The following is a 130,505-nucleotide window of genomic DNA, read 5'->3' on the forward strand; positions in this document are numbered from 1 at the left end:
CACGACCAATAAACTTTCATTTGATTTTGAATATGGAGGAACAGTAAGATATTCTTGTTCATGCAAGCTTGTATTCCAGCCCAGCGCTAACACCTGCTTCATGATCATTGAATACCTCGAATACCTTGACTACATCAAAAGCTTGCACACAGTACGGGCCCGTAAGTAATCAAGTTGAATCAAATGGCTCCTCCTCAACCTCAAACCCCATGCACTGATTGGCCAGGACAAATCAACAAGTTAGGAGAGAGAAACAAAAAAAAGAGGAAAGAACCACAGAGAGATTGAAAGAAAGACCGAGTGAACAAAAAAAAGAGGAAAGAACCACAGAGATCGAAAGAAAGACCGAGTGAACAAAAAAAGAGGAAAGAACCACAGAGAGATTGAAAGAAAGACCGAGTGAACAAAAAAAGAGGAAAGAACCACAGAGATCGAAAGAAAGACCGAGTGAACAAAAAAAGAGGAAAGAACCACAGAGAGATTGAAAGAATGACCGAGTGAACAAAAAAAAGAGGGAGAGAAGAGGAAGCGACGTAAAGACTTGAAGTGACTCCCAGCTGTGCATCGGTAAGGGCCGCTCTCTCTCGCCTCCCTCAGAAGATGAAAGAGTCCACCTCTAAGCCAGTGTGAAGGGGAAACTTCCCCCAGTGCTAAAGTTGCTCCAGCTCTTTGGTTGAAAGGAAGCGTGCCGGAGCTCAAATCGGCTTTGAGAAATTAATCCCTGTATTGTGGCTGGGGCATAAATAAACAGGGGACAGTGAGGGGACCTGGGAGTGTGCATGTGTGTACAGTGAGCTAAGGGACAACGGGGCTATTCTAGGTGAGAAAGTGTGCACGCTCACTAGGGAGTGTGTAAGTAAAGAAGAGGGAAAGCTAGAGAATGGGTATAGGGTTCAAATGAAAGAAAAAAGGCGGAACAATCCTCCTGTGTACTCCTGGGAGAAAAGAGCAAGAACTTCACTTACTCTTAGAACACGCTCTTTATTCCTTTTACGTCTTTCTCGCGCTCTTTAGCACAGGTGCAGCATATAACAAACAGTCATAATGGCCTGTAAATGCTCGGATCTGGCCTTGATATGATCATAAATCCCTCATTCACTCACTCTTCCTGATGGAAGAGACTCCATTATCACCAATTCCCACACGTTGCACACGTTCAGTCCCGCTTAAATCACAGCTTTCCATTGAGCTCAGATGAAACTGCGTGACCATGTGGCTGGGAGCTCCCCTCCCGCTCCTTTTTATGTTATCGCTCTGTTCGTCTCAGCCTGACTGCAGACAGTCAGCCAATCTTCACCTTGGATCTATGCTTGTGTAGTAGTTCTCTCTATCGCTTTATTTTCCCCAGTACACTCATCTTAGTCATTATCGCCATGCCTTTGTTACCATGTTTCATCTCCCATTCATCCCTCTCTCCCAATGGCAAGACCCACCCATCCTCTCTACTGTTTTTTTTTTACCATCAAATGTACTTCCTCATCAACGGGTGATCTGTGTCTCACCCTGACAGATTTAAAGAAGGGCCATCCGACTGTGTTTTTGTGCTCAATCCACACTCAGCGAAACAGCCGTGGAGAATGATGTTAAACTGACATGGATCATTTTACCTTTTGGTGTTCGGGATAGAGGGTATTTGTTTGATTGACAGGAGGGAGTTATGGCTGGGCTTGAAACTACAGAACACAAAGCTGCTGTTTTAGAAAGGGCTCATATAGCAGTATGACACTGCCCCTTCGTGGTGGAATTGTGTATTACTCACATTGCACACAAAATATGTTCTGTATGCAATGTCTTAAAAGTGCCTACTGCATGCATTTAAACAACAAATTTAAAACCTAACAAGGGGTGGTGCAATATGGGTAATTGTTTTGCCAAAAGCCACATAAATAGCTTTCCCTGGAACGTTCTAGTTAGTTAAGCATTCATTTAGCAATTTATCTACTACTGCTTTGTCTTTATTTCTTTGTACAAGAGGGTATCTGGATGTTTTGGATTGTCACTCATCTACGTATCAACTCCACACTGAGTAACTTAATTTAATGGTTCCTATACATTTAGTTTTGCATTCTACAAAGAACTGGAGTTGTTTCTTGAACATCTGATTCCCCCCCCCAACTAAATTACCATTAAAATAAGTGCAGCGAGTTTGACAACGCAGCAGATTGAATCCCTGCTATGGTGGTATAAGAGTTTATTTATTTAAGCAGTCTGGCACCCCACACCCCAACGTTTCAATCAAGCTTCTACAAGCCCATATTTTTGTTACGCCGTGGCAGGGCTCCTTCTGCTGTGACCAGTATGACAGCTAGAGTTAATGGAAACATCTGAAGCTGTAGCTCATCGTCTAATGTACACTTTAAACATCAAAATGCAATGCATCTCGTGGAACGTAATCCTGTCAAACTGATACTTAGCGACAAATTGAATTCCAAGGGAACTTGATTTGCCTGGAGTCTTCATGAATAACGCACCCTCCAGAAACACAAATGAGCAGGTGGTCTCAGGGAATCTAAGCAGGCAAACAGTATTGTCTAGTTGTCTGTGATTACAGCATATTGAAGCGACGATGACAATGGGAAAACATGAAAAGGTGGTTGTATTTCTGTACTGTATTACCAGTACTACCCCAGGATCTTCATCTAGGCTATAAACAACCACCCCAAACAACAGCAAGCAGTGGTTCCCCAACTTCCACCACACAAATAAAAGACATTCACCAGAGAGTTGAAAGAGTTCACTTTGAGAAAAGTGAACAAAATGGCATATTTACATTAAAACAAAGTATTGTAAAATTTCACTGAATAATTCTAAAATGCATGGACCTCTTATTTCATGGACTGAACAGGCAGTTAACCCACTGCAGTTAACCCACTGTCCCCAGGCCGTCATTGAAAATAAGAATATGTTCTTAACTGACTTGCCTGGTTAAATAAAGGTAAGAAAAAAAGAAAAAAAATCCTCATCCACACTGTACAGTACAAGTTGAACTGGCAAACCTCAACCACAAGAGGGCAGACAAAGTGTTATTGATGAGACGAAGGCATGCAGCATATCCTTCTCTTTCACTCACAGGGCACACAAGTAACTTTCAAACATGTTAGACTATTCGAGGGGAAGTGTAGTTGGGGTTTATTAATGTTGCTCATTTTAAATGTATTTTATATGGAAGACTGCATCCCTGAAAAATAGCCTGTTCCAAGTATAGTCCCACGTGCTTGGCATCCATTTAAAAAAATGTAAACCATAACAATAAAGAGCGCTAACTACACAAAAGCAGACAGCTATTAACAACTATGTATTAAAAGAGAAATATACAGAGATTTTTTTTTTTGGGGGGGGGGGGGGGGGTCTTGTACAACAACAAAAAAAGACACTGAAGAGGTCATTCGGAGGATTCACACAGTGTTGTGAGGCGGTTCTGTGGAGAGAAAAGTGAACGTGAGTTATGGTAACAGCTACTGTTTACACACACGGGTTTGACATAGAAATCCACTTCAACACCGCTCGATAAACATGAGTAATATGTAAAACGCCATCATAGATGGATGTGTTCTGAAAGGAGACAGGTGGAGGATTATAATAGATACCGCATTATAAAAACAACCATACAATGTGCAATTCACATTTCTATATAACAAAATGCATAGCATTTACAGTACTGAAAGATGGCATGGCGTTACATTCAGGGTTGTTCTGAACAAAATGAGCACATACTGTGAGAATTTACCATGAAAGAAGTACCTGAATGCACACGCACACAACTCCCGTTTGTGCAAACCAAAATGACAATGCATTTCTCTAAAGTGCCTTGTGAAAGCTCAACACTTAGCTAGTCATGTTGGCAGAAGAATAATCTTTTAAATAGCACACCCTGATCCAGATATGTAATTGGACCGTAGATGTGCAAATGTAGTCTTTACTGTAATCTTTTCATTTGGAGATTGCCATAACCTGCTATTACGGTTATGCATAACGCATCCCTTTCTCTTCTGTTAGAAGCATGACATATGGATGTGGCCATATTGTATAGTTCTATTTGGTGAAGACCATACCTGAAGCAGACGGATGCTCCTCATGGCTGTCTCATCCAGCTGTCCCAGGTCCACAGTGTCCATCTGACTGGCCAGCAACTGAATGCACTGGAACAAAAAAAAAAACTCAGGTCAGCAGAGGAACTTTCTTAACACACATGAAATGTGCCAATCATGTCAACAAGTACTTTATAAAAATATATATAAATAAAAAAATACACACCCGCATACAAATGAGTGGATTCGGCTATTTCAGCCACACCCGTTGCTGACAGGTGTACAAAACTGAGCACACAGCCATACAATCTCCATACACAAATATTGTCACTGGAATTGCCTTCCTGAAGAGGTCAGTGACTTTCAAAGTGGCTCCATCATAGGATGCCACCTTTCCAACAAGTGAGTGTGTCAAATTTCTGCCCTGCTAGAGCTACCCCGGTCAACTGTAGGTGCTGTTATTGTGAAGTGAAAACATCTAGGAACAACAATGGCTCAGCCACAAAGTGGTAGGCCACAAGCTCACAGAACGGGACCGCTGAGTGCTGAAGCGTGTAAAAATGGTCTGTCCTCAGTTGAAACACTCACTACAGAGTTCCAAATTTCCTCTGGAAGCAACGTCAGCACAAGAACAGTTCGTTGGGAGCTTCATGAAATGGGTTTCCATGGCAAAGCAACCGCACAAGCCTAAGATCACAATGCGCAATGCCAAGCGTCGGCTGGAGTGGTGTTAAGCTCGCCGCCATTGGACTTTGGGGCAGTGGAAACGTGTTCTCTAGAGTGATAAATCACGCTTCACCATCCGGCAGGCCGATGGACGAATCTGGGTTTGGCGGATGCCAAGGAGAACCCTACCTGCCCAAATGCATAGTGCCAACTGTAAAGTTTGGTGGAGCAGGAATCATTATTCCCGGGGCTGTTTTTCATGGTTCGGGTCGCTTAGTTTCAACTTTGTGGAAGGCCCTTTCCTGTTTCAGCATAACAATGCAGCACAAAGCGAGGTCCATACAGAAATGATTTGTCGAGATCGGCGTGGAAGAACTTGAAAGGCCTGCAGAGAGCCCTGACATCAACCCCATCGAACACCTTTTGGATGAATTGGAACACTGACTGCGAGCCAGGCCTAATCACCCAACAACAGCGCTCGACCTCACTAAAGCTCTAATGAACTTGAAACTCTGAACCCGCTCCACTACAGCCCCGTCAATGTGAATGGGGGTGTGTTCGGACCTCCTTTTCCAGTAGTCCACGATCAGCTCCTTTGTCTTGCTCAAGTTGAGGGGGAGGTTGTTGTCCTGGCACCACACTGCTAGGTCTCTGACCTCTTCCCTTTAGGCTGTCTCCATCTTTTGCCAATATCAGTTATTTTTAAGTCTAGGTTCAATAGTTTATTTTTTACCCCCCCTTAGAGATTGTCAGTTGGATAGGTTCTCTGCAAGGTTTTGTATATCTTAACAGATGAGTATCTTTTTCTGACTCAAATAGGATTCCCTCAACATTGTGCTGATGACAATTCTTTCAGGTTGAAATTTCATTATATAAAACAAGCTGCATATATTTGAAAATGTCTACATTGGTCAATCCAAAATAGTTTTTTTTCTTGAATGTCATGGAAATAATTGTACACATGTAGCATCAACAGTCAGAGGGGCTAGTGAGGGTATTTAGCCAAGTCAGATGGTCGTGCATACTGTTCAGTACGGATCAGTCTAAAAATGGAAGGCTGCTTACCTCTCCATTCCCCACAGGGACATTGATGACGATATCATTACCGTCTCCTGAGATGGGGGAGCCGTTGACCGAGATACTGTAAACCCTCTCCTTGTGGCGGGGTATCCTCAACGCTGGGGTCTTGGGAAGTCTGGGAAATATGACGACAACAAGTCAAGCAGTGGTACCCAGTGTTGCTTTGAGGGCCTGTGTGTCCCAACTGGAACATTTTACTAGGGGAAAGACTGGATAGACCGTTCTCTAACAACCAGCTTTAGGCAAAAATGGTCATGGACAAGCCACAGAACATTACCTACTGCCACTTTACCTGGAGTCAAAGCGTGGTGTGATGAGAGGGGTAGTGCCCATGAGGGAACTGTCCAACATGTTCCTGGAAGGAGTGACCAGTGGCTTCCTACTGGACCTGAAGTGGCAAATTAATATTAGCAAGTCATTTTTGTACAACCATAAAACACACACAAAAATATTTTCAGATTCCAGCTGAAAGGGTCTTACTTTCTGATGGACGAGTTCCGCTTGCTGACTGACAGTACTTTGGCTCTCTTTGACGTTGGAGGTTTCCTAGTTGATTTACCCTGAGAAACAGAAGAAATGGGCGATGAGGCAACAGTGCAAGTCTTCAGCTTGAGCTAGACATGGCTTGGTACTAATAATGACTTGAGCCATCATTTGGAATAAAAATGCAAGAGCCTAAAAGAAAGGAGACTATTGAGGGCTACATTGAGTCTTAAACTAAACACACGGTAAGTCTCCCTAACCTTGCAGAAAAAACAATACAGCACTAACCTTCCCGGTGGCCGTAAAAGTGTTCTCCTCATCCTCTGAACTTGTCATGGCTCCACCCCTTTTCAACTTTGCTGCAGAGGGGAGCAGAGTAACTTTAACATCCAGTGGGATTCAAAGGAGACACACAACCTATAACAACTGGTATATAGCAAATACTTACCTTTTTTAACAGTCTTGGGGGGAATAGTATGGACTTCAGCCATAACACTCTCCACTTGGGCAGCCTCCTCTACTTTCTGGAAGTAGACAAATAAGAGTGAAGAGCGACTCTGGCTGGGTGGCATTTTCTGTGGTGTCAAAACCATGGCCTGACTTAAAAACCAACAGTTTATGAATTATTCTATTTTAATTTAGAAAACCCACCTTGGCATCCTCCACTGGTGACACGGGTGACTTTGGTTTCTCTGACCCTGAAGGGATGAAGGAGAAGTGTCAGTTCGTCAGATAAAACATATCTCTAACCCACCTTTCGCCAAATCAAAATCATATGTCACGTGTGCCGAATACAACCGGTGTAGGCCTTACCGTGAAATGCTTACTTGAGCCCTCAACCAATGATGCAGTTAAGATAAAAATAAGAGTTAAAATAGTATCTACATTTTACCCAAAATAAAGTCTAACAAAAAGTTACAATAAAATAAATAACAAGTGAGGCTATATACAGGGGGTAACGGAACAGAGTCAATGTGCAGGGTACAGGTTAGCCGAGGTAAAGTGACTATGCATAGATAATAAACAGCGAGTAGGGCGGCATGTAGCCTAGTGGTTAGAGTTTTGGCCCAGTAACCGAGAAGTTGCTAGATCGAATCCCCGAGCTGACAAGGTAAAAATCTGTCTTTCTGCCCCTGAATAAGGCAGTTAACCCACTGTTTCCATGCCATCATTGTAAATATAAATGTTGTTAAATGACTTCTAGTTTAAAAAAAAAAAAATGTTTAAACATTTAAAAAGCAGCAGCACAAAAGGAGAGGGTCAATGCAGATAGTCCAGGTAGCCATTTGATTAACTGTTCAACAGTCCTATGGCTTGTGGGTAGAAGCGGTACCGCTTGCTGTGCGGTAGCTGAGAGAACAGTCAGGTGCATGCTTCTTCACTTAGCTAGCTAGCTAACTTACCACAATGCTCAAGCCAGTTCATCTGTCTCACTGCCTTTGGCAGCTTAATCACAGCCATGTTGTAGAAGTTGTCTGCATCTTTCAGGAGGCTGTTTGTCTTCTCCTTCAGCCTTTCAACTACGGTTTTAACTGCAAAGACAACGTGTGATTGGATAAGTTACACCAAAGTGAATTCACAAACGGTGGTTTCTGTTCATATAACGTTAATGGCTAGCAGCCAACTTGCATCTACATGTTCTTTGTCATCCATACCCTCACTGTCGAAATCTTCGAGAAAAGCCTCCAATTTGTCCAACTTGGGGTTTTTACGTTGTTTGGTCGTCCTCTTTGGTCGTCCCATGACTCTCTGTACATTGGAAACGTACACTAAATTAGTAATGGAGCTTGGGCTAGCAAAACGGGTAACAATGTTGCTAGTTACTGTTAGCTAGCCCCTTTCCGGAAATGTTGTTAGCTAGGCTACGTTAACGTTAGTAGTTAGCCAGATTGAAGCTACTCCGTTTAAAAATGACTGTTTCATTTCAGATTTGAAATACATACAATGCAATGTTAATCTAAACAGTGAGATTGTTTGACAAATGTAATTTCATTGTGATTTACCTGGCGATGTTTTCTTTATTTTCTAGTTAGCGAGTTAATCCTGCTGCCTCCCTCTCTTTCCAGTTGGCGAAATTTTCAAATTTACACGCAGACGCAGACAATGCCGGAGACCAGCCAATGAGGATACGCTTTCGCTTGGCGTCATTTTTTACCTATAATTTCGAAGAACGTTCATGTTTACGTCACTTGTCCTGAACGTGAACTAGGATGCCTGCGTTATTGTCGCGTAACCAAGTATTGAGAAAAAAAAAGCTTGGAGAACAATCAAGAAAGTATGTAATTCAGTGTTGGCTGAATGCAAGCCTTTAATGGTTTCACTTGGAAACATAGAAGAGCAGTTGAGGGCGTTTCAAAAGATCCAAATCGCCAACACCTCTCTTCACACTTTTCCTGATCTGCACCAGCGTCTTCACTTCAAGCTCCTACAGGGCAGTATACATAATGTAAGATACATGGTAGCTCACTCCATAAACTCATGAGAGAGCTTGAACACATTTTGTAACCACAGATGACCTTCTTATTTGGCCCTCTTATTTCTCTCCAGTCTGTGCGAGATGCTATCAGTAATCAGGTGTCTGGTGCGTTCCTGTTGTATGAGCAGAATCTCGACACCCTTGCTACCTACAACCCAGAGATCTGCAGTCCATCCATCGCTTGGAGTGGCTTCAGGATGCGGGGCATTACTGTCATCAACAGTATCCTTTCTGTGTCACTGTATTACTGTACCATTACTAATGATGCACAATAAATGGTCATTGTGAGCATGCCACTAGACTGCATACTGCCGAGGAAGGCTTGATGCTGAAACGCATCACTTCCGTGTGTGGCATTATAAATCTTGAAATCTACCATTTGGTAAAGGTTGTTTCAATTGTTGATTTGTGTGAGAAAGATAGTTTATCATCATCTGCGTGCACAGGTTCCTGAGAAGAAAGAACGTGCTGCAGACACTGAGGGCTGATGACCCCTGCCTTCTGGAAACTGCTCCCAAGAGAGATCTGGGTCCCTGAAAACAGTGAAGAAGAGAGCATATCAGGTAAACCCATATATGGTGCTCTATTTTCCATATATCCAGTGCCTTCAAAAAGTATTCACACTCCTGGACCTTTTTCCCCATTTTGTAGTTACAAAGTGGGATTAAAATGGATTTAATTGTCATTTTTGTCAACGAGCTACACAATAGTCTAATGTCAAAGTGGAAGAAAAAGGCTTACTTTAAAAAATATATATGTATGAAAAATAAGACACTAATATATCTTGATCAGATACGTATTTACATCCTGAGTCAATAAAATGAATGAATGACATTGTATTTGTTCTCAAATCACCACATGGTAATCCATCCCTTATGGGATTAATTGACACATTTAACAAACACTATAATAATTCACTGTGGTAATGAAATGATCATTCTTCTTCCGGTGTTCTCTGCATTGCGCAACACAAAAAGAGTGAAAAAACCCCACAATACATCAATACATAAGTCAATAAGGTTATCCAAACAATAATTACATCCCTAGAGCAGTGCAATAATACACATACATACAGTTGAAGTCTCACCATACACGCCTTCCATCTCACCTCAGTGTTCCCAGCCCACATCCCCTGTTATTTCAAATAGAGTTGCAAACTTGCGTACACCTAAAAAAAAAAGTAACGTACTGCTCTGTTATGAACATGTTAGTTTTTAAAATACCTCTTAGCACCCCACACTCCTGCTGAATAGTCCAGAACAGGACACACGCATGTCTAATACAGTTTGGAGTACTTTGTTTGTTTTTTTTCACCATTATTTAACCAGGTAGGCTAGTTGAGAACAAGTTCTCATTTGCAACTGCGACCTGGCCAAGATAAAACATAGCAGTGTGAACAGACAACACAGAGTTACACATGGAGTAAACAATTAACAAGTCAATAACGCAGTAGAGAAAAACGTGGCATAACCAATATCTTTGAGTGTTTTAGTTTTTCCTGGAACTCCCCCAAGAGCTCTACTCGCTGAGTCGGCCAGAGCAGACGTTGCTTATAGAAAGGTCATATGTTCATCAATGAAAAAAGACCCAAATATTTATAAATGCTAGTAAACTTCAGAAAGTCTTCACCAAAACAAAACTGAAAAACACTTCTCTTAATGCATTTTAGAAAACCAGCACTATCTGTGTTTTTGTCTGGTTAATCTTTTAATCGGTGTTAAAGTCTCCGTCTTTTACACCAATTGACTGCACATGATAACATGTTCTGCAGGTCTTCAGTTTCTGCCATCAAAATAATATCATCGGCATATAAAAAGGATACTTAGCATTTCATCATCTTACTCCAATATTTAACTGTTTCATTTATGTTGCCAAATCCTTCATAAACAAAGCAAACATGTTTTACACTCGAGGGTGTGGGAAACCAATCTGTACGTTATTCATTAACACTCACACAAGCAATTGGTACTTTGTAAAGAGACTGGATTGCTTGATAGGGGTTGATGGGAAATTTTGTCTTTAACAAACTATAGGCTAAAAGATCCCTATTTACAAAATCAAAAGCTTTCTGGAAATCAATTAAAACATGCAAAAGTAGGCTTCTCATGATGTAATCTATTTATTGTACAGACCGAGAAGATATGATCTATACAGGCTCTGGATTTACATTTACGTCATTTAGCAGACGCTCTTATCCAGAGCGACTTACAAATTGGTGCGTTCACCTTAAGACATCCAGTGGAACAGCCACTTTACAATAGTGCATCTAAATCTTTTAAGGGGGGGTGAGAAGGATTACTTTATCCTATCCTAGGTATTCCTGAAAGAGGTGGGGTTTCAGGTGTCTCCGGAAGGTGGTGATTGACTCCGCTGTCCTGGCGTCGTGAGGGAGTTTGTTCCACCATTGGGGGGCCAGAGCAGCGAACAGTTTTGACTGGGCTGCGCGGGAACTGTACTTCCTCAGTGGTAGGGAGGCGAGCAGGCCAGAGGTGGATGAACGCAGTGCCCTTGTTTGGGTGTAGGGCCTGATCAGAGCCTGGAGGTACTGAGGTGCCGTTCCCCTCACAGCTCCATTTACAAAAATCCCTTTGTTCTTCCACCAGAATGTTTTGGTCCTCCAAAAATGTAATTAGCCTATTGTTGAGGATGGATGAATATAATTTATAAACCATACTTAATAAACTTATGCCTCTATAGTTCAGTGGTACTCTAGGGTCATTTTTTTTAAAGATTTGGGAATGGGATTCACTATAGACCTTTTCCAAGTGGATGGCAGTATACTGTACTCAAAACACATTTGGAGCAAATCATATAGGACATAAATTAATTTAGGGGATTTTAAAATCTCATCAGGCAGTTCATCAATACCAAACGCTTCCCCATTTTTTGCAGCGTCAATCACCTTCTTAACTTCTGCCGTAGACAGCTCCTCATTTAAATACGGGTTACATACAGTTGAAGTCGGAAGTTTACATACACTTAGGTTGGAGTCATTAAAACTTGTTTTTCAACCACTCCACATTTCTTGTTAACAATCTATAGCTTTGGCAAGACGGTTAGGACATCCACTTTGTGCACGACACAGGTAATTTTTACAATTGTTTACAGACAGATTATTTCACTGTATCACAATTCCAGTGGGTCAGAAGTTTACATACACTAAGTTGACTGTGCCTTTAAACAGCATGGAAAATTATGTCATGGCTTTAGAAGCTTCTGCTAGGCTAATTTACATCATTTGAGTCAATTGGAGGTGTACCTGTGGATGTATTTCAAGGCCTACCTTCAAACTCAGTGCCCCTGTGCTTGACATCATGGGAAAATCAAAAGAAATCAGCTAAGACCTCAGAAAAAAAATTGTACAGTCGTGGCCAAAAGTTGAGAATGGCACAAATATTAATTTCCACTAAGTTTGCTGCTTCAGTCTCTTTAGATATTTTTGTCAGATGTTACTATGGAATACTGAAGTATAATTACAAGCATTTCATAAGTGTCACAGTTTTTTATTGACAATTACATGAAGTTGATGCAAAGTGTCAATATTTGCAGTGTTCACCCTTCTTTTTCAAGACCTCTGCAATCCGCCCTGGTATGCTGTCAATTAACTTCTGGGCCACTGATGGCAGCCCATTCTTGCATAATCAATGCTTGGAGTATGTCAGAATTTGTGGGTTGTTGTTTGTCCACCCGCCTCTTGAGGATTAACCACAAGTTCTCAATGGGATTGAGGTTTCCTGGCCATGGACCCAAAATATTGATGTTTTGTTCCCCGAGCCACTTAGTTATCACTTTTGCCTTATGGCAAGGTGCTCCATCATGCTGGAAAGGGCATTGTTTGTCACCAAACTGTTCCTGGATGTTTGGGAGGATGTGTTGGTACCATTCTTTATTCATGGCTTTGTTCTTAGGCAAAATTGTGAGTGAGCCCACTCCCTTGGCTGCGAAGCAACCCCACACATGAATGGTCTCAGGATGCTTTACTGTTGGCATGACACAGGACTGATGGTAGCGCTCACCTTGTCTTCTCCGGACAAGCTTTTTTCTGGAGGACCCAAACAATCGGAAAGTGGACTTTACCCCAGTCCTCAGCAGCCAATCCCTGTACCTTTTGCAGAATATCAGTCTGTCCCTGATGTTTTTCCTGGAGAGAAGTGGCTTCTTTGCTGCCCTTCTTGACACCAGGCCATCCTCATAAAGTCTTCGCCTCACTGTGCGTGCAGATGCACTCACACCTGCCTGCTGCCATTCCTGAGCAAACGCTGTACTGGTGGTGCCCCGATCCCGCAGCTGAATCAACTTTAGGAGACGGTCCTGGCGCTTGCTGGACTTCCTTGGGTGCCCTGCTGCCTTCTTCACAACACTTGAACCGCCCTCCTTGAAGCTCTTGATGATCTGATAAATGGTTGATTTTGGGGCAATCTTACTAGCAGCAATATCCTTGCCTGTGAAGCCCTTTTTGTGCAAAGCAATGATGACAGCACGTGTTTCCTTGCAGGTAACCATGGATGACAGAGGAAGAACAATGATTCCAAGCACCACCCTCCTTTTGAAGTTCCAGTCTGTTATTCCAACTCAATCAGCATGACAGAGTGATCTCCAGCCTTGTCCTTGTCAACACTCACACCTGTGTTAACGAGAGAATCACTGACATGATGTCAGCTGGTCCTTTTGTGGCAGGGCTGAAATGCAGTGGAAATGTTTTTTGGGGGGGATTCAATTCATTTGCATGGCAAAGAGGGACTTTGCAATTCATCTGATCACTCTTCATAACATTCTGGAGTATATGCAAATTGCCATCATACAAACTGAGGCAGCAGACTTTGTGAAAATTAATATTTGTGTCATTCTCAAAACTTTTGGCCACGACTGTAGACCTCCACAAGTCTGGTTCATCCTTGGGAGCAATTTCCAAACGCCTGAAGGTATCACATTCATCTGTGCAAACAATAGTAAGCAAGTACAAACACCATGGGACCACGCAGCCATCATACCGCTCAGGAAGGAGATGCGTTCTGTCTCCTAGAGATGAATGTACTTTGGTGTGAAAAGTGCAAATCAATTCCAGAACAACAGCAAAGGACCTTGTGAAGATGCTGGAGGAAACAGGTACAAAAGTATCTATATCCACAGTAAACCAGACTATGGTTTGCAACTGCACATGTGGACAAAGATCATACTTTTTGGAGAAATGTCCTCGGGTCTGATGAAACAGGAGGCTTGCACGCCGAAGAACATCATCCCAACTGTGAAGCACCGGGGTGGCAGCATCATGTTGTGGGGGTGCTTTGCTGCAGGAGGGACTGGTGCTCTTCACAAAAGAGATGGCATCATGAAGAATGAAAATTATGTGGATATATTGACGCAACATCTCAAGACATCAGTCAGGAAGTTAAAGCTTGGTCGCAAATGGGTTTTCTAAATGGACAATGACCCCAAGCATACTTTCAAAGTTGTGGCAAAATGGCTTAAGGACAACAAAGTCAAGGTATTGGAGTGGCCATCACAAAGCCCTGACCTCAAGCCCATAGAAACTTTGCGGGCAGAACTGAAAAAGCATGTGCGAGCAAGGAGGCCTTCAAACCTGACTCAGTTACAGTAGCTCTGTCAGGAGAAATGGGCCAAAATTCCCCCAACTTATTGTGGGAAGCTTGTGGAAGGCTATCCGAAACGTTTGACCCAAGTTAAACTATTTAAAGGCAATGCTACCAAATACTAATTGAGTGTATGTAAACTTCTGACCCACTGGGAATGTGATGAAAGACATAAAAGCTTAAATCATTCTCAACTATTATTCGGACATTTCATATTCTTAAAATAAAGTGGTGATCCTAACTGACCTAAGACAGTGAATTTTTACTAAGATGAAATGTCAGGAATTGTGAAAAACTGAGTTTAAATGTATTTGGCTGAGGTGTATGTGAACGACCGACTTCAAATGTAGATAAGAGGGTTCTAGCATTGTATTTTCCAATTTAGTTCTCAGGAAACATACGTCTTTATTAAAATCTTCCTCAAAATGTCACATTTTCGTTACCTGAGAACAAGCAAGCAAACCCCTTCTCCCACTCCTTAAGTACCTGTGTAATATCAGAATTCAGTCCCCTGTGCCATGACTTCCATTGGAATTTTCTTATGTCCTTTTGGGCCTAACTTGTTTATTTGGCGCCAAAACTGTAACTGCATCATCTACCAATAGGTGCCCTCCTTTGTGAACCACTGGAAAACATCCCTGGTCGAATCTGTGCTTGAAATTCACTGCTCGACTGAGGGACCTTACACATAGTTGTATGTGTAGGATGCGGTAGTATTTTGAAAATCATGTTAAAATCCTATTGCACACAGTGAGTCCATGCAACTTATTGTTTCCTGTTAAGCACATTTTTACTCCAACTTATTTAGGTTTGCCATCACAAAAGGGTTGAATACTTTGAGGTAAGCTTTCATTTCTTATTCATTTGTAAACATTTCTAAAAACTTATTTCCACTTGGACATTATGGGGTATTGTGTGGCATTATCTCAATGCAATCCATTTTAAATTCAGGCTGTAACAACAAAATGTGGAAAAGTCAAGGGGTGTGTATACTTTCTGAAGGCATTGTAATTACCCTCACTGAATTTAATAAACTAATGTAGTTATTCCACACCGTTTAAGTGTCCTTTTTCATTGAGTCCTAGTAAAAATGAGAACTACAAGATGTTCGCAAGAGGACTACTCGGTGGATGTGATTGTAGACAAAACATTTTTTTAAAGACTCAGTAATGGCTTGAAGGGTAAAGGAACAGACTGGGTTCGGGTTGACTTAGACTTTGGATGTGTCAACCCTGATCGGAGCAGAGCACCTGGATGTGAACAAGGCAGAGGACCATGAGGTAGACAGAGCATGTTAGAATTGTCACAGAGCTCTGCTACAACAGCAAAGACCAGGGCCCATATTCACAAAGCATCTCCGGTACGGTAAAAGGTTCAAGGAATCCCGATAAAACTTGTTTTTAAAACAATCAAAAAAAACTCCCAGCTCAGAGGAGAACTTAAGACAATGCCCAGACAAACTCTCAGCTGGAAATCACGACAGTATGAGGTACCGCAAAGGAAAGATAGTGAGGACATTAATTGACATTGTTGCAAATGATGGGGGAAAAACTTCAGACAACCACGGTGAATGTGACTGTACATGTTAATGTTGAAATGGGAAAACGTTTGATATAATTTCACATGACACAATCACTTCTCTTATCGCCTAATATATTGGCATGCATCTTTTTTTTTTTTACCAATTCTGATGGTTGTTAAAAGCATCATTGACAATATTGCAGTTATATCAAAACACTCGTCACTCCCGTTTTAAAAACGAATTTGCTTTGGCACAGTCGGCCTCAAGTCACTTGCCAATAATGTTTCATACAACTCGTGAAAGGTCATCGTTATCGACCACAATCAAAGGCAACATAATTCCTCAAGTGCCCAATTTAGGCATCTTAAAAAATAAAAATACAACGTGGTATTGCACTCAACGGATAACTTGAAATACCGATGTAATTCAATAATGGAAATACATTTATTTATTAACCTATTTGTTATAAGTATTTAGGCATATAATCTGAAATCATCGGTAGAGGCACAAGAGATACTTTTGCATATACTGTAGATCTAGATTATTTATGGATTGACGATATACAATTAGAAAACACAAACGACTCCAAAGCAATTGCATGTGGCACAGGAACCACTGACTCACTGGATTATTGATCAAGACATCCGCTGGTAATTTAACTGTTTAGGACAGCTCATGAGGGGTCCTAAATATCTGTCGACTAGGTGTGACTTTTATGACTAGAGGCTTCACGCATTGCTTTTATTTTTTACCCATAAAAGAACGAGTAAAATGTCTCTATTCTCAGCATTTATGACCAATTGTCTATTCTGAGATGCTTTGTGGATATGGGCCCTGAGCTAGAATAGTAGAACTTCTGACTAAGCGAAAATAAATGTGGAAAAAACAATGAAATTAAATGATAAATAACATTTTAACATGTTTTTCTTTCTCCAACTATCTGGTTTATTCAGGATGGCGGCCCCTTTCCCTCACCTCACATGGTTTGCCCTTGCTGCCCTGAAAGATACAATTAATTTGACAGGAATTCCAAACAGCCTGTAAGAGGGCTAGATTGATCCATCACTATGTGCAAAGGGAACACTTTCTGTTTGGAGTTGTGCACAGCTGAACATTGAGCACATGACACCTTCAATATTCTGGGCAAACTTCAAAACACCATCAGTTTGTCATGAACTATAACAATATGGAAGGAAAAAGTTCAAACTTACTAAAATACCCTTGGAATAAAACAGTTTATTCTGTTACAATTTTGACTTATTCAAACTCAATGAAGTAGTGCCGAGACTGAATTATTTCACAGATTTAATAGTCATCTGAGAAGAATTGTGAAAGAAATCACTCCAGTCTTCACACCACAAGTCACAAAACCATAACATCTTAAAGGTGTTTAAGGTGATTGATGTCGTGTCTTCCAGGCAGAATATTGTGATCTGTCCACGCACTAATACCAAATATCACAGTGTAATAAAGTCAATAAGGGAATACTACATGAGGCGGATAATGATAGGCATTATGGAAACAGCCTCAATTATATATATATATATATAAATATAAAATTGAGGCCGTGACAAAATACATTTGAAATAAATATTTACAGTACATCAAAATGCATCACGGTAGAAGAATGCGAGAGAACTGCAGAGTAGAGTTTCAAATCTAATGCGTCACAACACCTCCACTACAGTCAAGTCACAGTTTTTCCTTCTCCAGCCTTCTACTTCCTCTTCTCGTTCTCAACCTTGCGCCTTCCCATACTCCAACCCTGTTGACATTCTTCTTCACATCTTTTCTCTGGACTACACGTATTCCTTTAGGGGCACGCTGTTGGAGGTGATCGGTTTCGGAGGATCAGGTGCGAGGGGGGAGGGGCGCGTGTTAGGAAAGCGCCGGCCCATGTACCCCCGGCGGTACTCCCCTCCTCCGCTCTCGATATGGGGGCAGGTGCTGCTCAGCACGGCCCCGCTGATCATCAGAATAACCGCAGATGCCCAGCCCAGGTAGATCGCCTGGCCCAGCTCTCGCTTGTACATGACAGGAACTTTGGGGTTGTAGAAGTCCTGGACCACAGTGTTGGCGGTCCAGGAGACTGGCACCAGCACGCACAGGCCCGTCAGGATGAATAGCACGCCGCCGGAGAGGGCGATGCCTGCCTTGGCGCGGCGGTCGTCACCAGCGCACGTGGTGCATTTCATTCCACAGCAGGACACGGTGCAGGACAGCCAGCCCAGGAAAATTGCCACACACATGAGGGCACGAGCTGCCTGGAGGTCCGGGGGCAGAGCCAGAATGGAGTCGTAGGTCTTGCACTGCATGTGGCCCGTGGCCTGGTAGATGCAGTTCATCCAGATGCCCTCCCACTTGATCTCGGAGGTGAGGATGTTGCTGCCGATGAAGGCGGACACCTTCCACTGAGGCAAGGCCGTCACAGCGATGGCCATGACCCAACCTGTTACCGCACAGGTGAAGCTGATCAATTGCATGCCTGTGTTGACCATGATGGCTGCTCTTGATGTCTTCTGACCACCTGAAACTGACCTTTACCCTTGTCTATGTCTTCTTTCTCACGTCAAGGGCCACTCCTTTGCTATAACTGCCTGCTCTGTCTGGGCCTTTCACAATCCTGAATTTGAGTCACTCACTGTCCTTTTCTGAAATTACTTTCCTTTCTCAAGCTTCTTATGTCTCCGTTTCTTTTCAACATCTGGTCAGATGTCTTCAATGTAGCTTTTATTTTTTAACTCTGAGGTTTTTCCCCCAGTGATCGGAGTGACAGGTGGTGGCAGAGGGAGAGAAGACTCCATTGCTTTCCTCCCTCTATCTATTGAAATGATTCATTATTTAAGAACCAATGACTGTGCAGCCACCTGTGGCAGCTCCCCTATTTTGGATTGATTGAGCTTCGGAGACGTCACCATCAGACCCAGTGGGTTTGTGCGTAGGGTACAATTGGATGTCAGCAGTTCTGGCCCTGTAACCTCACACTAACCCAAGCGCGGAGCTGATTACATGAAAAGTGTCTATTACCCCACAGGTTTGGTGTGGCCTTACCTAGATGGGTCATGCCAATAGAACCTGATACTCGATCAAGGGACATCACTGAAGATGTACGCCATCGCTGGATGGCAAAAACAACTGATACAGTCCCATGAGCAAAGAGGTTCCACAGAAGGTAAACAAAACAAAAAGGCCGATGTCTTGATAAAGCGCAAATAAGGGCTTGGTCCAATTCTGGCCTTTGTCCAAGTGCATCCAAACTATGCCTCTAAATGCACTAAAGCTTGATGGTTGATGCAAAACAAGTTTCACCGCTAAAGCTTAAAAAATTGAGTTACGGTGTCTTGGCGAACAAAGCCTTGGAAAATGAAGCGGCAGACCTCAGCTGCCGCTGGCGCCTGCTGGAGTGTCTTCGTCACAAAGGGCTCAGCCTGCCGAAGCCACTTCAGACTCTACGCAGGTTCAGCTTTCTGCCCCCCCCCCCCCACACACACACACCCAATTGGGTCAGTCCAACCCAGGTGTTAGGGTTGATAGTAGGTAAGACTACTTAGTCAGACTGCCAGGTAAGTGGAATAGTCAGTCCGTCCCTCCCATCTTCAGAACAGCCTCAGTTTACTGTCAACCTGTGAGAGCAACACTGTGTGCCTGGAGAGAGGGAACGAGACAGTACAGGGGGAGGGAGAGAGTGGTATCTGTAGGTCGATCAATAAACAAAGCCAATCCAGGGGGCCCATACAATGGGTCTTAAATGCTCTGCTTTTCTCTAAAGGAGCATTTTACATCTGTTTTATGTCTGGGGTTGCAGCAAAAGGAAGAGATGGCTAAAAAGGGGGCTAGGTGGAGTGGATGTTGTGTGTGAGCAGAATGAACCGGACTACAAAGCTGAACACCCTCATGAGAAATACAGGTCAGGTGTAAGCATTCACTTTCCATCAAAGGTGGTGTTACCTAAACAAGTGCTATTAAAATGTATAAATTGAGGTAGTTTGATTCTTTCACTCTTGGATGAAAATATGGTGACAAATAAAATGGCGGATATCCCACTTTATGGATTATAATCAATGGATTTACACTTACTGCTGCCTTCAGTTACAACTGTGTATACTGGCCAATAGCCCAACTGTGATGAGAACAAATTAAAATTTAATTTCTGCTCACGACATCATTGATCCTTGGTGTGCCTATGTTGATGAATTAAATATGGCAACAAGATCCGCGGTTTGAGTTTCCCCTTCTTGTGTGAGTAGGACCTCTCCTTGACAACGGTGGTCATGACAACAGCACAGGAGCGGGGGAAAGGGGAGCGGGGGAAAGAGGAGCAGAGGCAAAGGATAGCTGTCTATTGTGAATGAGACATGTTTACCTGTGGTACTACATTTGATGAATACCACAGCATAAGAAATCCACTGGAGCCATTAGCGCACACACGAAAGTCAAAAGAAATGATTGACAAATATATTGCCAGGTTTCCATTGATTTGTCTAGTCGGTGCTTCAAAAGGCTGTACACACAATGTTTTACAGAACAGGATGTGTGCGCATACACCCGAACACACATAAGTAGTACATTTAAGATGGACATCCCCGAGTGTATTCATCTCTGAGATAGAACTATCAGCTGACCACATTACTTATTGTCCCAAGTCAACAAATGCTGTCAACAAGTACCCTAAAGACTTCAGATTTTTATCTTTGGAACATGATACAGTGGCATTGTCATAAAGTGACAGCTTCTTATCTTTGGTTACCTTAAACTGTGAGTAACGAGGGTTTTTTCCCCCAGGAGTCCCATCTCCTCAGACTATTTGTCAGCCAATAACAGACCTGCCCTGCCCACAGAGAAAACAATGCCATCTACTGGCCTATGCATGTAATCACTCAACAAATGTATTAGTACATTTATTAGTAAGAATATATTATAAAATGGAATAGAAGACTAGCGTTTTCCCTTTGTGTCATGTGTGGTGTTGGGATAAAAATAAGGAATAAAGAGGAAACACCAGCATTTGATATAGGCATAAAATACCAATTTATTACTTTACACAATAACACAAATATTCCCTGCAGGCTAAAAAAAAAAAAAAAAAAAAGTTTAAAACATGTCACATAGCAATACAGCAAGTGATTGGGCACCCTTGTGGGAGGGGCCTGAGCAAGCCCCACCCCTCCCCAGCAGGTCAGACAGGGTACTGTTCTATTGCTGTTGGACAGTCACATAGCTCAGAACACTAGCAGAAAACAGCAGAGCTACACACGAGAATAAAGAACTAAAAAAAATTTACTTACACTTACAATGTCAAATAACAAATCTGTAGACATATCAAAGAGGAATTAAAAAATAAATCATGCTCTCTTTCAAACGGGGCACAGAAAGAATGGATCGTTAAAAATGTTAAAAAGAGGTATTCCTGTGGCTGTGGACGCCTTGGGCGAGGCCCCCCACAGAGAGGAAATGTGCTTGTGTGGGTGGCCAGCAGGGTGGCGCCACGAGACTAGGGAGCCCCGAGAGGCGTGGCAGGGGCACAAACCAGGAAGTGGAGGCCTAAATGGACGCTACACTGGGGCCTGTGAGGGGGCGAGGGGTCAAGTCTTCACCGGGCCCACGTTTGAAGAAAGTACCTCGTTTGTCTTCGGGTCACGATGCAAAGGCTCGAACGCTCAACCTCCAGCGGCCTGTGCCTCCGTTTTTTTTTTTTACTGACATTTGTGTAGGAAAAAAACATCTTGAAGAGACTGGACAATATTGCTAGCCTAAAACAGTCTCACTAAATTCATATACATTTACCCAATATTTCTTCTCCTTCTGTCTCGCTTGATTCTAAAGAGTTTATTTTTTTATATTATTTTATTTTTAGGGACAATACTCTGGCATGCAGGTGAGAAAAGTCTAAATGTTTTGACCTTTTTTCTCAGTGCCTAAAGAGCTAGTCCACCGAATGCACATTCCCACTGATTGATACAGGCAACAAAAAAAAACTAGTTCCAGAAACGGCGACAGAGAGCAGACCAACAGCCACGTCGACAAGAAGAATTATACATTTTTACACATTCGAAAACTGGATTTCGAGTTAATATTGCTTTGCAATGATAATATGTTCAAAACTGAGGAGTCATCACCGCCTTTTGGATCCCCTGCTAGGAGACCACACCCACATCCTGCACACTCCTCCAGTCTGGTAACACCCACAGAGGGCCACAGACTACAACACCTGGCTCTCTGCAGCCCCCTTTCCCCGTAGGAAAACTAGTGCACGTCTTCAACAGCTCAGCCCCACCCCTCAAAACTTATTGCATGCAATGCCTGGAACCCCACCATGCTTCGCTCCCACAGGCCGGCGCCCAAGCCCTCGACAGGCCGGCGCCCAAGCCCTCGACAGGCCGGGGCTCAAACTCATTCATAGCAAACCTGCTGCTTTACGGATGGTTTATTACAAAAGGGTTTTTCGCAGAGCCGACCACCCCCCCCCCCCCAGCCTCACTGCAGTCTTGCACGGCAATAACCTTAACCACGACTGGTTAAATAGGATCTTTAACCGTGGTCGTGACTGGTCAGGTGTTCTTAGGTCCATGGGCAGTGTTTATGCTTTATGTCAATTCATATCCGGTTTTCAAAACCTTATTAAAAACACCAAAAGTTTAGACTTGAATAGATATACTTGTTCAAATACACACAAACAGTCATAGATACACATTATGAAGTTCTAAAAATTCTACTCATTGCCTATTGCATACTTCTTTTTACCACTCGCTCGGTCCCAGTTTCTTCCTAATGCCAGCTCTGATTGTCACCTTTATTCCATTTCGAACCGAAATCCCCTGCTGCCAACAGGACTCTTCTGCCTCCTGTTTTACCAGTCTGGGGTAACGGTGACAGCTCAACAGAGATCTTTCCTACTGGAGAACACAGCCAAACCCTTCCCTACTACATCACTGAGGAGCAGAAGGGAGCATAAACCGATACACCTTGGGCCTCCCTCCACCGTAGGCCAGAATGCTACCAAAGTGTGCAAATCTAAACCCAGCCACTCTTACCCTGATCTCATAACTACACATCCGATTGCTGCCAGTCTGATAATTATCATAATCGTAGATAACAACATCAAATATAACTACTAAGTCTGAACAACAGTTAAGATTCGCCACAAAACGGTTTTATATTAAACTCTTACAAATTCTGCTTTTTGATTCTGATGTATAAATGCATAAAAAAAGTTAAGAGAGTGCCCTCTGTTGCTTGCCTAGCGTCCCGGGTCAGTGCAATGAATTGGCCGGTAGCAAAGGAGACCGAAAAGTTAAGCGAATGGGTTTTCCGCCTCCGAAAAATTCAGACGACTAGCGCCTTGCTAAAAAAAACATGCGCCACCCTAACAATGTCATAACCATTCAGACAAACAGGTTTAAGGGATGAATCCCCTTCCTCACATGGGGCACCAAATAAGGCGGCTTAGCCCAATGCCGTAACCCCGCAAAAGCTCTCAACCATTCAATAGGTCCCAATGCAGAGTCAATCACATCGGCTAAACCACGGTTGCTACTGCTACACATACACCCACCGGCCTCTGTGAAGCCTGTATAGTTCAATCTGTTCTATAGATGCAAATATTTATATATATATGTCATGTTTGAATATATTTTTTTAAAAACATCAAATCTGAGGCATTTACAGCAGTTCTTGATTTTCCCTTTACAATTCAGTGGCCTGCCATGAAACACACACACACGTATATACACAAACACACACGCACACACACAAACACGCACACACTCAAGCACTTAATTCTTCGCTAAATGGGAGAAGACTAATGGGTATGGATACCCAGGTGACCTCGCTTGTAAAAGACTGAAGAAAAGGAGAAAGTTAAAACACAATCATAAAAGAAAAAAATATATATATATCATTCTCAAAAGATCCTCTCCACCCATGTTTCCATGCAAACCCCCCATGACCCCCCCAACCCAAGAACTTGACAGATTTTCGCCCCAAAAGGGCTTTGAGGTAAAAAGTAGTCCTGCTTAGCTGGGAGAGCTAAGAGCTGCCACTGACAATTGGCGTCAGTCCGCTCCATTGCTCAGTGTATCTTTCAAAAACAAGAGACATTCAAAAACAAACAACCCCCACCCCCTCCCCCAAAAAATGGCTCAACTTGTGTTTTTTGTTTGTTTTCTCTGTGCATCGGAAACCCCAACGGTCTCTCGGTGCCGGATTGCTGGTAGAAGGCGGCTTCGATCGGGAACGCCGGATGTCGTTTTTTCCCAAAAAGGAAAATACTCCACTGGCATACTTCACTGGCTTCGAACCGCTTTGGTGCACATCAAGACGCAAGACAAAGATAGAGAAAGACTGGCAAAAAGAGAGAGAGGAGAGATAGGACAGAACTCCACACATTGCTCACGTGGCTCAGGCGAAATACATTGTGTGCTGAGTGTCATAGTGGATCTGGACTGCCTTGGCCAGGGCAAGGGGGTCCCGACCGTTACTCTGGCCCGACACGTGGCTGCCCTCCGCACTGCAGGACAGGACGAGAGAGATGGGCCAGATACATGACAAAAGTAAGAGAAAAAGAAAACAAATCCACTACTGTTGGGCTCCACCAACTGTAGTCATATTGAACAACATGTACCGTAATGTACCGTAACATGCCAAACAAAAACGGTATATTCAGTAAAGCTAGATACACAATGTTGCAGATATAAATCGAACATATAGGGCAGCTAACAGAGTCCATTCGTGTCTGTTCTGACTAAAATAACATTTCCTGTTTATCCGTGATACCCCTCAGTATTCTCGCCTTGTGCCTTGCCACTTTCATCATTACCTGTCGTGATCTTTGTCCACCAGGTGGTAGCGGGCGCGGAAGGCCACCAGCCGGGCGTAGTAGGCTGGCGCGGGGATGGAGACAGAGCGGGTGCAGCGGACGTAGGTGTGGCACAGCTGGTAGGTGAGCAGCTGGAGCTCGTCGGCCGTGAAGCAGTTGTCGTCCCACAGGACGTGGTAGTGGGAGGGCCGGCTGGTGCCCTGGATCCCAGCATGGCTGCACAGGTAGAAGTCAAACTCAGAGGGGTGGGTGATTGTGCTGTCCACCGTGGTTCCGGCTGGGACGTTGCCACTCTTTCCAACCTGTAGGGGGAGACAGTTGTGATTACAGACAGACATGCTGGAGTGCTCGTCGAAAAAGGGGCCATTGTTGCAACCCCTCTAACTTCAGCTGTGTCTAAATCATCAATCCAATGAAATACCAGCTCAGAGGTTACTCCAAGGATATGTGGTTGGAGAGGTGCATTTAAAAAGTATTGGAACACTGCCACAGCCCTCAAAGCCCTCCCTCATGAAATCCCCCTGATACAGTTGGGTAATCTGATCCTATACCTGTGGATAATTTAAACCTCTACATCAGGGGTGTCAAACTCAATTCCTGGAGGCTCCTCTCATGTACTTGAAAGATCTGATTTATTTTTAAGTTAAATTGCTTAGGATCTCCCATCAAAAACCAGACACAGCCCTCCAGGAATGGAGTTTGACAGCCCTGCTCTACACGGGTCTCCGCTCACTCTCTCGGTCTTGTCTGAGCAGAAGAGGCGGGTGTGGTGGCGTTTCTGAACCACGATGTAGGAGATGCCAGGTCGGTAGTCCTCCTCCAGGCTGATACAGGCCTTCCTGATGGCAATCAGCTCTGGCCACGCCACCTACACACAGTCACACATGGGGAAGAGATTAAAAAAAGTGAGCTTCACATTGAATGGAAAAATGCATTGCTATGACTCTGGTTGAACCGAAGTCGGCGGCGTTAACATCAGAATTGGGATGCCTGTGTATTGCCCAATTATTGGCAAAAGATCGGATTGGTCAAAAGAAAAACAAAATCATTGCAAAATAACTACTTTGAGGGAAAATGTACTTACTATGACTGTGATATGTAGTGGTCTCAGGTAGCCATCTGAAGATGAATGCACTAATTGTAAGTCGCTCTGGATAAGAGTCTGCTAAATGACTCAAATGTAAAATCAGAATTGGGCTGCCTGTGTAAACGCAGCCAGATCCTATATCCAGGGCACTTTCAAATTCAAATATCTATCTATCCATCTATCTATCTACACATTTCTTTGGTCTCAAAGTTGTAGAGACAGGCTCCAATTGGAGAGGGAGGTCCGTCTGAATATACTTTTGAGTCACTATTGCACCGTCAATGCCCCTGACGTGAAAGCATTTCATCAACAAAATTATTACAATATAGCTCCCAGTATGTCAAGGGGCAGGGCTCCAGACTGCGACCATTTAGTCACATTTTGTGACCCTTTGACTTGGCTGTGCGAGTAAAGAAAAATAGATTGGTCACATTACATGGTCACCTCACTCAAATTTTAAAAAACGTCCTATTTGTTTGCTGGCTAAAACCATGATTTGGTCAAACAGTTTTATTTATTTCACCTTTATTTAACCAGGTAGGATAGTTGAGAACTGCATTTACAACTGCGACCTGGCCAAGATAAAGCAAAGCAATGTGACAAACACAGAGTTACACATGGAATAACAAACATACAGTCAATAACACAATAGAAAAAGTCTATATACAGTGTGTGCAAAGTGGCAAAATAATTACAATTAAACAACACTGGAGTGATACATGTGCAGAAGATGAATGTGCAAGTAGAGATACTGGGTTGCAAAGGAGCAAAAAAACAAAAGAACAGTATGGGGATGATGTAGTTGGACAAGGAGAAATGCCTTTACATAATGGAAGACTATATAATAATGTACGGGCTGGGGTCAATTTGCTTCTCACATTGTATTATTTTCTTGATCCTTTATTTAACCAAGTAAGGCACCTTGTGCTGGGCCCAATAAAAGGCCACTCTAAATTGTTCAGTTTTGTCACAACAATGCCACAGATGTCTATAGTTGAGGGAGTGTGCAATTGGTACGCTGACTGTAGGAATGTCCACCAGAGCTGTTGCCAAAGAATTGATTGTTCATTTCTCTACCAAAAACCACCTCCAAAGTCGTTTTAGAGAATTTGGCATTACGTCCAACCCGACATCAACAGCAGATCACGTGTAACCCACACCAGCCCAGTATCTCCACATCCAGCTTATTCACCTGCAGGATCAGAGACCAGCCACCCAGACAGCTGATGAAAATGAGGAGTAGTTCTGTCTGGCTCCCCAGTGGGTGTCCCTGGCTCCCAAGTGGGTGGGGCCTATGCCCTCCCAGGCCCAGCCATGGCTGTGCCCCTGCCCAGTCGTGAAATCTATCGATTAGGCCCTAATTTATTCATTTCAATTGACAGATTTACTTATATGAACTGTAACTACGAACTGCAACAAACACTCAAACTGGACAGTTATCTCTTCATTCAAAGACTTAATCATTGACACTCTTACTGACAGTTGTGGCTGCTTTGTGTGATGTATTGTTGTCTCTAACCTTCTTGCCCTTTGTGCTGTTATCTGTGCCCAATGATGTTTGTACCATGTTCTGTACTGCTACCATGTGTTGCTACCATGCTATGTTGTCTTAGGTCTCTCTTTATGTAGTGTTGCCTCTCGTTGTGATGTGTGTTTTGTCCTATATTTATATTATATTTATTTATTTATTTTAATCCCAGGGCCCCGTCCCTGCAGTAGGCCTTTTGGTAGGCCGTCATTATAAATAAGTATTTTCGGCACTAAACTACTTCCATTAATTTTTTCCATTAGTTTTGTGTTCGTGCTAGACCAAAACAACCAACATGTACGTGCTCGTGAGCGACTCACCTTTCCATAAAATGGTGAAGCCCAAACTGTTCGAACGCTACAGACAGACGCTGTAAAAGCAGTAAAATCGAGTACCGTGACGATTGTGTGGGTCGTAGAGCAAAACGGAAAACACTATCGAACACAGTCATATTTTGAAGGACAAACCGTTCGGGCGCTACAGACATTTGTTCTAAGACTGATTTTTCGGGATGTCTCATTGGTCTGACAAACACCGCTGTTGCTCTGCCGCCTTTCACCGCAGATGCGGAAGGGCGACATTGGTGGATTGAGATAAATAAACTCCTTTCGTTGAATGTATTTTTTAATTGTTTTAAATGTTCTCTCTAGATTAAACAGACAGATTTGATGGGTAACCACATGAAATGCACATCTGCCACTGAGTGCAAAGGGTAACAGGCTACAACATTTTTTTAGGACACTCAATTGACTGTTTAATAGATTAATACATAGCCGTGAGTATTATATGTAGCGTCAGCGATCTACCTCATGTGTTCTGAGTTTTCACTTCCTTGTGGTGAATTAAGACCCCTATGACATAAGTGCACAAATATTTAGGCAAATTCATCTCTATTGCACAACAAAATTGAGAAGCCTTATTTCAAAAGAAAAATATAACAATATTGGTCACCCCCATTGGTCACAATACATGGCAATCACTGGATTAGGTTGCACATCAAATGATCTTGAATCATGCATTTCTGCTTGGATGTGTTCGATGAAACGACTTACTTCTTGACTAGCCTACCATCTCAGAAATCTACGACACAATCTAATGACTTCAGGTGATAACAAAAAAAAAAAGTATAATCCATTGTGTGACGCTGCTGGGGGGGAAAAAAAAATTGGTGCAACTAAATCACGGGCTGGTGCCACCAACTGAAAAAAAATGTCATCTGGGGCCCAGTCAAGGGGTGTGATTTTTTTTTTATCTGCTGCTGAGTAATGCGTTCTTCTGCCAATGCTATGCAAAAAAATCTGTTGGTAGGACAAGGCCATGTATGTTTGTGCACATGGAAGTCAGTGATTTAGGTGACTAAAATGGCCCATTGTTTTGTTTATGACACATAATATATATATATAAATAAAACTAGACGAAATCGTTGTTCAAATGCCAAAAATGTGACTTAATTATATTTTAGTCAAAATAACAAAAACTAGACTACATAAAATAAAAAAGCGGTGCCAAAATAAACACTGGCACCTTCTAAACCCTTGGAGTACTGATAGCATATGCTACCCTTTACACCACTTAAGGTATTGCAAAAGGGCTGCGAATTAAAGCCTTATTTCATCTGAAATTTTAACAAAGAATAACTACTCAAAGGGTTAACCAGCCACCGACTCAATACAACACGCCATTTTGATCATGTAATTCAATGGTCAATTCAGTCCAAGGAGAGAGAACTGAACCTAATAGACCAAAATGACACAACACAGACGCGAATCACCCTCCCGGTTACCTGTTTCATTTGGCCCTCGGACACGCCGCCGCGGTAGTAGATGATGCGGGTGGGCTTGAAGCGCGTGGACTTGTAGAACTGGATCAGCAACTCGCGCACCATGTTGGTCAGGTCCTGGATGACCTCCTGGCTGTACAGCTGCTCCTGGGACAGGTCCTGGCGTGACGTCTGCACGCGCACCGTGGCACAGTAGCGGCTGGGGTGTCCGTCCATGCTGCCCACCACCGCCGCGATGGAGGGCTTCTTGCCGTCGCCGGCTGGAGGGTGAGTGACGTCTGCCCCCAGGAAGATGACGGGTTGCTGGAACACAGAGGGTCTGGGGAGAAGAGGTTGCAATTTTTAAAAAAAAAGGCAGATTTGGCAAATAAAATAGAGTTGGTCACATGTTGCTTTGCACTCAGAGAAGAGGTATAGGTCTGACACAATACAGAACACATTTGATTGACATGTCATGAGGTAATTGTATGTTGTGTGGGTGTATAGTGCCTTCGCTGATGACTAAGCAGTGGGTGCATTTTACTGCATTTTGTTGCCTGCAGGCAATTTCGTCAAAGCAACGAAGGCTTGGAAGACCATCGTGAGAACATCCGTGAGGGTCAACAATGAGGGTCAACCTGAGTTAATGAGTGAGTGAGTGTGTGTCGTCACCTCTGATGGGGCACCAGGACGTTGTTGATGCCCCCCAGCTTGGCGTTGATCTTGAGGCAGAGGTTGGAGAGGGTCTGGGGGGATGTCTTCACCACGTTCTTCACCTGGACACACTGAGTGGCCATGCCCAGGAGGGTGTCTCCTACCCGCTTCACCTCCGCTGTGGCACCAGGACCACAGAATAATAATTTAGCGCTAAATCTCAAATGCAAAGTGAAAAGAGTAGCTAGCAGATTGGTTCTCTTAACATACTAAGCAGGAGGAGTGAACTGGTGTTCCCTCAATTTCCACTAGTGACTTGAGGGCGTTCTTTCCCCTACCGCCATTTTCAATTCTTCCAATTATATTTATCAAATATTTTAGGCAAAGTCATGCAAAACCATAAGACATAGGAAATGCATCAAAAGACAAAAGACTAATTGAAGTTAGTTTGCCCTTTCTACAAAATCGATTTCCCAAACAAAGAGGTATGAAAGTTATTCTTACCGTAGACAGGGGTTTTGCCAGGCAGGATGACCACGATAAGCTGCAGTCCCACATAAGTCAGCTTGAGGTGTTTGAACATGGGTTCCACGCTGTCCGCTCCCTGGGCGTATTTACAGAAACACGGCTGGCCCTGGATGGGCATACCGGCATCCTTCGAGATCTTTCTCAGTTGGTCTGTGAAGCTCCTAGAAAACCCATGAACAAACCTTTAGGGACTGTAGTCTAGAGAAAGAAAAGTGCATTCAAACTGTTGAACAATAAGTTCAAGTTTTGTGGTCCGAATCCTAACCTAATACATTTGCTCAACTAGTTTGTGTACATCATTGAGAGATGTGAATCATTTTTGAGATAAGCCCACAGATCTCAAGTTTGGATTTGGCCCTAAAATGAGTAGTGGTCACCACACAGACTAAGGATATGGGGATTTTTGGGTGGAGTGGTGCATCTACCAAGGTTGACGGGCAGATGACTCACTTGAGCAGGTCCTCTCTGCACTGTTTCTGTGGGGCGAAGCAGGCCACGGCCCACACCTTGATCTCGATCCCGGCGTAGAACTGCTTCCCCCGCATGTCCCACACGCCCTGGTTGGGCGTGGCAACTGTCTTGTTCTGCGGAGAGAGTCCCTACGCTCTTAGTGAACCCCCCGGTTTAACCAGCCGACACAGCAGATACAACTCCCCAGCCCGCACCACACACACACACACACGTTTGGGGTAGAAGATGACTCTACCACTGATGATACAGCGACAGATCATTTTACATGTGTGTCTAAATGGGGGTGATTAGGATTGTGAGGGTAGGAGAATCTGACCCTAGATCTGTGTTCAGAAGGAAACTACTGTGTGCTCCTATTACACACTATCCCGTAGCAAGTAGCTTACAGGTAAAACCTCCACGGGCTAGACAGCACCAGAAGCTTATTCAACAGGGCAGAACATTCATGTATAGAATAGACATGACCGTCATAGTTACGATTGTACAATACAAGATATGCCCAGAATTGTCCAATCTACAGGTGAGCAAATACTTGACAATGCAGGCTTCCACCCTTCCAGTTATAAACATATTTTGCTGATACACACTTAGGTGCCACGTGTTATTGATTTATCACAACTTAAGGAATAAGGCACGGGGGGGGTGTATAGCCAATATACCACGGCTAAGGGCTGTTCTTATGCACGGCACATCGCGGAGTGCCTGGATACAGCCCTTAGCCGTGGTAGATTGGCCATATACACCACAAACCCCAGAGGTGCCTTATTGCTATCATAAACTGGTTACCAAAGTAATTACAACCGTAAAAATATGTTGTCATATCCATGGTATACCACGGCTGTCAGCCAATCAGCACTCAGGGCCTAAACCACCCAGTTTATAATAACAGCACATAGGGTACAGGTCAAAAGTTGACACCTACTCATTCAAGGGTTTCATAATTTTTACTTTGTAGAATTATAGTGAAGACATCAAAACTATGAAATAACACATGGAATCATGTAGTAACCAAAAGTGTTAAATTAAAATATATTTTAATTTGTAGCCACCCATTGCCTTGACAGTTTTGCAGACTCTTGGCATTCTCTCAACTAGCTTCATAAGGAATGCTTTTCTAACAGTCTTGAAGGAGTAGCCAAATACACTGAGCACTTTGTTAGCTGCTTTTCCTTCACTCTGCGGTCCAACTCATCCCTAACCATCTCAATTGGGTTGATGTTGGGTGATTGTGGAGGCCAGGTCATCTAATGCAGCACTCGATCGCTCTCCTTCTTGGTCAAATAGCCCTCACACAGCCTGGAGGTGTGTTGGTTCATTGTCCCGTTGACAGTCCCAGTGGGAACCACATGCAGAGTTCATCTGTTCATCTACTCTGTGTCTCACAAAAACATGGAGTTTGGAACCAAAAATCTCAAATTAGGACTCGGATGAAAAGGACAGATTTCCACCGATCTAATGTCCATTGCTCGTGTTTCTTGGCCCAAGCAAGTAGTGGTTTCTTTGCAGCAATTTGACCATGAAGGCCTGATTCACAGTCTCCTCTGAACAGTTGATGTTGAGATGTGTCTGTTACTTGAACTCGGTGAAGCATTTATTTGGGCTGGTAACTAATGAACTTATCCTCTTCAGCAGAGGTAACTCTGGGGGTCTTCCTTTCCTATGGAGGTCCTCATGAGAGCCAGTTTCATCATAGCGCAAGATGGTTTTTGCGACTGCACTTGAAGAAAAGTTCTTGAAATGTTCCGCATTGACGGACCTTCATGTCTTAAAGTAATGATGGACTGTTGTTTCTCTGCTTATTTGAGCTGTTCTTGCCATAATATGGACTTGGTATTTTACCAAAGAGGGCCATCTTCTGTATACCCCCCTACCTTGTCACAACAAACCTGATTGGCTCAAACAGATTAAGGAATGAAATTCCACAAATTAACAAGGCACACCTGTTAATTGAAATGCATTCCAGATGACTACCTCATGAAGCTGGTTGAGAGAATGCCAAGAGTGTGAAAAGCTGTCAAAGGCAGAGGGTGATTACTTTGAAGAAACAAACATAAAATAGATTTTGATTTGTTTAAAACATGATTCCATGCGTGTTATTTTAGAGTTTTGATGTATTCACTATTATTTTATTTTTATTTATTTTAATGTAGAAAATAGTACAAATAAAAGAAAAACCTTGGAATGAGTAGGTTTCCAAACTTTTGACTGGTACTGTATATCAGGATCTGTATCCACAAAGCGTCCACAAAGAGTATGAGTGCCACTGCTAATCTAGGACCAGTTTTTCATTTCAGTTCATAATGAAAATGAGATTGTATGGACAGATCCTAGATCAGCATTCCTAATCCGAGATGCTTTGTGGATACAGGCCCAGATATTATCAGATCATTCTAGCTATGAATAGAAGTACCTTCAGTGTTCAGAGCCCATAGCGTCTACTTACATTTTGCATTGTGTCGAGTTAGCTACCCTCTCTTGTAGCAATTGGGCAACCATATTGTGTTCTCCAGCAAGCTATACATGTACTAAATGTGCAATTCAAGAAAGAAAAAGCCCTGAATACTGGGGGTGCTGATCCAGCATGGAATCACATATACATTAGATTGTGATTACACTGAATACTAATACAGTCGTGCACATCACATCAAATGAACAGCAAGTGATGCTAGAGAAAGGTTATCAGTGAATAATTAAGCGATGATTAGCAAAGCTCTCCACGGTAATTACAGCAACATTTTATAAACACCAGCATGATAACACAGTGATGGAGTGACAAACACAAGGAGAGTCGCTTTTCCTATCACAAACCTATTACGGCTACAACAATATAACCATGACAATTGAAAAGGTCTGAAAGACGTGCCAGTCAAACAAATGAATAACTAACTGCGACGACAAAAGCAATCAGTCCACATTTCAGAGGATGATAAACTCCATTACCCAGCAGGCCAAACCACTCAAGAAGAGACTGTAAAATGGGCCCAATAAAAGGCGTATAACCCAGCAACACTGTGCCAAAACTGTTAGTACATCTCTATTATAGCTATTTCTGTGACCGAATGTTTTTCTAACGTGCAATTTCAAGCCAAGTTCAGATCAATTATCCATATGCAATGTGGTTTGTACAGTCCACATTGGACCTATAACGATGTCTGTGGAAGACGTCTACCCAAACCGAACACAATTACATTATATAAAGACTGTACGGAACTTATGTAGAGACCGTGTATATTGCCTACATCAACTCAGCGAAAAAGAAACGTCCTCTCACAGTCAACTGCATTTATTTTCAGCAAACTTCTCGTGTAAATATTTGTATGAACATAAGATTCAACAACTGAGACATAAACTGAACAAGTTCCACAGAAATGTGACTAACAGATATGGAATAACAGAAATTGAATAATGTGTCCTTGAACAAAAGGGGGGGGGTTCAAAATCAAAAGTAACAGTCAGTATCTGGTATCTCCCCCTCATGGACTGCACCAGATTTGCCAGTTCTTGCTGTGAGAATTCTGAACATGGTTTGATTTAGTTTAATGTCATTTTAATAATTAAAACCACATTAATTATCATTGAAAATTCAATTGGTTGAAATCTATTTCTCAGTTATCACTTGGCTCGTAAATTCTGTAGTTAAACATCCTAAGGTCAACATCCCCATAGTGTTCACATCTCTCATTTTATTTTGTATTTTATTGTACCTTTATTTAACTAGGCAAGTCAGTTAAGAACAAATTCTTATTTTCAATGACGGCCTAGGAACAGTGGGTTAACTGCCTGTTCAAGAGCAGAACGACATATTTGTACCTTGTCAGCTCGGGGGTTACTAGTCCAACGCTCTAACCACTAGGCTACCCTGCCGTCATGTAAATATTGTAGATACATAAATATATTAAATAAACAATTTGGGAAATCTCCAGACTTTGCTCTTTTCTTCATTAGCATGATGATTTTAAAATTGGATTGGATTTTTCTAATCTGTTAAGACATTGAATACATGCATGTTTAGTTTAGTTCTCTGTGTGAAGCAAGTTCATTTAAAGTTAGGCCTATGTGATTGAGCTACATAAACAATGTTAACACACAGTAACCAAAAACCTGATCTAATTTACATATTCAGACAGCATTTTCAGCAAAAATATCGCCACAAATTTACCAGAATTATTTGCCAGAATTTCACACGTTTCCGCAACAGTTTGCCAAGAAACTAATTTGCATGTGAAAATAGGAGCTTGGAGCACATTTGAGGCAAATTTGCCAAACATTTGCCACAACTGTTTGCTAGAAGCCTGTTTTTTTGGTAAGAGTTATTTAATTTAATTTAAATGTGTTGTGTGGCATGAAGTCTCATCCTCCTCCCCTTGGTTAATCCACTCACCGTTTTCATTCACACACACAAACACCAACAGACCCTCTCTCCCGTGAATGGCCCAGCCCAGTGCCCTAGTACTCACCCTGCCACAGTCCCGCCCAGTGTCGGTACTAAGCCGGCCCCCATACTGCAGCATGGGTGCTGGGAGGACTCGGCCCGTCACCTCGGTCATGTCGTTATGCACCACGATTCCGAACTCCTTCAGGTAAGGGTCGGGACCGCCCACCATGCTGTTGCTTTTGACCTGGGGGGGACGAAGAGGGAGAGAGGTTGGTGTGAAAAGGAGGAAAAGGAGTTAGAGGCAAGCAGAGAACACATGGATTTCCTGCTAGTGTCTAGAACATTTGCAACCCATTCCAGGAAGCTAGGCGTATGTCGCACGTCACAGGAAACGCATTTGAACAACAAAAAAAAGTTTACATTTTTTGGGGCAAGAATTCCTTCTGGACAATGTAAACTTTCATGTGCCTTAATAACAAACGTGTACCATCTGTAAATACGAACAAAACATGCGTTTAAAAAATGACAAGTCTAGTTAGTTTAGCCCTGGAAAAAGTCAGGGAACCTTCCCACTAGCCAAGATTGGCTGATAGAACGGATGGGCCGAGAGATTCGTTCGGAATGGTCTACCATTAGCACGCGTCCGTCTATAACAAGAGCTGCTCATTATGTGTAGATAATCCTTTCTACCGCGGCATTTAAGAAATCATGAACTGCAAAAACAAACAAAAGTGTTGCTACCTGTTATGGCTGCTGTCCCTGTACAGGGACCAACATCAGGGGAAATGTCAGAGTGACAACTAAAAATACAATTTCGTAACATTAAACATTCTTGAAAATGCAAGTGTCTTACACCCTTCAAAAGATTAGAATCTTGGTAATCAAACTACGTTTTCCAATTTAAAATATCTATTACAGAGAACAAATCCCATGCATTTGTTTGAGAAGAGAAATCAAGAACAATTTGCAATGAAATGTGTGATGAAATGTGTAAGGTACACATTGGCTATAGTGTGTGTATGTATGTGTACGACCCATAACCTGTGTGTTTGGTGGTTTGTTTGTGTATGTGTGTGTGTTATATATATTCCATTTTTTATTCAAATGGATTGGAGTAAAATGGCCTCTGTGCCACATGGCCACTGAGCCTGATACTCCTCACCATTACCATATGAAATACCCATTGGGGTGAAGGCAGGCTCACATCAGTTGAATGGAACAGAACTTCACCTTAGTGACTGTTCCCTCTGCTCTATACAATACATATCTGTTTATTTTATATGATGATAAAGGGCTCATACAATACAAATATCTTTTTATGTTTTCTTTCACAGTGATAGCGACTGACTGGGAGGCCCCGGTGCCCATCCCCCACTGAAGCGGGTTCATCCAGCCAGACTCCTGCTGTCTCCGGCTCCACACCTACCCCGCCCGGCCATCTAGAGGTGTGAAGACAGGAACAAAGAAGCGGAGGAAGGGAAGTGAGGAACCTGCTGGCAGAGAGGTAGAGGGGCAATGGCACTCTGTGCTGGAGAAGGATGTGGAGCCACATCCCCCAATATTCTGACCAAAAAGGCCACCAGGACCTCAGCTCGACATGCCCCATGCAACTTTTTCAGTTGTTTTTCACCCCAGCAGTTGTTGATTCCCTGGTGTGTAATACTAACAAGTATGGGGCTAGGAAGCAAGCAGGAAAGAAAGAGGCATGGAAGCCCATTTCCATGTCAGACCTTTTCTGCTACTTTTCACTGGTAATTTACATGGGGCTGGTGAAGTTAAAAACCCTAAAGGATTACTGGAAAACAGCCACAATATCACCTGCCTTTCCCCCCCCCCACTGTCATGTCCTCTACAAGGTTTTTAAATATCTCACGGGCGCTTCACATCAGTGACCCAGAAGTTGATGAGGAGAATGACAGGAGGAGAGGCACCGCAAAGTCAAACCTCTCTACCCCAGCATGGTTGAAGCCTGCAAGATCCATTTTCAGCCCGCCCAGAACTTGTCCATAGATGAGAGGATGGTAGCCTCAAAGGCCAGAATTGGCCTAAAACAATACATGCGTAACAAACCAACTAAGTGGGGTTACAAGCTGTTTGTTTTGGCTGATTCTGTGTGTGCATACACATGCACATTTTTTGTCTATGAGGGGAAGAACACGTGTGCGACTGGTAAAGGACTTCGCTATGACTAATGGAGTTTTTGGATTTTCAACTGCTGGGGAAGGGCTACAAACTCTTTGTGGACAACTTCTACACAAGCCCTATCCTGTTTGCAGACCTGAGGAAGCTGGAGGTGTGGGCTTGTGGCACCATTCGGACAAACAGAGTGGGCTTTCCAAAGACCAAGGTAAATGACATGAGGGCTGAGCGGGGTACCATGCGATGGATCCGTGAAGATGGCCTGCTGTTTGTGAAGTGGATGGACACCAGAGAGGTGGTGATGTGCTCCACAAGTCCTTCAGTGGCGATCACGTCGTCAGGCGTGTGAAGGACGCTACTGGGGCATGGACCACCAAAAATGTCCCCATTCCTGCAGCCATCAAGGACTACAACAAGAGCATGGGAGGTGCAGACTTGTCCGACGCTCTTATAGGGTACTACAATATTCTACATAAGACAAAGAAATGGTACAAATGGTTACCATTTCATTGACATTGCTGTGGTGAATTCCTTCATCCTCCAGAAGGAAATGGCCAAGAGCTGTGGACAGCCCCCCATCTCACAGCTAGTCTTCAGGGAGCTGCTCATCCAGGAGCTTGCTGGCTACAGCAAGTCCACTGAATCACATTCTGAATCACATTCTGCCGCCTCTACCTCTGCCGCCACTCCTGCCTCCAGTGGTGTTCATATGCCACAGTTCATTACTGCAGGCATGACTGTACCTCAGGGCCAAAAGGGCAAAGCATGGAGGAGTCGTTGTGTTCTTTGTCACATGAAGTCCCCCATCACCTGCACCAGTTGTTCAGTTTGCCTCTGCTTTACAGCAGAAAGAGACTGCTATGGGACATGGCACAGGCAGATTGTGTAGAGGGCTTCAGTTGTTCAGTTTGCCTCTGCTTTACAGCAGAAAGAGACTGCTATGGGACATGGCACAGGCAGATTGTGTAGAGGGCTTCAGTTGTTCAGTTTGCCTCTGCTTTACAGCAGAAAGAGACTGCTATGGGACATGGCACAGGCAGATTGTGTAGAGGGCTTCTGAACGGTCAGTTTGCCTCTGCTTTACAGCAGAAAGAGACTGCTATGGGACATGGCACAGGCAGATTGTGTAGAGGGCTTCTGAACGGTCAGTTTGCCTCTGCTTTACAGCAGAAAGAGACTGCTATGGGACATGGCACAGGCAGATTGTGTAGAGGGCTTCTGAACGGTCTACCACTGGTTTTTTTAAATATATTTTTTCTAATATTTTTTAAAACATTTTTATAAAAAATGTTGTGTGTTAGAATTGCATTTTGATAAGTTGTATATAGTTATAGGTCATTTCACCAATTCAGCCACTTGGGTACATTTGCTAAATGTCATGTAGCTCACCCATTCCTGAAGTTATCAGTCTGACACTTTGCACACCTACAGTTGCCCTCTTGTGTTACCCATCAAAATTATCTCCAGCATCCTATCTGACTGTGTGGCTATTCTAGTACCTATGAAAGATGATGCTACAACAATAAAAAACAGAAAACGTATGCTCTTTCTTTCTCTTTTCTTCCACCAGATCTACTGTGTTATATTCTCCTACATTCAATTAACATTTCCACAAACTTCAGAATGTTGCCATTCAAATGACACCAAGAATATGCATATCCTTGCCTCTGGGGCAGAGCTACAGGTAGTTAGATTAGGGTATGTCTTCAGGCGGAAATTGAGAACAAAAAGGTTGCCATAACATTAGTGCTAATCAATATAGAGTGCACACAATGTGTTTTGTGCGTGGAAGTGCTTAGTAACGGAGTCTCAAAACAACACGTCCTGACCAAACATCCACAGCATGACAGTAAACCCAGGGAGTTCTTTCAGAACAGTGCACAACGCTTCGACAGTGGGGAGAAAAAATGATAAGCAGAATTAAGGGAGTACTATCGCTCAGTAGTAGTAGTAGATGTGAGTTTCTCTTTCAAAACAATCCCCTTGTACACAGCTAATAGCTAGCTAACGTTAGTATAGTAGCTAACTAACTTGTTTTGGCGAAGTAAAACCCTAAGTAACTGTACAGCTGAAGATGGAAAAACTCTGGCCTACTTCCTGTTGAAAACAAGTCTAGGTTGGAACTAATCATTTTTATTCTGGAATCAACTGATTGAAGCAAGATGCTTTGGAGGCAAAAAGCATCTACAGCAGTTGGGTTGCTCATCTACAGCAGGAAGCAGTTCCCTGCCTGACTGAGAAAGCAGTAGATGTTCTGGTCCTCAACTCTGGTGTACTTAAAAAATAAAAACAAGTACAGAAACGCTCAATGCCGAGGATTACCTCAGGGTTGCACTGTCCAGAATTTAGCCCAGAATAAACATACTTGTTGAAAACTTCAACCAGCCACACACACACACCTCTCATTAGAACGGTGTGTTTTCTCTGTGTGATGTGATCAATCAGTTTATTCCAGTTCAAAATAAAACATTTATTGTATTTTAACAGCAACAGTTCCAACTTAGACTTTTTTTAACAATACTTTCTACAGTAATGTGTTATCTGTACTGTTACTTAGCGTTGCACTATCAAAAACTGAGCAGCAACCGTTTCAACCTAGACAGATAAACATGAATTGCTATTTATTTCACTTGTTATTTGTTTGTCTGTTGCATTTGTTTTAGGCATAAGGGCAATTACATGTAGGGATATTTATGTGTAGTTGCATGTTGTTTTCATATGCTTGGGTCCCAGGAAAAACACAGAATTTCGAATTTGGGTCCCAGGCTGAACAAGTTTAAGAACCCCTGGTCTAAACAAAAGACGCCACTACGCAGGTAACGATTTCACTGTACCTTTTACACCTTCTGTATCCTGTGCATGTGACAAATCGACTTTATTTGATATAGTGTGTTTACCAGAGATGGTAATGTTAACATGACCTGCACCAAAGACCGATTAGGATGTAGGCCAAGGACTAGATTGTGTATTTCTACTACTAATTTCACCCCTTTAAGTCTTTATCTTTGGTTGTTTACTACACTAACTTACTCTGTTTAGCACACGGCCTAACACGTGAATCCTGAAAGAGATGGGAAAGGCTAAGAATTAAGAGGGTGTGAACGATGCTGAATGGGTGTAGACAAAGAAGAGCTCTCCAGTAGGTTTACCAAAACTTTCACATGCCATTTTCTCAAAAGTGGGGTTACAAGTATAGTGTATGATATACCATTTTCTAGCTCAAGAGTCTCTACTTTTATCCAATGTAAAAAATAATGTAAAAAGTTACTACAAAAAGACCGAATCAAGATGGTGGGTCACATTTTTAGTCGTGAATCAATCATTTAGAGTTTTACCTCAAATCGACTGTCACAAATACCAGTAATGGCTCAATCAATTCATAAAGCCCTTTTTACACAAACAGTTACTTTACACTAACCCAGCCTCAATGATTTGGGGGGAAATGTAATATTCAGAGTAGAGAAACCATATGACGCCAGGCAAGAGATATGTGTACAGAGGTTGGCGTTTCAAGACTGGGGACCATTTCTGGACAACCACACACCTTTAGAAAACAGTAACACTGACATGGAAAAACACTCAAGACCCAACAGGGCATTTTCCTTGCAAAAAACCTCCCGGCTGCCTCAGACTACAGCTCTCCACTTCCTGTGTTGCAGTTCACATGTGCGCCACTGAGGGAGTAGTAATGACTCACCAGTCGGCTGATCTCTTCCTGCCTGTCGGGTGCAGAACGTGCTGTAGCTTTGATCATGGTGGAGGTCTGGTTGTCTGTCAGCTTCTTGATGCAGCGCTGCCCGGCCACAATGTTACAAACCTGTATGCGGACAGAGAATAGTTAGTTACTGAATAACGCCGTATTCAAGTAATGGAGAAACATGAAAAAGGATTGTTTCTTATGGGACAGGTACTCTCGTTTCCGTCCATTTGGTGCCTAATGAACTGCAGTAAACTGGAAACTAAAGTCTGGCCATGCCTACGTCCCAAACCCTTCCTTTTTTTTCCCAACAATGCATAGGTGCACAGAGTGCATCAGTGAGGCCTTCGGGCAATTTCGTCAAAGCCACGAACGCTTGGAAGACCACCGTGAGAGAAACTTGCAGCGATATCTTGAGTGCACTCTATACATACAGTAGGAGTTAATTTGTAGAGTGTGTGTGTGTGTGTGTCTTTTAGAGCCACTCTTACCTCCAGGGGTAGGTAGGTGTGCTTCTGTTCCTGCCCCACTTGTAGGCAGGGCAGGTGGGGGTATTTCAGCTGTAGGCTGTACTTCTGCTTGAAGTACTGAGCCACGGTACACTCCATGGCCTGGCCATTCTCCAGCTGTAAGGGGAACCTGAGCAACAGGCAGACAAGGACATAATACATACCAACAGATCGTATTAATAAACCAAAACAGAAAAATAAAAAGGAAAGAGCAATGCATCTCGTCATGGGTTTTCTGCGTCAAGAGATAGAGACGGTTTGTATTTTAGCATGGGCTGATAGAAATTTTTTAAATAATAATAATAATAAAATCAGAAGAGAAAAGTCACGTAGGACAGCTAGGGCCGCAGGGACATGTGAAAGCCTCTAACTGGAATGTGTAGCGACGAGTGCAGCACTTACGTTTGGTGGCTGGCGGGGCGGCGAGTGACATTGCACACGCGATACTTCCTCTTCATCTGACCACAGTGGGTGACCTCAACTTTCAGACCTGGGAGCGAAAAACATACGCATAGAAACACCCAGAAGAGCACATCAAAATACGGCCACAGACGAAGACGGGGGAGATATAACGAGTGGAGTTTGAAGAGAGACATTTAAGCATCATTGACATTGAAAATGTAGACAGTTGGCGAGTCACTCCATCTGACTGTCAAAATGGCCTAACGCGTACTTACTATTGCTGTGCATAACTCAAACCCATTCACAGCAATGCATGGTACAACAAAAGTTACAGTAAGTTAGAGTCAAGCACGCATATCTTACGTTAGGATTCAGCCCACAGTGCAGATTATGGGTGTACATCGCAGATGGGTGTCAAATCCATCTCAATTCATATCCATTGAAAGTTATAAAAAGAGTTATAAAAGGGTCATTTATTTTCAGTAAAGATTCTTCACAATTCTTAAGCTTCCTGAATTGAAATGGACTTGACACACGACCCTGAGGTACACTACAATTGTCTGGGTGGGTGGATGCTGTCTAATAAAGGTGTGGTTCACCTCCGAAATGTCACCCTTCCCCTATGTAGTGCACTACTTTTGACCAGGACCCATAAGTAGTGCATTATATAGTGAATAGACTGCTTGGTTGCTTAGCAACAAAACCGATGCGTGCACAACTATGGGGCAAAACAGACGGGGGTTGGCTTAGACTGTTGACAACATGTAAACTAGATTTAGTCTCCCAATATTTATTGAAAACAAACTTACATTTGCACAATGAGCACTTGTCTCAAATACATCGTTACAGTTGTTGAATAGCTAGCGAAATTTTGCCATATTTGCATAGACGTGACATCAGTCAAAACAAGACATTGTATCAAGAGAAATATAAAACTAGCTGAAACGAGACACCTACGATACCCCACATGGCAGCTTCTTGTCATTGTTGCTAGCCATCTGGCCATCCAGAATCACAACACAGAGCCTTCTGCCCCATTGAAGCGTGCGCATAGTTTGTGTGACGTTGTCAGCGAACACGTCTATAGGGTGCCATTTCAGATGCAGACTTGGTGTGTAGAAACACGGTAAAAACATTGGTCTGACCTGCAGGTCCCCACCCACCTCGGATCTCCTTGGTGAACTTGACGCGTTGGGAGTCGGTGAGTGGCTTGGTCTGCTCGTTGATGTTCTGGATGTCGAGCACCTCGCACATGAACTCAATCACGGGCTGGGCACGGTAGAAAGCAGTGGCGGAGACTGTGGGGGGGGTGAAACCATCAATATATGTTAAAGCACACAGCCTGGGATTTTCTTTGAGTCAATGTATTGACTACTGCTCTTACCATCGATGTTGAGCATCATGTTCCACATGGCAGGACGGACCGACTGATGGAAGCCGAACCACACCTCCCTCCCGCCGCCCAGGGGGTGGTAGTAGCCCTCCGGAGGGGAGAAGAAGGAGCGCCCCACTGGGGTGTACCTGGAAACAGCCACATGGACAGTCCGTTAGGAGCTAAATAAATAAATGCCGGACAAGCTTATTCTGTGAGAGATCTTTATGACACAACGTAATTTCCCTCTGGGAAAAAAAAAAAATACATCTCCTAAATAAGGTCTCACTTTTGTTCTTATGGAATAACTCAATAGGCAGAGTTACTCGTTTGGTCATTTTGTATGGTAACAGGCCATAGAGTTATTCACGGTCTATATAGGCAAAGCCATTTGATATAGGATACCAAGCAGTAACAATGCCATGAACAACAACTGATAGTATGATAAAAGAGATGTTATGAGGCCATGTTATAAAAGCCATGGGGGTCATGACATTTTGTCAACCGGTCATGCAAGACAAGACTGTCGATCTCACGGTAATTGACCCGTTAATTAACAGACATGTTTAATATCTCCAAGCCTACAAGCCGCTGAGGCGCCGCCTTTGGAACATCTACATAAAAAAAAAAAAAAAAGTTGAATAAATCAATTACACACAATCGCAATCCTTTATTTACACTGAACAAAAATATAAATGCAGCATGCAACAATTTAAGATTGATTTTCGTTATATGAACTGTAACGCAGTACAGTCAGTTGAAAATCATTCATTAGGCCCTAATCTATGGATTTCACATGACTGGGAATACAGATATGAATCTGTTGGCGTGGATCAGAAAAGCATTCCATATCTGATGAGACCACCATTTGCCTCATGCAGTGTGACATCTCCTTCGCATAGAGTTGATCAGGCTGTTGATTGTGGCCCTGTGGCATGGTTGTCCCACTCCTCTTCAATGGCTGTGTGAAGTTGCTAGATATCAGCGGGAACGTGAACATGCTGTTGAGCACGTCGATCCAGAGCATCCCGAACATGCTCAATGGGTGACATGTCTGGTGAGTATGCAGGCCATGGAAGAACGGGGACATTTTCAGCTTCCAGGAATTCTGTAAATATCCTTGCGACATGGGGCCGTGCATTATCATGCTGGAACATGAGGTGATGGCGGCGGATGAATGGCACGACAATGGGCCTCAGGATCTGGTCACGGTATCTCTGTGCATTCAAATTGCCATTGATGGAATGCAATTCTGTTTGTTGTCCGTGGCTTATGCCTGCCCATACCATAACCCCACCGCCTCCATGGGGTACTGATCAATGTTGACATGAGCAAACTGCTCACCCACACGATGCCATCTGCCCGGTACAGTTGAAACCGGTATTCATCTGTGAAAAGCACACTTCTCCCGCGTGCCAGTGGCCATTGAAGGGGAGCATTTGCCCACTGAAGACGGTTACAAGGCTGAACTACAGTCAAGACCCTGGTGAGGACTACAAGCTTGCAGATGAGTTTCCCTGACGGTTTCTGACCATTTGTGCAGAAATTCTTCAGTTGTGCAAACCCACAGTTTCATCAGCTGTCCGGGTGGCTTGTCTCAGACGACGCAGCAGGTGAAGAAGCCGGATGTAGAGGTCCTGGACTGGCGTGGTTACAAGTGGTCTGCTGTTGTGAGGCCGGTTGATGAAATGCCAAATTCTCTAAAACAACATTGGAGACTGCTTATGGGAGAGAAATTAACACTAAATTGTCTTGCAACAGTACTGGTGGACATTCCTACAGTCAGTATGCCAATTGCACAATCCCTCAAAACATCTGTGACATTGTCTAGTGTGGCATAACTGCACATTTTAAAGGGGCCTTCTATTTTCCCCCAGCACAAGGAGAACCTGTGTAATGATCCTGCTGCTTAATCAGCTTCTTGATATGCCACACCTGTCAGTTGGACAGAGTATCTTGGCAAAGGAGAAATGCTCACAAACAGGGATGTAAACAAATGTGCACAACATCTTAGAGAAATAACCTTTGTATGTGACTGGAACATTTCTGGGATCTTATTTCAGCTCATGAAACACTGGACAAACACATCGCATGTTGCGTTTATATTTTTGTTCTGTATATTTTAGGCAGGTCAAAAGAAACATGATTTGAAGAAAAATGTATTTCAGATGAACAGAAGGAGTTGCTATCTGGCTATGCGCCATGCCTTCTTTGGCTGTAGGCTTGTTAATTTAGCAGACAAGATATGCTTAAGTCCCGTGCCATTATCTTGTGATTTTATAAGAATATAACTGAACTGAATAAAATAGGAAGGAACGCTTTTAACCATTCCGGAGCGAGTGTGCATATCAAGTGGCTATGTTGAGCATAAAAGTGATAATTTGAAACAGGTCCTATACACTAGATTTAGAGTTATTTGTCAACTTTAATTATGAATGATAGAAATCAGAAGATATGGGCAGCATGATGCAATGATAGGCTATTGATGACTTGAGCAAGTACCAAAACAGCTTGCCCAACGCATCACCGGGGGCAAACTACCTGCCCTCCAGGACACCTACGGCACCCGATGTCACAGGAAGGCCAAAAAGAGCATCAAGGACAACCACCCAAGCCACTGCCTGTTCACCCCACTATCATCCAGAAAGTGAGGCCAGTAGAGGTGCATCAAAGCTGGGACCGAGAGACTAAAAAACAGCTTCTATCTCAAGGCCATCACACTTTTAAATAGCCATCACTACCACATAAGAGGCTACTGCCCTATATACAGACTAGAAATCACTGGCCACTTTAATAAATGGAACACTAGGCACTTTAATGTTTACATATTTTGCTTTACTCGTCTCATATGAATCATTTGTATTCTATTCTACTGGATTTTAGTCTACGCCGCTCCAACACTGCTCGTCCAAATATTTACACATTCTTAATTCCATTCCTTTACGTTTGTGTGGGATGTGAAAGTGTTCGATATGGCTTGTTCGATATTACTGCACTGATGGAGCTGGAATAACATCGCAATAACATCTGCTAAACACATGTACGTGACCAATCAAATGTGATTTCATGTCATCCGTATGCACTGGAACGGAGGCCACATCCCCACCGGTTTGTTTATCACTCATGTGAGGGTAGGCTACTCCGGTTATTTCACTCTCTCACTGCAAAGGTCATATTCCACCCAAACTCCGTGTGCCATGGGCTCTCCAATCCTGTTCCTGCAGCTACCCAGTACATACTTTGGGAAACCAAGTGAAATCTGTTGTGGAAAATGAATAGTAACCCGTTTACAGAAGGAAACCGGTTTCATTAAACGGTTGACAGCCCCTCTCGATGCGCGCTCGAGAAAGCAATGCGGGAGAGAGGGGAGGAGATTGAAATGCACAGTGGTGAGATATTCTGTTGCTAAAGGGAATGGGTCAGTCAATGAATTATGCAAATATAAAAATGCCCTATTAGTAAGCTATTCAAAAATAAAATACAAAGTCACTAATTGTAGGGCAACTCTGAATGTATTTTGGCGTACAGGCTAGACCAATTATGTACCCAAGACATTTTTGTAAGTTTTCCTGCCCTGCGTAATATATAACACTGTATGTTGTTTAAAAAGCACAATCATTTTAATTGGTGTGTGTGTTTACTTACTCTCTCTCACACACACACACACACACACACACACACACACACACATAAAAGTCCTGTTTTCAAGACCTGGTCTTTCAAAGATATTTGGATTTTTACAAATTAACTTCACAGATCTTCATTGTAAAGGGTTTAAACAGTGGTTTCCCATGCTTGTTCAATGAACCATAATCAATTAATGAACATGCACCTGTGGAATAGTCGTTAAGACACTAACAGCTTACAGACAGTAGGCAATTAAAGTCACAGTTATGAAAACTTAGGCCACTAAAGAGGACTTTCTACTGACTCTGAAAAACACAAAAAGAAAGACGCCCAGGGTCACTGCTCATCTGCGTGAACGTGCCTTAGGCTTGCTGCAAGGAGGCATGAGGACTGCAAATGTGGCCAGGGCAATAAATTGCAATGTCCGTACTGTGAGACGCCTAAGACAGCACTACAGGGAGACAGGACGGACAGCTGATCGTCCTCGCAGTGGCAGACCACGTGTAACAACACCTGCACAGGATCAGTACATCTGAACATCACACATACGGGACAGGTACAGGATGGCAACAACAACTGCCTGTTGTAAGTAGAGATCGACTGATTAAATCGGAATGGACGATTAATTAGGGCCAATTTCAAGTTCATAACAATGGGTATTGTGGCCAAATACATTGCACTCCAGGAGGAGACTACATGGCGGGCTGACTACCTGTTATGCGAGTGCAGCAAGGAGCCAAGGTAAGGTGTTAGCTAGCATTAAACTTCTCTTATAAAAAGCAATCAATCATAATATAATCACTAGTTAACTACACATGGTTGATGACATTACCAGTTTTTCTAACTTGTCCTGCGTTGCATATAATAGATACCTGTTAATTTATCATTGAATCATAGCCTACTTCTCCAAACGGGTGGTTTAACAAGCGCATTCGGGGGGGAAAAAAACTACTTCGTTGCACCAATGTGTACAGAACCATGAAAATCAATGCCTTTCTTAAAATCAATAAACAAGTATATATTTTTAAAACATTTAGTTAATGTTGCCTGCTAACATGAATTTCTGTTAACTAGGGAAATTGTGTAACTTCTCTTGCGTTCTGTGCAAGCAGAGTCAGGGTATATGCAACAGTTTGGGCCACCTGGCTCGTTGCGAACTGTGTGAAGAACATTTCTTCCTAACAAAGACCGTAATTAATTTGCCAGAATTGTACATAATTATGACATAACATTGAAGATTGTGCAAAGTAACAGCAATATTTAAACTTAGGGATGCCACCAGTTAAATAAAATATGGAACGGTTCCATATTTCACTGAAAGAATAAAACGATTGGTTTTCGAAATGATAGTTTCCGGATTTGACCATATTAATGACCGAAGGCTCGTAAATCTGTGTGTTATTATGTTATAATTAAGTCTATGATTTGATAGAGCAGTCTGACTGAGCAGTGGTAGGCAGCAGCAGGCTCGTAAGCATTCATTCAAACAGCACTTTACTGTGTTTGCCAGCAGCTCTTCGCTGTGCTTCAAGCATTGCGCTGTTTATGACTTCAAGCCTATCGACTCCCGAGATTAGGCTGGCAATACTAAAATACCTATTAGAACATCCAATCGTGAAAGGTATATGAAATACAAATGGTAGAGAGAAATAGTCCTATAATAACTACAACCTAAAACTTCTTAGCTGGGAATATTGAAGACTCGTGTTAAAAGGAACCACCAGCTTTCATATGTTCTGAGCAAGGAACTTAAACGTTAGCTTTTTTACATGGCATATATTGCACTTTTACTTTCTTCTCCAACACTTTGTATTTGCATTATTTAAACCAAATTGAACAGGTTTCATTATTTATTTGAGACTAAATTGATTATTGATGTATTATATTAAGTTAAAATAAGTGTTCATTCAGTATTGTTGTAATTATCATTTTTACAAGAAACAAATCAAAAGAAAATTCAAAAAAAAAAAAGGCAGATTAATCGGTATCTGCTTTTTTTGGTCCTCCAATAATCGGTATCGGCGTTGAAAAATCATAATCGGTCGACCTCTAGTTGTAAGGCAGGTCCTCACCAGACATCACTGGCAACAACATAACATCGCCTATGGGCACAAACCCACAGTCGCTGGACCAGACAGGACTGTGCTCTTCATTGACGAGACTGTGTTTTGTCTCATGGTCAGATTCACGTTTATCGTCAAAGGAATGACCGTTACACCGAGGCCTGTACTCTGGAACGGGATTGATGTGGAGGGTCTGTAATGGTCTGGGGTGGTGTGTCACAGCATCGTCGGACTGAGCTTGTTGTCATTGTAGGCAATCTCAATACTGTGTGTTACAGGGAAGACATCCTCCTCCCTCATGTGGTACCTTTCCTGCAGGCTCATTCTGACATGACCCTCCAGCATGACAATGCCACCAACCGTACTGCTCGTTCGGTGCCATGGCCAGAGAAGAGCCCGGATCTCAATCCCATTGAGCACGTCTGGGACCTGTTGGATCGGAGGGTGAGGGCTAGGGCCATTCCCCCCCCCCCGAAATGTCTGGGAATTTGCACATGCCTTGGTGGAAGAGTGGGGTAACATCTCACAGCAAGAACAGGCAAATCTGGTGCAGTCCATGAGGAGGAGATGCTGCAGTACTTAATGCAGCTGGTGTCCACACCAGATACTGACTTAATTTTGATTTTGACCCCCCCCCCTTTGTTCAGGGACACATTATTCCATTTCAATTAGTCACGTCTGTGGAACTAGTTCAGTTTATGTCTCAGTTGTTGAATCTTGTTATGTTCCTACAAATATTTACACATGTTAAGTTTGCTGAAAATAAACACAGTTGACAGTGAGAGGACGTTTATTTTAATGCTGAGTATATATATATGGACAGTGTTTTCTAAGGTGGTGATTAATTTAAAACATCCATACACATATTAGAGCTTGTGTATAAACACAATACTGTTTTGATGTGGTTTATGTTATTTTCGATTTCATTTGCATTGATGTCAGTGGTCAGAGGGACAAGGAGTAAGTACCAGGCCATTAGCGACCTGATGATCATTAGCGAATTACTACCAACGCATGTCCAGAATGCATAAGAGGAGAATAGCGTGACTCAACGCTCACGTTGAATTTTACTGCAGCCATGACTGCCAGTAACACGGCCACCGCAACAGCCCTACTAATGACTAACCTTAAATTAAGACAAAACACATTATTGTGTTCATATTTCTTTTCTCACATTATAGCCAATTTTGACTCTGTAGCTTGGCAAATGTATAGCGTAAGCCATGTTTACCTCATGGAAGGCAGGTGGCGGGTGATGACATCCAGGGCCTGAACAGAGTCCTCGGGGACCTCGTTGTGGCCTGACAGGGCCTCCAGGAGCATCTGCAGGCTCACCACTGACACCCACTGCAGAGACACCTTGAACATCTGGTCCTTACCCTCCCCCGGCAGAGTTACTTCCAGATCCACCTAGACAGGGCAGGGTGTTAGGAAATGGTTGAAAAGCAAGGAAAGCCAAAAATAAACACATTTGTGACACGCTTCGAACCACACTGAGTGTACAAAACATGAAGAACACTTGCTCTTTCCATAACAGACTGACCAGGTGCATCCAGGTGAAAGCTATGATCCCTTATTGATGTCACTTCAAAATCAGTGTAGCTGAAGAGACAGGTTAAAGGATTTTTAAGCCTTGCGAGAAATTACCTATGAATTGTATATTTACAGTGCATTCGGAAAGTATTCAGACCCCTTGACTTTCCCCACATTGTTACATTAACGCCTTATTCCAAAATGGGATTACATTTTCTTCTTTCCTAATCTACACAATACCTCATAATGACAAAGCAAAACATGTTTGCAGATCCTCTAAAGCTGTCAGGTTGGATGGAGAGCATCGCTGCATAGCTATTTTCAGGTCTCCAGAGATGTTTGAGCAGGTTCAAGTTCGGGCTCTGGCTGGGCCACTCCACGATATTGATACTTGTGCCGAAGCCACTCCCGTGTTGTCTTGACTGTGTGCTTAGGGTCGCTGTCCTGTTGGAAGGTGAACCGTCGCCCCAATCTGAGGTCCTGAGCGCGCTCTGGAGCAGGTTTTCATTACTTTGCTCCGTTCATCTTTCCCTTGATCCTGACTAGTCTCCCAGTCGCTGAAAAACATCCCCACAGCATGATGCCACCGCCAGGTTCCCTCCAGACGTGACACTTGGCATTCAGGCCAAAGAGCTCAATCTTGGTTTCATCAGAGCAGAAAATCTTGGTCTGAGAGTCTTTAGGTGCCTTTTGGCAAACTCCAAGCGGGCTGTCATGTGCCATTTGCTGAGGAGTGGCTTCCGTCTGGCCACTCTACCATAAATGCCTGATTGGTGGAGTGATGCAGAGATGGTTGTACTTCCGGAAGGTTTTACAATATACACAGAGGAACTCTTCAGCGCTGTCAGAGTGACCATCGAGTTCTTGGTCACCTCCCTGACCAAGGCCCTTCTCCCGATTGCTCAGTTTGGCTGGGTGGCCAGCTCTAGGAAGAATCTGGTGGTTCCAAACATCTTCCATTTAAGAATGATGGAGGCCACTGTGTTCTTGGGGACCTTCAATGCTGCAGACATTTTTTTGGTACCCTTCCCCAGATCTGTACCTCGACACAACCCTGTCTCAGAGGTCTAAAGAAAAATCCTTTGACATCATGGCTTGTTTTTGCTCTGACATGCACTGTCAAAACCTTACAGTGCATTCGGAAATTATTCAGACCCCTTGTCTTCTGCATTTTGTTACGTTATGGCCTTATTATAGAATATATACAATAATTGTTTTTCTTCATCAATCTACACACAATGTCCCAAAATGAAAACAGCTTTTTCTTTTATTCAACAAAAACATTTTTACGTAATCCAGACCATTTGCTATGAGACTCAAAATTTAGCTGTTTCCATTGATCATTCTTTAAGTATTTCTACAACAGGCGGCAGGTAGCGTAGTGGTTAGTGCATTGGGCCAGTAACCGATAGGTTGCTAGATCGAATCCCCAAGTTGACAAGGTAAAAATCTGTCATTCTGCCCCTGAACAAGATAGTTAAACCCACTGTTCCTAGGCAGTCATTGTTAATAAGAATTTGTTCTTAACTGACTTGCCTAGTTAAAGGTTAAATAAAAAATAAAATTGGAGTCTACATGTGGTAAACTCGACTGGACATGAGTTGGAAAGGCACACACACCTGTCTAATATATATATATATATATACAAATTATATATATAATAAATAATATATATATAATAAATAATAATATATATATATATATATATATATATATATATATATTATTATATTTATATATTAGATTAGACAGGTGTGTGTGCCTTTCCAAATCATGTCCAGTCAAATTTACCACATGTAGACTCCAATTTTATTTTTTTATATATATTAGTCCCACAGTTGAGGTCCCTCCAGAGGTACACCTTCCAACAGGACAACGACCCTAAGCACACAGCCAAGACAACGCAGGAGTGGCTTCGGTACAAGTCTCTGAATGTCCCAGCCAGAGCCCGAACTTGAACCCAAACAAACATCTCTGGAGACCTGAAAATAGCTGTGCAGCGATGCTCCCCATCCAACCTGACAGAGCTTGAGAGGATCTGAAGCGAAGAATGGGAGAAACTCCCCAAATACAGGTGTGCCAAGCATGTAGTGTCACACCCAAGACGCTGTAATCGCTGCTTCAGGCGCTTCAACAAAGTACTGAGTAAAGAGTCTACATACTTATGTAAATAAGGTTGCTCTGTCATTATGGGGTACTGTGTGTGTCCCCCTTGACGAGGGGGAAAAACTCATTATAAAACAGATTAAAAGGCTGTAAAGTAACAAAAATGTGCTTAAAAGTGAAGGGGTCTGAATACTTTCCGAACACACTGTACGTGTGCCATTCAGAGGGTGAATGGGCAAGACAAAAGATTTTAGTGCCTTTGAATGGGGTATGGTTGTAGGTGCCAGGCAATCCGGTTTGAGTGTGTCAAGAACTGCAACGCTGCTGGGTTTTTCAAGCTCAATTAGTTTCCTGTGTGTATCAAGAATGGTCCCACCACCCAAACAAATACAGCCAACTTGATAACTGTGGGAAGCATTGGAGTCAACATGGGCCAGCATCTCTGTGGAAAGGGCATGGACCTTATAGAGTCCATGCCCTGACGAATTGAGGCTGTTCGGAGGGCAAAACTTAATATTAGGAAGGCGTTCCTCATGTTTTGTACATATTAAACAAACTTGTCAAGGACTGGAAAACACAAATGATGACAATAGAGTTTGGGGCAAATCAATCCTGTGGTTCTGGATGGGGCAGGAAAAACACCTATCGAAACAAAGGCTATTCAAAACTCTTTCAGGAACTGATAGGGGTGCCTGGGAGGAGAAACAGCCCCATTACATGGTCACAAAAACCAGAGGTGCCAGAGTCGTTAAGACCTTAAAAGACGATTGCTTACCCTGTCTCTCCCGATGGGTAGTGGATGGGCCGTGTACATGTTTCTCTTCCCGTCGTAGCCCGGTTGTCGATCACCAAAGATCTGCATCTTGAAGTGGCGAACCATTGTGTCCACCACCTCCCTGTGAGAGAGGGGGGAGAAATCATGAGATGGCCAGATAATGCATTCACACAGACAGTACTGCTTACAAAAAGAGCAGTCTCGACTGTCCTTCCCTATACATTCAAATTGTTCAAATAGGGTTTGGCCCGGGGTAGGTCGTCATCGTAAATAGGAAATTGTTCTTAACAGACTTGCCTAGTTAAAAGGTTAAATAAAAATAAACTTCACACCGGCTGCTCTGTTAAAGACCCATTTTTATTTTCACACGTACAACTCACTTGAGTTTGACTTGTTTCACTGACAAATACACACTTCCATTCCCTCAACCCCCCCCCCACAAATAAACCCTCAAAGTATCAACTTAAGCTCCCCTCTCTCTGAAAATCCATTTCCACCTTCTAGTTCTCCTCAAAAAGAGACATTTCTCTCCTTCCCAGTTGTATTTACCTGTTAACCCTCCTTGGCCGTTTCTCAGGCTTGATGTCGATATCGTAGTGATAGACATCAATCTTGGGAATCTGCACCTGGAAGTGGTTGGCCAGCAGGCGGATGGGCTTCCCCACAGTGCCCATGCCAGGCCTCCGTGGGGGCTGGAAGAGGGAGGGCGGGGCCGGCGGGCCTATAGGGGGGTCCAAACACAGAAACACACACATTTGTTGGTTGATACATTCATTTCGTATTCACTATGTACCAAATGGAAGAAAACAGACAAACAGCGAGGAGCTACCTGAACTTATTCAATAAGAAATGCTTGTTTTGTCTATGGAGCAAAAATTGCTGCTACGGTGTGCTCTAACAAATAAGACCCTGTTAAAATGGCACTAAGAGGAAAGGACAAGTAAGTAGTAGTTAAGAGGCCTTTAGGGCTCAGACTAATTTGTTTGTTTTGGCAATGAGGCTAAGCAGCACGGTGACCACTGGTGGGTGCAATTATTGGTAGCTAAGCTATATGGATAGGATGCTCAGAAACTCATCAAAGCTGACCAACAAAAATTGGTCAGCTTTGAAGCCAGAACATAAACTGACGCACAGGGCTCGCCTCAGACAAAGAGCAGCACGTCAGACAGACGGCATCAAGGCCAGATGAGGGTCTGCAGAGACAGCGGGGACTACCACTAGACACAACACAAACACTGCCTCGCCACACGTCTTATACAGGATGTGGCTCATACATTCAGTGTATATCCCACAACTTATTGTGTAGTCCTATTGTACCAAGCCCCAATACTGACTCACAGGCATGTAGTTAGCAATTTATACAGCCAATGAAAATGAGACAATTACTTGGGTGGATGTTGGGAAGTGAGATGCATTGTATACTTGTTTTACATTTCAATTGTCCTTGGTGTTAAAGACTATTACAAAATACGGGGGACTATCCAATTTAACCTACCTACTCTGTAGACACTTAAAAAACATTTGTCTTAGGCCTAGACATTCAAGATTCAGAACATATAGAGGGAAAGGGGAGAGTTGAGTTTATCATGATTTAAGGATGGGTGCAAGGGAGGGAGGGCAACGCTTACTGCTTTTGTCCTCTGCTTCCTAAAAACATCCTCATCCCCTCCTTAAAACACTCCACTCGCACCAGTCTTCTCACACCACGTCCCTGTAATAGTAACTGCAACGGGACCAACCACAACAGCCACAGGGATACACAGTGTGTGCATGTGCTGTAGGTAAGGTTCAGAGAGAGAGGGATCCCAGCAGGTGTAAGTCAGGTTGGGTCAACCCGACCTCACCCACTTTCACCAAAAACAGCACCGGATCTATATATAGCCCCCTCAGCTGCTGCCTCAGGGCGGTTGAGAGGGGCTGTCAGTGTGTCACTGTGTGATATGCCTGGACCCCTTCCTTGTCCTCAAACCTACACCAGGTCCCTCCCTGAATCTCACACTGGTCCCTCAACTATGAATTCAAGTCTGCAGCAACAACCTGCAGGGCTTGGCTGGCTGTCATATGCACTTCAGGCAAATTGCCCCTGATCAAGCCCACTGCCCACGCAAATGAGTGCATTGTACATGGTCACGATGTGAGAATACGGCTACAACGTGATTCTTTGGTGATCAAATCCAATCAGGGACAATCTAAAAAAATAAAAAAGCCAATTGGTTACCGTGGTTGCAGTGCACCAAAGGAGAATGCCATCAGAGAAAGCGGACCACTGCCAAAACTGCTGTCTGGTTATTTAATAAAGGTGAGTAAATTACTGAGCATACCCGGCTTAAAATAAGGAGCACTGGTTGTTGACTAACTAACGGTCTAAATTGACATAAAAAAAAGTCTGAAGAGTGACAGTGTGGCAGTTTTAGGCCTAGCGGTTGGGAGTTCCAGGTAAAGGCAGTAGGTTAGGGTTCGTGGTGGTAACAGATACAAAACCACCTTCAGTCATGGTCAACATACAGGCCCAATGACCATAAAGGCTCCATGCTTTTACTCTGGTGCAAGTGAGAGACTGGGGAGGGGCTTACACCTGCAGACATGATGCACTGGGCTGATGAGTCAGTTAAACAATCATTGAAGCCTTCCAGTATACCATAAAAGGCTAATTACTCCATTATATATTCCTAGGCATAAATGCCCAAGCTTGTGTATGGATGTAGCCATTGTGGCCATCAATTCCACCTAACATTTGCGTGGCAAACAGGAAATTGAGAAGAATGTATATGCTTGTGGTAGTAAGCGACCGCATGGGTTTCATTGCTGGGGGAAAATTGTTTCTGTAAAGATCAGGCAACAGAAAGGCTGAACTTGTTAATCGCTTTTAATAAGGATAGGAATTCACACCAGCTGCATTAAAGTTAATTGTATATCAGGTGTGAAAGAACCATATATTGGTAAACTGTCAATTGGAAAGAACCATATATTGGTAAACTGTCAATTGGCAGTGCAGCATCTCGTACGTGATAGATAGCCTTTAAGTCAACTAGTAGCCATTGCGTCACAGTAAAAATGGTTTTGTTAAAGAGTACGTATGGAGTACACGATCTATTCAAAAGCCAGACTCCACTCCATGCATGCACGGGAGCATGATAATTTATCCCCAGGCGACCAAACCACTGACAGAAATCCAAGAAAGCATATCAACACGTTTTTTAAATAATGTACTGCTAACTAACAGTTGATATTTAAATATTTCAGCGTGAACAAAGACAGTGCTGCAGCATTGTAACGTTAGTTAGCGTCTCTCGTCACGTTCAATAGGTAGAAAGGAAGACAGTGTGTCGACTGCACAATTAGCTAACTACCAGGCTTCATATTAACATTTTCTAAAGCTATGTGGGCTTGAGGGCATACGTATTTCAACTGGAATCGTTTTAAACGTATCATAAAGCTGAAAAAAAGAGCGTGTTTGATGATGAAACGATAGGCTAGATAAGACACACGACACGGAAGGCATTGGTTACCCCCCCCCCACACCACACACACACACACACACACACACAATGCCGTCTAGCCCTAGTATCGAGCTGCGCGCTTCAGTTAGAAAACCAGCAGCCAAGATTGACGAAAACAATATATCGTCTTGTCTTGCATAACATGTGTTCATCAAGCTGTAGTAGACGCGTTGGGCCTGATATGCTCGTTTGTTTTTTTTTCTCTGTCGTCGAGGCCTACCAACAACCACGGTCCCCAGTTGAGCAATGAATAGGGGCACACTCTCCCGACACCGGATTCTCATATCATATTCTTACCGGGTCCGAGCGCTTCCATGGCCGAGGGCTCTCTCTCCGTCTCTGTCCCGGCCTGGAGGCTCCGTACCGACACTGAAATTGGGGGCGGTATCGCGAAGCTGAGGGGGGATAATTTAAGAAAGGGAATATAATGCGTAAATGTCCAGCAGTGTTGTGGATGCGTTGTCTTCTGAGTGCTTTAAAACAGATCCTGTAGATTTGGAAATGCGCATGCGCTAGGAGGTGCTTATAAATTCATTATGCGCTTGCGCAGCAGTATCAAAAGAGCGCCACCCCATGTACAGTTACGGTTAGTACACTACTCCACCCAATTAGACAACATACATTTTTACTGTAAATGTGACTCATAATACAACAGGTTACTAAGTCATAGTACAGTACATAAAAGTAGCTGCATCTGACTTGTTTGTCATTAGACTATACATCATTTCATCCCCTATCTCCAGGTCATCTTGCTACGGAGCTGTGAGGGGAACGGCACCTCAGTACCTCCAGGCTCTGATCAGGCCCTACACCCAAACAAGGGCACTGCGTTCATCCACCTCTGGCCTGCTCGCCTCCCTACCACTGAGGAAGTACAGTTCCCGCTCAGCCCAGTCAAAACTGTTCGCTGCTCTGGCCCCCCAATGGTGGAACAAACTCCCTCACGACGCCAGGACAGCGGAGTCAATCACCACCTTCCGGAGACACCTGAAACCCCACCTCTTTAAGGAATACCTAGGATAGGATAAAGTAATCCTTCTCACCCCCCTTAAAAGATTTAGATGCACTATTGTAAAGTGGCTGCTCCACTGGATGTCATAAGGTGAACGCACCAATTTGTAAGTCGCTCTGGATAAGAGCGTCTGCTAAATGACTTAAATGTAATGTAAATGTACATTTTCCCCAAACTCTTGTTTACCTTACCCAGTTAAACACTCATTGTTATTTTGATTCCACTTAATTTTACTAAGTCAGCTGGCAATATTTTCTTGACATTGCATTGAAAACAAAATGTACATTATCTGTGTTAGAAAATAAAATACTGTTTTTGTCCTGGAGTGGACATGTCTAAGGTGAATGCACCAATTTGTAAGTCGCTCTGGATAAGAGCGTCTGCTAAATGACTTAAATGTAAACGTAAATGTCTGGTCAGCTGTAGATTTACCAATCAAATGCTTCTGCTCTGTCATTGGCATGACCACCATCCAACGATTGGATGAGAGTGGATATCAATTTTGAGTATCATCCAATAGAAAAGCACAACGACAATAACTGACAGATGTGAGGATAGACTATCATTGTCAGCGCGCGAAAGATAAAAAATGATTAATTCAGAACAGGAACAAGCGGGAGGGAGAGAAAGCTAGCTATAGGAGGATCAATAACACCATTCAATTTTATTAGGCAACATTTTTTTTTTTTTTACACCAATAGTACTGTCTTGTGATCGGAAAGAATACGGAAGTCTTGATTTCACGGTTTTAATGCAGGTTCACTCCAACTACACAAGTAAAAGGAGGATAAAGTCATTTAAGATGAGTGTGGTGATCTCGCAACAGGTAAGAAATGTATATTTTCAAATTGTTAGTTACATTAGCTAGCTACATACAATACATAGTTCAACACATTAAACCAACGTTAACTTGGTTAATTTTGACTAACATTAGGTGGGGATTGAGTCCGCCATAACCCCATGCTAGTTAGCTCGCTAACTTCACCTGACTTGTTACTGATTGAGTTGGATTAGCTAGCTAGCAATCCTCGTCCTTTGGCTAGTTTGATCGACTGTTTGTTAGACATTTGCATAGGGAAACAATGTGACTGTGTAACCAATTAACATTGTGTGAACTAAAAAAACTATTCTAGCCAGTTTTCTATGTTCTGTGTAACATTAGCCACTATTGAATGTCCAGCTGGCTAACTACGGTAACCGTATGCTCTTTGTGGCAGCTGAGAGAGAAGGCGCCACAACAGCCATTTGGCGACCCAACATTGAACAACAGACAAGCATCACATTTAAGCAAGCAAGATCATTCACCTAAATTTACAATATTTTTTTTCTTCACATTTCAATTTGTCTATGTTTACGTCAGTTATACTTATGTCTTGTCACTAGAAAGAAGACAGACCATTATTATTTTGTAGGAAAGAGAGAAGGGCATCGTCACCAGCATGGTTCCCTCAAACAACATAAACATTTGGTGAATTTCTGACCCCCCCCCCCTCCCTGTCCAGGCACTGGAGCTCCCTGCTGAGGAACCAGTAGCCAAGAGTGATTCAGACAGCGGGATGGGCTCACCAGTGGAGGAGATCGCTTCTAAAATGATTACCAATACTGTCGACTCGCAAGGTACAGTGACACAACATGGTTGATCAGTGCCTAAACAGACCACCTGACCAGAGCCCCCTTTTAATGTAAATAGGCTGCTCTGGACTGGGCCGTTTGCTTCTTGATAAGAAACAATGGATTGTCTAGTCTTTGACTTTAGACAATCCAATCATTGAAGCAAACTACGGTACTTGGCTGTTCAACTACCAATGCAAACTAACCTACTTACTTTAGTAGGAAATACTTTGCTTTGTACATTTACATTTAAGTCATTTATAGCAGACGCTCTTATCCAGAGCGACTTACAAATTGGTGCATTCACCTTATGACATCCAGTGGAACGTTTGTGACGTAAACGGAATGCCACCTTTCCCGCATTTAGTCATTAAAATGGCTTGTAATATTTTTTCCCAGATTCAGATGATGACATCACAGTGAACCGGCGGTCCCGTTGTCGGAAGGCCCTGAGAGACAGTGATAGCGAGGAGGTTGTGCCTGAGACAGCAGAGGCTTTGACCCTGTCAGCATCCAGCGGGGATGAGATGGAGACTGCTGAGGAAGAGGTCAAAAGGGCAGAATTAAAGAGCAAGAAGATATCCCGGATAGCCCCTATCGACAGTGATGGCAGCACGCCAGAGGAGGAGGAAGAGCTGGTCAAAAAGGATGTGAAACCGAAGGAAGGGAAGAGGGAGAAGAGCCAGAGACACAGAGGGAAGAAAGAGCGGCGCCGCAAAGCTGTGGAGCGACTGAAGAACAAAGAGAGACCTGAAGAGGTGAGAGGTTGTGTTATAGTGACAGTGTAAAATTCGGAGTTTTGATACAAAGTAAAGACTATTTTTCTAATGAAGTAAAGACTTCTTTTCCCGTCACTCTCTGTTTTGTAGGAGACCCCTTTGCCCCGTGCTCTGAATGACAGCGGCTGTCTCCTTGGTGACAATGACCTATATGATGCTGGTCTGGATGATGATGAAGAGGAAGAGTCTCTGGACGCCATCAGAGCAGCAGTAAAGCAGAAATCCAAGAAGCACAAGGTAAGAGCAACATTTAAAAGTCCTATCTGTAGTTCAGGAGTAGGTGTGAGGTCACTAAAAAGCAAGCGTATGCCAGAAATAAATTACCCAGGATAACTTTTTGAATGTGAAGTGGTTTGTGAGTTCATTTGAATTTGACTAATCTTACATAGCTTTGTGTCTGTATATTGTGCTGTGCAGGCAGACGATGTGTATCAGAACTGGGCTCTGTATCTTTTCCTCAGGAGCCTTTATTTGATGATGATGATGAGGGAGATGATGAGGCTGGACCGAAACAGCGTCCCCAGGAGAGAAAGGCAGCTCGAGCTAGCAAGGAGGCCATGAAGCAGCTGCACAGTGAGACCCAGAGGCTGGTCCGAGGTCAGTTTGTTCTTACGTGCATATTACAATAGCGTGTCCCTATATGGAGTGCATTGCCCGTTTTCCAATATGCTTTGTTTCTACATGGCTTGCTACACACTTTTCCTGTGTAGCTTCTATTGTCCAACTCAGTGCTTCTTGTTGCATGTTCTTAATTCCTTTGCAGAATCCACATGCGGGCTGCCCTACCACATGCCTGAGCCCAAAAGCATCGACCAGTTCTTCAAGAGGAGAGCCCGACCTGAGGGTTCTGCTATGGCACTACTGAAGTGAGAAGACATTTATCTACCAGGATTTCTTTACTTCTACCTGCTTTGTCTTTGCAATTACTGAACTATGCTCATCTAGTTTTGTCCAAATAATTTAAAGGGGCAATCTGATATACCCATTGATTCTTTAAGAATATAACTTATAAATGCCACATGAGGTTGGTTCAGCTGTCGTACCCTATCAGAACCCAAAATAGCTTGTTTAACTCCTTTGTGAACAATATCATTGTAAACAAACACTGTATAGTCTCAAAACATAGTTAAAACTATAATTGCATATAGATGGGGGGGAATCAATACAGTTACATATCGCAATATTATTTCCGGTGATATATCGATAGTTTGACTCCAATAACAACAACATACAGTGGGGCAAAAAGGTATTTAGTCAGCAACCAATTGTGCATGTTCTCCCACTAAAAAAGATGAGAGAGGCCTGTAATTTTCATCATAGGTACACTTCAACTATGACAGACAAAATGAGAGAAAAAAATCCAGAAAATCACATTGTAGGATTTTTTATGAATTTATTTGCAAATTATGGTGGAAAATAAGTATTGGGTTGATGTCGGGTGATTGTGGAGGCCAGGTCATCTGATGCAGCACTCGATCGCTCTCCTTCTTGGTCAAATAGCCCTTACACAGCCTGGAGATGTGTTTGGTCATTGTCCTGTTGACAGTCCCACTAAGTGCAATCCAGATGGTATGGCGTATAACTGCAGAATGCTCTGGTAGCCATGCAGTTTGATTCTAAATAAATCACAGACATTGTCACCAGCAAAGCACCATCACACCATCTCCAGCTCCATACTGCATCGCGCCTGCCAGATTTTGTAACCGTATAGCTCCGCATTGACATGATTGGTTGATGGTAGTTGGGGACAGGAGGTATAAACACACACTCACTTCCTTGACAACTTCCTTCACAACAGCTCTGCTTAACAGCTCTGCACTGCTCCGCGAAGAAGTATGAATGCCCTGACTTCTGCAGAGGCCGTATCCCTGTAAATGCTGCACGGCCAATGCGGACGTCGTATTGACCGTGCATTGCCTTTTAGTATCGTGATAATATGGTATCATGAGGTCCCGGGTAATTCTCTGATCTAATAGGTGGTCAGTCCTTGCATCCATATCTCTGTCTATGAATTTGAATCGTTACATTTCTCCTGCCCTATCCCTTAGCTTTTTGCCAAAACAGTGGGGGGGATTCCATTTTGTTATTGTTTGAACTCCATATTGCCCCTTTTTAAGCATATAAACCCCTTTTATTTGTATTTCTTTTTTAAGGTCTGCCAAGTATCAGGACTTGATAAAGGAGGCAACCCCAACACCTCCTCCCCCCAACCCACCCAAGGAGTCCCAACAGCCCTCAGCCTCCCTGGACCAACCCTCCACCCAGACCCAAGCTCTCTCCCAGCCAACGGCCACTTCCTCCCCACACCAGGAGAACCACCGCAGGGCAGGGGAGACCTCTCCAACCCAGGAGCTCGACGACAATGAATTCCCACTACCTGAACTGGCCGCCATTATGCAGGGGGCTAATATTTCAGTGTTTGGTGGTGCTGAAATTCCACCACCAGAGTATATGGAGGCTGGACCCCCAGAGCAGAACCAGGCAGATCCCTCTGACTCCCAAGCCCAGGAGATGGAGGCAAAGGCAGGGGATTGGGAGGGAGCTCAGCCGCTACCTGCTAGAGCCAGCGTGGACCCCATCGCACCACCAGTCAGAAAACTCAAGAAGGACAGGCTGGCCAGACTGAGGGAGCTGGGGGTGGAGCCCCCGCCTGTCCCCAAACTGTGTGCTGACGATGGGTCCTTTGATCTGGAGCCCCTTCAAGTTAACCCAGGTGAGAGCACCACAGCAAATGTTCAGCTCCCTAAGGTCAGAGCTCTATAGTGCATTATTTTCCAAATGGTGGGTTTGGGTTTAAAGCCTTGCGTTTAGATGCATGCTTTTGTACATTTCATGTGGCACACAAAAGGATTTTGGTAGGTCACAACACAAGCACACTGTATTGTGGCGAAAGGGGTGAGCTTGAATGAATTGGGTTGAGAAGAAACCCAGTCAAGTTGGTTGTCATGTATGGTCTTCTGTCGTTAACCTGTTTGTTTCCCCCCACAGGCGTGGAGGCGTTGAAGGAGCGTTTCCTACGTCACGTCCAGCCTGTGGCCCGGCCCAGAGGGGAACGCACCGTGCAGCTCAGCGTCATCCGTAAAGACCGCAGCGAAGAACTCCACCAAGACACTGTCACCACCACCATCAGGGAAGAGGAGGAGGAGGCTGCACACACCGCGCCTGGTACAAGCACACACACACATTCTCTCTAAACCTCCACACACACACACTCGCTAAAGAGGCATCCCATACAATGCATAATAAGCCAATTTCCTGAAATCCACCGCCACACACACATTTCCAAATGTCTTAATTTCTCTGTCCACTGGCTGCAATATTCTTTCCTAACCAGCCTGGTTTCACCCTTTCCTCAGGTGAGAAGCTGACCAACCTGAAGTCCCGTTTGCAGCAGGCCATGGCCGTAAAGAGACGGGAGGATCGAGAACGCAAGGCCGCCCTCCATCGCCTAGACAACGAGGACTGTGGCGAGGAAGAGGAAGAGGAAATGACGGATTCCGAGGGGGAAGAGGTAAGAGTGGATCGGCGGCTTTGACCTTCTACCCCCATCCACCGCACCTGCCTCAGGCAGTCTTGGGTTGCGTGTCAGTGCTTTCCGTACACTTTTCGCAGTGATGCTCCGCGATGGGAATCTACACATTGAAGACCAAAGCATTTTTAAGTGGAAAAATTAGAATAAGGGTAATAGAGGGAATGTCTAGTCTAAATAATGGTAATGAAACCATTAATTGTGTTGGTGTGTTTTCGGAGTTTGTCAAAAACCTATTTCTCTCCACAGGGTGTAGATGAGCTACTGGGTGGTGATGCTGATGGCGAGGATGAGGATGACGACCAGGATGATGATCAGGAGGAGGGCAGCGAGGCACAGAGGGGCGTGAGGAGCCCCTCCCTGTTAAGATTAAAGGGTCCCTCTCCCCCACCAGACATGCTCAACACAGACGGAACCCTCATGCTGTTTGCGAGCAGTTCCTGCTCGCGCACGGGGTATGTGTGTGTGTGGCGCTGATATTTGGGAGTCTCGGCCACGTACATAGGCTGACAATACGTGGCCTTTAGATTGCAGGCCTGCATAAGGCAAAGTAGAATGCGAGGTAGTGCTCCATGTCGTTGGTCATGGGCAGCCTTGTTGTGTGGAGAAGGAAGTGCTGTCTATATTCAAGTGTCCAGATGTCAGTGTCCTCGACTCCTTCTCGACTGTACTGGATTCAAGCAATGTATTGAAAAAGTGTGTAAGCCAGCCAATTAATATTAGCAGCAGATATGCACCGACTTTTTCAGCAATGGGAAGATAGTGCCTCACCTGGCACACCAGCTGGTGAGCTACCGGGTAGCAAGCGATGCGTGTGGGCAGATGGGCTCCGTTTCCAATTATACACTTCATTTCTGTTAATGTCATTTACTTAGGCACAATCTGTCAGTCCAAATAAAAATCGGGATCGGATCCTAATGACACTTCAACTCGTCTGTGTTTGCGCATCACCTTGCATGTGTGCAAGACGAGTGGTCAGGTGCTCAAAGGAGAGAGCGAGACAGTCGGACATCGATCACACCGACCGCGCCATTGCGCAAAATGGTACGCGGCGTCATCTGGTTGTGTGTGTGCAAGTTCGACATTCACCTTCTGCTAGAATTTTCTGTCAAGCCCTCTACACGTACAGTTTGATGCATAGGTTCGATAAATCCAACGTACGCACCACACAGAACGCACTGCAACTGCCTCTGCATCGCAGCGGTACAAGGCACATGCAGTGTTCCGATGGACATCAATGTACTTCTGGTGTACCAAAATAGATGCACTGTCTGTGCGATTAAGACATTACTTTTTTTAAACAATTAATGATTTTTTTTTATTTTTTTTTATCAATTATTTTTGACGAAATTAATGATCTTTTGGATTTTAATTTGTAGCCTCGCTCAACCTTTCCCCACTACATTTCTTAGCCAGGTTCTGTAGCCAAGTCTCTCTCTTTTCCTTAGAGAAAATGGCTTCATTCTAGCTCTTACCGTTCAAAAGATATGATCCGTAATACAAGCGTATTTGTTTTTCTATCGTGCATTTTGCATTAAAACAATGTGTTTTAAAATTAGGCTACTGGTGGACTGGACCGTTAACTGTTTTATTAGGCTACACACTTGTTCATTCATTATACCTCATTAGCTAGCTATCGCTAACAACCTGGGGGCGCGCTCAGCAGGACACAACGTTTTGGAACGTTGCTAGAAATATGCTATGGAGAACAAACATGCCTCTGACGTGTTGAATCATAATAGAATTAATATATACTTTTTAAAATATATTTTATCTTCAACATTCAAGAATGTTTTTCAACTTACGGTTTCCCAGGTAACATTACCAGTAGCCTATAATGGAAACATTTGGTGGCACAGAAAGGAAATGGGATAGCACACAAGTTATTGACAAAATTCCTCTAGCCATTACACTGACTGGGCAAATAACTTTTATTTTGAGTTCATTTGGACCCAGTGACTCCCGACTTGAGTGCTTGGACCAGGACACTCGCACTGGGACTCAGATTTAAGCCATAGGGACTTGGGCCTCGATTCGGACTCAAGGTTTTGTGATTTGACTAAATCACTGGGCGAAACAGTCATTAGCTCCCATTCTACTTTTGGACAGCAATGTGGCTGCGGCATCTGAACCGGTTCATAACAATGACAGTGACGAGGTGCAACCCATAGTACTTTAGGGGACCATCTGGTGATCTGTGACCAGCTCGCTCTCGCAGAGCAAGATAATTATCACCTGGCCAATTAATTATATATTGTTATGTTTGTCATATTTCTGCTATTGGGAGAGAATAGGATGTTCTTCCCGAAAAAGTTGGTAGGACAAGGCTATGTATGTTTGTGCGCTTAGAAGTCAGTGGTTTATGTTTACTATAGGTTAATGAGTCAATACTAGACCATCCATTATTCAAATGTGACAGACTGAATGATATTTTAGTCAAAATGACTTAAGACTAGACTACATCTAAAATAGAGTACCGAAATGAACACTGGTGTACGTTAAATGCGTATACTGAGTGAGTTAGTATGTGTGTGTTATCTCTCCCTCCAAGTTGTGACATTTTGTCTTTCTTACAGGGATGGTGTAAAGAGGACAGGGCCTGGTGGTCAAGACAGTTACACAAAGATGGGTGAGTAGACTGAACATCTCACTTTCATAGTAAATTATCATAACTATGCTACTTCATAAAATACTCTCAAATCCTTGATGCAATCAGGTGTCTCTTTTCCGTTCTAGGTTAAAAAAAATAGGGGGGTTTATGGTTATGAAAAAGGGAAGTTTCACTGGTAAAATTGTATTGCAAGTTCTATGTCTCTTTTCTACTACAGAGGAAGAAGATTCTCTGTCCCTGGCCAAGGACAACAGTCACAACAGTAGTTTTGAGCTGCTGGGCTCCATGCTGCCGTCCTACCAGCCTGTCAACCGCAGCACCACAGGAGGCAGGGGCCTGTCAGCCAGAACCTTTCGCTCCCCCTCACCCTGCTTCTTCAGACCCAGCTTCCTGGGATCTGCCTCCAAGGTGAGACGCTGACCGTTCAGGGCGGTTTATATCCTGTATGTCTAGGGCACAGTGTTTTCCTTACCGCTGCATGACAGGGTCAGAAGAGAGCCAATCGGAACCACACAGACCCAGGTATGCATGTCTCCCAGTAATGCATGCGTTATGTGAATTCAATCAGGGACCGCGGAACGATTTTGACCGGGGGGTGCAGTGACCTCCTGTGTGTGCTTGCCAATTTGTTTTCATTGGTCATCATAGTAAAGACTAATTTAACTGTAAAAAAATGTATTGCATTTTAATGTGTCATGAACACAACCAGGCATGATGTTTCATCTGATGAACCACCTTTCCATCACGTCCGCTGTGATGGAAACAGGAAGTTTCGGGACCGTTTAAAAAAACGCTGACAGATCATTTGTTTGTTCAACATGTGATCTTTGTCGGTAAAATTAATTACGCGAGAAATGGTGGTGGAAACGCCTTTGAGCCAGTATTGATATAATAACCATCATATGAAAGTAAACTATGGTGTGTATGTGTGGTCCTCCCACTACAACTCAGGAAAGCATGCAGTTTATTAGGCTACTGATGAAATAAGTTATGATGAATCTCACAAGGTGGTGAAGGTGGATGGTGACGAGCTCGATGCCCCCTTTCAATAAATACCGAGGGTCTTATTCTGGTGACATGGTGATCGACGCTTGACTGCCATTTGACAATCTAAAAATCATTATCCATAATAAGCTAGTCTCATCGTGTGACCTAGCCTACCCACACTGTGTCTGCGAGCTGTTGGCTAGAGCGCACGTGCAAAGTCCACAGTAAGCACATTTGACTATTTAACGCCATGGTTTTCGGGACAAAGCTATCGGTCGAGTTGAAAATGCGATGGAAAGACATTGAACTTTTTTCTCTTATTTTTTTAACACCGAACGTGTAATGACATTCAGCGACTATTAGGCACACATGTAGCCTGAATTCATTGACGCCTCCACTGCTGTTCGCATGCGTCACTGTCCCAGACAGTCATCTCGGTCTACTTTCACCCCTGTTTTAGCGAGGGGGGGGAATTCTGCATATCATTTCCAACATTTTGTAGGCTATTTGTTGACCGACTTAGGCCTGCAGCTACTAGTCTCTCATTACTTGTTGCCTTAGGAGACAAAAAATCAGAGCTTCAATGTAATACATGAATAGAATGGCTGTATCAGTAATAGTCCTAAACCTAATCCAGTTGACATTGGTAAACTTTTGTCTTCCATTTCTACTCAGAGAGCAAGGATGTGTAGTGACCGGGGCAAGCCTGCAATAGCTTAACTCTAATAAAAATGTAAAAACAGCGAAAGATTTTCCCTTCAAAATGTCTAAATGAAGTAGTTTCCACCGGTTTCAAGGAAACAAAAAGCTGTGAAAACGATCCAACATGAATCTGATTTAAATTTCAGTTTGTCCTGGATGCATATGTTTATGTAGTTGAAATAGCCTACTGTCAGCTTTTGTCACTGACAAAGACAGGGACCGTGCTAACTGTGCATTCTGGTTCTCTCAAGATGCTGAAAGAAAGTCATATTTCTCCACTCCTATTCCCAAGACTAAATTAACATTTGTTGTATCATTTTACTTCAAGAAATACCATTAATTAGGCAACATGTGAGAGTAATAGCCCTACAGTCAGTGTCTATATTTCAGGCTACGTTTAGGCTAAAACTTCTGTGTCCAAATGTGTATTTTTAGTTCAGATGAGCAGCAGCATGTTTATTGTTAAGTTAGGATTCAGAAAGGCAGTTTCTATACATGTTGAGACGGACTCCTTTGAGACTCATCCCCAGTATCTCATCCCCCTCTCTCTCTCTCTCTCCCCATCCCACAGAGCTCAGGGAAACTCTCCGAGCCCTCCCTCTCGCTGCCCGTGGAGGACTCTCAGGACCTGTACGCTCCTCCCTCCCCCGGCGAGTCTTCTGGCCCCCTGGGGGCCCCGTCCCAGGGTCGCTTCTCTCTGGAGGAGGACTCCCAGCTCCTGGATGCCGACGGCTTCCTCAACGTGGGGCCCCGCACTGGCCCCCCGCGCTCCCACAAGAGGCAGCTCCTACTGGCCAGCCTGGATGAGAACGCTATGGACGCTAACATGGGGGAGCTGTTAGGAATGTGCTCTGGGGGGTTTGGGACGGCCAGAGAGGGTGGAGTGGGGGGGCTTGGGGCCTCGCAGGAGGATGAATTGTTAGGGCTGTGTTCTGGAATGTTCCCTACCACACAGACGGAGGGAGCGATGGAGAGGAAGAGCGAGGGAGGAGTTAGAGGGCTGGGGGCGACCCAGGAGGATGAGCTGCTGGGGCTGTGTTCGGGAGTGTTCCCCACCGCACAGGCAGAAAGGGAGAAGGAGGGAGCGGAAGGGAGGAAGAGGGAGGAAGCCAAGATGGAGTTGGAAATGGACCGAGACGATGACATGGATCAGCTGCTCGGCCTCTGCTCTGGGAAGTTTACTACTCAAGGTAAGCGTGTCTCCCAAGTACTGGGTGTACGTCTGGGTGATTGGGTGTAATAATGTTTTGGTTCCATGCCTCTCAATCTCTCTCCGTATAGGTGTCTCCCCCTTGCGATCCAACTCTAGCTACGCCCCACACTCTTCAACTGCGGAAGACCGGTAAAAACAGCTAGCCTAATATTTTTTTAAACGCAGACAATCACTGACTCCAGACATTTAAAATGGAATTCAACAATATTGAATGTAGTGAACTTATTAGGAAATAAACTAAATGTATTGTAATTTATTAGAAAGTAAATTTATTTGTCCAAGTTTAATAAGACAAAATGTAGTAATTTGTATTTTCCAGCACAGGAATATACCACTGTCTGTGTTGTGTGGTGCTCGTATGTCTAGTCTATGCTCTGTGCAGCCATTAGCGATAATGCTAATGATAACCTTCTGCTCTACTGGTAGATTGAAAGGCTTTTCCAAAAACCTTCTCAATTAAATGTTCACTACAAAGTAACCTGGCAGAATGATATCATGATTATTTGCATTAAACCAACCATAATTTATTTTGCTACAGAAACACTGCCAACCGAACAACGCTTTCTGGCTGGTGTGCACATGCATTAAAAACTACCAGACCTCAAGTTATCTCCTGATGTAGTTTGAGCATTGTTGTGGACTTAGAACATCCCATTCTTGTTTTTCTATTTTTTTTAAGTGATTTTGAGGGTGAAAACTGAAGGGAAAAAAAGGATTTTAGAGAGAGAAAATAACAAAATCAGGCAAAAAATTCAACTGATTTGATAGGGCCCTAATATTGTATCTGATGACTAATTTACCTTCTCGGTATCAATAAAGTGTATTCAATTCCGTAACGGAGTACTATGTTATACTTCTTGTACTTACCACTATGATATGCTCAGGCTATACATTCAAAGAAATCTACAAATGTATCCCCGTAAGGCTAAATGCTGTTCTGTGCTGTTTCAGAAGAACGAGACTGGCGGAAGAAGATTGTGAGTTTCGACTTTTGTCAGACGTGGAGAGCCAGAGTGAGCAGGTAAGGCACACGCGATCGCACCTTTTGCATTGATGACGTATACCCCAATCAGTTTAACTCCTTCCTCCTTTCCTTCCAGGAAGACCATGATGGCGACGAGGATGACGAGAACGAGGTGGAGGAGGAGGAGAGGGAGGCTGTGTTTGCACCCCGGCAAGGAAGGAAGAAAATGTACGTAGAGAACTGTTCCTGAATGATGAACTTACACAGCTCAAGTTTGTCACATGCACAAGTACAGTGAAATGCGTTTGGTGCTTGCTTTTTCCTGACAATGCAGTTCTAATAAATATCAGTAGTACTATAAAGATAGAGGTTTAAGTTAAGACGTCTGTTGGGTTTCCTTGACGGTAGAGCCTATTAAAAGATGAGCTCAAAGACTGCATAGCACAGAAGGCATGTTTTGCTTCGCCAAAGAGGATATGGGATTGATTATTTTTATAGTATTTAAGACAACATAGTGCCTCTACATTCACCTATACCTTAGTCTGTCAATATAACTTTAGGTCTTAGGATGAGTGTCTGTCGAATGTCCTATTTTTGAAAATGAACTCGATTGCACAAACTGTAAACCCCTTTTATGTATCAGTTTCCTTCAGTGCGGTTTCCACACAGAAGGATAGTTCAAGCCCACTTTGTATTCATGTCGTCTGGTTGTGGTTTCCGCTCTCTGCAGGCGCATGGCAGAGTTTGTGGACTCTGAGGCTGAGCTCTCAGGTAGTGATGTGGGCAGTGAGGATGAGGATGACGGTGAGAATGAATATGAGGAGGAGGAGCTGCTGGACGAGCTGCCGTCTGATGAAGAGCTGCAGGACCAGGTCAACAAGATCCACATGTATGTACTGACGCAAATACCCCCACCCTCAAAAAATAGCATTCTAAATACCTCGGAACAAAAAGAAATCTTAAGAACTTCTATACTCAATACTATTACTATTGGGTTACCTTAACAAAGCACAATGTGCTTTATCTTCATAGGTAATGTTTGGTAGTAGAGAAGTTTAATTTGTTCATTTTTATTGAAAAAAGCAACCAATCATATGGCGTCTGTGTGGAAGAAAAATGTTTACCCTAAAGCTTAGTGTAACCCGCTCGTCTACAGGAAACAGGTCCTTGACGACGACAAGCGGCGACTGCGGCTGTACCAAGAGCGTTACCTAGCCGACGGGGACCTGCACTCAGACGGCCCGGGCCGAGCTCGCCGCTTCCGCTGGAAGAACATAGGTGGGTGTGTCCTGAGTTTGGGGTCCTCCTTCGACAGATCTCCTGCTTTTCTGTTCCACAAGCTTTATTCAACAGTCGTGTTTTAACCCAATGCTGTCTCTGTTTTTGTGGTGCTTTTCTCTCTTTAGACGATGGCTTTGACATGGACGGAATGGGGGCAGAGGGGGAGGAAGATGAGGAGGAGGAAGAGCTGGACCAGGCAGAGCTGCAGAGGAGGAAAGAGAGGCTGGAGAGGGAGCAGTGGCTACGAGAACAGGTACACTTCATGTACAAAAGTATGTGGACACCCCTTCAAATTAGTGGCTTCGGCGCTATTAAAGCCACACCCGTTGCTGACCGGGCTATAAAATCGAGCACACCGCCATGCAATCTCCACTGACAAACATTGGCAGTAGAATGACCTTACTGAAGAGTACAGTGACTTTCAACGAGGCACCGTCATAGGATGCCACCGTTCCAACAAGTCAGTTTGTCAAATTTCTGCCCTGCTAGAGCTGCCATGGTCAACTGTAAGTGCTGTTACTGTGAAGTGGAAACGTCTAGGAGCAACAACGGCTCAGCCGCGAAGTGGTAGGCCGCACAAGCTCACAGAACGGATCCTCCGAGTGCTGAAGCACATAAAAATCGTCTGTCCTCAGTTTTAACACTCACTACCGAGTTCCAAACTGTCTCTGGAAGCAACGTCAGCACAAGAACTGTTCGTCAGGAGCTTCATGAAATGGGTTTCCGTGGCCGAGCAGCTGCACACTAGCCTAATATCACCATGTGCAATGCCAAGCGTTGCCTAAAATGGTGTAAAGCTCGCCGTCATTGGACTCTGGAGCAGTGGAACCGCTTTCTCTGGAGTGATGAATCACGTGTCACCATCTGGCAGTCAGGACTAATCTGGGTTTGGAGGATTCCAGGAGAACGTGATTATGCCCCAATGCATAGTGCCAACAAGTTTGGTGGCGGAGGAATAATAGTCTGTGGCTGTTTTTCATGTTTCGGGCTAGGCCCAATAGTTCCAGTGAAGGGAAATCTGAACGCTACAGCACACAATGACATTATAGATGATTCTGTGCTTCGTACTTTGTGACAACGGTTTGGCGAATGCCCTTTCCTGTTTCAGCATGACAATGCCCCCGTGCGAGCCATGCTTAATCGCCCAACCGATACTTGGTCATGTAGTGTATGTATAGCATATGGGAGTGTGTCGAACACTTGGTGTGTGTCATTCTATTCTGTCAGGGGAAACTCACTAGGAACCAAATGGAATGAAACCGGGAGGAGCCTACTTGAATTTCTCCAATAAACTCATATTCGTTGTGAACCGTTTTCCTACGGTTTGGACTAATGATTACTCCCCTGGTTTGTATCCTATGTTGTGTGTGTGTGGTGTCTCATGTTTGTCTAACACCCTTTGACGTTCTAGTCGGATGCTAAGGACAAGAAAGGGGAGGACTTTGACATGGACGAGGAGGAGGAGAAGATTGGCGAGGAGGACAGCCAGTTCATGAAGCTGGCCAAGAAACTGACCGCCAAGAAACTACAGAAGAAAGGTGAGCTGACGTACAAGAGAGATGATATATATAAGAAAGATGACTGCGAATTTCTCGCGTTACCCTCCCCTTATCTCAATCCCTCCGTCTCTCTGTTTTGTTTTCCAGAGCTGCCTGTTGCACCCCAGGCGGACAGAGAATTCCCAGCTCAGAACCCCTTCCAGAGACCTTCTCAACCCACCATGGTCAGTACCTTCCTCATACTAGTCTGGACTTGAAGTCACCCTCTCTCCTCTAGTGTGACACTTATGATTTTCACTGTTGTGTAATCGGAGCCTTCTAAGAATCTTTACTAGATGACTGCCTCTATGACCGTTTCACCTCCATTTAACCTTTGAACCCCACCTCAGGTGAAGAGGGGCTCGTTGCTCAGCCAGCCCCGCTCGGTCCTGCAGAAGCTGGCCTGTATCTCCGAGGGGAACCCGCTAGCCCCCCGCAACACCCGAGGGTTCGTCTTCCAAAGCCTATCGCCAGAGAAAGAGGCCTCGGCTGCAGAAGCCCCCAAAAAACAGGCAGGTCCAACCATAGAGAGAAAATATAATGGTGGTATATGTAACCCTGTGGGCCTAACGCACACAGTTGGATGATAGTTGGTCAGTATTGTGGCTACAACCGTGTGTAGTGTTTCAGTAAACATGTTTTGTTTTTCTTGAAAGCCTCACTCCATTCCCAACAGTTTTTTTTTTCTTCTGTAGAATAAAAACATCCATTACACATTTTAAGAGTTTCTTCTCTAGAACTTGTGACGGTTTGGTCATTACTGTACTTGTAATTCTAATCATGGGACTTTGGACTGTAGTGTAGTACCGATGTCTGACCATAGGGTGGTGCTAAAAGCCCAAGCTGTCAATGTTTCCCTGATAAAAACTGTCTTTGTTTGACTTGAACCATTGCTTGCTCTTATCCATACCTTTGTTTTTTTACTATGTTTACATATATTGCAACTGGGTTTTTAGCTGAAAATGTGTACAACATGACATAATCCAAACTGGATCTGTGTGGAATATCTATATTATTGCATGTATAATCTCTGAACCGATCAGGGAAGGAAATTGTATTTTATCTCAGGGCATTGACATTGTCTTTTTAAAATTGACTCAAATTTGTATTCGTCATGATGACATTTTAATTACAATAAAATGATGCCGGATCATGCTAACCAGGTTAAGACTTTTGGGGAGTTCTGTTTTAAACTGAGGCGTAATTGATGTTTTTAAATAGCTGTAGTACTGCTCCGAGTCATACAGACGTCCACAAACACAGCTGGACATGTATAATTTTTAATGGGACTCCACGCTGGCGCCAAAATCTCCCAAATAATTACATTCCAGTAAGAAATTAAGAATCCCGAAATCTGAATATTATCGTCATGGGGCGTTTGCTTCTAACGTGGTGGAGAGTTTGTTGACAAGCTCTGTATATCTCTGACAAGTTTTGGTCCATTATTTAAGCAACAGGAGTCATTTCCGATATTTAACTCTGAATATCTCTTTATTTCGCAGATGAAGAAGAGGGGACAAATCCAGGTTTTGGCCCCGGCTGCTAAGCGGCCATGTCGAGAAAACAACGCACCAGCAGCCAAAGGACCCCAAAGAAGTATTTTCTGTTACCTGGAGAACTGAGGTGCCTAACAATTGTGCCTGATGTGCCAATCATACACACATCCAGAGTGTGTACTACCTTGTAAAATCTGGTGTCAACAACATTCACACTTTCTCCGGGACCCCATTGACTCTTTTGGACAACACTTGATTGTGTCCTACTTAATTTGTGTCCTGAATCTTTTTTCTTTTTTTTTATCATGTAAATAGAATGAGTTTGATTTTATAATTTTTTTTCGGATTTTTAAATGTACTTGTTTTAAGTTTGTAAATTAAAGCGTATTTTACCACATGCTCTAATATCTGTTTTATCCTGATGTGTTCTATTCTACTCACATGCAGGTTGCTTGTAGGTAAACGGCGCCTTCAAAGTATTCCTACCCCTTGACTTATTCCCCATTTTGTTACTGCAGCCTATTTTCAAAATGGATTAAATATCATTTTCTCTCTTCCATTTACACACGACCCCATAATGACAAAGTGCAAACATGTTTTTAGAAATGTTTGCAAATTTTATTGAAAATGAAATGCAGAAGTCTTAATTTTACATAATTATTCACACCCCTGAGTCATATATGTTAAAATCCCATTTGGCAGCGATTACAGTGATGTCTTTTGGGGTACGTCTAAGATTTGCACACCTCGATTGTAAAATATTTCCCTTTTTTGTCAAGCTCTGTCAAATTGGTTGTTGATCATTTTAGTAAAAACTGTAGATTGGCCTCGGGAATATTCACTTGTCTTTTAGGTTATTGTCCTGCTGAAAGATCCCATTTTATTGGTCACATGCACATGGTTAGCGGATGTTAATGCGGGTGTAGCAAAATGCTTTTGCTTCTAGTTCCGACAGTGCAGTAATATCAAACAAGTAATCTAACAATTCCCCAACAACTACCTAATACACACAAATCTAAAGGGGTGAATGAGAAAATGTATCTATGGATGAGCGATGGCCGAGCGGCATAGGCGAGGTGCAATAGATATTAAATACAGTATATACATATGAGTAATGTAAGATATGTAAACAATTTAAAGTGGCATTATTTAAAGTGACTAAAACAAAACGACTGCATAGTTTCCTTAGGACTCGAAGCGAGGCGACCATCTCTGTCTGTTGAAAAGCGGACTGAACTAGGTTTTCATCTAGGATTGTCCCTGTGCTTAACTCCATTCTGTTTCTTTTTTATCTTGAAAAACCCCCCAATCCTTAACGATTAATTACAAGCATACCCATAACATGATGCAGCCACTACTGTGCTCTGTAATATTTTTGTGGCAAATCCAATAAAACACTGAATTGCTTTGCAAAATATTTTGCAGTATTACTTAAGTGCCTTGTTGCAAACAGGATGTAAAAAGGCTTCCTTTTCACTGTCAATTCAGTTAGTATTGAGGAGTAACTACAATGTTGATCCATCTTCAGTTCTCGCAATCACAGCCATTTAAGCTCAAAATGTTTTAAAGTCACCATTTGCCTCATGGTGAAATCCATGAGCGGTTTCTTTCCTCTCCGGAAACAGTTAATACTGGGTGTAGTGACACACAATCCACAGTGTTCTTAATAACTTTACCATGCTCAAAGGGATATTCGATGTCTGCTTTTTTCTTTATTTAACCATCTACCAATACCCTTTGTGAGTCATTGGAAAAATTCCCTGTTTTTTGTGGTTGAATCAGTGTTTGAAATTCACTGCTCGACTGAGGGACCTTACAGATAATTGTATGTGTAGGTATAGAGCTGCGGTAGTCATTAAAAAATCACGTTAAACACTATTTTTGAACACAGAGTGAGTCCATAGGGGGTCCCGAGTGGCGCAGCGGTCTAAGGCGCTGCATCTCAGTGCTAGAGGCATCACTACAGACCCTGGTTTGATTCCAGGCTGTATCACAACCGGCTGTGATTGGGAGTCCCATAGGGTGGTGCACAAATGGCCCCGTGTCGATAAGAATTTGACTTGCCTTGTTCAATGAAATAAATAAAGGTGACTTCAGCACATTTTTACTTCTGGCTTGCCACAGCAAAGGGGTTGAATCCTTATTTACTCAAGACATTTTAGCTTTTCATTTTTAATTCATTTCTAAAACTTTGTAAAAACATAATTCCACTTTGACATTATGGGGTACAGTGGTGGAAAAAGTACCCAATTGTCATACTTGAGTAAAAGTAAAGATAGAAAATTACTCAAAAGTGAAGGTCACCCAGTAAAACACGACTAAACACTAGTAAATATTCTGAAGTACCAAAGGTAAAGGTATAAATACTTTAAAGCAAACCAGACGGCACAATGTTTTATATATATATTTATCATTATCCAGGAACACACTCCAACGCTCGGACGTCATTTTCAAACGAAGCAAACGTGTGGTTAGTGTGTCCGCCAGATCAGAGAATGTAGGGAAGAGCAGGGATGTTCTCTTGATAAGCGTGTAAATTTGACAATTTTCCTGTCTTGTTAAGCATTCAACATGTTACGAGCACTTTTGGGTGTCAGGGAAAATGTACGGAGTAAAAAGTACATTATTTTCTTTAGGAATGTAGTGAAGTAAAAGTAGTCAAAAGTATAAATGGTGAAGCTCAGAAGCTCCCCCCAAGAAAACGATTGAAGTTGTATTTTTTTTTTTTTTTTTTACTTAAGTACTTTACAACACTGATGGGGTGTTGTGTGTAGGCCAGTGACGACAACATCTCAATTTAATCACTTTTAAAGTCCGTCTCTAACACAACTAAATGTTGAAAGAGTCAAGCGGTGTGAATACATTCTGAAGGCACCTGTATCTGACTTAGCTTCGGTTGGGACCCTAGTTGGAGAAATGCCCCTTCCACCACCACACTAAGTTTTGTGCAAATTTTGCATCGATGTCAGTAGAATTGTGCGAAAGTATAAGTAACATACTTAGCGCATACTTAAATGTGTCCCTAATGTCACTCTCGCTCTCTGCACCTTAATTTTGCTCAGTCTTACCTTGGCTTCAGAATTCAAACAATAGAATATAAATTGCCTTTGACGGAATCATGACTGCCCCTTATTACTTCCATCCATTCTCTGTTGACCTCTAGGCTCAGATAGGACCACTCTTGGTCCAGTACAGATAATTGCAGTTTATAATCTAATGATTATGATAAGTGGCTAATAATAGGAACTCGTTAGGAGTACTTTTAATGACCGCTTTTATCTCTCCATCTCATTAGTCCGTGGTGATTTAGCAGCAGGTCTCGGGGGTTAGGGGCTGCAGGAAGGCTCATTACACAACATTAGGAGCAGGCATAGGGGCTGGAATGAACCCCATGTATACCCTCTTAGCTTTAGGCGGATATGTAATCCTGGGTTTTATTTATTCAGTCATAACATTATCCCAACTCCCAAACCAAGCCCCCCTCGTTTGAAAGATGGGGAAATATTATCTACATTTTTTTTTACAAATGTGGGCCCTGACCAACCGCAAAATCTAAAGGGAAAGTTTTTATTTTACTCCCAACTAAGAGGAGGCTAGAATAATTCACCAGAAACATGAGATCTTTCACTCTCCGTGATGCTTCCCAAGGGGTGGAAAATCTAAATCTAATTATTTGATTTACTTTGTCTTGGCTAATTGAACGATCTCTGTTCGAGAAGAGAGATCTGTAGGTCCACTCTACTCTGGTTTTCTGTACTGTATCTGCCGCTATGCATTGTAGTGTTGTGAGCTGACGGTATAGCCATGGGTCATTCCCCTTGGCCACTGTCACAGTAAGGACTGGTGTTGCTGGAGATGAAGCAGAAGTGAGGGAAGTGGGTCATTACTCGGGGCTGTGTAAAAAAAAAAACATTTTTTAAATAACAAGGTCTTATTCACTAGGTAAGTCATGCTCTTTTTATTCAATGCCTGTGTTGTGAGATGGGTGCTTATGAGTTCCCTCGGTTGCGCAATAACCGACGCACAATATTTATTTAGCGCCCCGAGGGACCTCGCGGATGACCCTTCGTGTGAACATTTGGTCCACATGCACCGCAAAAGCATGCTCTGTTTCCCTCTCTCTGTCTCTCAATGTTTCTATGTTCTGGCCCTGTTGCTATCTGTTTCTCTATATCGGTGTCCTGCTCCACGGTTCTGTGTTCGGTTTTGGAAGATGGAGATGATTTTGCATGTGATGAGGCCGCGGGCGGCCGCTGTGTTTGATGTATTTTTCATGTGCTTAGGCTACTATTGAACGATGGGGAGGAGGGGACAGCCTGGAGGTGCAGCACTTGAATGGGGATGTTGTTGAAGTGGAAAGGGGTTAAGGGGGGGTTGGGGGGGGGGGGGTACGCTCTTCTGCCGCAAGCGACAGGAGATGGGGAGGGAGTATACTTGCAAAGTCTGTCTGATGTGCCACACCTCCTACCCGAAAACACACTCGCACTCAACACAGGCGTTCTCTCCAATCTAATACCGACAGATACAGTCACCAGTTTAATGCAACAAATGGCAGTCTGTCTCCCTTGGCAAAATTATGAGAATGTGTTATAGTTTAGTTACATTTGAGTAGCCTAAACAAATATTAGTTTGTGGTATATACTTCTCTGGTCGTACTTTCCCTTTAAAAAAACAAGGATATGGTGAGACATTCCAAGGTAATTTCTGCTGCACTCTACTTTCTGCTCACCTCTCTGCATTTTCCCGTTCTGCCGTCCCTGCCCAGTTTCGGAAGTGAGTCATTGGGTAGTCCGTTCTATCAGAGTGCTAGAAAGAGTGGATGAGAGAGCGAGGAGGGGGGGGGGGGGGGGGGGGTAGTCGCAGATAAACATCACATAGGAGGGTCGACCAGAGGAGGGGGAAATAGGGAGGGCTCCCAATCTACTTCCTCTACGAAGCACTTTACGAGCATACGGTAAGACAAGGCCCTCTTATGTATCGATTCACACATTTGTCAATCCGAATGATTGTGTAATCAGCGAATGAAATAAGGAATGGTAAAGGTTGTTTTGTATAAGTGGAAGCGAGGCTATCGCTGCGGACGAGCGAGGAGAACAAGGATATGGGGTGAGCTGATAGCGCTGCTGATGAACTAGGTCTGGGCTATTACGTAACGCACAATGGAGATTAATTCATCTTTTATATTAATTTAATAAAACCGTGTTTCTTTTTTGTCATCTATTTTTCTCAAACAACATTGTGTAGGTAGGCTATTCTAATGATTTGTGTTATGATAAGCATATGCTTTCATCGGGCGTCGGCGTTCGTTCCTGTCAAATCGCACATCTTAATTTTGTATCTACTTAATTAATTTAAAGGAATTTTATGGTATTTCACTTCTGACTGTCACAAGTCTAAGAAGACGTAATTAATGGTGCATAAAGAACATCCTGTAGTTGACAGCTTTTATAGCCTAGCCGAAACATAGGCTACAAGAAGGATGGGAGTGCGTTTTATTGTTGGGCTATTGCACGAACCTCAAACGAATATAAAGCATAATATTGATATGTTATATCACATCACCCAATGTCGATTTTACTTGATTACTTGATCCTCACCAATCGAGCGCCAATATTTACGTCAGTGCCAGTACCATATTTACGTCAGTGCCAGTCGCAACCCCGGAACGTTAGTCGCTGTCCTTCAGCACCACGTGCCTGCGCATCATGAGACAGAGCGGAGAATGAGTGGCAGTACCCCGAAGTAAGGATTAGTGAAATTTCCATTCTGAGGAGACATGTAAATATTTGATGGTAATATAGGCCTACGTGGAGTGCAATTGGATGCACGGAGAAGCTAAGATTTAATATATTAGAACGAGACGGAATGGCAGCGATGGCTAGAAGATTAACTGGTAGTAGGCTAATATCAAACTTGTGAGTTATGCAGCAGCGTACTGGACTGTATCAGAGAAATGAGTCAAGATTTATCTGATATATAGTGAAGGATTAACCTTGAAACAATTGCCTTAATTAACTTCCATATCTTATTCCCTTTTCTCTCTCTGCTTTTCTAAACAGTGACTCTCAGTCAAGATCAAGAAGTGAATCTTCAACAAGAATTGAGTCTCGGTCAAGAAAACTTGAATCTCATTCACGGAGAATTGAATCCCCAGCAAGAAGAAGTGAGTTTCAGCCAAGCAAAATGCTCCACCAGGACAGACCCGTAAACCCCCAGTACCGAGGCCAGGGAGGCACCTCCTCCCCACTGCGGATCCTCAGCAACAACAGCCAGCAGCAGGGGGGCAAAAGGAAGCAAGGGGAGAAGGACGGCAACTTCAACTTCCTGGGTCAAGACGATGACGTCATGACGGGGGGAGACGAGAATCGCAACCAGGTGCGTCCTCGTAACCAGGGCCCATTGGGCCGCGACCAGCCCCACCTTCCCTCCTCCTCCAACCACTACGGTCCGGGGCCCCTGTCCCCGCTCTCCCGTCTGCCCTGCTGGAGCCCTCTGGAGTCCCTGCCTGAGATTGAGAGCGGGGACGATGGGTACGGAAGAGTGCCCCCGGATGGTGCGGAGGAGGGCAAGATGGAGGAGGAGATGGGGAGGATGAGCGATGACGAGAAGGAGAAACAAGACCTGGGGGGAGGTGTCATGAAACAGGGAGTGGTTGTGGAAGAGGAGGCGGAGGAGGAGGTGGAAGTGGAGGACCCAGAGGAATGGGGCGACAGCGACTCAGACTTTGAGTTCAGCTACAGGTCCAGTGGTAGCCTGTCCTCTCTCAATATGGAGAGCGGAGGCGAAGGGGCTGGCATGGGAGGGTGGGACCGCATCGGTGTGGGGGAGCCCAAGCCTGACCACCACCAGGGGCAACCAGGAGACCCCTGCCGCCCCAGCAGGCCCCCTTACCCCCTCTTTGACCCGGAAGTGGGATGACAAAATGGAGAGGAAAAGGAGCAGCAAGCCTCTGAGAACGGGGAACAGTCTGCTTGACGGAGGAGCGTTGTCGGACTCGGACACGGACTGCGGCGAGCTGCCTGAGCCGGAGGACGCCGTGTGGACCCTGAGGGACCGCGAGCGCTTCAAGGCCCAGGAGATGGAGAAGCACCAGGCCCAGCTCACCATGTACCGCAGGCTGGCTCTGATCCGCTGGGTCCGCAGCCTGCAGGGCCGTGTCCAGGAGCAGCAGAACCGCCTCCAGTCCAGCTTTGACGTCATCCTCGACCACAGGAAGGAGCTGCTGCGCATGGGCGCTGCCACCACTGCAACTGCCACAGCCAGCCAATCGTAGAGGAGGAAGGAAGCACAGAGGCCCCAACAGGAAGTGGTCACCAGCAGAGGAAGTGGTCACCAGCAGAGACCGGCCAGTCGCTGAAGGGGAATACAAAGGCATTGTTGCCTTGGCCATGGTTATTGTGCTTATTGTGTCCTAGACTTGACTTTTCCCGAAACTAGACAATCTCCAAGCATCCTCTGAGATTTGACTCTGATGTGGTGTTTTAATACGTTGGTAATGGAGTTTTGTTTTTGATTTGTTGGCGTCCTACCCTGTGTTGAGATCCAAATATATCCAAGGCACCTTTCTTCTTGAGAGCCAGGATGACTTTTGTCACCCTAACCCTGCCAAACTATGGAAATATATAACATATTATATGAAGTTTAATATATGCCTGTATCTTCAAATGTTCTATATAAGTGTAGAATGTACTGTTTTATTTGTCTCTATAACTGTGGTATAATCCCAAAATATTCCAAATACAACATATGAGGTGAATTGTTTATTTGTATTATATGTATATCATGTTTGTCTTCTCCAGTGACATAATAAAATTGTTTTTAGAGATATTCGTGTATTGTGAGTTAATAATGTATAAAGTTATGAAGAAGATGTTGGGATTTTACTAGTCTATTTGCACTCATCGCACAGTATAAAGCCAACATCAACGTTAGGTCGGTGTACACAGAAAGGTGTGGATTAGCAGAATATGAGAACAAGTAGGCAATGTCAGATTGTTTATATCGAACGAAGACATGCTAAACCTAAGATATTAGGCCTTCGTTTGAGATAATTATTTGCGAATTATGTTGATCTTCAATTTGAGATGAAGGAATTTATCCTTTTCATAAAGCACTAATAGAACCGTTAAAGCCTCTTTGTATTCGTTGTTTAAATATATAAATTGCAGCCTCTGGTCCATGATAATTTCACTACAATCGTCTCTTTATCAACAGCACAAAGTTCGTTTGTATCGCCTCATCATGAGTGTGTTCTGTTGGGGGGGGGGGGGGTGCTAGCCCTGTGAGGAACATGCATCAATCTTTATAGGCATGGTTACTGCGTCTCTCGTCGCCGCGGGCAGCGAACGTCTAGCCGTACTGTGTGTGTCTGTGTGTGTGCTCCCAGAGATACCAGCCTTCGCCACCTAATCTGCAGTCTGAGTTGAGCTGGTCCTGCAGAGTCCAGTCCCCGGGAATCTGTCAGTTTGCGCCCCAGGGCCCGGTGGTCCTATCCGGCCCGGTGAGCAGCCTCCGGTCCAGTCCCGCAGTATGAGCCAAACCCCGGGGCAAATTTGTGATAATCCTCGCTTATGCCTCCGAACTCCGGGCGCTCAGGCTTATGTTCTAAAGCTTATCGCCTCTCCTGGACGCAGGCATGACAGTGAAAGTGTGAGAGAATTAACATATTTATCTGTTGTTTATTGGCTTTTAAGCGGGATGTATGTAGGGCATCAAACGGGGAAGCGTCTGGGATAACCAGCCAACACGTTTGTTTGTTCTGTTATTGTCCTGTGTACAAACACAGTTTCCAAAAAGCGCAGAGAAACAGTACACGGGGAGAACAAAACCCCATTTTGAGGATATACAATCACTATTATGTAATTAGGCTATTTATTTACAGTGAAGTTAAAATGCGAATGGAAACGTTACCCATAGGACTATAGCCTATACAATGAGATGTGATGGTCATTTTATTCGGGCTTGTTACCTAGTCTGCCCTACCAAGCAAAAGAGCAGTATCTTCACATTAATTGGCCTCAACTCCACAAAGGGCCAATTCAAGCAAATGTTTATATTGTGTCTCTCTCTGTAAGGAACAAAGTTTTATTGGATGCACATTCTAACTCAAATCGGTATTCTGCGTAGTGTCTCACGTTAAACACCGTGCCCTCACCCTGAACACATCTCTTCGTTTCAGCGACACTGTATAATAGGTTCGCCGCACCGCGGGACACGAGGCATGTGTGACGGGGGCCCTGCTGGGCGCGAACAGCGACACCGGTGAAAGAGCACCCCGCCCGGGGAGAAGCAGACGCACGAGGGGGGGCTGCGGAATGCCGCACCGTCTCTCTCCTCGAGCAGAACTGCTAATTTTGTCAGTTAAAACGAGCGAAGATAACGTTAGCAACGCTGTTTGAGGCGTTTTCTCCCAAATTATCGCGGGCGAGAGAAAGAGAGAGGTGCACACAGCTGTGGCTCCTGTCACCCAATTCGGTTTCAAGTGTTTCTCTGAGATATTTGCGAAACAACTATTCACCTGCTCATTAAACAAACAAAAAATGGACTGTATGGAATTTACAGTTTAGACTTTGGGGATATTGTGTAGACATCTGGCAACTTTGCCACTCCGTGCGCGCATTCGTGGGTAACGTGGATTTCAATAGCAGTGGAGTTCTGCCTAAAACGCTTACCATTGTCATGAATTATATTTTGTATCAATGATATTGCCTTGATTTAGCCTACCACCTGTAATTGTGTAAATCATGCATTGATCGATCACCGTCCAGATTAGGCTAGTCCATCCTATGCGTAATAGTGCCATAACGATGGTGATTTTCAATTATTTGCCTTTTGTTGAAGTGTTTTTTCCCCCATCACTCCGTCATGTCTTTTTCACATGACAAGCTTAACCCACCATGACACAGTATCCTCACAGATAGAACAATGAGTGATAGTTGTACAAATCTTTGGTATCCTAGAGTAGGCCTATAAAATCGAGTGAAATAAGAAAATGTGTTTTAGTCCACCAGAGGGCGCCTATTCATCACCTTTTTAAATACAATTAAATAGCGTGTGAAGAACACAAGGGGGCACTCTTCTGTATGATCCAATGAAGTACAGTAGCTTCAGTTCAACCCCTGTGTTTTTTGAGTTGGGCATACAGGCTCCTACTACCCAGTGCTGTCGGATGAGTCCATAGAGCAGACTCTCTCGTCCCTCTCTTCTTTCTCTCCCTTTCTTCCCTCTGCCTGATGTAGTGTGACAGTGTGCTAGCCCCCAGCACTCTGTTGGCGTGGAAACAATCAGCTTTGACAGAAAGGGGGTGGTGGGGGATTGGGGGAGGGAGGGCAGAGGGCTGCGGCCCGCGGCCTGTGTATGATGAACTGGATAGAAAGACCTGTGGCCAAAAGAGAAAGAGCAAACATACAGCAGAAGATAGATAGATAGATAGATAGATAGATAGATAGATAGATAGATAGATAGATAGATAGATCACTTCTACTAAGAATCCACATACCAAATTGAAAATGAACTAATATTGTGGGGTGGTTTGAGTGCTGGGATTATTCTTTGTTTCCCATTGAAAATAAAACAAATTATTGGTTCATTTCCAGCCAGACTTTGTATAATTTTATTTTATATATATATATTCATTTAATTCTAATTCGCTGTTGTGGATACTGATATATATATGAGGATATTTTCCAGTCATTCATATATATATATAAATGAATGACTGGAAAATATCCTCATAGAAATACTAGGCACATTTTAATTAATGAACTGAATATCAAACCACTTCCTGAATTGCCTAAATTGGAAATGCTTAGCGAATGCTCAAACTACCTTCGGTACAACTGGAGGGCTGTAGCGTTACAACATAAAGCACAACTAGGCTATATCATCATAACCTTTACAGTTCTGTGAGGATAGAAATTGTGCAGAGAGCCTTAACAAAAGTGTTGATGGAGTGCTTTAGAAATGCCAAGGAGAGTCAGGGATGGACAAGATACATATGTCCTCATATAGAGAATGGGAAGTGCTCTTGAAAATTAATTAATCCACACATTTTTAATTTGATTTTAATAAGATGTTGAAAATGTATAAAGGTCAAATGTATCAGAAGTCCAAAGGCATACATGTTGTAAAGTTGCTATTGAAATGTAGTCTATGCCTAATAATAATGTTATTCTCCATAAATTAAACCACCATTTAGACAAGAGGCCTTATTGACAGATATCCTCATGAATGCATAATTCATCGAGGCCTGTATTTGTTTTTATGTTGAACATAAAATGGCCTAATTCAACGAAGTCACCATTCATCCTGACGAATGCATCATCATCTTCATGCACGTCACTGTAGGCCTATTTTAACATATCAGATTTAACAAACCTGTTGGCTGACATAAAAGGATGACCCTGACTGGGACCACAAATGAACCTAGGCGGATACAGTGCGCCTATAGGCCTATATTTCAATTTGCTGACATGCCCGTGGAAATATTAGGCCTTCTGAAGTCCTGTATCACTGATCATTTCCCTGCCTGCTTGTCCAAGTCTGAGGGGTCCTCTGGTGGTTCGCCGGGACATTCTGAATGTGGGGGTCTGAGACTGAGAGCATTTTTGGTGGGGTCTGGGGTATAAGGTTCAGCTGCCTCGGCTGCATTAACCAGCTAATAAATATGAAAACAGCGTGTTAAAACCTTTATTCGTTCTCTGATTGAAATGATTATACCCTTCTATAAAGTCCCATGTAAATCCCGAAACCTCATAAGGCCCAATGTTGTCCCATAAAACTGTGTCGGACAATAGATGGAGGAAGGGGGCTTTTTCACGCATAAGGGGTTTTCACAAGAGCACATTGAGTGCAGCCCCTCCGCGACACGCCCAGGGATTATGTGGCTGTCGGTGAAAGCGCTTCTAGGAGCGGCAGGTGTGTGTGCCAGGCACGGGGGTCGTGCGGCCGGCGACGGTAGGGGAGCTGGCTATGTCGAATGCGCGCAGCTGCCGGCAGGATTTTTTTCAGAGCTTGTCACTTCCATTTAACTTGCTCTCTTTCACCCCCTTGAGATGAAGTGGTCTCTCGTGCCCAGGTTCCCTCGACGTTCTCTCCCGGTTTAGATACGAAAGGGACCACTAAACGGTGACATCCCATCAACAAAAGCGAGCGGGGGCCACTACCCATCCCGCCTCAGCGCCATGAAATTGTGGATTAAACCGATAAGCGGTGCCACTGATACCGACCTCGCATTTCTTCAGGACCTATAATTGAATGCCAAAATCTAAGAAGGCAAGGTTAAACAAAGTCTTAACACAATAACTCTGTCTATTCCCTCGACACTTCCATTCAAGCCCCAGATTTCTAAATCATGATCCACCACATCATAGGCCAGTCTGTTGGTTAGTGTGAAATTGTTCTTGCAATATTGCAGTAACTTATCAAATGAAACAGGTTACAGTCTAGCCTACGCGGCCAATTAGGCTATCTCACAAATCCATGCGAATGTTGTCTAAATTCACAAAGAAAAATCTGTGCGTGAAGATCAAGAATCTTATCTCAGTATATTGAACCATGTCAAAATGCTTGAGCCTCACAGCCTCGTCTTCCAGACTGTTTTTATCTTTCAGTGTTTACAAAAAGACAAGCATATTTATAGTTTTTTTTGTATGGTGAAATGGGGGCTTTAACCAGTGTAGGCTATTCCCTCAAATGGTTTGCTCCGTGCACCTTGATCCCTAATCTCTGTCGTTCAAACCATGTCCCATTCCAGAAGCTCTCCCCTTAGGGCAAATTGGGTCCATACATAATCCTCACAAACTCTGTCACGTATCCCACTGGGGTTTGGCTAAAGTGCTATGTCTGTCAAAGCACAACATTGTCTGCTTTTCACACCATTTCTGGCAAAAAGGATTAATTCCCCCTATAAATACAAACAATAAGACTAAATAACAGCAACCTTACAGTGTGTGTGTGTGTGTGTGTGTGTGTGTGTGTGTGTGTGTGTGTGTGTGTGTGTGTGTGTGTGTGTGTGTGTGTGTGTGTGTGTGTGTGTGTGTGTGTGTGCGTGCGTGCGTGTGTGCGTGTTAGAAGTATTGACTGAGTGTTTTGTGAAGATACATAGAAGGAGAAAAAATCTGCTCAGTTCACTAATGTAATTCATCATATTCTACTTGCTGTCTCGTGCGGCTTCAACCCGTGAGTCTCTCTGCTGTTTCCATGGCTGTCCAAATGGACAGTGCTGTAGCAGTAGCCAGTGAATAAAATGAAATATGAAATAGTGTGATAAACTGGTAGATAATAATCTTTTCATTAAACTTTCATCCCGGGCTAACTTAAATATTCAAGAGGCCAATTACATAGCTTGTATCTTTTTTCTTTAACAAGAGCAGTCAGGGTGAGTGTATCTCGCTTAAGGGTTCAGTGAGAGCATCATTACTGAGTGGTCATGGGGGAGTTGACCCATCTCTCATGTGCTTGGGCAGGAACCAGACTGAGAGATGGAACAGGCTGGCTGATGGCTGTCTAAATAAAGGATAGACAGACAGAGAGGTGTATAGATTTTCCAGGCGGATAGTGGAAAGATGTGTGCATTGTGATGTGTGCCACAAACAGTGTGCGTCTGCACGCCACTCTGATCTAGTCTCTCTCTCTCTTTCTCTCTCTCTACTCTCTCTCTGCTCTCTTGCTTTCTGTGTGTGTGTGTGTGTGTGAGTCAGTGTATTAGCAGTCAGAGCACTGAAGCCCAGGGGCGATTCCTGTGTGTGCTTGCGATAAAGGGGAAAGGGAGGAAGGATAGGGGGGGAAAGGGTGGGATAGTGTGGGGGGGGGGGGATTGTAGAGGGGAGAGAAAGAGAGGATGAAGTTGGAAAGGGGGGGTTGTGCAGAGAGAAGGGGGGTAGAGTTAGAAAGAAAGAGAGAGTATGAAGAAGGGGGTGAGCTGAGAGAGCTTCCTCTGTGCTGTCAGTGCTCCTGGATCATGTCCCCATTGGGCTTTCTCTCTCTTTCCCTCTCTCTCTCTCTCTCTCTCTCTCTCTCTCTCTCTCTCTCTTTCCTTCCCTCCCTCCCTCCCTTTCTCTTTCACAAAAAGAGGAGAAGAGTGTCTTGGCAGGGTAATTAAGAATGGCCTCTAAACACAGGAGTATGGCAGGAATGCTCCAGATGAAAGTAAATGATTAAAATAATTACAGGCTCAGAGCTGACGAGCCGCAGTGTGGGGTGGCCGCCGGACATTTGTCGGTAATTAGATAATTAATCTGAATGCAAATGATGAGCCCTAACGAAGCAGTCAAGCTGAACCAGCGACAACTGCCGAGAGTGAAATAAGGGGAGAGAGAGAGAAATATGAAAATGAGTATAAAATATCCAGCTTCCAAAGTCAGCCTGCCAACACACAAAGCCAACACACATCAGAATTGTAAATCAATAACTCTAGCACCCAGTTTGAGTGGAGCTTGTGCATAAAAAAACTCCTCACATCTCTACATCTATAACTTTCACTCATTGTGACAAGTAGACATGAATAACTTGTTAAAAATACACAAGCCTACAAAGGGTGCCTGACAGTCGGAGCTCGAGCAACTGCATAGGAATTTCTAATGTTACAAGGTGCATTTCAGAGAGCTCGAAATGGAGGCTTACAAAGCCCAGAGAGACAGAAAAAGACAGAAAACTAATGATGAGTAATGCTAAGACTTCTGCAAATTGCTAAGTGCATCTGCAAATTGTGTGTTTATGGCTTTCTAACCGGTGTGTTGATCATTTTCTAACCTGACATTCAGCAGGCTACAGAGTTGGGAGGTTTGGACCGAACAAACTGAACGAGCAATCCCACTTGAAAACCAAAGCAAACGGAAATCATACTCAATAAAAAGACAAATTCATTATACAATCTAAGATGTATTATAAAAATTTTAAAAATTGTTTTCATGCAGAATGTGTGTGTGTGTGTCTTTCTGTCTGTGTGTTCAACAGTTTGTTTTATGTTTCTTTGTTCTTTGATCTTGCTTTAGGCTATTAAACATCCCAATTTAATTCAATACAATTAAGTAGTCTGTATATTCCAGAGATACAGTAGATTGTACCACAATCATTTGCAGTAGACTTTCAGTGGCAGCACCCAGACCTGGGTCATCACTAGTTACCACAGCCACAAAGTTGTAAACCTCGCCCATTTCTACAATCTATCTTCCTAAAATATTATTTTAAGCCTAAGCCTAACCCTAACCACACTGCTAATCTTATGCCTAACCCAAACCTGAAATTAATGTTTTTTTGTTTTCAATCATTTCTGACTTTGTGGCTGTGGTAACTAGTGGAAACCCCAGACCTTTGTCACATGAGAAGGAGAAAAACGTCATATTTCATGACGTCAACATTATGCGCCTCTCATTCATGTTTTGCTGTGTAATCTGAGGAAACGAACGAGGTTGCGTTGTTCCTCAGGCAAAACTTTACTTCAAAATTGTTACTCGGAAGTTACAGTATGGAATATTTGATCGGAATTCAGGGACAAGACTTTGTCCTAGTTGCTGCTGATAATGTTGCAGCCCACAGCATCGTTAAAATGAAACAGGGTATGCTCGTTTGCAGTTAGCTAGTCGCTAAATTAGCCAGCTAGCTAACGTTATTTTTGTTAGCCATGAACTCATTTGTAAAATCAGCAAAATGGCCTAAATATTTGTCTCACACATTTCAGTTTTGAATCATATAATGTTACTGAAACATTAATTATAATTGTTGTTACCTAGTTAGCTAAGCATGCTAGTTTACATGTTATGAGATAACCGTAGTTTAGCAAACTAGCTAGCATCTATGTGAGCTATCAGCTAGGAAGCTTCCTCACTGGCCAATGAGTCGAGATCAGAAAAGCGGACACTCGTTACCGAATTGATTTGGCTTCCAGTTATCACCAACGTTTGTTTGCTAACAATTGTGTTGGAAGAGCTAGTAGGCTTGTTAACTTGCATGTCCACAACCCCCAAGCAGATTTGCTTTTAGCTACCTAAAAAGGCTAGCCATCTAGCTAACTCCCTTCATTCAATTGTGAAAGTGAAAGTCAGCAAGGAGCGCACACACTAGCAGGCCCAGATTATTATCAAAATGACTTGCAATATTTTCCTCAAAGTAAGAAAAGTCTGAAAGAGTAGAACAATTTGTAATCAAACTAACTTCAAGAATGTATTATTTGGATTTATTTCCATACGTCATGTTGAACATGTCACTGGAGTGCGTATGTGATTAAATAACTAACACCTTGTCTCGCCCTCAGACCAGGACAAGATGTTCAAGCTGAGCGATAAGATTCTGTTGCTATGTGTGGGAGAGGCAGGAGACACAGTGCAGTTTGCAGAGTATATTCAGAAGAATATTCAGCTATACAAAATGAGGAATGGTAAGTGCCACCCATTTCTTGTTTCTCTGGTGTCAAAATAAAGATGGCCTAGTACTACTCATGCCACCGCTACTGACATATGTGCATTCAATACTCGTTGTGAATATTGTTTGTACATTTTATTTCTGAATGTTTTTCCACTGGTTATGTGCTACCCCATGGTGACATCTCATGGGGCTTTCCTTTCATTTGGACTCTTTCAGGTTATGAACTCAGTCCAACAGCAGCAGCCAACTTCACACGCAAGAACCTTGCAGACTACCTTCGAAGCAGGGTAATTATTTAATGTGGACCAATGCTTTTATTTCTTTCCAATGTAGCCTAGAATACCATACTGCGATACTCCAAAGTTGCTCTGTGTTATTGCCACTTAGCCAGTGTCTTGGCTGAGCAAACCCATTTAGGTGATTTCTGGTATGTCATCAACATAAATCAATCACAGCACATTGTTGGACTCATTCAGCAGTTTTTACCTGAATAAATACAATACCATTGGAAGTTAACCTCTTACCTCTACCTGGGACGCTTGCGTCCCAACTAGAGCTCTGGAAATGCAAATGTGCTACGCTAAATGCTAATAGTATTAGTTAAAACTCAAAAGTTCATTAAAATACACATGCAGGGTATCAAATTAAAGCTACACTCGTTGTGAATCCAGGCAACAAGTCAGATTTTTAAAATGCTTTTCGGCGACAGCATGAGAAGCTATTATCTGATAGCATGCACCAATACACTACAACAGAAAAGCACAGCAGGGGACGTAAACAAAATAATTAGCATTTCGGCGTTACACAAACCGCACAATAAAATAGAAAACAGTCATTACCTTTCACCATCTTCTTTGTTGGCACTCCTAGATGTCCCATAAACACTATTGGGTCTTTATTTCGATTAAATCGGGCCATATAAAGCCAAGATATCGTTATATGTAGACTGTGTGATAAACGAAAAAAACAGCGATTTCACAACGTAACGTCATTTTTTAAAATTCAAAAAGTAGACGATAAACTTTCACAAAACACTTCGAAATACGTTTGTAATGCTACTTTAGGTATTAGTAAACGTTAATAAGCGATAAAATTCATCCGTAGGCGATGTACATATCATTAGCTGTCGTCTTGGAAAAAATTTCAGGAGAGAGCTCTTCCGGAATGATCTGGGCGGAGACCGGAGGTACGTCGTGCCCCTCTTTCGGTTCAACCAAGAATCAAAGAGGATTAAATTCACAAGATACTCGACTACATGGGGATGCTGTGGGAGTTGAATGCTCGGTCTTATCTAATTCGGCTCACTGTTAACAATTGCTGGAAGTGGCGCAAGGATATTTATTTCCATTTCCTGTGATCAGGTTTTCCTGCGCTTTCCGATGTAACGCACGTTATGTAATAGCCACAGTCGTGATTTAACCAGTTTTAAAAACGTCCGATGGTTTCCTATACACACATTCTAACCATATGAACGTACTATATTCCTGGCATGAGTAGCAGGGCGCTGAAATGTTGCGCGATTTTTAACAAAATGTTCAAAAAAGTAGAGGGTAGGAGCAACTAGTTAATGTTGAAAATTCAAGTTATACTGATCAAAAATAAAAACGCAACATGCAATAATTAACGATTTTACTGAGTTTAGGTTCATTTACATCATTGGTTAGAGGAAAACATACATAACACAGATGGCTACATTTTGGAATGTTGCATTTTAATATGGCGGTCGCCAAAACAGAAAGAAAAACACCACTGTTTAGTCAATCATAACTAAATTCCTAATTTGGCCCTCATACTATCATGGTCACCTAATCATCCCCAGTTTGCAATTGGCTTATTCATCCCCCCTCCTCTCTCCTGTAACTATTCCCCAAGTCGTTGATGTAAATGACAATGTGTCCTCAGTCAATTTACCTGGTTGAAGTCTTGCGACCCCCAGTGCGTATGACAAAACCAAAGATATTGATATGTTTTAAACTGGTTGGAACCAAAATAATTTTACAATCATTTAGTTCTGAACAGAACCCCCCCCCCCAAATTGTTTCATTCCAATGTTCTGACCGGCAACAAAAAAAAAAAGTACCGGCTTATATCGTAGGTTTTGTAACTTGTGAAATCAACAGTATTTTACTTTTTGCTCATTGCATTACTTCACCAATCAGTGCTTATCATTCAGACAAGCTAGTTGTTTACATGCATGATAGACGTACATGTGTAGCAAATGGCTCGAGCGAGGGAGGGTAGAGAAGGCGGCTTGAAGCGCTGTGCATCTTGTTATGACGTATTATATGAATAAGGTCCACAGAGTTATACTTAGGAGCTGTTTCTATAGAGGAACTTTGAATGCCTTTTAGGTGCTAGCTAGCTAACAAGCTTGAGCGAGGTAGCTAGCTCACGAGCTTATGTGTGCAGAGCGCACCAGAATTAAAAACACATCTTTGCCTTGTTGTAGTTAATTAATCCAATGTGAAATGTGATACCTAAGCCTATAGTATCCTTAACTAGCATTGAACAAGTTAATCGATACATCTCTAGCTCATCAAAAAGCTCTCTCCCTGTCTACTGAATCAAGCTTGTAACGTCAGTACAGTAGCCTAATGCTTTGGAGGAGCAGGTAGCCGAAACACACACAGGCAAAGATTTCCAGCTTGCAGGTACGCTGGAGTAAGTGTCTGAGTGAGTGAGGGCTTTGCATAGGGGTTTTTCTATAAATCATGGAGCCAATGTGTGACATTAGGATAAATAAAACAGACTTTTATCCAGGTCCACACGTGTACTTAGAGGAATATATGCACATGATGTCTTCAAGCACTTAATTGTAATTTTTATATAATTGTACATAAGACTTAATATAGACCCCCCCCCCCCAAAAAGTGTTTTAAAAAGTAGGCCCTTACCACTTTAAGAATAATGCATTTTGTAGGCCTTGTCAATGCATTGATATTCAAATTATTATTACATTTTAAATTATGTGAGAATGTGGAATTGCCTGACTAAATAAATTGGATACATGCATGGACATTTTCTGTAGCCTATGTGGCCGACACAGGCACACATCATAAAGCCACGAATAGCTGTAGCATTAATCTCACCATCGCTGTTTTTTTTAATGAGCAACCAACCAAAAACCTTGTTCCCCTTTGTAATGGAGGGATTTGTATAGGAAGCCAAATTAAAGCCAGCATTCAATGTTGTCGTCCTCAAAACTACACATAGTTTTACCGCAACAGAGTAGCGCTACACCTTTCAATAGAATCAGCTGGTATCAAACCAGTGGCCACATCTCACTCAAAAAAGAAATTATTAAAATGAAATCGCAAATAATTATAGGGGAGCAGGAGACCCTATTGGCTACAATAATTACAAGGACTTCTCAAGCACCAACTTTAGGAAATGTCTGATTTTCAAGGTATGTCTGTTCCAGTACATGACTTTCTGAGCTCCAACAAGTTCAAGCAGCCTAGGCTACTTCAAGCCCCTTGTATTGTTTTTAAAATTGCAGGTGTTACATGGAAACCAAAATGTATTTGTCATGTTATTTCATTACCAGATCTAATAGGCTATGTAATTTGTCATCTTTATATACATAATAATGAATGGGAATAACGTTGGGTGTTGCGAAATAGTCTATGATTGCGCACAGTATACTCCGTGTCTAATCGAAGGCGCCAACACACGAAAACACAAACTCATTACCTTGACGCTTTCTCTGTTAAATCTGACGACACCCTGCCCGAAAATCAAGCAGAGAACAGATGATCAACATCAATATGCTAGGGATATTAGATCCAATGTGGATCCAGGCTGTCTTCACCGGCGTAACGAATGAGAGACATAAATATTCTAGACATTCCTCGCCCAACACCTTTATTCCAGCACTGGGACTGTTGTGGTAGTCAAACAGCTATTGGTCACTTGACTGTCATTCAGAAAATTCATTCCAGGATTAAGACGTGTGAAAATATCACAATGAAATTATACCATTTTTTAAACCTTTATTTACGTAGGCAAGTCAGTTAAGAATCAATTCTTATTTTCATTGACGGCCTAGGAAACAGTGGGTTAACTGCCTTGTTCAGGGGCAGAACGACAGATTTGTACCTTGTCAGCTCGGGGATTTGAACATGCAACCTTCCCGGTTACTAGTCCAACGCTCTAACCACTAGGCTACCCTGCCGCCCCCTTATACAGCAATGTTCCCCCTTATAGCTTAATGTAATGCCATGAAAAACAATTATAGATATTATCAATTACTTATTGACTATCTATAGCAAGTTGTCCAGCGTAGGAAATCCTCACTGGTACCCTAGTTTATACAAATACCCATAGGCACTTTGTTTTGTTGTGGCACTATAAAGAAAAATGCCTGGGATGTAAAATACAGGTTATAACTGGTTCCCATGCTCTTAAAATAACGCTTCTGTTCCGGAACAGTATGAATCACTTTCCTTACGTTTCTGTTCCTTGAAAACGTTTTATTTTCGTGTTTTCAGTTATTTTCCTTGAACCGCTTCCAACACCTGGTTTTAAGCACTTGATCTTGTATCATCGTTTTGACCAATCTGAGGTTAAAAAAATAAAAAATAAATGTGTAATTCCCCCCCAATTGGATGTGGTCAAAACGGCAGCTTGTGTAATGTAGTAACACATACTGTCCACATGAAAAGTAGCGTAAATATACATGAATTAGATATGTCAAAATAATCTTATTTTAGGATGATGATGAATTATTTGTTCAAATATCACATAGCTATATTTCTATATAACCATTTTTAACGATAGGGGAGGGGGGCTCCTAAGCTAAATCTTACCAGGCGCTTGTGCAGCGGGCTGAATGTTTGACGTCCCTACTATGTCACACATTCAGGTCGGATTTCAGTCTAATGGACCTGCGACACTTAACTTTTGCGGAGCGCGAGACATTCCCGAGGAAAACTGGGCACAAGTATGCCTGCCTCTTCCAGCGAAGCAGCTAAAAAATAAAAACTACTGCTGCCATGACGCGCTCGCGTAGCACACGTTACACGCATCTAGTCTCCGTTGGGTACCTCTACTATATCAGTCTGAGATGTGGGCGACGAGTTTATTTTGACTGATACAGAGACTGTTGTCAATATGTTGTGAGTTGGCCTAAGTGTCGCTCCAGTCTCAAGGGTAGGCAACACCTGCGGCAGAAACAGAGCGCAACCCATCGGGTGCCTGTCCTACCACTCCCTGGTTGTGAAGCATTGAACGTGTGTGTATGACGATTGTGTGTGTGCCAGAAGGAAAGTGTGGGAAGGACCTCAGAGTCAAGTCTCCTCGTATCCGTCCCTCTCAATCTCATATGGTTGCGGCGAGGTTAATATGTTAGGAGTAGTGCAGCCGCTGCCTGTCACAATAGCAGAAGGATGAAAATAATTACAAAAAACAATTAGTGGGGCTGAGGAGGGAATGTGGGACACAGGGAGGGGGGAGCAGAGGGAGTGGGAGAGGGAGGCTAGAAAGGGGGCCAGTCCCAAGGGCTTTGAACTAGGCCCAGAAGTCAACACGGCACAGAAGGGCGTGTGCAATTGAGAGTCGTTGTTACAGTTGGGCTGCTACTGGTTCAATATGTGCTTTAGATATTGGATAACATTACAAAATATTCAGAAATTCATGCCTGCCCAAAGGCAGTAAAAACATTTTTTTTTTACCCTGTGGTACATATATCCTTGTTAATGTATATTGAATTTCCGTACGCTGTTCTCAGTTCTCGCAGGGCTTCCAAACAGTTTCTCCTCGACATCCCACACCTTCCTTTAGCTGTGCTCTCCAATTCACACCCACCCCAGAGTATTTGGACATGCACATATGTTAGATAAACACGTTTTCCACACGTTCCGGAACATTTCTCAATGTTTCTCTCTCGTCCACCTGAGTGGAGAGTCGCGAAGCTGTTAAGCGAAGAGGATGTCTCTTGTGGTGCGAAAACATCAGGGGATGAGTGGTGGTGATAGAGCTTGGCATTGGGTGGGGGGGGGGGGGGGGGACTGTGTACCTACCAGGAATGGTGTGAGAGAAGGGCAGCCTGAAGTCAACTGCATTATGTATTTCAAAAACTATTTTCTTAAAATGGACAGCACAGCCACTGTTCTTGTTTAAGAGCGGTGATGAACTTTACAGGCTTTCTCTGTTATAAACCATTATCTCAGTCGTATGTAGCCTCTTGGGTTGTATCCCAAAGAACAAGTAAGCCCTCTTGCTTTGTTTAAAGATTTAGCAAAAAGGCCACGGCAACAGTTTGCCTGGTGCTGGTGTTGCATATGAGGTTTTTGTTTTTAAGTACAGCGCGGGCACAAATAATTACTAGTGCCATATTGCACATGACTCCCCTGTTCCAGCACAGATGAACAATTAATACAGCAGATTGAAGGGAAATGCCAATAAAGAGAACATGTCCTGGGGCACGGTGCAAAGAGGGTGGGAGGGAGGGCACGGTGCACAGAGAGGGGGAGGGAAGGAGAGGGGGAGCGAGCGCTGGCACGTGGATGACGAGAGGGAGAGCGAGCAGGGTTGATTTACCACGGTTCGCTTCGTTCATCACCAGACACAACCATACATCCTCCTTTTTAGTTGAATGCCTAATACCGTTGGACACCCCATCTCTCTGGTGTGTGTGTGTGATGAGGTTCTTTTGAAGACATATGTGTTTGGGACTTGGCCTGAGTTCAGGTGCTGGATTTAACGAGCCTGCTGCCTGGTGGCCTCCTAGGTGTCATGAGGAGGAAGGGTTATTTCGATGCCAGCTCCAGCACTGTTTTTTTTACTCCGTAACCTGTAAGACAGGTGTTGCTCGGGTGAGTGTGGGTGGTAACCTGTAAGACAGGTGTTGCTCGGGTGAGTGTGGGTGGTAACCTGTAAGACAGGTGTTGCTTGGGTGAGTGTGGGTGGTAAACCTGTAAGACAGGTGTTGCTCGGGTGAGTGTGGGTGGTAACCTGTAAGACAGGTGTTGCTCGGGTGAGTGTGGGTGGTAACCTGTAAGACAGGTGTTGCTCGGGTGAGTGTGGGTGGTAACCTGTAAGACAGGTGTTGCTTGGGTGAGTGTGGGTGGTAACCTGTAAGACAGGTGTTGCTCGGGTGAGTGTGGGTGGTAACCTGTAAGACAGGTGTTGCACGGGTGAGTGTGGGTGGTAACCTGTAAGACAGGTGTTGCTCGGGTGAGTGTGGGTGGTAACCTGTAAGACGGGTGTTGTTCGGTTGAGTGTGGGTGACGCCACTGGGGTGTTTCCCGGGGGACACCAATGAGTTCAGGCATGGCCTGGCGAGACGTAACCCCTTTCCACAGGGAGCGTGACAAGTCAGCCTTTCTTTCCCCCGAAGAAAGGGTCTCGCACATACACAACGTTGATACTTGGGGCAGGTGTTCAGATGACAGCAGGTTACTGCAGCTCAGGGGATGTCACGTTGGACATCCACTGTGTCGCTCTCCCTCCAGGACTGGGTTCATATGCAAATCTTAGCTGCTGAATTGTAACGTTTGTTTCATAGCGTCAGTGGGTTTAACTCATTTGAACCAGGAAACTCCGCAATTGTCAAACGTCAATCCAGGGCGCGGCGCCATGACCGCTTTCTGTAACTTCAATTTGTCCTGATAGGGGGATTATAACAAGGAGGGAGGATGGTGAAAGGGGAGAATTGCGAAAGCGGAGAAGAGCTCATTGAAATGGAGTGGCTAGAAGGGTAAAAAGTAATTTTAAGGGAGAGGGAAGGAGGGAGACTACTTCAGAAGTTTTTAATGAGCCCTGGCATTACTCCAGGGCATAGGGTGAAGGCGGGAGCAGCAGCGGGGGTCCGTTTCCCAGCAGATGTCACACTGCCAGTGACACCACGACCCCCCCCCCCTCCCAACCCACCTAACCCCCCAGTCCTCTCCAACCCATCTACCCCCCCACCCTCCAGGTTGTGACAGTTTCACACCCCTCCCTGTTCTCTTGTGCTGCTGTTGTTTTACCTCCCGTTTTGTTTACTTCCAAATCAAAGCTGATCATTAATAGCAGCGACGTTTGAACAATCTGAAAATAACTTGCTACTGGGTATCTTTTTAGTTGCCTTCTGTTGTGCTCTTAATCACACTGCCGCTTCCTAGTGTCTGGCACCCAGCTTGTGCAATGATGGTTCAGTGTGCTGACCGTAGAGAGAGATCGCTAGAGAAGGTGTATTATTAAATCGTTTAGTCTCTATGGGACTGACTATTGGTCGATGTCGTAACACCAACCTCGGAGGATAATAACAGAGGAAGAGAAAACAGGACCTTTGTTGCTTGAACGCGGACAAAGAACTGTAATTGTGTGTGTCGTCCTTCATCACATGCCCATTGTGAGAACGTTGTCATAACACCATAATGTCGAGATGTGGCGACAGTATCGCCGTGACAATCCCAATTGTTTTCCCATGTCTTCACTGACCCATACCCCCTCGTCTCCTCTCTCACCAGACTCCCTACCATGTGAACCTGTTGCTGGCTGGGTTTGATGAGACGGACGGCCCAGGGCTCTACTACATGGATCACCTGTCTGCTCTGGCCAAGGCCCCCTTTGCTGCCCACGGCTACGGAGCCTACCTCACCCTGTCTATCCTCGACCGCCACTACAGACCAGGTGGGATCTCTCTCTCTCTCTCTCCCTCCACATCTTTTACTGTTCCTCTATTTTATTATCTCTCCCTTTTCTCCTCTTTCTGCCTCCGTCGCCCACTATCTTCTGCTCCATCCCTCTTGTCGGTTTCCCCTATTCTCTCTCGCTCTCTCAACACTCTTCACGGGATTTAATATTAAATGATTGAAGAGTTGTTGTATTTAAGTTCTTCTTCATCTGGACATGAAGCTAACCATAATTCTCTCATCACTCTCATGCTTCAGATCTGACTCGGGATGAAGCCATGGACCTGCTGAAGAAGTGCATTGAGGAGGTGAGCTCGTTTTGTTTTTCCTGTTTAGAGCTAACTGAATGACGGCACTGTGCTTCACCACCACCACCTTTACGGGGCGGCGGGTAGCCTTGAGGTTAGAGTGTTGGGCCAGTAACCGAAAGGATGCTGGATCGAATCCCCGAGCTGACAAGGTAAAAAAGAAGTTATTCTGCCCCCGAACAAGGCAGTTAAGCCACTGTTCCCCTGTAAGGCCGTCATTGTAAATAAGAACTTGTCTTAACTGACTTGCCTGGTTAAATAACAATACAAATAAAAACTATTTGTTGGTTTTAGGTCATCACATTTGGAGATGTTAAGGAATAATCACAATCAGCAGTCGGGTGCATGTGACTTTAATTTGTCAAATAGAGATGCCTTTATATTAGGAAAACGACATTTTGCGAGAACTGTTCAAGGAACAGAACATAACAGCCATAACATGCATATAGCTTTGTTTCTCCTATACACTTGCATTGGTATATGACTCATGACCTAACTCCCCCTCCCTCTCTCTCACTCCGCTCCAGCTGAACCACCGCTTCATCCTCAACCTGCCCTCCTTCAGCGTCCGTTTGATTGACAAGGACGGCACCCATGACCTGGAGAAGCTTATCCCTGTGGGCGCCAAGTGACCGCTCACTGCTTACCCCAAATGCCCACATTTTTGTACCGTAGACCTTGCCCTTTATGTTCCAATAAAACGTGACGCACTGTTGAGATATCTTTTTGTCCTCGTAGTGCTTTCTTCAGGCTCCCCTATAAAGAGAACAGCCTTCTGGCTGTGTACTCTTGTTGACGCTGTAGTCTATGTGTGTGTGTGTGCTCCTCTGTGTTTATGTGCATTGTCGACCATGAGAAAGTGAAAAGCCGTATGACCAGAAATGAATACAAATATATAATGATGGATCTTTCATCTAAAAGTACCTCAATTAAATGTGGGTATTTTCATGACTTTATTTCTACTGTAGTTAAGTAACAAATAAATTATAATTACGTTTTACAGATGTGTATTCTTTACACAGTATATTTTAAGTATTATGTTTATATACAAAGCCTATTGACTCTTACCTACAGTGGTGTAAAGTACTAAAGTAGTTTGGGGTATCTGTACTTTATTTATATTTTTGACAAATTTTAATTTTACTTAACTACATTCCTAAAGAAAATATTGTGCATTGTATTTTCCCTGACACCCAAAAGTACTCATTACATTTTGAATGCTTAGCAGGACAGGAAAAGGGTCCAATTCACACAATTATCAAGAACATTTATTTAAATAACTGCTGTCTGGTTTGCTTAATATAAGCAATTATTTATATTTTTGAAACTTAAGAATATTTAAAACCAAATACTTTAATACTCTTACTCAAGTAGTATTTTACTGGGTAACTTTCACTTTTAATTTTCTATTAAAGGTATCTTTTACTAAAGTATGACAATTGGGTACTTTTCCCACCACTGATTATCTAGCTGTAACAAGTATCACCCTAATTTTCCTCTGCATTCAGGAAAAACTAAACATCCGGATGGGAAAACTGGGCCACAGTAGTGAACATCAAGCCAGTGTGTCTCCAACTCCTCTCTCCTATATCACAGACAGGTGATTAATAAACATTAAACAATCCCTCCTCTCCCAAACACACCGGAATCTGACGGGAAGAGCAGCATATGTTTGCCTGGAGGCACAGGGAGATGGAGAACAACCCTGCTGAGTGTCAAGATATTGGAGGGGGGGAGGGAGGGAGGGAGGGAGGTGCAGGTCACAGGGAGATAGATGGATGGGGGAATTGACACTGGAGGGAGGGGGCAGGTCACAGGGAGATAGATGGATGGGGGAATTGACACTGTGGAGGGAGGGGGCAGGTAAGGAGGTGTAGAGAATGGAGAGAACCAGAGAGAACGAGCAGGTGATGAGAGGTGGTGTAACAACAGATGAGGGAGGGGGACGGGAGCTGTGGTGTGGAGTTGTGCACTGGGGTTGTGGCGGTCTCCCAGGTACCGGTGTGGCTGGCTGCTGCCTGGCGCGGTGACACAGTTGCCGCTGTGATGGTTAGGGATCGCTTTCACCTCATCGCTTTGGCGTAAATGGGCTCTGAATTTTGAGTGGCCCCTGGGGTGCAAGTTCGCATCAGTAATTATTTTGTGTGAGAGAAAGCGAGGTGGGTAGTGTGTCTACAGTTAATCACAAGTGGTGAATTGCTACTTTTTCAGAATATTCTGTTATTGTAATGATTAGCAACAAATATCTATATTTTTACTTTTTGTAAATATTTGAATTTAATATCTTAAATTATTCTTGAGATTTTTTATATCATTTTCTAATCACCAGAAATTGTACTTTTTTTAACCATTAATATTTTGAAGATAGATCTATTTTATGGCCCGTGGCTTGTAGGTATTAAACTCCTGAATAAATAAACGTATTAGAATAAACCTTGAATTGACATTAAAAATATTGCCGTAGGAAAAGCATCCTTTCACCATCGACAGTGAATGATAAAACATGATACCCAGACAGTCCGCATCAGTTATTCTTTAATAATATATTACATTTATGCCGTAATACAATAATTATAACAGTAATAACATTAATAATAAACATACACAGTAAGTACAAAATGATTCATTTTTTTTCTTAATTTACCCACACCTACCCTCCCCTTCAACCATAGCTGCCTCTGACACCACGCCCCCATGCCCACCCCCAAAAACTCAATTACCCAGCAGCACCCACATAGAATCGTAGTACACAAACTTCCCATCCTATGGGGTGGAGTTGGACAGTATCCAATGTCCAGATGAGGAACAAGCAAAACTGAGAAAGTTGGTTGTAATGGATATGGCTCATCTCTTGTGACGAGATGTTTTCAAAGTGGGTCCAAGTCCAGACAGTCAAACAGACCTTGAAGGGAAGTAAGCATAGAGATAAATAGTTGTATCTCTTTGGGAAGTAGAGGGGGAAAAGCAGGTTGGGGTATCATCTTGACAGTCAGACAGGGACAGAAGACCAGAACTCATCCAGAAAATGTCATTGGCAGTTAGAAATGGACACTGCCTAGAAAACCAGCAGCCCAGAAGAAAAAGTCCATGCGTCTTTGAGTGAGGTGGCCGACACATATACAGCACAAACATCACCACGCCCTTCCCTGTGAGGGATCGGGCCAGAGCAGGAATTTCAGAAAGAAAATCTCAGTCATTGTCTTCATAAAGGAGGCTACGAGAAGATGGAATTGAGAACTCAGTCCGTCCGTCAACCTCCAATCGCCATTCTCCTCCAAAGACGTCGTTGAATTATTTGCGGTGCTTCATCTCCTTCTCGTGGTGCCCCTTGCCACCCCCCTGGTCCTTGTCCAGCATTTTGATGGCCTCCACCAGGTAGCTCTGGAAGGCGGAGAGGGCGGCGCAGATAGCGGGGGTACCGAAGCCGTGGGTGAGCAGGCTGAAGTGGGTGAGATTGCTCTGAACCCCGTGCTCCAGACAGGGGTTGGGACGACTCGCCCCCAGAGGAGAGCGGTCCTGGGACATCAGGTCCACAAACTCCTTGCAGATATCCCTGAGGGAAAAAAAGGTAGGAGAAGGGTTAGAATTCTTCAATGCTAACGTTAAGTTTTGAATAAAATGTTCTTCATTATACCCGTCAACATTTTCAGGTCAACATGTAACAATGTAATGGGACGATAATCACGGTCATTAAAACTGTACACATTTCCTAAATAGCTTTGTCTGCTTAAGTTGAGCTGAAAATCTTTTTTAGTTGGTGTCTACCCTTCACTCAATGCACACTATGTATATCTGTTTGTATATGCGATACTGGAGATTGTTCAGTATTAGTGAGACTATCTACTGTAAGAGTATACTAGGCCCAGACAGGGATTATGAGACACTCACTTGGTGGCCAGCAGCATACTGCGTCGTGTGGGAAGCTGCTCGGGGTCACTCTGCCTACACAGATACTCTGCTGTCGCTCTGGCAGGGAACTCCGTCTCGCACACATACCCAAAGTCACGGGCCAGGTGGACTGCCTCACCTGGAAGAGATAGAAAAGAATGATCGGATGTCAATTTGGAAGGTTGGCAGGAAATAAGGCAAAACATAGCTCTTTGTGTGGATTCGCCATCGGTTGATGTTACTGAAGGGACATATGTTGTTATTACTTTATTACCAATTTACAGTCAATTTAATTGTGCAAATACATTTTTGTTGAAAAGTGAATTACAGTGGCAGTAGATTTTACTAGAGATTTTTACTCAGCGATAACTGGGAATTATGTCCTCTACTTAGATTTGTTCTTTAAATCTGTGTGTGCGTGTCTGTCAGTACGTCTACAAGTCACCGTGGGCCCCTTACCCTCCACTAGAGCCGTCAGGAGGGTGACGTTGGCGGCCTTGCGTCGCCCGGCGGGGAGATTAAGCCCGATCTTTTCCAGACGCTCTCTCAGACAGCGCCCGCCATTCTTTGACTTTGCCCTGGAGGGAGGAGACAGGAGACAGAGAGAGCAGCTTAAGACCTGTCTGTGTGGCCACGTAACAAACCACGGAGCCTAGTCCCTGGCTGCTCACTGAGTGTCCCCTTGGCCATAGTCTAGTGCTGCTGCCACTTGAGGGTTTCATTTCATACCCAGCCATCATCATGTCCTGAGACATCTTAAGGCCTGTCAATAAAGACGTCTGGCTGACATGTCTATGGACGCATCTTAAAGACACCTCAAGACATCTTAAATATAGAAGACGTCTTAGAAATAATAAGAGGTTTTAGGACACGATAAAGAGTATTTCTGTGATTCCCTTGCTTTTTACCCCTTTTTCTACAGTTAGATATGGTGCTGAAGAATTTCATAGTAGGCAATGATTTGAAATATGAACCACTGCAATCTAACGTATGAACAACGAACAGGAAAAGCGCTTCATTAAAAAAAAGATGCATTAAAAATTAATAGAGGAATTTAAAATGTTTTGTATAATGTATGCATTATTACAATCTCTGTGGAGGAGTGGGACTTTTCTCACTGGATACATTAAGCAATCAGGGGTGACAAATAATGTATTCTATGGTTCAGAATACATGAATATATCTATTGTTCAGACTTTCCTTATTTGATTTATTATCATGTGTGAAGCCTGTCCACTGTTTCGCTTTCCCCACCCCTAACTCCAAACCCCACCCCTCTCACCTGCGGAGGACTCCGCCCAACAGGGAAGCGTTCAGGCACTCAGGCGGGGCCAGACGTCGCTGCACCTCCCCCACGGTGACCTTGTACTTGGAGGTGGAGCTGAGGAGGGAGAGGCGGCCGGGGACGGAGCAGAACACCTCCCCTGGGTTGGACACGGAACCAATCCCTAGACCATCCTTACTGAGGTGGAGAGCCGACAGGGAGGAGCCGTTCAACTTGGAGGGGATGGGAACTGTGGAGAGAGAGAGAGAGACAGAGAGGGAGAGAGAGAGGGAGAGAGAGAGAGAGAGAGAGAGAGAGACAGAGAGAGAGAGAGAGAGAGAGGGAGAGAGCGAGGGAGAGAGCGAGGGAGGGAGGGAGGGAGGGAGGGAGGGAGGGAGGGAGGGAGGGAGGGAGGGAGGGAGGGAGGGTGAGAGAAATGGCAAGATAGGAAGAGGAGGAGAGATGATATAGGGAGAAAAAAAGAGTAAAGTTGAATAAAAATCATATTTCCACAATCCTTTCTGATATACTTCAAAAATGGTCATCCTTGATGTTCTAATGAAAGTAATGTGTTTATCACATGGATAATAAATTCAGTGGCACATTTACAGCTCTAATTCTGGTACCACTATTGTTGTTGTTGGGGTCACAGCAGCTGGGTGCCATGTTTCTTTAAGTAACACATCTCATATAAAACTTATTCACTACTTTCACAGTCACTTTTCTCTGACTGCTAAGCTTGAAGACCTTCATTCTCAAGTACTGAGTGTTGCTAGAACTTCAATTGCCACTTTACAGGTTTAAAATCTGGGAGAAAATGGGGCAGGCAACACTATCATATGAACGCAAATTATAGAATTGCCGTGGCTAAGAAAGCATTTGAACCATCAAAATCGAAGCTTTGTGGTAATATCTGCCGTTACTTGAGAGGAGTATTCTGAAAATGATTACGATTTAAACTGCCATTCAGTTCCTAATAATGATTTGTGTTGACATTAAAAAAATTAGTCCCCTTAGCTTTTTAATTTGTGCTCAAACATCTTTGTTACATCATCTTTTAAACCTTTAATTTGTTTTCATGAGATTAGCTGGTGGAGCCCACTAATCACACATCATCCCATGCCAGGACTGTGGGCTTGGATCTAAAGGCTGATGAATTGAGAGCATTGAATGAGCCCTTTCCCTCTGAGAGCATGTGTCTGTGTCTGTGTCTGTGTGTGTTATGTACGAGTGTGAATTAATGTGTTTCTATGGTTTAGAAACTGTATCCTTGTATCCTCTCTTGCCCCTGTGTGTCTGCAAATTTCTCTCTCTCTCTCTCTCTCTCTCTCTCTCTCTCTCTCTCTCTCCCTCTCTCTCATATATAATCTATACCCAGCTCCCTACTACCCTTATCCCTTTGGCTCAGTGCATCCTCCCAGTGACTAGCTATGCTGTTGCAGAGTTATTATCTCTGTGCCTACTGCCAACTGTGCTAGTGCTGCCGATGTGATGCCGTCTCTCAATTCTCTCTCCGTGGGCGGTGTGCATCTCTTTGCGACGCCCCACTGTGCGGCACAGATTCCCGGACAGAAGGGAGCTCTCTCGATCCCCCATTCAGAGCCAGCCAGGACCGGCCGCGGAGCAGCGAAGAGGTCTCTAAGCCCTCTCTCTCTCTCTCTCTCTCTCTCTGTTTCTCTTCTCTCTCTTTCTCCCTCTCTCTCCTCAGATCCCCAGAGCAGCTTATTCGTGTGGGCTTTGAGTTTGTTCTTATGCTCTTAAATCTGTGGCCATGAGTACGCGCTGTAATTGATACATAGTCAACCTCGGCGAATCACTGGAACGATAGTCATTTCTCACGAAAATGAGTGTTGGTTGCAACATGTTAAGCGTTGTTCATGCATAGACGCCATGTCTCCAGTGTAGTCACTCAAGCTGATTTGGAATTCAACTTGAAATGGTTAATCGTGCCCCTGTGTCTTGTGAAAAATCCTAGTTCTAAAGTGTTGGTAATATTAGAGTGATCATACGCCTGTGAATTTCCCCAGAACTCCTCTTTTATCACTTCTTTCCCCTCCCTTTTTCTTTGCCCCACTTCTCTTCTCTCCTCCTTGCTCTAATCCCCCTCTCTCTCTCTCATATGACCATGAACAGTTCATTAAGAATGACTGCCTTCAGGGTGAAGTCTGCAGCCGAGTATTAGAGGACTTCAAATGAAATAGCAAAACAGAATTATTTATAGTGTGTGTGTGTGTGTGTGTGTGTGTGTGTGTGTGTGTGTGTGTGGGCTGGAGGGGTGGTTGGTGTTTATAGGGAAGGCTGCCCACAAACACACACACACACAGAGTTCTGCCATCCCTTACCTTTCTTAATGACGGAGTGGTCCAGGATGCCCAAGGCTGATCCCTCCTCCATTCCCTGTGTTGGGTAGATACAGTGAGCAGTCAGGATCATTTATTCACTACCCTCACCAGCCAATCTTAAACCAGTCTGGGGCCAAGTGCAATCTATAATTTAGCTCTTATCACAGTGTATGAAAATTATAACAGTTGATCGGCAGTTTTGCTACAGTCTCGCGCTTCGTTAGTGCAGTTTATTGAGAAGCCGGCATTAATTCTATGTTGAGGTGGTTATTGTAGGGCCAATAATAATGTATATTCCACTTAGCAGGCACTTTTATCGAAGGCCAAGTGAATACATTTACAGTGTATGTGAGCTCTATGAACAGAGTGGAGTGGTGGTCCAAGATGTTAAAAAAAGAGGTTAATTGCACTATTTGTTGAAACTGGCAGTGCAAATATACAATGTTGTGTGGTCAGGTAACAGAAAAGAAGACAAAGATTGGCCCTGCTTAATATTGTCTTTACTCTATGAAAACCTGGACATAGAACTGACATGTTTTGTGTTTGTGAGCTGAGGGGGGATCTTAAGAGAGGGCTATTGGCATGAGAATCAATCACTTTGGTAAGTCTATGTCTTTTGCACATTTTATGTTGTGTGTATTTTTGATATGTTTAAGTTGTAAATGAAAAAAAAAAAACGAATTTTCAATGTGAATTCAATGCGCATCGGAAATTGTGAAAAATGTCATCTCAAGAGACCAATTTTCAAGTCCCTCTAAATCTTTATATAGTGATCTATCTTAAGACTACATATTTGTATATGGGAGGATTAGGCTGCCTACTTGTCTATTCAGCAAAGACACACAAAAAAGTTGCTTGTTTTATACTAATACACTCAGACATCAGGGGCCTGACATTACTTTTTGTGTTTATATCATTGAACTCCAAAATAAAGTAAACAAAATAATCACCTATAACAAATTCAACAAACATTTCCACATGTTAAAATTTGAAGTGTTGGCCATTTCTGGGGTCTTTCTATGACATTCGTCGTTTAATGTACTTTTACTGAAATTCTACATGTGTCATGAGAAGTATGTTTTACAAGGGGCTCAAACGTGCGAATTGGATGCATTAATCTAATAAAGGGTGTGTCAAAAGAGGGCGTTTAACACAAACATGCCCTGGATGACTCCATGCCTGCCTGCTTTGAGTAAGTGTTTCTTTGTATTAATGACCACGGGAATCAATTTGTTGCGCCGAATTGTGTCAGAGATGCAGGATTCTTTGAACAAATGCGTCTGAATCTGCAGCTGCTTGTGTGTGGTTGACTACTCAATAAATCCATAGCAACGTTGAAACTAATTATTTTTGCTAAATTGAAAATGCATACCATAGTATGTTGAACACTTCTCCCTATGACTTCAATGGATGTCGGCTAAAGCCATCAACGAAACGTTGGCTTGCTTCATGTGTTTGTGGATAGCCCATAGGCTTAAGTCACCCTTGAATTTTGCCAAACAAATAACAAAACAACTATTTAGTTAGGAAAGAATTACAACATTCCTAATATTATATTTAATATTATTACTATTATGCATTTCGAGGATATTTCAGATTTTTTTTTTCTTCAGGAGATTAACATAAATTATGTTAGTGTTTTCGCTGCAATTAATACATTGTCAATAGGCTATTGAAATTAGAAATAAAGTAGGTGTATGTAAGACAATTGTATAAATCAGCCTATTCATTTGTTGATATTGTTTTGTTGATATTTCCGATATCCATGTCTATTTAAATTTACCTGAAAGAAATGGCTTATCCAAATCATCTATTTGAGAATTGCGTCCACAAAGTAGGCTAATATAGTTAAACATATCACTATATGTATTCAAGGTCTAATAATGTAATTGTTAGTTGCTATCAGATGTAATTGTTTGATCTCTGCTCGTTATATTTACCTTAACAACACTTTGGGGATTAGGTTTAATTAATATAATTTTTAAGCTAACGAGACAAGCGAGGCCCTGCAATTAGTGGACCAATTCCATTTAACATGACTAGGCCTACATGTATCCATCAACGCAATCATCACGTTCCCAGCCTATTTACAAGGGAAAGATGTCCACGGTCTCTAAATAAAGTGTTAAAACGGTGCGTATACTCTTTACAATAAGATCAGGGCGAAGAGCAAGGTCATTTCAATTTGACAGGTGACCACTTCGAGACAACTACTAGTCCAAATGTTGGTAAATATTACAATATGAATTGCATTTACAATTAGGTATTTTGGTAGGGTGGGCCCTTTGGAAGAAAAAACGATTGCGTAAAATACGCACAAAAAGAAATGACTATCACAGTAACAAAAGAAAAGTGACAGAAAGAATCCTTGCCATACACACAATTGTTAGAATCGTTGTTATAGATTATTCCATTTAAAAAAAATAGTAAACTAATGCAGCAATTATCTACATAATGGGTGCATGGTTTAGGCTTTTCGCTGGAAGGTGACTTTTACGCACGACCAATAGTGTTTGTGAATGAGAGAAGGAATAATAAAAAGGTCCACGCACAAATAAACCCACCTGCATGTCCTCCAGTCCGTGATGTCCAATATGCATTCCAAGAGGACCGTCTCCTAGAGCTGCGGCACCCTCCCCGAGTCCGTGGAGAAGCCGGGGTACACCGGGGTACTCCCGACGGGGATCGAGGCTTAAAGCCCGGTGTGACTGTGACAATAGCGCCCCCTCGTCCGACCGCGATCTCTGCGAGTGCCATGCCGCTTGCTGATGCTGATGGATGGAGTTGATGGAGTTGTAGGGGTCCGATAAGTGAGAGTATGCAGAGTCCTGGCTCTGGGAGTATGAGAGCGAAGACTGTGGGTATGGAGGGGGGAAGTACGGAGGTTGGAAATCAGAGGCCGGTGTGTGGCAAAGCGGGGGAGCCGAGGAGTAAGCTGCCTGGTTCAGCGAGGAGAGTTGGGACAGTCGCCCACTCGGCGAGGAGCCGGTCAGTCCGTCTGCGCGGTCCTGTGCGTAAATTAAAAAGTTGGTTAGGCTTGTAAATCCACACATGTTATATATTACATACAAATGCGTCGATTAAATGCACCAAATAATTCAAGTTTATATATTTATTTTTTTCGATTCAAATTATCTTTGCAAAACTATAAATAGTATCTTAAACTTTATCATAAGCACATTATAATTCGTTATTATTATGTTAGGTGATTAACTGAACTGCAATGAAATTGAAATATAACACAAAAAGAAAAGGACGTTAGATATACAATTTAAATCAGTTCGATAGCCTATATAAAACTGCACAAAACTTAGTCTAACATCTTGACCACAAAACAATACAGTGTATCCTAATATTCAACTATTTAATTCTAAAATGTCCAAATAAGTCAAACGGAGGGTTTGATTTGCATGCAGACAGACAGCAGGTTCCCCTGGCATCGCTGCCTGGAAGTGTCAAAAAGGTCATGGCCACTGAGAACCCCAACAGAACAAAGGACAGGTATCTAATGCGCTACAGCATTATGTTGCCCCAGGAAATACAACACTCAATATGATAAAATATGTGCACACATTTATGACTACAAGAGCCTGTGAAATATTTACAAAATATTGCAAATATTTCCAAGTGAAATATAAAGCGATATAACCTAAACATAACTTCTTTAGCCATTTTGTCTGAATGAATTTGGGAGTCATCATGTAATAGTGTAATAACATACCATTATCAATGCAGTCATTTTGCAATATTCTCCAATTGTCATGTAGCCTACATTCCTCTCCACATGCATGCACTTCCTGGTTTTAAAAAAAAATCGATTTTTCTAAAGCTGGGTCACTCGGATCAATTTTGTTGTTGGAACATTGTCCATTTTTAGAAACGAGCAAAGGGGGGACTTAAAAGCAAAAGGTCATTTAAAATATGTATACAATTCTAAATGTCAACATATAACTGATAGCAACTAGACTAATACAGGCTACCATCTGTATGCCTTGTACACTTCACATGTTTAGCCGTTTCAACTTTCATTATGCTCACCACAGCAAAACGCAATGGGACTTTTCTCTCAAAGTGTCATCCTCGTTTAGTTGGCCCTCTTTAAATTCATATTTCTACGGACACCCTTTGATGCGGTCCGATTCTCCCTCCATCTGACATTCCGCATACAGCGGATCTATCCAGACAGCTGACAATGACAGTAGCGGCGCCGCTAGTGCGAAGTTAACGTCACGTATCTGTGCCCACTCAAATCAAGACAAAGTTGTAGAAATTGAAGATGACAAGACCATACAGGACCTAATCTGGGCTGCAGACTAGCGCGTAGTATTGAATGTACAGGGACTCACCATAGCCGAATATGTGTGGACTAACATCTCTTCTGGTTACCAAAAATTCACAGTCTAGGATATGGATGCCGTCAATGTCTTAGCTACGTCACCAAATAGTTATAATCCAAGCTACTTTCATCTGTCTACAAGATCCATGCAGGAAGTAGCTCAAGCTTCTTTTTTTCTTTCTTTTAGAAATGTCTCAACGTGTCAACCCTCAAGCACGTGCGGTTTAAGGATGCTTCTGCGACACGATGTCAGAAAGTGTCCTAAATTTTCCCCATGCGCGCTACTTATAGGATTCTGAACGCGCTCAACAGAATGAAGGGAGGGGTGGGGGGGGGGTCCAGTTCTCTTAAAGAGATATTCATTCAGACATCCATTCATTCTCCCACATTTATGTTTAAAAATATATATTTACCTACCTTTCCTTTCTTTTTAGATTAGACGGTTGTTAAAATGTAGTTATTAAACTAGCCAAACATCCCCCATTTTATTTGCCTCCTGTTTTAAACGCCAAAAATGAGAGATCTTGTCCCCAGACAATCTAAAAATAATTTTGGCACGCAATATGCATCAAATATCCTACTTGCTAGGCTATGAATCAATATCCAGCCTTCTTTTTTAACTGCCTCGTAATCAAACCATTACGCACGCAATCCATCTGGTTCAACTTTTTGTTAGATGATACAGATAATTCAAAACAACTTTTAAAGTGTTCTTGAAATATATTTACAGAATTTTGAATAATTTAAGAGTGCTGTCTTTTACAATGAGTGAATGTTATTTATAGCATTTCATGCACCCAAATTGGAAAACTTACCATTTGCTAAATCGGTCCTCAAACTCATTATAGCATCAAACGAGTTCTAAACACGAGTTCTTGACACTTTACACATACTATTTAAACAAAAGTGTATATTCATTGCAAGCAGCCCTACCAGGTAAAAGCACGAGAGAAAACAATTTTCCAAATTCGTTTACCATTTTATAACTAAATTTTATAACTAACCATTTTTAACTTCAAGCATAGCCAAATAATGTTACCTGAAGACAGTAGGGCTCAGTCTTCGTTCGCGATTTCCAAAGCATGATGACGTTGTGGTAAAGGGCGGCTGGGTTGCAGAGATTAGAGTTAGGATTGAGCAGGAGGTTATAGTGGATACCAGGAGGATGGATAGAGACGAGCTGAAGGTAGACTGAAGAGTGAGTTAGTTGGAGTAGCGAAGCACTAGTTTTGTATGAGTCACATAGACAACAGACGGAAGTTTGGGGAGGGGTGTAAGGGCGGGAGGTGAGGGGAGTCAATAGGGCTGCTAAATTGGGGCTGAGAGAAGGTGAGAGTTTCATGCCAAAAGGAAACGTGTATAGATTATATTTACACAATCAGATTTACCAAGTCGAATCCATGAAGTTGTACGGCAATGTGCAATTATGCCATTAGGTATGACCATGACATTTTAAGCAAACTGTATAGTGACCAGATTTGAATTAATTACAGGCAAATAATTTTTCTCATGAAGTATTTTCGTAGATATAGCCATTCAAAATGAATTATTAGAAATGTACACTCAACTGGTGTCTTTCTTGCTACTGTATCATTTGAAAACTTTTGTCCGGTATTTGGAGACCCTGCTTTTTTTGATCAATTACATTTATCGGAAATTAAACATCATCGTCATGCAGTGACATTCTCTTTTTGTAAGAAAGAAATTAAGAAAGTTAAATTCAGCTAACGGTAACTTGACATTTCGGAGAAAATAAGTCAAAACTAAATTCTTTCAGTTTTATGGATTGTGAATCTCATCTGACAAAAAAACAATTGTTACACTAATATATCAGTGTCAAAATAACTTCAATAAGTAACCCATGTATAATTCAGATATTTACCATGACCCGAAGTGCCACACTGCAGTCAGAATGCCATCTAGTGGTAGAAAAAGCAACATGCATGGAGACATGGAAAGACATTTGTTTACCTTAACTACAGTACCATAAACAGTACCAGTCAAAAGTTTGGACACAGCTACTCATTCCAGGGTTTTTCTTTATTTTTACTATTTTCTACATTGTAGAAAAACTATGAAATAACACACAAGGAATCATGTAGTAACCAAATAAGTGTTAAACAAATCAAAATATATTTGATATTTGATATTCTTCAAAGTAGCCATCCTTTGCCTTGATGACAGCTTTGCACATTCTTGGCATTCTCTCAACCAGCTTCACCTGGAATGCTTTTCCAACAGTCTTGAAGGAGTTCCCACACATGCTGAGCACTTGTTGGCTGCTTGTCCTTCACTCCGCAGTCCAACTCATCCCAAACCATCTCAATTGAGTTGAGGTCGGATGATTGTGGAGGCTAGGTAATCTGATGCAGCACTCCATCACACTCCTTCTTGGTCAAATAACCCTTACTCAGCCTGGAGGTGTGTTGGGTCATTGTTCTGATGAAAAACAAATAATAGTGCCACTAAATCGCAAACCAGATGGGATGGCATATCGCTGCAGAATGCTGTGGTAGCCATGCTGGTTAAGTGTGCCTTGAATTCTTTTTATTTATTCTTTTTTTTTATTAATTTTTTTTACCCCCCTTTCTCTCCCCAATTTCGTAGTATCCAATTATTAGTAGTTACTATCTTGTCTCATCGCTACAACTCCCGTACGGGCTCGGGAGAGACGAAGGTCGAAAGTCATGCATCCTCCAAAACACAACCCAACCAAGCCACACTGCTTCTTAACACAGCGCTCATCCAACCCGGAAGCCAGCCGCACCAATGTGTTCCGGGGGAAACACTGTGCACCTGGCGATCTTGGTTAGCACGCATTGCGCCCGGCCCACAAGTGTGCCTTGAATTCTAAATAAATCACAGTGTCACCAGCAAAGCACCATCACACCTCCTCCTCCATGCTTCACGGTGGGAACTACACATGCAGAGATCATCCGTTCAACTTCTCTGCGTCTCACAAAGACTCGGCGGTTGGAACCAGACATCTCAAATTTGGACTCATCAGACCAAAGGACAGGTATCCACCGGTCTAATTTCCATTGCTCGTGTTTCTTGGCCCAAGCAAGTCTCTTCTTATTATTGGTGTCCTTAAGTAGTGGTTTCTTTGCAGCAATTTGACCATGAAGGCCTGATTCACGCAGTCTCCTCTGAACAGTTGATGTTGAGATGTGTCTGTTGCTCGATCTCTATGAAGCATATATTTGGGCTGCAATTTCTGAGGCTGGTAACTCTAAGGAACTTATCCTCTGCAGCAGAGGTAACTCTGGTTCTTCCATTCCTGTGGCGGTCCTCATGAGAGCTAGTTTCATCATAGCTCTTGAAGTTTTTGCAACTGCACTTGAAGAAACTTTCAAAGTTTATAACATTTTCCAGATTGACTGACCTTCATGTCTTCAAGTAATGATGGTCTGTTGTTTCTTTTTGCTTATTTGAGCTGTCCTTGCCATAATATGGACTTGGTCTTCTGTATACCACCCCTACCTTGTCACAACACTACTGATTGGCTCAAACACATTAAGAAAGAAATAGATTCCACAAATTAACTTTTAACAAGGCAAACCTGTTAATTGAAATGCATTCCAGGTGACTACCTCATGAAGCTGGTTGAGAGAATGCCAAGTGTGCAAAGCTGTCATCAAGGCAAAGGGTGGCTACTTTGAAGAATCTCAAATATATTTAGATTTGTTTAACACTTTTTTGGTTACTACATGATTCCATGTGTAAATTTCATAGTTTTGATGTCTTCAATATTATTCTACAACGTAGAAAATAGTGAAAATAAAGAAAAACACTTGAATCAAACTTTTGACTGGAACTGTATACTGAACAAAAATATAATATAACAAAAATGTCCATGTAAAGTGTTGGTGATATGTTTCATGAGCTGAAATAAAAGATCCCAGAAATGTTCCATGCGCATAAAAAGCTTATTTCTCTCAAATTGTGCAGTTGTGTAAAGTACTTACATAAAAATACTTTAAAGAACTACTTAAGTATTTTTTGAGGGTATCTGTACTTTACTTTACTATGTATATTATTGCCGAATTTAACTTGTACTTGAGTTTGAGTTTATTTTATTTTTACAAGGACAGTGCTCATTAATCAACGTTTCAATAAAAGTGTCGGTTTTAGCCAGCCGGCTAATTTTCAAACGTAGTCCCTGGGCAGGTTATTAAAAACAATTACAATATATACAATCATTGAGCAGTGAGCACACACATAGCAACATAGGACAAGCAAGACATAGCATACAGACAGAGCAACATAGGACAAGCAAGACATAGCATACAGACAGAGCAACATAGGACAAGCAAGACATAGCATACAGACAGAGCAACATAGGACAAGCAAGACATAGCATACAGACAGAGCAACATAGGACAAGCAAGACATAGCATACAGACAGAGCAACATAGAACAAAAAGCAGCAAGACAAAATTCATAAAAGCAACAAAGTGTTTCCACACCTCACAAGCTACAGACAACAGACAGCATGGAAAGCGGCAACACACAGCTAGTGATTATGTTCGCAAATCTGATTGACCTTTAGCCATGTCTTCATGCATTTTGTGAAAGTGTGATATGTGTTGCAGTTATGTGTGTCTGATGGCAGTGTATTCCAGACATGGGAAGCTCTCACAGAGAAGGCAGATTTACTAAAGGTGCTTTTCCTTAAGGGAACTATACAGTCACCTCTCATGGCTGACCTTGTGGATCTGCTGCTGAGGGGGGGGGGGGGGGGGGGGGGGCAGGCCATTTAGGATCTTGAATACAAGACATGCGTTGGTGTATTGCACAAGATTTTCCCAAATCAGGAGCTCATGCTTTCTGAGGATGTAACAGTGATGATGGCTATTGGGCTTCAAGCACTTTGAGAGCCTGTTTGTAGACAGACTGAATAGGTTTTAATGTTGTACAGCAAGCTTGGGCCCAACTAGTCAAGCAGTATGTTAAGTAGGGGAGTATCATAGATTTGAAGTACAGTTTTGCTACCTCTGTAGTCAAACAATTTCGTATAAATCGGAAATTAGCTAGGTTGAATTTGGTTATCTGAATTACCTTTTTCACATCAAATATGATGCCACGGTACTTAAAATCAGATACCACCTGAAGCTTCTCTCCTGACACGTAGACATCTGGCTCAGTAGCATCTGTTGCCCTCTTTGTGAACAACATGCAAGCATTGAGATGCAAACACGAGTCACTCAGTCACTCACCTGGACCATTACAGTAGTGAGTTCTTGTGCAGCGTGTGGTTTGCTCTTTGCATGCACATATATCATTGTATCATTTGCATACATTTGAACTTCAGACCCAGTACAGACAGAGGGCAGATCCTTAATGTACAGGCTGAACAGGAGGAGTCCCAGTATTGACCCTTGTGGCACGCTCACATCATAGCTAAGAGTGGGTGACAGCTCATTGCTCACTCTGACACACTGAGTTCTGCCTTCAAGGTATGATTTCATCCATCTCAAGGCATCAGGGGAAAAGTTTAACTTGTTCAATTTTGTGATGAGAATCTCATGGTTAACAGTATCAAAAGCCTTCCTTAGGTCCAGAAGCACAACCCTAACAACGCCCCCTTTGTCCATCTTGGACATCACATTTTCCAGAAGAAAGCAGTTGGCCGTTTCTGTGGAGTGTTTCGCTCTGAAGCCAAACTGCATGGAGTGTAATGTGAAGGGGCTGTTGTTGAGGTGGTTAATCAGTTGTTCTGCTAGGTACAGGTAGTATACTAATGGGCCTGTAGTTACTCACGTCAGCAGGGTCGCTTGATTTAAAGATTTAAAGATGGCCGACTTCCATACCCTTGGAAACACCCCGAGACCAATAGCTGTGTTGGTGACCTTAGTAATGGGGCCAATGAGTGACTCTTTGTAGTTTTTAAGAAAGGTAGAGTCCAGCCCAAACACATCTTTGGCTTTAGAGTTCTTTAGTGAGCTAATCACTTCACTGCATTCCTAAAGAAAATAATGTACTTTTTACTCCATACATTTTCCCTGACACCCAAAAGGACTCGTTGCATTTTGACAGGAAAATGCCCCAAGTTTAACACTTATCAAGAGAAAATCCCTGGTCATCCCAACTGCCTCTGATCTGGCGGACTCACTAAACACAAATGCTTAATTTGTAAATTATGTCTGAGTGTTGGAGTGTGCCCCTAGCAATCCACCTGGTTTGCTTAAAATAAGGAATTTGAAATGGTTTATACTTTTGATACTTAAGTACATTTGAGCAATTCCATTTACTTTTAATAGTTAAGTATATTTAAAACCAAATACTTTTAGACTTTTACTCAAGTAGTATTTTACTGGGTGACTTTCACTTGAATCAATTTCTATTAGTAACCTGTAACATACCTCGTTCAGTCTCCTCTGGACTTTAAATGGCCCCACAAACCGTGGACCCAGCTTCCGGCAGGGCAGGCGAGGGGCAGGTTTTGGTCGAGAGCCAGACCGCGAGCGCTTGAACCATTCGTACACCGCAGGAGTTTCGATCTGGCTCTGATGCCATGGTGCCAGAACCGGCTGATAACCCCGTATGCACTTGAAAGGAGAGAGGTTAATGGAAGAGGAGCTAGTTTTGGGACATTTCTGCCCAGGGGATGAACGCCGCCCACTCCCCTGGTCCATTCTCCGGTCCTGGCAATATGACCGCAGAAACCTACCCACATCCTGGTTGACTCTCTCTACCTTCCCATTACTCTCGTGGGTGAAAACCTGAGGTGAGGCTGACCGAGAACCCCAGACGTTCCATGAACGCTCTCCAGACCCTGGACGTGAACTGGGGACCTCGATCAGAGACTATGTCCTCAGGCACCCCGTAGTGCCGGAATACATGAGTGAACAGGGCCTCCGCAGTCTGTAGGGTTGTAGGGAGACCGGGAAAAGGGAGGAGACGGCAGGACTTAGAAAACCGATCCACAACGACCAGGATCGTGGTGTTGTCCTGTGAGGGAGGAAGATCAGTCAGGAAGTCCACCGACAGGCGTGACCACAGCCGATGTGGAACAGGTAGGGGTTGTAATTTACCTCTGGGCAGGTGCCTGGAAGCCTTGCACTGGGCGCACACCGAGCAGAAGGAGGGGGGGGCATATGTTTCCATAGCCACCGTCTCCTCCTGTGACAGGGGATACACGTGACTCCTGTGAAGTGATGTGTCTACCAGGAGATTTATCGCACAATCCCCCTGTCGATGAGGTGGTCATTTAGTTGCCCTCTTCTTACAGAAGGCGAGAGCGAAATCGGCATATTCTGAGGGGATGCGCAGGGTGGAGACCTGGTCTGGACTCTCCACCGTAATCGCACCGATGGAAACCCCCACACACCTCCCTAAGCACTCTCGTGACCCCCCCTTGAGGGCCCTCTGTTGCCACGAAATAGTGGGGTCATGACAGGCCAACCAGGGTAAGCCCAGCACCACGGGAAACACAGGAGAATCAATAAGGAAGAGACTGATTCTCTCCTCATGACCCTCCTGCGTAACCATGTCAAGTGGAGCGGTGGCCTCCCTAATCAGTCCTGACCCTAATGGTCAACTATCTAGGGCGTGCACAGGGAACAATCTAAATGGACCAAAAAGACACAATAGAAAAAACTGTTAATGGCAATGTGAGAAAATTATGGTATCTAGTCTGGCCCTAATTCAGGTTAATTGTTGGGGGTTTTTCAGACCCCCCTCCACACACACACAGGCTGTGCTGGCTCACAGAAAGAGTGGGGCATTGTCATTTTGGTCAAGGCTCTCTATGGCAGGTTCAGCAACTTAAGGGGGCTGACTTAAATGAGTAAGCAGCTGATATGTGCCAAAAAGCTACAAAACATTATCCGCCAGCTGGTGCTCATAGCAAGCCTCACCAGACAGCCTCAATCCATATCGAATGTACAGGATGGAGTTAAGGGTCTGCAAGGACATCCGATTTCTAAGTTTGCTTTTTACCACACTCATCTGGCTGAATACTCTCTCGACTTCAGCATTCGAGTGTGGCAAGGACAACACAGACACAGCAGCCATGGCAAGTTCTTGAAACGGGTTGATATCAGCTGCATCCCTGAACTTCCAAATCTCACCCTAGAAGCCCAGTGTGTTTTTTGTCTCATTCCATTTACTAAGATGGATGGCACGCCATTGCTGGACAATCTTGTCTATCTCTGCAGGGGAGTAGCCAAGGAGCTTGGCTATTTTTTCTATTTCTCCAGGGCTCTTATTGTGCTTTAGAGTTTCCTCCACATTGAAAACGGACATGTACTGCAATGCTTCGATGTTGTCCGGCAGTGTCACCCTCAACTCATTTAGTGAGGGAGATGGTGAAGGCTACACACCGCTTCGATGTTGTCTGGCAGTCTCACCCTCAACTCATTAGTGAGGGAGATGGTGAAGGCTACACACCGCTTCGATGTTGTCTGGCAGTCTCGCCCTCAACTCATTAGTGAGGGAGATGGTAAAGGCTACACACCACTTCGATGTTGTCTGGCAGTCTCACCCTCAACTCATTAGTGAGGGAGATGGTGAAGGCTACACACCGCTTTCGGACATTGTTTTCATCCTCAGGCGAAAGGTGGAGCTCAGCTGCATTTGACTCAAAAAGGTAACCAAGGTACGGTTTGGGACTGGTGTATCCATCTATTGGCCATTTGAGGACATCAACATTTGCCAGTGGATTCAGCACCCTGCTGCCCACAGACTTGATCAGGCTAAGCAAGCTGTCAAGTAACTTAAGAGGATATACTTGCTCTCCCCCAAAAGCCTTGATGGCCAACTGTACCTCACCCAGCACTGACGTCAAAAAAGTCAGATACAATATGTTTTGAGGATCACTGTACATGGAGTATAAAACCTCAGCCATGTAGCAATGTTCACTGGACTTGGTGACTGCAAAATGCAGCCTAAGCTCCTCCCACTGGTCCAAAATGTGTGAAACCGCGGGTTAAATGGAGAGCCAACATGTGGCACACCCCTTGGCTATCTGTAAAGGTTTCTGCCCACAGTTGATGTTCTCATATATGGCCTTGTAGGCCTCCCTGCGCTTTGGAGACACTGAAAACCAGTTATAAGTCTCTTGTACTCCACACTATGGGGGATGGTGTCAAGCTGTAGAGAGTGGTGCTCACGGCGAATAAGAATCAGATATTTGAGGCCATACTCCTCCTTCAGCACTTTATGGACCCCATTGTTAATCCCCGTCATAACAGAGGCATTGTCAGTCCCTATCCCCAGGAGTTTCTCTTTTTTAAGACAACACTTCTCGAGGAAAGCCACAACAGCACGGGGTATAGATTTGGCATCTCCTCCCTCCAACTCAACAAACCCCAGAAATGTTGTTACAGTTGCCTGCTTGGTGTCACTAAAGTACCTTATCACAACCCCCAGGTACTTAGAAACACTTACATCCGTGGACTCATCGAGGAGGAGGCTGAAACGCTGCTCACCCACATCTGTGGACTCATCGAGGAGGAGGCTGAAACGCTGGTCACCCACACCTGTGGACTCATCGAGGAGGAGGCTGAAACGCTGGTCACCCACATCTGTGGACTCATCGAGGAGGAGGCTGAAACGCTGGTCACCCACATCTGTGGACTCATCGAGGAGGAGGCTGAAACGCTGCTCACCCACATCTGTGGACTCATCGAGGAGGAGGCTGAAACGCTGGTCACCCACATCTGTGGACTCATCGAGGAGGAGGCTGAAACGCTGGTCACCCACATCCGTGGACTCATCGAGGAGGAGGCTGAAATGCTGGTCACCCACATCTGTGGACTCATCGAGGAGGAGGCTGAAACGCTGGTCACCCACATCTGTGACCAACTTTTTCAGAAAGTATGGTGCTAGAACATCATTAATAATTTCAGTGTACTTTGTCCTGTGCATTTTTAAGTCGGTAGCAGCAGTGAAGTCTGAGAAAGCGTAAGATGAATTTAGTTCCTATGTGTTCATTAACCCATTCAATTAAAACACTCAGTCCGCTTCTAAGAATTTGTAAAGTTCTTATTTGCATAAAATGGACAGAGACCAGCCACCAAAATTAGCCAATAGCATTTATTCTCGAGAGCTCTGGTCATAATACCATAATACGTTTCTAACAAGGAACAGGAAGTCCTTATTCTAATTCTTGACTAAAACTACCTGGGAGCAGACACATACAGACATCTCTGACATCCAATTGGAAAGAACCTGGAACTGACTCTCTCTGCAGATGGCTTCTGGCATAGCCCATCAGGAAGGGCAAGAGGGCGGTCACTTCCTCCTTGAAACAGGAAATATCTTCTGTGAGCCAGGCGCAGAGGGAACGGATTGTGGTGAAAATGAAGGGGTCGCCGTAACGACTCGGATCAACCTGAGGAAAGAGATTTAAAAGTTTGTTTCAGAATCAGTTAGCATTCTCAGTCATGAGTACTGAGTACTCTTTGAGCAAAGCTGAAATAGTGTGTTATAATGTATTGGGTAAATCCATTTGAATTCAATCACTTTTTGAACAAAACCATCAATATATATTTGCCCATTGTAGTGCTCAGATAGTTACTGTTTGGACCTGAATGCCACAATGTAAATGTGCTCAAAGTTGACCTACTTGCATATCCCACAATACCATGAGACATGACGCCAGAGCTCCGGGTCTCCACTTCACGGCTCTGTATGGGTTTGACTGACAGACGTTCTGAACTTGAGCACCGCGTACAGAAAGAAGTTGCCCCGATCCCTCCCGCTAATTGGGCAACTTTAGCAAATGTTTTGTTGTCTGAGTGAGGGAAATGCTGCAAATTACGAGGACACTATGTATTTTGAATTATTATTATTTAAAAAAAAAATTTAACTAGGCAAGTCAGTTAAGAACAAATTCTTATTTTCAATGACGGCCTAGGAACAGTGGGTTAACTGCCAGTTCAGGGGCAGAACGACAGCTCAGGGATTTGAACTTGCAACCTTCCGGTTACTAGTCCAACGCTCTAACCCTGCCGCCCCGAGACGTTGAGGATTATAACAATTCCACACACACACACACACACACACACACACACACACACACACACACACACACACACAGTTATCTTGTGGGTGACATGATTTTAATTTAAACTAACTATACTTTCTTACAGACACTGGCTGGCGAGTATAATGAGTATGAATGCATCTTGTTTGCCTCGTTCTCTTGCCTGCTGCAGGTGATAGATGACTGCCGAGAAGGCCTCCCCCAGAACCCGGAGGACCTGCCTGCTCTGCTGCAGACTGAGCCCAGTGATGGCTCTCTGATGCTGGGCATTGCTCTGCTGGGCGACTCCCTGGCTGCTGCAGGCCTGCTCCATGGCCGCCTCCATGACGCGGTAGCAGGGGGTGAGCGTCTGTTGCAACTGGGGTCTCAGTTCTGTATCGGGGGACTCCTCCAAGTCCATTACCTTCACACAGGCCCGGTTTACTAGCAGGCAGCAGAACTTAGGTTGCACCACAGGCACCTAGCTGCACAGGTCCAACAGGCAGGTGGAGAGGACTAACACAGGGCCTAACTTACCTGGTGTCAGTTTTGCCTGCAGCATGGGCCTCAGGGCCGCCCATATACTGACCATAGTTGGCGTTAGGTCAGTATTCTTTGGTGTCCCACCTGGCGGGGGGAGGAACTACGGCACCAGGACACACATATCGAACTGGGTGTGGCCGGTGGCTTGGCAGAAGTCTTGGGAGACTCTGGCCAGGAGATAGAGGTTGGCTGGGTGCTTACACCAGGCTCTCTCTGGTTTTTCCTGAGAGGAGGGTGCCCAGGAGGGGTAGTCCCTTTTCATGACTCTGTTTCTGCTCCAAGGCCCGATATAAAGCTGTGGTAGCACGCCTGACCAGGAGCTGATCTGAGACCCTGGGTAAAGCGCACACTGTAATCAGAACCTGGTAACAGTCTGTAGCCAAGGCCTCAACCAGTTTGATTGTTGAATGGGAAGTTGTAGCTCCATTCTCTGCAGTACCGTCCTCAGAGCCTCTAGGGCTCTTCGCATCCTGAGCTGGTGCTTTGACTCCTGCGGTCTCCTGGTAGTGTTCGTGCTCTGGGATGACTGTTCAGTCTGGCTTGGCTGGTTCCATCTCTTGTCTAGCCTGGTGCTTGTTTCTGCGGGCTCCATTTGGGCCCATCGACCAGCAGCCCTAGCAGAAGAGGGATGGTGGTGAGGAGCTGAGGGCAGCCAGCAGAGCTGTGCCCAGAGACAGAAGCTCCTCTGGGGGCAAGGCGGAGGCGTCACTCCCCCAGACTGCAGTCACCAGCAGGCGAACTGGAAGACTCAGCCCCACCGCCTCAAAGATGCGCCACAGCGTCGGACTGTCGAGCTGGCCACAATCGTGTGATCTACAGAACAGAAAGTATTGTGAATATAAGGTTGAGAAAATGTTTACCAACAATACCAGATTCAATAGAATTCCTAAGGGTTGAGCGATTAACCGAAATGAAGGTTATTTTTTACCAACATATTGACCAACATATTGCACAGTTTCTCTAGAGATAAAGCCAATCCAACCTGAACTGTGCAATGACGTAGGGAGTTGTAGTACATAAAAAAAAGTGGTAATTGACTACAATGACAATAATCCACTGCGCATCTACTGGTCTGTGTTTATTTTATGCCAGCTACTGAAGAGACATTAGAATGTACAATCTTGAGGGGGATATAGAGAGCCACTGTTGCTTCACAAGGTGTCTTTACCTGAAAATACATGATCTAAATGATTGATAGTTGGTATTCAGCAGTCATAATAATATGCCTTATTTACTTTGAAGAACTACGAAATAGGGATTTTTGTCAGACAGCAGAGGCAGCAGCTTTATAGAGATGAGACGACGACTTGGAACGGAATAAAGTCTTCAAATAAAACAAAAGTAATATACACAACTGAAACATTTGATTAAAGTAATGTGAATAAATGATGGTTAATAAGTGATAAGCAGTAATAGGCAGTCACTACCATCATGGGACATTTATTAACCATTTTATTGTGTTACAGCATTCAACTAAAATAATCGAAACCCAAGATAATTTTATAATAATCGAACCAAAATCAAACCGACCTCAAAAAGCAATAATCGCTCAGCACTAACAATGACATATATTTCTCACTCATTTGACCACTTGGAGAGTTTAAAAATGCTCTCAAACAATTTAACCTGGCAATCTAGTCTAGAGCCTCCAGTGTATGTGCAGCAGACAACGTTTGACGTCCGTACTTTTAAAGGAGGCTAACTTTACCGTTACCCTATTCCTTAAGGTTCAAGGAACTTATATCACTTCAGAGGTAGACTGGCTCTGGCTGCCAAAACAGCCAAATACTCCATCTAAAAGTTAACTGATTCTCAATTGCGATATGGTTCTAGAAACATAAAGCACTTTACTTTCAGAACACATCAAAATAATTTCACAAATGCAAAAGACACACTTACAGTAGTGGTGTCAGCTGCTGTTTACGATGAGGGAGGACACAACATTTGTTTTTCATGAGCATGCCTTTTTTTATTTACAGGATATTGGATGACTGTCATTCATATTCATTTCACCCAGATCAATGTAACATCGATAGGTTTAGGCTACCTCATGATATTCAAATTTGACCTGCACCCATTATGAGTTTGCTACAAACTAGCCTATGAATTAAAGTTTACAATGTAGGTGCACAGGTTAAGAGAAACATTTGAGTAATCAAGGTGACAATGACAAATTCAAGACCACCTTGCACACTCTTGCCTGTATCTAGCTGATCTAGGGTGTAATCATTAATCCAACAGTTGTAAACGAGTTTCTATTGGACAATTTCAGGTATGTTTATCCCCGTTTCGTTCCATTTGCTTCCGTTTAAGAAATGTTTTCAACAGAATGGGTGGAATGAACACACGCAAACACAGTTCACTTTCATAGCAGCCACATACAAACAGCATGATCACTTTGCTCATTGTATAATTCCTTCTTACATATGCACTCTCCTTCTCTCACCTTTTCCCTTCCGCTTGTGGACTTAAGTGCAGAACACATCAGCTGTCTGTGATCAGATGAAAAAAACACTTCTTGCACTTCTTCATTTTTTAAATCAATTAATTTGTTCAAAACTGTTAATCTATTGTCTCTTTTTCTTTGAGTCAACTACTCATCACATTTTATGCACTGCAGTGCTAGATGAGCCTCTTAAGGCTTTTTTTATAGTCAATATACCCAGAGAAGGATGGAAACTAGCTGTCCTCCGGCTACACCATGGTACTGCCCTACCATGTGCTGCTGAGGCTTCTGTTTCATTGCAAAACAGTGTGATTTAATCAATTATTTGGTGACGTGAATATATTTAGGTTAGTTTTATCTAAAGAATATATATATATCAAGTTTCACTATTTTTACACTGCTGTACACTGTTTTAACCAACTTTATCGCAGTTTTCACAACAGGTTTCTGGCGGCCTTCTCCCTTTACACAGGTGTTAGGCGCATGCTAGATAGCTAATTAGCACAGGTGGTCCCTCTGTCTTCCATTAAAATACGCGCTGTAACAGGGATATATGGCCGCGTGGGAACACTAACCCTAAAAATGTGTGTATCAATTTAACGTTGTCTTTTGAAAATGATTTCTGACTGATATGAAAGATTGAGGTCCTTATGCTTCCCAAACCGTACCGCAAGCGATGAGTGGTAATGTTCAGACGGAGCGTTGGGGCTCTTCCTCTGCTCCATACAGAAGACGCATTTAATCACTTTAGTGGAATGGAATGGAACTGAGAGTCATTCATGGTCAAGGGGCTAAGCTAACTCATATTGTTTACGTTCCGCGTACATATATTTTAGCATTTTATTTGGCATACATTAAAAACTACTGTGATAAAATAATACATGGAAATAGTGCAAGTAGCTACAAATATTCTCACATTTAGGCTAGCTGCGCTCTATAGTTATTCATTCAACTTTCCGCACTGCACATGAAAATGAGATCTACCGTAGTCAGCTGTCAAAACAAAGATGGTTACAACAACCAATCAACATGATTAAAATATAATAATCGGTCAATCAAGCTTCTTTGACATGTAAGGTCGACATTTTGGTTGGTGTTCCGTTCGGGGGACATTTATATTTTTGTATTGGCAAAGCGAAATTGCACATTATTTCCAATTTTAATGTTCTTTGATAATATTGTGTTTTGTCATGGTAAAAATATATTACTCCAATCGTTTGCAATTACATGGCTGGGAGAGACGGAAATTATTGGATTAATCGTGTTCAGGTTTATTTCCGAGTGAAGGCGCAACCGCTGCGATCAAGACCTCTGAGAAGCCAGCAAGAATAAGCAAGACCTAGCAAGGCCGTGACTTCGGCGATTTTCCTTGAAAATAAAAGTCCCGCAATGAAGATGGTAATAAATTATACAAATGGTCGAAATTCATAACATTTATTTTGGAAATGTTAGCGGAATTTTGTTTAACAATATCAAAAAATGAAAAAAAAGTTAATAGGTTTGATAGCACAAATCTTATTATAACAATAGCAATATTGTAAACACCATTAAAAGTAATGATTACTAGATAGTTATTATTGTAACATCAGCAATACAAATAACAAAACATTATTTATAATGCTAGTGTTAATAATAATATATTAGGCCTATAGGCCGCTAAGGTCATTAACAACATTTAATAATAATAATAATAATAGGCTAATATATTAATATTATAATAACAAACTTTAGAAAACATTTAAATCCCATTGTTATTTAGCACATTCCTATTGCACGATGTTCAGTATGTTTAAAAAAAAAAATTGGACATGCATATTGCACCGTACATAATTGCCTATATGTTGAGTCGTAGTCAAATTTGGGGTCAATTCTACTCAGGAGCACTTCTAGTTTCCTAATCCAGAGTTTACGCTCCAATTAGTGTCGCTGCTCATTTTGCGCCCCTTAAAGAGTGACCAATCAGTTTAAGAACAGAACGTTTTTTCATATTGGACAGACATATTGCACTGTACGGTGCCTGAACATTGTGTCGCCACCTTACACCCCGCTACCATCTAGAAGGCAGAGAGAGTACAGGTATATCAAAGCTGGGACCAAGAGACTGAAAAGCTTCTATCTTCAGGCCATCAGACTGTTAAATAATCACCACTAGTCGACCTCTGCCCAGTATCCTGCCCTGAACTTGAGTCACTGTTACCACACGGCCCTATGTAGATAGTCATTGAACACTGGTCACTTTGATCATGTTTACACACTCTTTTACCCAATTCATTTGGGCTTCCGAATGGCACAGCGGTCTAAGGTACTGCATTTCAGTGCCAAGAGGTGTCACTACAGTCCCTGGTTCGAATCCTATCTTTATCACATCTGGCTGTCATTGGAAGTCCCATAGGGCGTTTCACAATTTGGCCGGGGTAGGCCGTCATTGTAAATAAGAATTTCTTCTTAACTGACTTGCCTAGTTAAATAAAGATTCAATTCAATTTTAAATATATATATGTGTTTATAAAACTAAAATATGAACGCAACATGCATCCATTTCAACAATTTTACTGAGTTACAGTTAAGGAAATCAGCCAATTGAAATACATTCATTAGGCCATAATCTATGATTTTCACATAACTGGGCAGAGGCGCAAACATGGGTGGGCCTGGGAGGGCATAGGCCCACCCACCTGGGAGCCAAGCTTGTTTACTGCCTTTAAAAAAAACATGGCTGACTTTCTTAAACAAATGTGGTTTCTACTGACAATTGAGATGTGCAAACTATGGCATAAGGGGACGACAAGTGGATAAGAGGCAATCCGTCATTTCAATTAAGACATTAATGAGCGAGCTAGGACGGACGTAGTCAATATAACTATTTGTTCAGCACTTTTGAAATGTACAGCGACAGAATTCAGATAATGGGCCGTTCTTACAGTGTTTTTCCTGTACACCAAGTCAGAACCGTATGATAAATAAATCATATCATATTTTATTAGTCACATGCGGCGAATACAGTGAACTTACGAGCCCCTAACCAACAATGAAGTTATAAAAAATATGGATAAGAATAAGAGATTAGTAATAAGTAATTCAAGAGCAGCAGTAAAATAACAATAGCGAGACAATATACAGGGAGGTACCGATACAGACTCAATGTGCAGGGGCACCGGTTAGTTGAGCTAGTATGTACATGTAGCTAGAGTTATTAAAGTGACTATGCATAGATGACAACAGAGTAGCAGTGGTGTAAAGAGGGGGTGACAGGTGGGGTGGGGGGGGGGACTGCAAATGGTCTGGCTAGTCATGTGACTAGATGTTCAGGAATCTTATTGGTTGGGGGTAGAAGATCTTTAGAAGCTTCTTGGACCTAGACATGGCGCTCCGGTTCCGTTTGCCGTGCGGTAGCAGAGGGAACAGTCAGTGACTAGGGTGGTTGAAGTCTTTGACAATTTTTAGGGCTTTCCTCTGACACCACCTGGTATAGAGTTCCTGGATGGCAGGAAGCTTGGCCGTTCACACTAACCTCTGTAGTGCCATGCGGTCGGAGGCCGAGCAGTTGATATACCAGGCAGTGATGCAACCAGGATGCTCTCAATGGTGCAGCTGTAGAGCCTTTTGAGGATCTGAGGACCTATGCCAAATCTTTTCAGTCTCCTGAGGAGGAATAGGTTTTGTCGTGCCCTCTTCACAACTGTCTTGGTGTGCTTGGACCATAATAGTTTGTTGGTGATGTGGACACCAAGGAACTTGAAGCTCTCAACCTGCTTCACTGCAGCCCCGTCGATTAGAATGGGAGCATGCTCAGTCCTCTTTTTCCTATAGTCCACAATCATCTCCTTTGTCTTGATCATGTTGAAGGAGAGGTTGTTGTCCTGGCACCACATGGCCAGGTCTCTGACCTCCTCCTTATAGGCTGTCTCATCGTTGTCGGTGATCAGGCCTACCACTGGTGTGTCATCGGCAAATTTTATGATGGTGTTGGAGTCATGCCTGGCAATGCAGTCATGAGTGAATAGGGAGTACAGGACGGGACTGAGCACCTCATGGCTACAGACGTGAGTGCTACGGGTCAGTAGTTGTTTAGGCAGGTTACCTTAGTGTTTTTGAACACAGGGACTGTGGTGGTCTGCTTAAAACATGTTGGTATTACAGACTCGGACAGAGAGAAGTTGAAAATGTCAGTGAAGACACTTGCCAGTTGGTCAGCGCATGCTCGCACTACACGTCCTGTTTAAATGTTGACCTGTTTAAAGTTCTTACTCACATCGGCTGCGGAGAGCGTGATCACACAGTCCTCCGGAACAGCTGGTGCTCTCATACATGTTTCAGTGTTATTTGCCTCAAAGCGAGCATAGAAGTAGTTTAGCTCGTCTGGTAGGCTCGTGTCACTGGGCAGCTCTTGGCTGTGATTCCCTTTGTAGTCTGTAATGGTTTGCAAGCCCTGCCACATCTGACGAGCGTAGTACGATTCGATCTTAGTCCTGTATTGATGCTTTGCCTGTTTGATTGTTCATCGGAGGGCGTAGTGGGATTTCTTATAAGCTTCCGGGTTAGAGTCCTGCTCCTTGAAAGTGTCAGCTCTAGCCTTTAGCTCAGTGTGAATGCTGCCTGTAATCCATGGCTTCTGGTTGGGGTATGTACGTATGGTCACTGGAATCCCGGAACATATTCCAGTGTGTGCTAGCAAAACAGTCCTATAGCTTAGCATCTGCTTCCTCTGACCACTTTTTTATTGGTCTAGTCACTGGTGCTTCCTGCTTTAATTTTTTACTTGTAAGCAGGAATCAGGAGGATGGAATTATGGTCAGATTTGCCAAATGGAGGGCGAGGGAGAGGTTTGTATGCGTCTCCGTGTGTGGAGTATTGGTGGTCCAGAGTTCTTTTCCCTCTGGTTGCACATTTAACATGCTGATAGAAATTTGTTAAAAC

The 130,505-nt window shown here is 43.3% G+C and overlaps 7 protein-coding genes and 1 pseudogene across 15 annotated transcripts; 3 read left to right on the forward strand and 5 right to left on the reverse strand.

Annotated features, from left to right (window-relative positions):
• Nucleotides 1-2,158: 2,158 nt before the first annotated feature.
• Nucleotides 2,159-8,363, reverse strand: LOC115128307 (borealin-like). Its single transcript, XM_029658035.2, has 11 exons — nt 8,261-8,363; nt 7,913-8,006; nt 7,661-7,789; nt 6,909-6,955; nt 6,706-6,781; nt 6,546-6,616; nt 6,255-6,334; nt 6,067-6,162; nt 5,760-5,889; nt 4,053-4,139; nt 2,159-3,418 (listed from the first exon to the last, which is right to left on the reverse strand). The coding sequence occupies exons 2-11, from the start codon at nt 7,998-8,000 to the stop codon at nt 3,383-3,385; spliced, it is 840 nt and encodes a 279-aa protein (XP_029513895.1). The 5' UTR covers nt 8,001-8,006; nt 8,261-8,363; the 3' UTR covers nt 2,159-3,382.
• Nucleotides 8,364-17,064: 8,701 nt separating this feature from the next.
• Nucleotides 17,065-19,285, reverse strand: LOC115128308 (claudin-7-like). The gene has a single exon (XM_029658036.2). It carries the CDS (start codon nt 18,342-18,344, stop codon nt 17,646-17,648), a length of 699 nt encoding a protein of 232 aa, XP_029513896.1. The 5' UTR covers nt 18,345-19,285; the 3' UTR covers nt 17,065-17,645.
• A 1,565-nt stretch (nt 19,286-20,850) lies between these two features.
• On the reverse strand, nt 20,851-57,278 carry LOC115128309 (protein argonaute-4). 5 transcript variants are annotated; one of them, XM_065017690.1, is made up of 17 exons: nt 57,084-57,278; nt 53,836-54,007; nt 53,287-53,407; nt 50,104-50,282; nt 43,195-43,331; nt 42,974-43,108; nt 41,811-41,898; nt 41,391-41,538; nt 40,900-41,019; nt 35,146-35,307; nt 30,668-30,816; nt 30,194-30,378; nt 29,708-29,867; nt 29,060-29,375; nt 25,395-25,529; nt 24,662-24,963; nt 20,851-24,352 (listed from the first exon to the last, which is right to left on the reverse strand). In XM_065017690.1, the coding sequence occupies exons 1-17, from the start codon at nt 57,100-57,102 to the stop codon at nt 24,244-24,246; spliced, it is 2,637 nt and encodes an 878-aa protein (XP_064873762.1). In that variant the 5' UTR covers nt 57,103-57,278; the 3' UTR covers nt 20,851-24,243. The 5 variants fall into 5 exon arrangements, with proteins under 5 accessions (XP_064873762.1, XP_029513898.1, XP_029513899.2 ...); XM_029658038.2 differs by having other exon boundaries at nt 42,956-43,108; XM_029658039.2 differs by lacking the exon at nt 57,084-57,278 and having other exon boundaries at nt 30,668-30,801; nt 42,956-43,108; nt 53,836-54,056.
• Nucleotides 57,279-58,362: 1,084 nt separating this feature from the next.
• LOC115128310 (claspin-like) lies at nt 58,363-74,906 on the forward strand. 2 transcript variants are annotated; one of them, XM_029658043.2, is made up of 23 exons: nt 58,363-58,624; nt 59,301-59,415; nt 59,809-60,167; nt 60,279-60,425; nt 60,650-60,785; nt 60,952-61,054; nt 62,342-62,901; nt 63,177-63,353; nt 63,545-63,699; nt 63,967-64,172; nt 66,294-66,346; nt 66,546-66,736; nt 68,589-69,207; nt 69,299-69,359; nt 70,182-70,251; nt 70,331-70,422; nt 70,925-71,083; nt 71,351-71,472; nt 71,601-71,728; nt 72,887-73,013; nt 73,122-73,198; nt 73,364-73,525; nt 74,516-74,906. In XM_029658043.2, exons 1-23 carry the CDS (start codon nt 58,550-58,552, stop codon nt 74,633-74,635), a joined length of 4,014 nt encoding a protein of 1,337 aa, XP_029513903.1. In that variant the 5' UTR covers nt 58,363-58,549; the 3' UTR covers nt 74,636-74,906. The 2 variants fall into 2 exon arrangements, with proteins under 2 accessions (XP_029513903.1, XP_029513904.1); XM_029658044.2 differs by having other exon boundaries at nt 70,185-70,251.
• A 4,563-nt stretch (nt 74,907-79,469) lies between these two features.
• LOC115128991 (uncharacterized) lies at nt 79,470-82,334 on the forward strand. The gene is given in 3 exon segments (XM_029659123.2): nt 79,470-79,615; nt 80,569-81,427; nt 81,429-82,334. Coding segments are annotated over 3 exon segments (1,218 nt in total). The 5' UTR covers nt 79,470-79,610; the 3' UTR covers nt 81,783-82,334.
• A 7,534-nt stretch (nt 82,335-89,868) lies between these two features.
• LOC115128311 (proteasome subunit beta type-2-like) lies at nt 89,869-100,518 on the forward strand. Its single transcript, XM_029658046.2, has 6 exons — nt 89,869-90,066; nt 90,762-90,884; nt 91,088-91,158; nt 99,325-99,487; nt 99,748-99,797; nt 100,325-100,518. Exons 1-6 carry the CDS (start codon nt 89,976-89,978, stop codon nt 100,427-100,429), a joined length of 603 nt encoding a protein of 200 aa, XP_029513906.1. The 5' UTR covers nt 89,869-89,975; the 3' UTR covers nt 100,430-100,518.
• Nucleotides 100,519-102,315: 1,797 nt separating this feature from the next.
• LOC115128992 (transcription factor AP-2-epsilon) lies at nt 102,316-112,807 on the reverse strand. 4 transcript variants are annotated; one of them, XM_029659127.2, is made up of 7 exons: nt 112,667-112,807; nt 109,856-110,299; nt 107,292-107,346; nt 104,968-105,199; nt 104,145-104,263; nt 103,686-103,824; nt 102,316-103,350 (listed from the first exon to the last, which is right to left on the reverse strand). In XM_029659127.2, the coding sequence occupies exons 1-7, from the start codon at nt 112,709-112,711 to the stop codon at nt 103,089-103,091; spliced, it is 1,296 nt and encodes a 431-aa protein (XP_029514987.1). In that variant the 5' UTR covers nt 112,712-112,807; the 3' UTR covers nt 102,316-103,088. The 4 variants fall into 4 exon arrangements, with proteins under 4 accessions (XP_029514987.1, XP_029514986.1, XP_029514989.1 ...); XM_029659126.2 differs by having other exon boundaries at nt 109,844-110,299; XM_029659129.2 differs by lacking the exon at nt 112,667-112,807 and adding an exon at nt 111,638-111,866.
• A 9,913-nt stretch (nt 112,808-122,720) lies between these two features.
• LOC135571520 (neurochondrin-like) lies at nt 122,721-129,427 on the reverse strand (annotated as a pseudogene).
• Between the last annotated feature and the right edge of the window lie 1,078 nt (nt 129,428-130,505).

The sequence above is a fragment of the Oncorhynchus nerka genome, linkage group LG4, assembly GCF_034236695.1.
Source record: "Oncorhynchus nerka isolate Pitt River linkage group LG4, Oner_Uvic_2.0, whole genome shotgun sequence".
Classification (NCBI taxonomy): domain Eukaryota; kingdom Metazoa; phylum Chordata; class Actinopteri; order Salmoniformes; family Salmonidae; genus Oncorhynchus; species Oncorhynchus nerka.

Excerpts from the sequence above, each read along its gene's own strand:
- LOC115128308 (XM_029658036.2), bottom strand. The coding sequence starts at position 18,344 with ATGGTCAACACAGGCATGCAATTGATCAGCTTCACCTGTGCGGTAACA.
- LOC115128309 (XM_029658037.2), bottom strand. The coding sequence starts at position 54,041 with ATGTGTGTGTTTCTGTGTTTGGACCCCCCTATAGGCCCGCCGGCCCCG. Across the intron at positions 29,376-29,707 it reads GTCCTGGTGCCCCATCAGAG|ACCCTCTGTGTTCCAGCAAC; the intron begins GTGACGACACAC and ends TCTTCTCCCCAG. Across the intron at positions 24,964-25,394 it reads GCTCAGACAAGACCGAGAGA|GTTGGAAAGAGTGGCAACGT; the intron begins GTGAGCGGAGAC and ends CTCCCCCTACAG.
- LOC115128311 (XM_029658046.2), top strand. The coding sequence starts at position 89,976 with ATGGAATATTTGATCGGAATTCAGGGACAAGACTTTGTCCTAGTTGCT. Across the intron at positions 91,159-99,324 it reads CAGACTACCTTCGAAGCAGG|ACTCCCTACCATGTGAACCT; the intron begins GTAATTATTTAA and ends CTCTCTCACCAG. Across the intron at positions 99,798-100,324 it reads TGAAGAAGTGCATTGAGGAG|CTGAACCACCGCTTCATCCT; the intron begins GTGAGCTCGTTT and ends ACTCCGCTCCAG.
- LOC115128310 (XM_029658043.2), top strand. The coding sequence starts at position 58,550 with ATGCAGGTTCACTCCAACTACACAAGTAAAAGGAGGATAAAGTCATTT. Across the intron at positions 63,354-63,544 it reads GGCTGCACACACCGCGCCTG|GTGAGAAGCTGACCAACCTG; the intron begins GTACAAGCACAC and ends CCCTTTCCTCAG. Across the intron at positions 70,423-70,924 it reads CGGCAAGGAAGGAAGAAAAT|GCGCATGGCAGAGTTTGTGG; the intron begins GTACGTAGAGAA and ends CGCTCTCTGCAG.
- LOC115128307 (XM_029658035.2), bottom strand. The coding sequence starts at position 8,000 with ATGGGACGACCAAAGAGGACGACCAAACAACGTAAAAACCCCAAGTTG. Across the intron at positions 6,782-6,908 it reads CACCAGTGGAGGATGCCAAG|AAAGTAGAGGAGGCTGCCCA; the intron begins GTGGGTTTTCTA and ends GTCTACTTCCAG. Across the intron at positions 3,419-4,052 it reads GGAGCATCCGTCTGCTTCAG|AACCGCCTCACAACACTGTG; the intron begins GTATGGTCTTCA and ends TTCTCTCCACAG.
- LOC115128992 (XM_029659126.2), bottom strand. The coding sequence starts at position 112,711 with ATGCTTTGGAAATCGCGAACGAAGACTGAGCCCTACTGTCTTCAG. Across the intron at positions 107,347-109,843 it reads ACATGCAGGTGGGTTTATTT|GGAATGGAGGAGGGATCAGC; the intron begins GTGCGTGGACCT and ends TACCCAACACAG. Across the intron at positions 105,200-107,291 it reads CCACTCCGTCATTAAGAAAG|TTCCCATCCCCTCCAAGTTG; the intron begins GTAAGGGATGGC and ends CTCTCTCCACAG.